A 144,179-nucleotide genomic window follows, 5' to 3' on the forward strand; every position below is an offset into this window, starting at 1 on the left:
CATGTTCCGAGACATACAGAGGTGTCAGGTTGTGTCAGTTGTCCAGGTCAGGGGTGTGTGTGTGTGTGGTTTACTGGGAACAGTGCTGATTGTACTGTCTGACAGCTGCAGGAAGGAAGGACCTGCGATATCGCTCCTTCACACACTTTGGGTGAGGTAGTCTGTCGTTGAAGGAGCTCTCCAGTGCGGTCAGAGTGTCCCACATGGAGTGAGAGTCGTTATTCATTAGAAATGACAATCATTCTCCTTTCTCCCCCGACTCCACCAGGCCGACGGGGCATCCCAGGACAGAGCTGGCCTTCTTGATCAGATTATCCGGTCTCTTCCTGTCTGCAGCCGAGATGCTGCTACCACAGCAGACCACCCCAAAAACGTATACTTAACATGACAGATGTACGCATAAATGACCTTCTATACCTGCTGTATCTCATTTGATACACACATTTTCACCAGGAAACTACAAAATATTTAGTAATTCAACACTGCATTGGTTTTATCTGTTCACTACATGTATCCGATTTTACACATCAGATTTCTCAGGGGGGAAAAAACATCACACTGAGGATGTAGAGCTCATGTATCAAATATGATTCACTTGACATTATAGGGTTAACTAATTGATCACTTGAATTTAGGCATGATGACAGTTGTTGTGTTAAAGCTACAAAAAAAAAAGTCCCCTCCTATCACTTACTAAATCACTTGAAGAACTGCTTGGATGAGTATGTGCAGCAGCTGAATGCAATGTGTGTATTACATCAGAGAGAGAGAGAGAGAGAGAGAAAGAGAAAGAGAGAGAAAGAGAGGAAAGGCTTGATCACAGCCAGATTGTTGAGTCTGTCCTCACCTTCCTGGATTCCCACTGTATGTATCCCATTATGCAGTGTGCGCTATTATTTTCAGTTGTTTGGAGTTTTTGTTTTTTTTAAGATTTTGCACAGATGTTTGTTGTTCAGAGTTGATTTTCTGAAGGTTTTAGGGCACACAGTAGATGTAAACCGTGGGAAGGTAACAAATAAAAAGCTATAGGAGGCCCATTAGTCAACTTTCTAGCTGACTGACAAATGTTGCTCCTGTTTTCCACTGCTCATGGTTGGTGCTTCCCTGGATGGTTTGGAGCCTCTTCTAGCTTGGACAGCAGAGTGGCCTGTTGCTGTGGTTCATTTAAACCACGTCGTAAACACCATAATCATATACGAGGGTATTTTGACTGGAATCTAAAATTTGGATTGGACGAGGAGAAGAAGTGAAGGAAGAAGATATCCTCATTGGATCATTTGAATTTGCAACTTTTATGATTGAATGTTTAATATGCGTCTGGATTCAGATCTAATGGGCGTCTGTGGCTCAGGAGGTAGAGCGACCACTCCAATTGGAAGACTGGCGGTTCGATTCCCGGCTCCTCCAGTCCACATGTCGATGTGTCCTTGGGCAAGACACTTAACCCCAAAAATTGCTCCCGTTGCTGTGCCAACGGTGTTCATTGTCGCTTTGGATAAAAGCGTCTGCTAAATGTAAATAACATAACATAACAGATCTACATCACATACATATAGTGGTACGTTACAATTAATCTGACTGGCTGAGAGTAGGCATGATTTTTGGAGGAGGAATATCACGAAATTTTGCAGAATTTCAAGTGAGTCAAACTAACAACTACTGAGTTATGGTAATTTATCTATTTTATCATAACGCTGTACCATTTATTCATCATTCCTTCCTTCCTTGGCATTTAGGTAATCCAAATACTGCACCCAATTCGATGATAAAATGATAAAGCGGTTAGAAAAAAAAGCTTTCTTTTAAGTGTATGTTTTTATGCTTCCTATTCCTACTGTCAAATGTTTGTTATTATGTAATGCGGTATATAAATAAAGCTGCCTGGTCTTGCCTTGCCTTTCCTTATTATGACCAGATGGAGTTCAGGGGAAGTGAGAATTTGGAAATGTCTTTCAGGGAACTTTTAATACTGTCATTCAGAGACTGAATGTTAACAGAGTAGAGCAGTGAGACGGCAAATGACACGGCTCCTGTGGTCAGTGGAGAAGCTTCAACTGATTTTAATGGCACTCTGCAGCCACACCCATGCCATAACATGCCGTGTCATGCCGTGCTGTGTCTGGTGTATTTCAGGCAGCATGTTTATCATTTATGTGAGGAAATATGTAAATGCACATTTTGCACGTGTGCACGAAGGTCAGCGGCAGGTTTGGATGGACCATGGCTACGGGTCATGAAAAATGCACATTTGTCATGGCCAGCTGGTCAGTCTGAGCGTGCCACGACAAATGTGAGTTAAAAATAAAAAGAAAAAAAAAAGATCAGTTTCCACTTTAAAGATCTTAAAGATTAAAGGTTGTCAGTGCGTGTCACCCAGTTCTGGTTGCAGGTGGGTGACAACGATATATTGTCATTATCTTACACATTTAATCCAATTATTTTTCTATTTAATATTTAAAATTTAAGCCTGAAGCAGCTTAGTACATATTTTACATACTTTATTTATTGCAAATTCTTTCTTTTAAAAAAATATATTATTAAGGTTTATTTAATTTGATGTATATTTTGGCTTTTATGCACAACAACAACACCAGTGCAAATATCCTTATATGTACTGTACATACATCTTTGTACCTACTCTGCAATAAACCTGAAATTTGGATGGCTGAAGCCTCATACTAGTGTCAAGAAAACCTTTAAATACATTTTTGCACAGAGGAAGGACTGTGGATTTGGGACATTGAAAGTGCCTTATGAAAGTATCTTCTAATGTGCATTATGAACCGGAGAAAATGATTACAGTAAGAAAAACATGTATCAGTGTTTAATTTGGCACCTGAATATTGATACGGGAACATGGGTGGCCTCTCCCATTGGCACAGTAATCCACTTCGGGTGCAGGAAGTAAATTGCATGCCAAGGACTGTATCATTACCACATTCCTCTACATGAATACTGTAAATATCTGATATGTCTATTGTGTGCGAGTAGGCTTTTATGTGTTCACCATATTTTGGGCCCAGCTGCATCATTATACACTTGTTATGTAACTGGATGAAGCACTGAGATCTGACAGTCATTAAGTTCTTACCTCATTGTGATCCCAGGGAAATTTTTGATGAAAAATCTCCCTTCATCAGAGTACAAAATGCAGCTGTACTCACACCCACTCTTTATACACAGTGTATTAAATGCAGGGAAGATTTTAGATCTTCAACAAGTCTACACACAGCACTTTTAATCACCATTGTTGACAGTGAATTTGACATTTAAATAAGCATACCAGTGCTTTCTTATGTTTGCTGTTGAATTTTCTTTCTACAGAGGCAGGCGATGACAAGATAGGACATGAATGGCATTAACTCTGTTTGGTTAAAGTGTATGGATCATATCTTGGGAGTGCCTTCTGTCTCGTTTGCCACTCTTATTTTACAGCAAATTGTAAAATAACAGAGTGGCAAACAGTATGAGGATACAGTATAGATTTGAAAGGAATTATCTTCCTTTTGACATGAGCAGCATAATCTCTCTCTCTGTGTGTGTGTGTGTGTGTGTGTGTGTGTGTGTGTGTGTGTGTGTGTGTGTGTGTGTGTGTGTGTGTGTGTGTGTGTGTGTGTGTGTGTGTGTGTGTGTCACATCTTTACTCAAACCATAACCATTAAGGCATCTGGTTGGGCAGCAGGTGCTTTAACCCTTTACATACTGTCCATATTCTGACTCATAATTAGTCTCTTCACCAATCCACATTCAGAAATCCCCCATCAGTCATTAATAAACATGTGAGTAATCTTATGGAAAAAAGACATTCACAATCACTATTTTATGATCCAGGTGAACATTTAATAGAATATGATGAATACAACATGTTTGAATGCTGATTTTTTAATTTAAAAAAAATAAAATATATATATACAGTTCAAATTTGTACATTTGCATATATAAAAATATGTATCAGCAGCACAAACATTTAAAAACAATTATGCATTTTATTTCCATTTTTGTAAATTGTGGGTCACATTAGGAAAAGTTTGGCTAAAATAAATGTCTTTATGGTGTTTTATAACTCTCAGATGTAAAATAAATAAATAAAAAGGTCAAATTTGAGCCTGAACGGTATGTAAGGGTTAAGATGTTTCAGGTGTTGAGGTGAACCAACAATAAACCCCATCTAAGGGTTTATCTTGCACTGATAGAAGTTAATTCAATCCAGCTACAAATGGATAAAAAACAAAAAAACAAACAAGCAACTCCTTCTGACTTTTCTTCTGATGACAATACTCACCAATTGCCATGGACACTGTGTCTTTATCATTTCATCACTTCATTATTTTGACTATCTGACATTTGCAGACAGGTGCAAATTGACTATAAGTCCAGAACAGAAACAGCATGCTGTGTTTTATATTGTTCACACATGATTGGGGCCATTATTACAGGCTCCTTAGGTAGGATGAAAGCAGCATTGATGTAACCAGGCAATGCAGTTTTACTCTGACCTTTCCAGTCAGCCACATCAAAGTCAAAAATGAAGTCAATGTCTGCCCATCTAGACTTGAAGAGGGATTTAAAAAAAAGTGAAGTCCATTTCTATTTATACACCCCAAAATGTGAGCCATAAAACTAAAATAAATATGTTTTCTAGTAACATGAATAAGGAGCCAAATGTTCCCCCAGCTGGAAAATACACAACAACTTTATGTGCTCACATTTTCTTGGTCCATCTGCAAATACTCTAAAGTTACTTTGAATAGAAATGTATGTCAGTCGGAGGAAATCATATTATTATTGTAGAAATTTAAACCAATGTGACAACATTAAGGAGTATCTCTTGTGGATTTTTATTACAAGATTGAACGCGGGTGATACCACTTATGCCACGCAAGAAGTAAGTGCTGAATAAGAGTGGGTGGGGATGAAGGTGGCAGCTGTCCATGGTGAGGAATTCAGCCTACAAAGAATATCAAAATCTCTTAACACACAACAAATGTGAGTTGCATAACAGCCTCGTTGGCAATGAATGCAATTTCCTCTATTGTTGCACTGCAGATGAACATCCAAACTTCAATAAATCAAATCTGACTCTGTTATTAGTTTCTTCATATTTATTTAACAGTGTTACAACTGAAATAAAGTGACTTTTTGATTCAAGATTGTTTGTGATTTATATAATCAGTGAAGCCTTGATGAGAAAATCCTAAGGAAAGGACACTAAAACTTTATTTAATTGTGTCGAGCATGCAAAAGGGTTAACTGTGGATTCTTTTAAGCATGTTTACTTCCATTATTAATTATCTGTTTTTGACAACAGCCAGAAGCGTAGGAGCTCCACTGCTGTAACTCATTTTCCTGCAGTGGTCCGTCCTGGTTGTCTTCATCTCCTGAAATGAATAAAGAAATGCATTAAGATAAGTTGTATGCATCATTTATGAACACAGCTGTTTGAACATTTCTGATTTTGCAGTTTGCTGGTGGAAATATCAAAAGACAGGATCAAATCTGGGGCCAATGAGAATTAGAGGAAAGATTTACAATTGTCCAGATTTGCCTTATTCCATATGAAAACCGAAGCAGGTTTTTCTCACTGTTATCATTCCTCCTATTCATATTGGCCATTAGGAGATCCCTTACTAATGAACTTACAATGTAAGTGATGGACAACCAAATCCAAAGTCCCTGTTTTGTGCAAAAATGTATGTCTCTATCTGAAGCTAATATGAGGCTTCAGCCATCAGAAGTAGTCAAAAAAAGCTCTTTATCTTGATGGATAGTATTTTCCTTTTCAGCTGCAATGGAGGAATTGCAACAAAGAGAAGGAATTTGGCACCATAAAACTTTGAAGTATATCTACTTGATTTGACTTATTTGGGCAGCTGAAGCCTCATATTAGATTTAAATATTTCAAATATGCTGTTATTTCTGACAGACTTAAAAAGCTGTGTTTAAGGGGTGAAAGCAACACATAGACCGCACCAGTGTGTCTAAACACAGTAATGGATATCTTCAGAATAATTTGAAAGATGCTATAATCATATAAAATCTCTACAAATAAAGTAGATATATTAAAAGGGTAAAAGCTGAAAAGACAAATGCGTATGCAGGAAAACTTTCTCACTACAGAGAAAAGAAATAACAAGAAAGGTGATGAGTAACAATACCTCTGTGAGTCTCGGTTTCTGGATGCAGTGGATGTACGGCTTTGGGTTGGATTCTATGTGGTCTCCTACTGCTTTGTAGCAAACTGCACAGTCCATCAGTGGCTGTAAAGTCATTGTAAACATTAGGAAAGTTGCTGTTGATGTTTGGGATTCACGATAAGGTTGAGGTACAATCAGATCAAGCAGGATTTACTCACTCTGTCATTCCTGAAGCGGCACCTCTGAGGGTTTGTGTCCGTTGTTCCTTTGGGGCACGTGGTAGGTTTCAGGTAAAAGTGGTGGAAGATGTAGCTCACACCAAATCCAGACTGCAACAGAGCAGAGAAGTCGGTGAACCTCCTGTTTGTTTTCTCATACTGAACCAAAATGTTTAGTTGCAACTGATTAAAGTTGCACCACACAAGATTTTTAACATAAATATACTTGTGTAAAGACGGGAGGAATAATACATGTATCAGTAAACTGAATCTTAAATAATCCATCAAAACAAACAAGGTTTTATTTTTTGGTATGCATTCTGAACTGTTGATTGTGCTACTTTAAAGATAATAATCATCTGTTATTTATCAAAATGTCATTACTGAGCCAATAGCTCTGGGTCTGAAAATTGAAGCCAATACTGAAGGGCATGCATTCTTTCAAATGGCCATCAGGGGGCGACGCCACCAAAAGAAGTCCAATTGTTTTAAAATAAGATATTCTTTTATTAGTCCCACGGTGGGGAAATTTACAATAGAAGTCTAGTAAAAAAACATAACCTTACTTCACACTTGATTTATAACCTCAGGAAATAGTTTCCTAATGTGTTTACAGTCTTAATTGCTAGTTTCAAGTCTTCTTCAATGGATCATGATGCTCATTTTGTAAATTAAAGACGGTAAATCAGAATATTTTATGCACTGATCTTGTCACATGGCCTAGGAAATCTGGACTCGGGACTAGCAGTACTTTCTGCTTTGGATGTTTAGCTCACAGATTAATGACTTGCATCATATCAGTGAAGCACTGTGTGAGCTGAGGAGCAAAAACATGTTGCTGATTTACAGCTGTTTCATATTTTCAGTGAAGGCTTTACTCCACACCAGATGATCCACTGAGTAACAACAAATGAGGCCATACAAGATGAAAGTCATACAATCTGCAAATTTGATCTGGTAAATTCTATATTATATGTGGAAGGATGATGCGGAAGAAATCCGAGAAACTCCAGGAATGACACAGTTAGTCTTTTTTCCACAGATTAAGCTTGTCAAAACAAGTATGAACCTGATTTCCCTGGAGACCAAGTGTGACTGTCGAGTCGACAACATGATATCCTGTGTCCTGACTTCCAAAAGAACATTTATATAAAATCTAATAAAGTATGTCATCTCTATCAAGCTGCTATAAATCTTTTGCATGTCATCTTTATCAAGCTGCTATAAATCTTTTGCATGAACACCATTATGAAACCAATAAACCTGATATTGATTTGATTAAATATATATAAAAAGAGGTATCCGCCTAAATTATTCAGATCAAGAGCCATAATAAATGATAAAATAAGTGTATATACTTGCTTTACCTCAATGTCTGATTTGGCAATAGTCCTTAAGAAGCGATAATGGTGCTGCACTGCACTATAGGACTTGAATTGCTCCAAAACCAGATCCACTCCTTGCTGATAGATGCCAGAAAGCTGAGCATAAGTGTCCTGGGCCTCGACAGAGTTCAGCACGGCCCCAGCACAAAACAGCAACAGCAACGCAGCAGCCATCTTCCTCAGTGTGTGAAGAGAGCAGCTCAACTGAAAGGATAAACAGCCTCCTCTCCCTGTGAGATCGATATTGAGATCCAAAACAAGTCCTATTATGGCTCGGAAACGAAACAAACTAACATTTAAAGTGCCTCTGTGCCAGCTGTTTACTTTTTTCTCTCCCAGTTCCCGTAATACCCCAGGGGAGGCAGATTAGAGCTTGTTTTACCACTACACATTCTCAAAGGGGGGAGTTTCCACATGACAAACTGCTTGCCAGAAGAGGAACTACTATACCTTGAATGTTATTACAATGGAGACCTGGATTAGTCATCCAAGTTATGGAAAAAAGCCCAACATGCAGTGAAAAGCAGTTGGCCCCAGGGCGAGTGCAAAGGTCAGCTGTGATCAGCGGGTGAATGACCTCTTGACTCAGCTTAGTATTTGCATTTACAGGAAAGTGGGTCATTTATGGGAAATGGGATTTTTCCTTGAATTCCTTTAATGTGGTTGATAAGGTGAGTAATGAAGCATGTTAACTCCCAAATGAAACTGACTGGAACAGAAACTGACTACTAAATCATCACTATGTTTGAGTCACAGTATGTTCTTACAACTACCAAACTTTCTATAATTTAGCACATTTATCAATCTAAGTAAATAGTTTATCAAAACTTTTGACCCATTTTACTTCTTGAATGGCTTCATATAAACAAGTTTTAGTCAAGTATCCAAAAGCAGAAATAAGAGAAAAGTCAGATAGTATTGTCATGTCCAAGCTCTCATCACGTACAGTTCACTCACACAGACGAGTACTTCTACACTCCGTATGTGGACACCTGGACATTACAACTCTATGTGATTGATGAATCTCATTCAATCAAAACCATGCTGCTTTAACAGCCTCCCCTCTTCTGGGAAGGTTTCCCACAAGATTTTGGAAACTGGCTGCAAGGATTCGCTCTCATTCAGCCAAAAGAACATTTGTGAGACACTGTTGCTGGGCGAAGAGGCCTGGTTCACTCCAATGCACCCCAAATGTGTTGAATGGGGTTGAGGTCAGGGGTGTGCGCTGGCCGTAGTAACTCACAGGCGGCTTATTTTCAAACAGGAGGAGTTTCATTTTGCTCCAGCAGAATCACTATGCAACTCAGTTACAGCATTTCTGCAAGCGCACAACAATAACTGCACTTCTTCTATGTGTGTGTCTTACTCTCTGCTGGCAACAACACAATGTCACAGTGCCACCTAGTGGACTCGTATTTAATACTCTCCATTTTACACTGAAAACATAAACCAAGAGAACCATTTCTATGGACGGGGCTTTGTGCATGGGTTATACTAAAAGAGAAAAGCACCTTCCCCACTGTAGAGTACAAGAGAAATACAATTAACTCAACTTTGAAATGTTTTGGTCCCTCCTCTGCTATGTGACTTTGTGTGTACTCACTCAGTAAGTTCTCTAAGATAATAGTCTTGGCCAATAAAGTAGTTGGGTCACCTAAAACCTCTTTGAACCAACTGTTCACTGAAAGGACGAGGAAGAAAATGAGGAGCATTGATGCTGACAGCTCTCATCCTCTCTCTGGTCAATTGCAGAGTTCCTTTGGCAACCAGGAATATTTATAAGAAGTCTTTTATCCCAAGTGTAATTCATATTTTAAACACTAACACACACAGGAACTGATATGCACTTGTATTTTATACCTTACATATTTTCTGTATTTATGTATTTTATGTATTTTAGGAATGATTTTGTGTTTTCTGTATGTCAGTTATTGGTGAGCCAAAGACAATTTTCCAGCATTGTGGACAATTGTATTCTATTCTATCCTCCAGAATATTCTCTATAAGAGACTGTACTGTATGTTTATGCAATGAAATGGTATAGTCTGGTCTCTGTGAAAGCCATAACTCAGTGGATTACCCCACTTGATGACATGAAGGGCTGCAGCTCCGTCATTTAAAACCAAATTAAAAAGTCTGCTAAAAGCTTCTCAGTTTTATAACAACTGACTCTACATTGTATGTATTGTATTGTATAGTATTGTATGTAACTTTGTATTTTCTATGTGTCCCATGAGTTTTTTGGTTTTTGTTTGCTTTGTACTGTTTGTTATTGTGCTGTTATATGTTTTACTGGTCTACTAAAGGCACTGCAGACTCTAGTACAGTACATCAAATGGTAACAATTATGTTTAATACTGTACATGGTCCCAATAAACAAATTACTACAAATTACTCCTACTAAACTGTTGCCACAGTTGTTGTAAGCACACTATTGTCTAAGTGTTTGCTGCTGCATTGAAACACATTGGACACATTTGGAAAGAAAACTGCACTAAAAGACAGGATTAGTTTATAATGTGGGACCCACCTTTGTTGAAGTTGTACTTTGTGATGTTTTCCTGTTCAGCTGCAAAAACAATGAATTTGGCATTAAAAAAAACTTTGGACAGTTGAAGATTGATATAAGCTTTAGATACATTTCTAAATACTTTTGCAGAAGGAGGACTGTGGATTTACTTACACTGAAAGTGCATTATGAAGCAATCCTCTAATGGCCAGTGTTAACAGTGTTATGGCAAAAAAAAACACAAACAACACCAAAAGAAATCCTGATGGTTACATAATCACACTTCTCCCTGCAGGGCTGTTCACTGATTGGCTAAGTGGAAAGGTCAGAGTAAAATTGCATGGCCTGCTTATAACAAACGCTGCTTTCATCCTACCTGAGGAGCCCGCAATTATGTCAGCTTAACGACAAATTCATAACTTAATTCTCTTTACTTACCTTTCTGTATGAAAACATTACAACATCAATATCAGGCTTATCTGTTTCCTAACAGTGTTGTTAAGATTCATAGCAGCTTGATGAAGATGACATACTCTAGCAGGTTTTACATAAATGTTCTCCAGAAGGTCTTGAGCACCATGTTCTAGGCCAACAGAGTCTCACATGAATCTGTCATGTTCTCAGTGATCCAAAAGAGGCCTTGATAAGGCGTGTCGTTCAATATTTGGCTCATTGTACTGATTTTTTTCCCACCGTCCTTCCACCTGTTTATGAAATTTCCCAGTGCAACTTGTCAGACTGCATGGTTTTCATAAAGGCTGGTCTTGTTTGCCATTTCTTGTTACAATATGTTGTTATATATTGTTACTCTTCAGCTCACACGTAAAATATAAGATTACACTTTTTAGTAAAAAAATATTTCTTTGCAAATGATGTTATGTTTTACATTTTTGTACATGAGTTGGATGAACCACAATTTGCACCAACAAGATGAAGAAGGATTTTAAAATTACTACGAATTTATGACTGTACAATACAGCCCAAACATACAGCATGTATGACCTGTAACTGTTTATAGTCCTGAGAGACTCAGAGGTATTATCACTTGCTGTCTCCTGTCCTGAGAAAATGTTTCACCAACGGTTTGACTTTTCAGGAATGAGTGAATAAATCCCTTTTATGCTGATCGTGCAAAAAGGAGCAGCATTCATTTCCAATCGATACTGTGTCCGAAACATGAATAGCCTCGTTGTGTTGTTAATCTTTTTCGGTTTACTGCAAAAAAGTGGCAAAAGAGACAGAAAACACAGCCAAGACTTCACATGATCCATAAACTACACCAGTCACAGTTAATGTCACGCAGGTCCTATCTTGTTGTTGCCTACCTCTGTGGTGAGAAAATTAAAACAGATGAAAGCACAAGTGAAAATGACAAATTGACTGTCAAAAGGTAAATGACAGTGATTAAAAGTGCTGTGTGCAGACTTGTTAAAGACCTTAAATCTTCATACATCATGTGTATGAAGACTAGGAGTAAGGAGAGCTGCATTTTGTTCTCTGATGATTCCAAAATCAGTATATTTTCATCACCTGGGGTCAGAGGGAGGTTAGAGCTTCAAGTTTTTCTGATCTCAGTGCATCGTCCAGTTCAGTTTGGTGACAGGTTGATTGTATTACCTGCAAAGCATTTCTGCTTGTCGCACCTCTGCCTGAGAACCAGCTGCTGGAGCCATTCTTCACTTATCTTTCACCCCCTTTAACCCCTTCTAACAACTTGCTTAAAACCTGGTTATGCCACAACCTTTAATGACTCTTGGCCAAAGTGGTCTTGCAGCCACACAGGATGTGATGGAGATGTACTTGGGCCGTTTCCCACAGGTCACAGTTGAACTGAACCATTGTACTAGACTAGTTGGACTGGCAAAGTTGTCATACATTGCTCTGATTAGAAAGGTCACTCCATCCCATTGGCATTGAGAGAATGACCTCCCACTTTGGCTAACAGACCAAGAACTTATCTTCCTCCATCTTTGTCACTTTTGTGGCTCTCCCCAGCCCAAACTACATCGTCCTCATAGGATTCTTCCAGTAAGTTATTGGTGCTTTAATCAAGAAATGCCATTTTCTTCCATCCTCTCCCTGTCCGGATCTTGGTACCAGCGTTCCTAACCAGTTGGTGACTTGATTGTCTGCCTTGGTCCTCTAGCCTGTACCAAAGTGAGATGTTCTTCAGTGGCAGCTTCAGCATGTTCCTTTCGAAGAGAGCATTATCAGAGAAGCATCTTCGAAATCCAAGCCACTATAGTTGTTGGCTTAGGCATCCAGTTTTGTGACTATTGTTGCTGTTATCCTCTTAGATCCCTCTTTCAGATGTCTTTGACTGCAGCTGCCATTTGCTTATTTGTGAAATCAGCTGTATATTATTTGCACAGGTTTCTGATTGGTTGTTCTGTGAGCACAGGGATTCTCTCTCCTGCTACTTGAAAAGGGACTGTGTCCACTTGGCTAACTTAGCGGATAGAGAGGCTGCGGGATTTGGCAGGCTTTATTTTAATTTTGGAAACAGGACAGCAGTTCTTCAAGTCTCTTGAGGAGCCATGCTCTGCAGGCAGCTGTCTGCAATAGGCTTGTGACCTCATCCATGAAGAAACACAGGGATGGCAACCATAGGCCTGCACTATTTCACTAGCTGTGAATAGGATAGGTGAGATGGAACATCACATTGCTATTGCTGCCAGTCAGTTGTCCTGCAGCAACTGGCACATCTTCTAATCTGCATAATAGCTCTCAACACACCGGTACATGGAAAAAGTCCCGGCCAAAACTTATCAGCTGATATGGGACAGACCCAAGTCCAGCCATACAACATGAGGGTCCATCTTGTCTGTCTTGGCAAACTGGATCTGGCATGTTCTTTACTACCTTAAAAAGCAGGCAGCTTGTTTCAATGTGTTTGTTTTGTTGCAGGAATGTGATCTCTTCACAAGCACAGCAAACAAAATCTTTGCTTCTACATTCAGCAGTGCAATGCTTTGAAACTGACAGACAATATTTGCTCTTTTGGGAGTAGGATGGCCACAGCTGTAAGCCACTCTGTTGTTTCCACATCATTCTCACCAGTTTCCACACTTCTTTCAAGACTTAAAGGCATTTTTTGTGGAGCTTGAATGGAATACCATTAGGCCTGGGTGCAGAGCTTGACCTTGCTCTTTTTTTGTGCTTTTCAGGATCTGAGAGAAAGGCCAAAGTAAAATTGCATGAGCTGCTCACTTTTCAATAGGCTTTGTAAACTGAGAGAAGGAGTTTTATCCTTCCTAAGGAGCCTGTAATTATAATGCCAGCTATACAGTGTCAACAATTATGTAATACTATAACGTGATAGCTCTTAAGGGCAACTGATGGGAGTGTATTTTCATCAGCTTCACCCGAAGTCAATCTAAAATGTCAACATGTTTAAGATGTGTCATTCAAAATTTGGCTCGATATGCAATTTGCATGTTGAGATTAAATATTTGGCTCAATGTGTTTTCACATGTTTAAGAAAATTTGCATGTTGAGATTAAATATTTGGCTCAATGTGCTGATTTTTTTCCCCCACTGCCTTGCCACAAGTTCATGAAATGCTTATTGAGGGTTATACTGGTGCTTTAATCACAAATGGGCATCACTATGTTTTTAGGGAGGGTGAGTGTTATACTCTGTCTACCATGTTTATCTATTTGAGTTCTGATGACCACTCCTTTATCCAAAGTCCTAAATTCTTCCATTTCCTGTGAGGAGATTTGGCCAATGTCTAGTGACACATGTGGATGTTACCAGCGGACATGGAAGAATTTACAGATCACAGTGGTCATGTTTACAGATAAAGCAAACATTACATCATTCCAATGTTATATATTACTGCTTAACAAATCACTTTGGTGTCCCCTTTTGAACCTATTCCTTTCAAAAATCTGTTTCCCCTGTTCTCAGCCTGGTTGTGCAATGTAGGTCAGCTGGTTTCATAAACATGTGGGAGTCAGACATCAGTGTGTGTGCTTCTGATAATAGTTGTGAAGCAAAGGAATCTGGACCAATTGATATTAGTTCCCATATAGAGGCTATTTTCTAAGTTATTTTAGGCATTACCTCAGAACTGGGCGATTTGTAAATGTTTATCATTTGGATGTGTTTGTCTGTATCCTGAGAGAGTGCCTCTGAGTCTCTGTTAATTTCTTCAATAAGGATAGTCTCTTGCCACAGTCTCAGGCAACAAGTGCCCACTTTGTTTCTGCCATGAGTCCTTCTGTAAGGTGCGGTCCTCGGCCTGTGGAAGATCTGCCTCACCCCCGACCTGTCCCTATTGCAATGTTTGAAACATTTAAATGAGCCACATGGAGTCTCTCAGCTCCCATTCACACATGATCCGTGCAGAAAATATTCCTGAATATTTGACTAACTGACTGCTATTGTGTATCAAGGTGAAGCTCTTCACATGCTGACTTTAAGAGTAAAAGGTTTCACATTCTAGTCTGCAAAGCAAAAGAGGAGAAACTATTTTATTTTTCCTGCAATGGTCACACAACACAAATCAATACAGTAAACACAGGCCTACTATATGCAGTAGTAGTAGCAGTAGTATAATAATGAAATACAAAATCACAGAACGTTCTGGTCACACACCCAAATGCTCTCTGGGGAGGAGTCATCTTGTATGTCGCAACCATCATCTGCTGTTATCTCATCGCACACGGTATCTGTTGCAGCAAGCAAAGACGTTTGATTTTGTTGTCATATGAGGGTATACTTAACACCTCCATTTTACACTTTTCCCCTTGTCCGACGTTTATCTGAGCAGGCTCCTCCATGTTCATAAATTGTAGTCACTCTGTTGCCCTCATGCTCTATAAATGTGTTCTACAATATACATACTCATTACTTACACCTGATAACTGGACAGCACGTGCCATAGGTTGATCTAAGATGTGAGAAACTAACAGTAACAGTAGTAACAGCAGTAGTAACAGTAATAGTAAGAATAGTAGTAGCAGTAGTAACAGTAGCAATAAAAGTTGTATTATCAGTAGTAGTAACTATAGTAACAGTAGTAGAAATAGTAGTACTAACAGAAGTAACAGTAGATTTAGAATTTAAAAAGCCTTTATTGTCATTGTACAAGAATATACAACGAGATTGGGAGCGCTACATCTGAAACAAATGCTTAGTAGTCAATAACAACAAACAATAAAAATAACCAGTAGGACAGACAACATAAACAATCACAGCAGGGGGAATAAATAGTTTAAGAAAAAGGTGCAAAAATTAGAGAATGGTGTAAAAAATAAATGAATATTAAATAGTATTGCACATTAAGTAGGCTGAATATTGCACTTAAGACTGTAGGTTTAACAGCCTGATGTCCAACGGGTAAAAACTGTTTTTGAGTCTGTTTTGACTGTATTATATAATTTATCTTTTGTACAGAAATACATCTGATTGGAAAATTGCCACTAGATAGACCAAAAAGGAAAGGAAGCAAAGTAGAGTTAAGGTAAAAAAAAAAAAAAAGTGGGCATTCTTGTACGAGCCAATCCTTATAGAGGGCGTTCCCATGTTCTTCACCTTATAATACATCCATGAACCAGACTCATTTGCTCATTTGAGTAATCACGCTCCCTGAGGAACCATCACCAAAATCACCCTCGACTCCCCATTTTTCAGGTATGTTGTCACACAGGTAAAGTGGTCGTAATAATATTTTGTGTGTCATGTAAATGTATTTTACACAACTGTTTGCATGTTGTTCCTTTTTGTAACTTTTATATGTTTTTTGTTTTATATATTTTTATTTACCAGTAACTGTAGTGAAAATTAGAATTATTGTGTATATTTGGCGATTATTTCAATTAAACACCCTCACTGTGTTAATATATCACTCGTGATTATTTCTCCCCAGTGTCCCCATACTGTCAGTTGGTCCATTACAGACACACAGAGGAGAGGAAGATGGCTGCTTTGCCACTGTTGCTGATCTGCCTTGGAGCCTTGTTTGTTTCTGCTAATGCTGATCAATACTCTCAGCTTCCTGTTGTCAAAAAGAAAGGAGTGGATCTGGCCGTGGAGATGCTCAACTTTGAGGACCACTTGAAGTTCTCCAATAGATTCAGCGGTGAAAGCTCGAGCAAAGATGTACTGTAACATGTTTGTCTGCTTTGCTCATCACTTATTTGGTTGTGGCTCATAATTGGGTGATTTTCTGTTAATTACATCCTCAGGAAAAGCTCTAAATTGTGATTGTATCAGTCAAGTCCGTTTTATTTTGTTTATATTAGCACCAAATCACAACAGAAGTTATATCAGGGAACTTTTCACACAGAGGGGATCTAGACTGTACTCTTCAATTCACAGAGACGAAATATTTTCCCATGAACAACCATTTGGTGGGTTAGGGTTAGGGTTAGGGTTAGGGTTAGGGTTAGGGTTTCGTGACAAGAAAGCACAAAACTCCCAGCAAAGATGCGACGGGGATAAGAGAGAGGAGTTCAGTTCCTCATGGTAAGTCCCCCCCGGGCAGTTTAGGTCTATAGCAGCATAACTAGGGCCTGGTCCAAGACAAGCCTGCACTGGCCCTAACTATAAGCTTAATCAAAAAGGAACGTTTTTAGCCTATTCTTAAATGTAGAGAGTGTATCTGCCTCCCGGACCCAAAGACCCATACTGGAAGATGTTCCCACAGGAGAGGAGCCTGATAGCTGAGGCTTTGTAGATGAAAGAGAAGGATCTTCAGGCTGGTTAAGTTACTCAGGGCTAATCCTTCACCTCCTCTTTCTCCTCTTTCTCCCTCAGCCTGGATTCCATGTGACGTACACCACCCGAGAGTTCAATCTTGAACACACCAACTGCAAAAAGGGAGTAGCAGATACGGAGAATTGCCAGGTCGTGCACGATAAAGTAAGTATTGTATGGTTTTTCTTTTAGGTCATTATTGAACTCTGAAATGAGGAACGGGAGGCCAACTCTGCTCTAACATGTCCGCTCTGTTTTGTTTGTGTGCATTCATGCAGCCGGTTATGAATTGTTTTGTCTGCTACAAAACATTTTATAATACCATTGCCGAAGACCCCGCACCGTACGTTCACTGCGTCGAGGAAGAAGCCCTTACATGGGTATGTAAAATAGAAATAAACACAAAGCCACAGTGCAAGAAAGTTAGCTCTAAGCTTCTTTTTGGACTTTTTTTCTCATCATGTTCACGTTTTTCTGAACGGCAGGAGATGGGGGTGATGAGGACTGAGGAATGTGAGAAGGTGAAGACCAAAGAATTTGCCCCATCTCCAACTCCAACTTTAATTACAAATCCCACAGCTGGAGCACCGTAGTAACACATCCTGTGCATAACTTTCAGGATTTCATTGTTGCTTTTTGAAAGACTTTTTTTTCCTTCATATTTTGATTAGACTTTTGATTAAATTTGTTTAAACTAAAACCACCGAACGTAGCCCATCTTATAAATGTTGACTTAATTAAAGATAAAATTAATGATAAAGTTTAATTTTGTGAACTATTATAAGTTGTATTTCTTCCAGATGGTATCCACCTTTGGCATAAGTGGCCTAAGTAGACTTATTTGACCAAAATCAGTACATCTTTTCATTTTTTTTTGGCCAGAAAAAATGATCAAAATATACAAAATACTTCTTTATCCTGTCCGTGGGACTGTGAGGGAAAGTCCTGTTTGCTTCTGCTAAGCATGAATAGAGGTATCTTGCACATATTTCAATCTTTAAGTTGTTGGGAAACAAACATGAATAAAACTCATTATAAAGGAGTTGAGCCTGGAGAGGAGGGGATGAACCTTCCTCCTGTGTTAATGTATTCTGAGGATGGTTTATAATACTGATTGTGAGAATAATAACTGGATATGTGTGCAGGAGTCTCGTGTTTGCACAAAGGATAAGAGGATTACATTGTGTCTTAAGAAAGAAAGGTTGAATAACACCATCCTGTCTTTTGCTACAGTTTATGTGTGTTTAAGAATTGAGGAGAAACAGCTCCTCCTCAGTCTTATCTGTGCATTGCTGAAGAATGGCTCTTACTTAAATAAAGATGCTGAGAATCTGAAATATTGTGTCAAAGTGATATTTGACTCTCATCTACACCATGACTGGAACTCAGCCACAACCACATTAATTCCTACTTCCTACTTTGTCTAAATCTAGTTTAAATTCAGTTCAGAGTTAATGTGCATTTGTTGTGATTTTCAGCTGTAGATTAATATACATTTGGTGCCCTGGTGGGTTTTTACAGCAGCTTATATAATATGTGGGCTTGACTCAAAATAAACTACAGGGTTCATGCTAATGAATGACCGTGTCACTCAGTGCACCAGTGTGGCTCATTAATGTGTATTTGGACAACAATGGAGGTCTGTGGCTCCGAGGAATAATATCAGGCTTTGGTTACACAGACAACACATATCAGAGGAATCAGTTCATTGCTGGATTTTCATGTTATTAGTTGAAAATTAGAGAAATATAACATGTTGTTGGCCTAAAAGAAATTCTATTGAAAGTCAAAAGTTAATTTAACACACAGTGAGTTAGCTCCCCTGAGTCCAAGGCAATGTAGAAATCATTTTACTCCTCCAACAAAAAGTGTCTGAAGTTTCTCCACATTGCTTAAATTATTTAAAATGAAATTTAAAAATGGGGGGGATATGATTTATTTTTTGCAATCTGTTTTACAGAGAGGTCAGGACCTTCAAATGGCAACAAGACTAACAACCCGGCACACTGAGAAACTGCCTTTGTGCACAAAAAACTTGATTACGAAACTTGATTAATTGCACATTTGTTTAGGAATTTGCATCACTAAAGCACAACATCAACGTAATCCTGTGTTTTAGTGCAGCTTTTTATCCAAATCAGTTTATACTGTTTTATCTGCAGTTGTTTCATGGCTTAGGTTTGGCGTCTTAGATCTAATAAAGGTAAATCTCAATGCTGCAAAAAACACTGACATTTTAGACAATAGTGTGTTTCACAACAACTATGGCAACAGTTTGGGGAAGCTGCTCTCCTGTTTTAGCATGAAGATATCCCCATATACAAAGTCCAGTCCTTAAAATAGTTTCCTTGGTTTGTGCTTTCAGTGTAAAATGGAGAGTGTCCACTAGGTGGCACTGTGACATTGTGTTGTTGCCAGCAGAGACACATGCAGAGGAAGTGAGGTTCTTGCAGAAATGTTGTAACCGAGTTGCACAGTGATTCTGTCGCAGCAAAAATAAACTCCTCTTGTTCATAAATAAGCCTCTTGTGAGTTACTACGGTTTAAAAGACCTGGCCTGTCCTGCACAGACCCCTGACTTCAACCCCATCCAACACATTTGGGATGCATTGGAGCGAGTCAGGCCTCTGCGCCCAACAACAGTCACCTCACTAATGGTCTTTTGGCTGAAATCCCTGCAGCCAGTTTCTAAAATCTTGTGGGAAACCATCCCAGAAGAGGGAAGGCTGTTATAGCAGCATGGTTTAAATTGAAGAGATATTCATCAATCTGTACTTGATGAGAACTTGGACATGACAAGACTTGTTTTTAAAAATAATCTTTAAATGTAAAGATGTCTTTTGTCTCATAAAATCATAAAAGAACATTTTCTGTCTTTAATCTTTTTTCTTATTTCTGCTTTTGGATACTTAACCAACTAACCCTGCACATAACTGATGTTCACACAAATGTGAGGGGTCACAGAGGTTCATCATTTCATGGTTTCAGGGGTAAAAAGCTTTGAGAACTTTTTGCTTAGATTGATAAATGTGCTAAATTATAGACAGTTTGGTGGTTGACTCAAACATAGTGATAATGTAGTTTCAGTTTTAGTTTCATTTGGAAGTTAACATGGTTCATTACTCACTTTATCAACCAAATTAAAGGAATTCAAGGAAAAATCCCATTTCGTACAAGTGACCCACTTTTCTATTTATGCATCAACTCAACTGAGCCAAGAGGTCATTCACCCGCTGATCACAGCTGACCTTTGCACTCGTCTTGGGGCCAACCGCTTTTCACTGCATGTTGGGCTTTTTTCCCATATCATGGATTACTAATCCAGGTCTCCATTGTAATAACACTTGAAACATAGTAATCCCACTTCTGGTAAGCAGTTTGTCTTGTGGAAATTCCCCCCTTTGAGAATGTGTTTTGGTAAAAACAAGCTCTAATCTGTATCCCCCTGAGTAAAGACAGGAACTGGAAGAGAAAAGAGTAAACAGAGGCCCATTGATGTTATTTTGTTTCATTTTTTTGTGAAAGCATCTCTCTGGCTATACGTGCAGCGAGCAAACCAATCACACGACTCCACTGATGATGTATTTGAATATGCAAATTGTTTATGATATCCTTGTCAGTGTTTTCATGGGTGACTTATCTTGCAAAAATGTTGAATATTAAATACATTACAAGAACTTTGGCACCAGACAAAAACAGCTCCTCATCTGCCATGTCCCTAAAAATAATAAGAAACATCTTCTGTCGTGTCCACGTACACCCGGCCTTTCCCCAACTTCTTAATTTGTTGAGTTTCATGGCAGTAACCCTAACCCTAACCCTAACCCTAACCCTAACCCTAACCCTAACCCCATAAGTGCTGCATTACTACCATCTGCAGAACTGTCTCATGCCCCATCTATTCCAGCGCTGCCATGGCATGTGTGACTGTGAAAAGGCAGAAGATGGAAATGTTCCTGAATGTAGTTGCATGTGTGGCAACTGAAAGACTATTCCAGTAATTTATAAGGACCTATGTGTGAAAGAGGCTTTAGATAGTGTAATGTGTGCCCCCCCTCAGTTTCCCTGCTGACCATCAGGACGGGTCTCTTAAGTCCTGCCACAACACAACCAAAGGCCTATTGTCCTATTAGAAATTCTCTGGTGTGGTCCAGCTGTTCCTTTTATACAGACATCAATTCAGCAATGTGATCACGTCCGCTACCAGCTTCATAACTGAACAATAACCCCCATTTTTGTACTCTCCATAGAGAGCTGTGAGGTGGCTTTGTAAGAAGTGTTAGATGGGGCTGAGGTTAAATCTCTCTGCAGGCCAGACCAGGCCAGCTCTTCTAAAGCAAACCAGGAAAACCATTTTTTTAATAGACTGGGTCTTGAGCATGGGGGCATCTTTACGCTAAAGCAGGAGAGCACCTTCCCCAAACTGTTGCTACAGTCGCTATAAACACACTATTGTCTAAAATACAAGTTTGATGCAACACTGAGATTTCCCCTTTATTGGATCTAAGAGGCCAAACCATGAAACAACTGCAGACAAAAACAGTATCTGGAATGATTTTGATAAAAAGCTGCACTAAAAGACGATGTTGTAATGTTGTAATCTTGTTGCTATTTGAAGGTCCTGACCTCTCTGCAAAACAGATAGCAAAAAATATATCATATCCCCCCTTTTTATATTTCCTTTTAAGTAATTTAAGCAATGTGGAGAAACTTCAGACACTTTTTGTTGGAGGAGTAAAATGATTTCTACATTGCCTTGGACTCAGGGGAGCTAACTCACTGTGTGTTAAATGAACATTTGACTTTCAATAGAATTTCTTTTAGGCCAACAACATGTTATATTTCTCTAATTTCCAACTAATAACATAAAAATCCAGCAATGAACTGATTCCTCTGATATGTGTTGTCTGTGTAACCAAAGCCTGATATTATTCCTCGGAGCCACAGACCTCCATTGTTGTCCAAACACACATTAATGAGCCACACTGGTGCACTGAGTGACACGGTCATTCATTAGCATGAACCCTGTAGTTTATTTTGAGTCAAGCCCACATATTATATAAGCTGCTGTAAAAACCCACCAGAGCACCAAATGTATATTAATCTACAGCTGAAAATCACAACAAATGCACATTAACTGCAAGCAAGAGCCATTCTTCAGCAATGCACAGATTAAGACGAGGAGGTGCTGTTTCTCCTCAGTTCAGCCTAGACACACATAAACTATAGTTTTCTGCGTATTTACCATTGTTTAAAAACTAAACTATATAATATTTATATAAAATTGGAAGTAGGGATGAATGGGTGTCACAGACAGGATAGGAAAGTATTTAGAGATGAACGAATATAGTTTATACATTTTATGGAATTTGACTATAGGCAACCTCCTTTTGAGTACTGACTTTAGTCCAATTGGGTTATATTAGACCAATCATACCAGGAGTGGACCGTCTTTAGAAGAAATACAACCTTTAATAGTTCACAAAATGAAGCTTTATTATCAATTTTGTGGAAGGCAATATTTTATGTACAGATGTAAAGATGTGACACAAATGTGATTTTAAAAAAAGACCATTACCAACACATACAGAGAGAGAGTGGTTAAGAGGTGGGCTACTCATTAATGACAGTATAGTTGTTTTAGTGAAAAAGAATTTAATAAAAAAAGTCAAAGAAACTTTGAAAGTTATTTACAGGCTGCGTTACTTCACACTTCATCTGTTCCTTTCGATGCCAGAAGAGTTGGGGCTCCATTGCTGTAACCCATTTTGTTGCAGTGGTCTACTCTGGTGTCCTTCATCTCCTGCAATTAAAATATAAGTGAATATAATAAGGGAAAAAAGTTTTTAAAAAACCAAGCTTTAATGCACAGTGGCTTTCTGATTTGTTTCTAACCAAAGTGAGACTGACCTCTGTAAGGGCCGGTTTGTGGACACAGTGAATGTACGGTACAGGTTCTGGTTCAATGTTTCCTCCAAATGTTTTGTAACAGATTCCACAGTCAATCAGCGGCTGCATGAAAGCACAAAAACAACACACCGCAGACATGTTAGAGCACATCCAAACCTCACATTCCACATTTCTGAGTTCAATAATCTTCGGAGAAAAAAAAACAGTATTTTAAAGCACTTACTCTGTCGTGCCTGAACTGACACGCCGAAGAGTCAACCGTTCCCTTGGCGCATTTGGTGGCTTTAAGATAGAAGTGGTGGTAGATGTAGCTCACATCGAATCCAGGCTGAGGAGAAAGAGAAGAAAGAAGAGGAGGAGGAGGAGGTGGGGGAGGAAGATCAGCTCTGAACAACTCAACCATCTTGACAATTCCTCTCAGATAAAATCACCACATTCTTTGACGTTTAGAGTTTTCCCTGAGGATGCAACTCACAGTAAAATCACATGAAAACACTCAATAATGAGCTGCAATCAAACGAATGATGAACTTTGATTCTTACAAGCATGACGACACATGCAAGTACAACAAATACCTCAATGTTTGACTGTGCAAGACTTCGGAAGAAGAGAAAATGGCTGTGGATCCCAGTGTGAGCGTTGAGCTTCTCCAGGGCCAGATCAACTCCTTTTTTGTAGTTTTCGGGTAGTTTGTCGTACGCATCTTGTGCATTAGCTGAAAAAAACAAGGCTCCAAAGCTGAGCAGCAACAGTGGCAAAGCAGCCATCTTCCTCCCTGTGTCTGTAACAGTGTGTGGTGACGGGACTGTAATGCACCACCCACTCTGTACGGTCTCCTTTTTCTTTTTCTTTTTTTTTTGGAAAAGAGAAAGAACATCCAGCCCTCTTTTCCCCTGATAGATAACAGGAAACTGCTGACTAAGATCAGCACTTCTTTAGGACACACCTGAATCTGGGAGAATTTTAGTGATATTTTTAAGTTTTCCTTGAATATATTAATATATATTAGTAACATCATTGGAAAAATTGTTTTCTGGCTGCTTATTAATTATTTAATGGCCTTCATGACATCGTAAAGTCTGGATCTCAGTCACAGCTCTTATTATTAAAGTTTTAGATGGTTCTCACATAAACTTAGACCAGTTAAGACGCTAAAATGGTTTGTATTAGATTTACAAACAACAACCTTTTGTCTTTATTGTTTAATTCATGTATGAACAATTCAAGTCTTCATACAGAGTCTCACAGGGTTCAAGTCCTGTTTTATTTAATCGCTAAATGTTTCCAAGAGGTCAGAACATTATTTCCTAATTATTATGTTGACAACTGATACTCAACTTTATATATCAGTCAACCTGAAGACTACCGAGCCAGCATGTCCATGTGGGTACTACGTGGGTACTACTGAGTGGGGATGGGCTTGAACTGGGCAAATTCTGCAGGTCCCACAGGGTTACAGTAACATGGGCCCCATATGTGAGGCTCATGTGGGCTGACTGTTTGAGCCCCATAAGGGATGAAAGTGGGCTAAGTGGACATGGGCATAAACAGGGAAAATTGTAACCCTAACCCCATGTTGTTTCAGAAACATACAGTAGGCCCCACATGTGTATCTCACCCAGTTGGGCCCCACCTGAAACACAGTCAGAACCCACTTGAAACCCATTTGGGCAAACACAAGTGGGGCCACCATAGATGTTTTTAGATCGCCTTTTCTGCACTGCACTTTTTGTTATAGGGGAACACAATTGCCTTTCTTATGTAAAACCCCAATTCCAAAAAAAGTTGGGACACTGTGTTAAATGTAAATAAAAACAGATTGCAATGATTTGCAAATCTCATAAAACCATATTATATTCCCAATAGAACATAGAAAACATATCAAATGTTGAAAGTGACAAATTGTACCATTTTAAGAAAAAATTAAGGCAATTTTGAATTTGATGGCAGCAACACGTCTCAAAAAAGTTTGGACGGGCCATGTTTACCACTGTGTAGCGTCCCCTCTTCTTTTAACAACAGTCTGTAAACATCTGGGTGGGAACTGAGCAGACCAGCTGGAGTTTTTGGAGTGGGATGTTGTCCCATTCTGATCTGATATAGGATTCAAGCTGCTCAACAGTCCCCGGGCTCCTTTGTCGTATTTTTCGTTTCATGATGCACCAAATGTTTTCAATTGGTGAAAGGTCTGGACTGCAGGCAGGTCAGCACCTGGTCTCTTCTTCCACAAAGCCACGCTGATGTAATACATGCAGTATTCAGTTTAGCATTGTCTTGCTGAAATACACAAGGCCTTCCCTGAAAAACATGTCACCTGGATGGGAGCATATGTTGCTCTAAAATCTGTGTATACCTTTCAGCATTGATGGTGCCTTTCCAGATGTGCAAGCTGCCCATGCCATAGGCACTAATGCACCACCAGACCATCAGAGATATAGGCTTTTTGACTGAGCACTGATAACAAGTCGGATGGCTGATTTCTGGAAGTGTTCCTGAGCCCATGCAGTGATTTCCATTACAGAATCATGCCTGTTTTTAATCCAGTGCTGCCTGAGAGCCCGAATATCACGGGCATACAATATAGATTTTCGGCCATGTCCCCTTGCACACAGAGATTTCTCCAGATTTCTCAGAATCTTTTGATGATATTATGTACTGTAGATGATGAGTTATTCAAAGTCTTTGCAATTTTACAATGAGGAATGTTTCTCGGAAATTGTTCCACAATTTGTAGACGTAGTTTTTCATAGATTGGTGAACCTCTGCCCATCTTTACTTCTGAAAGACTCTGCCTCTCTGAGATGCTGCTTTTATACCCAGTCATGTTACGGACCTGTTGCCAATTAACCTAATTAGTTGCAACATGTTCTTCCAGCTGTTTCTTTTTAGTAACACTTACACCTCCAGCCTTTTGTTGCCCCTGTCCCAACTTTTTCGAGACATGTCGCTGCCATCAAATTAAAAATGAGCTAATATTTTTCAGGAAACAGTATAATTTCTCACTTTCAACATTTGATATGTTTTCTATGTTCTACTGTGATTAAAATATGGTTTTATGAGATTTGTAAATCAGTCCCAACTTTTTTGGAATTGGGGTTGGTCATGTACTGTACTTGAGAAATGACAATAAAAGCTATCTTATCTAGAAACTGCGGACAAACCCATGTGGGACCCATATTGCAGCCCAAATCTAACAATCAATAAACACCTCAAATCAAGTCAAAGATCTGGGTGTAGTCATAGATGGATGTGAACCTCAGAAAACACGTTAACTCTGCTTTCTATCTTAACCTTCGTGTCGTCCTCCCGGGTCAAATTGACCTCGTCTGTTTTGACTGTTCCTTCTTTCCTCCCTTCCTTCCTTCCGTCTGTCCTTCCTCCTTCCCTCCTTCTCTCTTTCTTTCCTTCCTCTCCCTTTCCTCCCTTCCTTCTTTCCTCTCTCCATCCCTTCTTCCTTCCTTCTGTCCTTCCTCCCTCCCTCCCTCCTTCTTTCCTTCCTTCCTCCTTCTCTTTCTTTCGTCCCCCCTACCTTCCTCCCTTCCTTCTTTCCTCTGTCCTTCTTTCCTATTTTCTTTTATCCCTCCCTCCCTCCTTCCTTCTTTCCTCCTTCCCTCTTACCTTGCTTCATTCCTTCCTTTCCTACTTCCTTTCCTTTCCTCCCTTCCTTCCTCCTTTCCTTTCTTTCCTTCTTCCTCCCTTCCTTCCCTCCACCCTCCCTCTTTTCTTTCCTTCTTCCTCCCTTCCCTCCTTCCTTCCTCCTTCCCTTCCTCCCTTCCTTCCTTGACTTGAGGACAACAGGAGGGTTAAAATATAACAATTTTGAGTATTTTTTAAGGCTAATTTAATACTTTGTACCTTTATGTAACACCTTACACTCCTTCGGGACTTCCAGTGTGTCAGATAATAGTTTAACTGCTTGTGTAAAGTTCAAAGTTACGTTATCTTTATTGCTTTCATTTTGTTGTTATGCCTTCACTTTCATTCTCTTTATTGCCTTAAAACTTCCCCTTTAAAGCTTAAATGTCTACACATAGAAAACACAACTGAACAACAGCCAGGATAAATAGAAAATAGCTTTTTATTTGTCATCAATATTTGAACCATAAATGTACAAGGGAACAACAGCAAAAGCCTCTCGAGACTTGCTATTGCTTTTTGAAATGGAACAACACGTCATATCAGCATTTCATGATTTTGACAGATACTTCGACATACACAGAGCACCTTCATTCAATCCACAGGCACAATAAGCAAACATTAAACTGTACTCCACTTCTTACTTCTGATAAATATCCCCTTCATGTCCAATGGCCATGGTGCAGCAAAAAATGTGTGTGTACATTTAACATTTCCAAATAATCTTTTAAAAAAAAACAAAAAAAAACAGCAATAATGCCTCATATTGCAACAGATATAGTAAAGTAGAGAGATGTTTGATTTTATGAGCGTCTCAAAAGTGCAAAAATATTGTGTAACACGTGTGTCGTCCTTACAAAAAACACAGCACAACACTTGTAGCCGATCACTTCATGGTCCCACAGGCACTTTTTGAGATTTTGTGCAACTTCTGTGACACCGAACAGGCACAAGATCACAACGACAAGTCAAGTTCAGGCTGAGATGGCATAGTTCAGAGAGGGGGAGAGGGGAGAGGTTGAAGAGTGGTGTCAAAGAGATACAAATACACACTTGAGAGTAACAGAGGACTGATAAATCACTGCTTGTTTTGTTGTAGTTTTTTTTTTTGACACAGTCAAAGCTACTGATCCATGTCACGCTGCACACAACATGACATAAAACAAACACACACACACACACACACACACACACAAAAAACCCAAAAACCACACATTTATATTTTTAAAAGCCTTCCCTCTCAGCGGTGCATGAATATTGAGATTGTCTACACAGCTTTTGGTGACAATTGACAATGATTTGGTCGACTGAGTGTTTCGATGATTAGTTGCTGCCAATAAAAAAACAAAGAGGAACTTTTTTAATAATAAATCGTGGAATGTTTTGTAATGATTTTGTTGTTGTTGTTGTTGTTGTTGTTGTTGTTAATTTAGGCTAAAACAACCTTCAAGAAAATACAGTTAGGAGACGTGAGATGACTGAACTGCAGCTTATTGTTTTGACCACAAAACTATTTACATGAGACGTTTGGCACTTGGACAAACAAACCAATAAATTACAGCTATTCCCATAAACCAACCACACCAAGTGAGGCCTCAATATAAACTCTACATTAGTACATTAGTGCCCTAAAACATGTAAGTGGAGACATTTAGAGTATATTATAGTGTTAACACTCTACTACAAAAATGATGATAAACATGATACTATGGCATTAGTGTATTGATAAATTGCATTTTCATTAACTTGGGTTGTTTTTTTTTCTTGTTTTTTTTTTTTTGGTACATCATGACATATCTCTCCCTGCTGGTGAACTTAATTCACTACAGGTAAATACTTCGATTTAAAGGCTCAACTATCATCTAAAATGCTGCATTTTGAGGACAAAAAGGCAAAAAAAAAAAAAAATTTAAAAAACAATCACAAATAGTCCTTTAAGAAGCAAACTAAAGCAGTAGTGATATTTAAAGGCTATGAGAAGACACTAAGGAAATAAAATGATCACATAAAATACAGTCATTGTTCAGATTTGGTGTCTTTTTTTTTGTTTTTAAAAAGTGCTACGAGCTTCGGGAGGCGGGTAAAGTGATCAGCTGTCTATAATCAGACAGAATGAGGGGAAAAACACCTCTAGGTATACCTTTTTATTTCCTTCATAAGGCGCTTAGTGAGCTTAAAAAGAGCAAAAAACATGAAAAAAAAAGCGACAAACTTAATTAGCAATAAAGATATTGAGCACGTTAATATATAAGGAATGTATCCCATATATCCTCCACATATTCAATGTGAATCAGCGCAACCTTTCAGGGCTAAAAAAAAAAGAAAGAATCAGTTTACACATCTATCTACTGTAATCATGATTAATTACGAGCTCGAGATCACATCATTTGATTTGGAATCTCTTGTCCCCTGAAATATATGTTTTTAAAAAAAAGAGTATATTATGAATGAACACATGATAGTGACTGTTTGAGCTTCTCTGAAGTTCATTCTTTGTGCCACAAAGTGCTGCTAACCGGCAGAAAAGCCCCTAAACGCGCTCTTATTGGTGAGAGAATAAACACAGCCGGGGCTATAAATCTGCAACACACACACACACAAAAAAAAGCGACTTCTAGAGAAACCTTTGACCGAACCAGACCTGCGACGAACGTTCATGATGAAGAGGAGGGTCACAGCTGTGCACAGTGATGTGGCGTCAAAGAGCGTCTTGTTGTTGAGTGTTTTCAAGTTCGAGGGACTCAAACGTCGACGGATCCCAGGCGTCATCGGTTGGTAGAGTGACGGATTTTGGTGTCCACTAAAAAGAGGAGGTAAGTGGTGATAGGAGGGGGTCGGCTGCACGTCGGCTTATACGGGCATGTGCATCTCCGAGTACTCGTCGTGACAATCGCGCTCGTCGAACTTCGGCTCTGCGTCGTCCGCATCCAGCTGGAAGACAGAAGCATCAGACTTAGGAGTTACAACATAATTTCTCATTATAAATAAAATATCTCATTACAATTAAAGACATTTTCTTAAAATTAGAAAGTTGCTCTTTCACTATGAGGCATGAATATCGTGTTATATTCCTTAGAGTCATTTGTGATAAAGTGTAGGAACTAGTTAAGTGTCTGTAAGTTAAAAGCAGCATTGGGAAGGTTACAGATTACTAGTTACTGTATTTAAAATGTAATAAGTAATGTAACTATTTCAATGACTTCATCAAAGTAATGTAACTTATTACATTTGATGACTTTTCTAGTTTTCTAACCAATGTTTTCAGCTGTTAGGGTAAATGTTCCCTCCATCTTCCTTCCTTCCTTCCTTCTTTCCTTCCTTATTTTTTTCTTCCTTTCTTCCTTCCTTCCTTCCTTCCTTTCTTCCTTCTGTCCTTTCTTCTTTCCTTCCTTCCTTCTTTCCTTTCTTCCTTCCTTCTTCCCTTCATTTTTCTACCTTTCTTCCTTCCTCCCTTCCTTTTGTCCTTCCTTCTGTCCTTCCTTCTTTCCTTCCTTCCTACCTTTATTCCTTCCTTCTTTCCTTCCTTCCTCCCTACTTCCCTACCTTCTGTCCTTCCTTTCCTCCTTTTTTCCCTTCCTTCCTAAGATCTAAGTCCAGCTGTTAGGGTAAATGTTCCCATTAAGCACCAAAATCTAAGTCCAGCTGTGTTTCATGGATACTGACATGATTTATAAGGGAGATCATTTCTTATAAAGCAACATTTATCTCTCATTTGAAAATGTATTCATTAGTTCATGTAGATTTTAGAATATAAAATAAAGATATTTGATGAATAAAGTGGATTTAATTGGTACTGTGACTCCATTTAAGCTCATGTGTGTTCCAAATAAGCCCACGTCATGATTGATTTATAAAATATAAAATAAAATATTGATTTCAAAGAATTAAAAACAGCAATATATGTATTCAGTAACATGTTAAATATTAAAAAATGACTAAAAACCCCTCCTGAGCTAAATCTTAAAGGTCTGACTTCAGATGTAACCTCCTTTATAATCATCAACTTTAACAATGGTCACACAGGAAATATCTCTGCTTGCCAGTATATAAACATTTTGGATACATTTTGACTTTAATATGTTTCTTCTCTTGTCTTATTCAGTGTCAAACAGCAGTAATACTCTACTACTCCATGTATGTGGCGCCCCCTTGTGGCAGACTTACACATGCTATCTCTCTGGGGTTGAAGATGCGGCGCAGCAGGAATATCTTCACAGGGACGGTGAGGATGAGGACGAAGGGGAAGGCGAGCGACGCCTGAGTCGACATAACGGCCCAAAGAGTGGCCAAACACACCACCTGGATGCACGTGAACAGGTGCATGCGCAGCGTACGGACCTGGAAGAAAAACAAAGTACATTTCAACTTGTGATAACTTGACAGGATTGAAGTTGAAATGATTACATGATTAGTCAATGAAAGTAAAAATGATCCAGATTAAGTCATTTAGCAAGAAAACATTTAGTATATTTTCTTAAATGTGAGTTTTGTATCATTTAATTGAATATATTTGGCTCAATATTGGCATTTCCCCCTTTTTCTGACATCTTACAATTTATCAGTTAATCACTTTATTGTTATTTGCAGTCAAAATAGAATATTTTCATACATTTTATTCCTCCAGGACAAATTTATTGTCTGGCAATGTTAACTTTCTGATATACCATAAAAGGCTTTTATTCCTTTATTCATTCTCATAACTGAAACTGAAAAAAATGTGGATTTTTTTTCTACAGCTGAAATGATTTACAGATTAGTCAATAAAAAATAAAAATAATCTTGTTATTTGAAATTACTTGTTAAAGTCATTTAAGCAAAGAAAAAATGCAGAATATTTCTTAAATGTGAGGAGTTTTGTATCATATTTGGCTCAACGTTGGCATTTTTTCCTCCTTTTTTCTGACATTTTATAATTAATCAGTTGTTATTTGCAGTCCAAATAAAATATTTTTTCCTCCAGGACAGATTTCTTGGCTGGCAACCTTAACTTTCTGATATACCATAAAGCAGAAGTAGGCAAATAGCGGCTCATGGGCAAAATTCGGCCGTGAAGCAAAAATATTTGGCTGATCTGATAAAAAAAACTCTTCTTCTGACTTTCATAGTTTACGTCAAAAAACTTCAACATAATTATTCACAAATCTAAAAGTAGCACCACTTATTTTCATATATCTTTCAGTGGCAGAGGCATTAAAACTGTCCTTCTATCTTAAGTCCAATAAACCAGAAATTAAAAGTTTGATATGTGAAATTCAACAACTTTTGGCAGTGGAAGAGATGCTGTGTTGACGCCATTTTCCCTTTTTAGATACAATCTTTAACTGCATTGTAAATCTGTTTTATTCTTAAATAAATTAAAAGAAATAAACATATAAACCTGCTTTTCCAATGCATTGATTGTCTCCCCTCCCCCAATGAAAAATCCTTAAAAATCTGGCCCATCATTGAGCCCCGTCATAAATCTTTTATTCCTTTTATTAATTCTTACACCTGAAACCTGCTGCATCACAAACATCGCAGGGAGCGCCTCTCACCTTGCGGACGTAGGTGTGGTCCGGATGGTACTTTGGTGGCATTAGCAGCAGCATCATACGCTCTGTGAGCTGGATACCGTTCAGAGACATCACACCCATGTAGAGGAAGATACCGAAGAGCACGGCCAGGGGGATTTTACGAAGCAGGTCGGCAATCACGATGGACATACCTGAAAAAAAGAGGTGAGCAAAGGGGGTTAAAACTGCTGGAAGTATGTTTTTTTTTTTTTTTAAATATTGAGATAAGAGTTCATTTTCTGACACTCACCAACCATGATGGCCACCAGGAGCCCCGTCACCCTCTGCTCCTTCACCTCCTGGATGCGAGGCTTGTCTCCGGGGGCGACGGCCTTACTCATGACAGTGAGGGCGTTGACGTGGGTCACAGAGCGGACGGTCGCAGCCGCCATCCACGGCAGGCCGAACAGGGCCGAGCTGCCTCCCAGCACCACGATCAGCAGCAGGTCCAGATGGAAACCGGATCCCTTCACCAGCATCCGCTCCTTCTTACTCACGATCAGGCTGCAGGAAAACAGAGAAAACAGACGGGTATTTAACTAATGTAATTATACTTCTTTACATCTCCTGTTTTCAGCAGATAAAAACTGAAACATTTGCATATTTGGATGTAAATGTCATAAGAATATAAACTTTAAAAAGCACTTTATATGCATTTTTTAAGTTCTCTGGAAGCTGAATGTAATGTAAGGCTTCTACTTTATGTTTATTATTGAGGTCGTATTATATGGTCATGGTGTATTAATTGACTGGTGTTCCTAATATTTTGTCCACCCTATTAACATACATGAGAGGGGCAAAATATTATATAATAACACCATTCAATATAATGCACCTTATTACACCACCACTTAGTACAACCTCAATAATAAACATAAAGTAGAATTATCACCTTTTTTTTATAGCAATGTTAACAAAAAATGAAAACTTCTTTAACCCTCCTGTTGTCCTCGAGTCAAGGAAGGAAGGGAGGAGGAAGGAAGGAAGGAAGGAAGGAAGGAAGGAAAGAAGGATGGGAGGAAGGAAGGAAGGAAAGATGGTAGGGTGGAAGGAAGGAAGGAAGGAAGAAATGAGGAAGGAAAGGAAGGAAGGACGGAGGAAAGAAGGAAAGAAGGAAAGAAGGAAAGAAGGAAGGTAGGAGGGAGGGAAGAAGGAACGAGGGAGGGAGAAAGGAAAAGAGGAAGGGAGGAAGGAAGGAAGGATGGAAGGAAGGAAGGAAGGAAGGAAAGATGGAAGGGTGGAAGGAAGGAAGGAAGGAAGGAAGGAAGGAAGGAGGAAGGGAAGGAGGGAAGGAAGGAGGAAAGAAGGAAGGGAGGAGGAAGAAAAGGAAGGAAGGACGGAGGAAAGAAGGAAGGTAGGAGTGAGGGAAGAAGGAACGAGGGAGGGAGAAAAGAAAGAGGAAGGGAGGAAGGAAGGACAGAGGAAAGAAGGAAGGGAGGAAGGTAGGGGAGGAAAGAAAGAGAGAAGGAGGGAGGGAGGGAGGGAAGAAAGAAGGAAGGGAGGAAGGAAAGAAGGAAGGAAGTAAGGAAGGAAAGAAGGAAGGAAGGAAGGAGTGAGGAAGGGAGGAAAGAGAGAGAAAGGAAAGAAGGAACAGTCAAAACAGACGGGGTCAATTTGACCCAGGAGGACGACACAAAGGTTAAGGTGGAATTTATAGCAGAGCTGTTGTACTGGATTGAATTAGACTTTGTATTAATAATGTTGTGTTGTTCTAATGGGAATCAATCAATCTTTATTTATTTAGTGCCAAATCAAAAGGCAGGTTTCACATAGACTAAACGCTTTAATTTCTTATTATGTTTTTAAGAATTGTATTAATTGTGATGTTAAATGCAGTGTCACTCACGTGGTGATCTGCGTCTCCATGAAGATGAGGATGAACACCAGCATGGCGGGCAGACAGCAGGCAAACATCATCCAGATGGGGAATTCACCGTCGCTGCCCAGAGGACTGATGATCCAGCCGCGTTTATCGGGACTCGTCACGGAGAAACCTCGGGGGACGCTCAGTTTCTGGACAGAAGACAAAGACAGGACAGAGTTAGACGATGGAGGTCTGTGTTGTGTGTTACTGTAAACATGATGTCAAAGGAAAGACTTTAACCCTCCTGTTGGCCTCGAGTCAAGGAAGGGACGGAGGAAGAAGGAAGGAAGGGAGGGGGGAAGAAGGAAGTAAAGGACGAAGAAGGAAGGGAGGAAGGAAGGAGGGAGGGAGGGAGGAAGGAAGGAAAGGAGGAAGAAGGAAGTAAAGGACGAAGAAGGAAGAGAGGAAGGAAGGAGGGAGGGAGGAAAGAAGGAGGGAAGGAAGAAGGGAGGAAGGAAGAAGGAAGGAAGGGAGGGAGGGAGGAAGAAGGAAGTAAAGGACGAAGAAGGAAGGGAGGAAGGAAGGAGGGAGGGAGGAAAGAAGGAGGGAAGGAAGAAGGGAGGAAGGAAGAAGGAAGGAAGGGAGGGAGGGAGGAAGAAGGAAGGGAGGAAGGAAGGAGGGAGGGAAGGAGGGAGGAAGGAAAGGAGGAAAGGAAAGGAAAGGAAAGGAGGGAGGGAGGAAGGAAGGAAGGAGGGAGGGAAGGAAGGAGGAAGGAAGGGAGGTAGGGGGGAGGAAAGAAAGAAGGGAGGAAGGAAGGAAAGAAGGAGTGAGGGAGGGAGGGAGAAGGGAAAAGAGGAAGGGAGGAAGGAAGGAAAGAAGGACAGATGAAAGAAGGAAGGGAGGAAGGACAGATGGAAGGAAAGAAGGAACAGTCAAAACAGACGGGGTCAATTTGGCCCGGGAGGACGACACAAAGGTTAAGTATGATTCACTGAGTCTTACTTGTGTGAATGTGTCTGATATGCCGTAATCCACCAGGACCATGATGAGGATGGCGATGGGAACCCCGAAATCTCCAATAATCCTGCGAAGCTGAACACAAGAACATGGAGAAGTTTTAGTTACGGTAAAAAAAAAAAAAACTTTATTTGATTAACTGTACGACACATTTCTTTTATGATTAAACTAAAATTGGAGTATTTTGAGATTGAAAGTTCATTCCTAACCTACAAAACATTAATTTACCATTTGGTAGCTGTACACAGGGAAGGAGGAAGACAGTGCAACGTGATCAAAAACCTCCAGAAAAGCGACTAAATGGACTTTATGGTGAGATAGTTTTGTCATCTGCTGTTTCCAAGGCCACGGATGAAATTTTAACATAGCAAATATTGAGAAGAAGTTCATTAAAATGTTTTGAAATACGGAAATTTGAACATTCACAGCGTCATAGCAACCAGACAAACTCCATCTGCTGAGGAAGATGATGTGATACAATCAAAAGCTCCAGATCAGCTACTAAATGGACCCTTTTTTGTGTTAAAAACTGTTTTCAAAATCAAAAATGAACGATTAATCTCAACTTTTAAGTCCTTAAAAAGCTTCACAAAAATGTAAATTTGATCGTCTACAATTTTAAGCTCCATCTACAGAGGAAGATCATGTGATACAACCAAAAGGAACCAGAGAAGCAAAACTAAATGGACCTTGTAGTATAACATTTTTAATTGCATGATGGTGTGAACTGCTGGCTCAAACAAGTTGAAGATAGAAGGTTTAACCCTTTACATACTGTTCATATTGTGACTCTTAATTAGTCTTTATACCAATTCACATTAATACATTTCCCCATCGGTCATTAATACATGTTTGATTAATCTTTCATGAAGCTGTCAGAGAATAAAACTAACTTTATTTCCATTTTTGTATATTCTGGGTCACAATAGGAAAAGTCCAGCCAAATGAAAATTTGTATAGGATGTTTTTACAGATCTCACATGTAAAAAATGAGTCAAATATGACACTGAACAGTATGTAAGGGTTAAAGACAGTTGAATAAATGCTACACAGAGGTTGTAATGTTGCAGGATTAGAGTGATAAAACTAAAAAGTTTTGGTTCTCACCCTTCCAGGAAAGAAAGCACTGTTCTTGAACTTGCGCAGGTAGAAAGCGATGAAAAACGTTGAAGCCATGAGCACCAGAGAGAGCAGCGCTGTGTTGGGTTCGCCGGTGACATGCAGCGTCACAGGCGTGCTGCTGTTGCTAAGCACCACGGTGATATTTTCTGCTGAAGCGTCCGCGTCTGTGCTGTTGTCATCCGTGCTAAACGCACAGCGCTGCAACGGGTGGTCCTTGAAAATCTGCCCGGTGACAAAGAAGGGTCGTATTAAAAGCACATGTAGAGCATGCACACACACACACACACACACACACACACCTGCTGTGATTAGTTTCCGTAGAGGGATTACCATGAATCCCACTTTTAGGAATCACAAACACACTTTAAGGAAAATTAGATTAGCTCGTAGCCAAACGCCTTTCAAGTCTTTGCCATAAAACTCTACAAATACTGTAGCAGGACTTACAAAATCATAAGCCCGGATAATAGTTTAACTCTCAATCCATTAAACTTTCAGGGCCAATCAATCAGAACAGATTTCAGGTTTACTCGTTAGAAAAACATACTCATTTCGACCCCGAGGTTTGACTATTGTCCAAAGATTAGTCTGTTCGGTTTAGCGTCACAGACGTAAACCCTCCGCAGTGCCAACAAAAACTTTTTGCAATCGAGAGTTGTTATTTTAAAAGTTTCAGCCGCACCTTGACGAGCTTGACGAAGGTCTCGCAGATGAAGATGAGGGAGATGAGGAAGGAGAAGATCTCCTGGGTGAATCGGGACACGAAGCGGACCAGGAAGCTGCCCTCGAAGGCCACCGTGATGATGACGATGACGATGAGCCAAAACCCGATCCAGACGCGGCCCGTCAGGTACTCCATTTCGTTCGATTTGCAGAACTGCGAAGACACAGAACAGAGAAACGTCATTTAACCCTTTAAATACTGTTCATACTCTGACTCATAATTCATGTCTACATCAATTCACATTCATAAATTCACCCATCAGTCATTAATAATGGTTTGATTCATCCTTTCTGTTTGATTAAAAGACATACACACAAACACAATTTATATTTCAGGACAACATTTGATAGAATAAGGCTGATTTGTTAATTGGCATATCGAAAAATGTGTATCAGCTGCACAAAAATGGAAAAAACTATGCATTTTATTCCAATTTTTATAAACTGTGGAACACATTAGGAAACGTCTGACTCGCCACTTCAGTATAAAAGGGGACTATCAGAACTTACATTTAAAGCAGCTCAAATAAACACTACATGGATCTTTGCTTAGTGTTATTTGCAGGAGAGACTTAGAAGACTTTGGCAAGATCCGAGCACGTTTAATTTGGGTTTTTTGTGTTTTTCTGCAAAGTGATATTGAGCATTTTAAGAGTTTGGTTGGAGACTGGTGTGTTTTTCCCGCCTTTCCAAAACTGAAATATGAGCGCAAATCTTTTTAAGCTGTTATCATTAAGACAAAGCTTACAGTAGGCCAAAGGAACATCATTATCTAATCCACATTATTTTGTGTTTTAAGGTGTTTTTAAAGCTCTCAAATGTAAAAAAACAGTATCTAAGGGTTAAATGATTTTTTTATTATCCAGAGACTCTCAAAATGAACCGAACATCTACTTACACTATAAAAGGCTTCTTCAAAAACCAGCAAGGGTCCAGAGAAGCCGACGACCAGTAACGGCTGCGCTCCGAGCAGGCAGAAGATCACACCCTGCACCGACGTCGACACGATCAGCTCCGAGACACCGATCAGACCCTCAGTCTTCTCACCTAGCAACAGACACAGTAAGTTAACACCATATTGAACACAGCAGAGTTTAAAGCACGGGTGGCAAACATGCGGCACGTGGGCCAGAACCGGCCCGCAGACGGGTCCAATCCGGCCCACTTTCCTTTCCTTCCGTCTTCTTTTCCTTCCTTCCTTCCTCTCTTTGTTCCATCTCTCTTTCCTGTTTTATTTTCCTTTCTTCCATCCTTCCGTCCTTCCTTCTCTTTTTCCTTCCTTAAGACCTTCCTTCCTTCCTTCCTTCTCTTTTTCCTTCCTGTCTTCTTTTCCTTCCTTCCTTCCTTCCTTCCTTCCTTCCTTCCTTACGACCTTCCTTCCTGTCTTCTTTTCCTTTCTTCCATCCTTCCTTTCTTCCTTCCGTCCTTCCTTCCTGTCTTATTTTCCTTCCTTCCTTCCTTCCTTCCTATTTTCCTTTCTTCCGTTCGTCTGTCCTTCCTTCCTTCCATCTTTCCTTCCTTCCTTCCATCTGTCCTTCCTTCCTTTCTTCCATCTGTCCTTCCTTCCTTCCTTCCTGTCTTATTTTCCTTCCTTCCTTCCATCTTTCCTTCCTTCCTTCCCTCTTTTTAATGATCCCACATGAGATCAAATCAGGCTGTATGTGCCCTTTGAATGAAAATGAGTTTGACCCTCCTGGTTTAAAGGTTCATCCCATAGTTTCTAAACTTAACCATCATTACAAAAAACACGAGAGAGAGAGAGAGAGAGAGAGAGAGAGAGAGAGAGAGAGAGAGAGAGAGAGAGAGAGAGAGACAGAGAGAGAGAGAGATTTGAACATTATGAATTTGGTGAGACTCACCCAGCAGGCCTCCGAATGTGATGGCTGGAGAGAGAGCAGCGAAGTAGATAAAGATGACGGCAGCCATGCACTGACTGTTCATGGCATCCTTGAAGTCGCTGAGGTACTGCGGGTAACGGCGCTTCACGTCTCGGACCAACCCGCCGAAGGGGCGTCCGGTGCGCTTCAAAGGGTCATCTGACTTCTTCGAAGGTGTGAGTAGAGCCACTGTGGGAGACGAGGAAGAACATCAGGATCAAGAAGTCATCTGACAAGAGTTTAAACTTCCTTTTAAAAGCTTGAAGAGGAAGCAGGATTACCTTTCTCTTCAAGGCTTTTGGGTTCTTTAGCCATCAGTTTGACTTCCTCTTCCTCCCTCTTGCGCAGCATCTCCCTCTGGAAGCGAGCTACGGAGCGCAGGAGCTCATCGCCGCCCATCTCTGAAGGCGGCAACACAATGCTGCAGTCCAGGAAGCTGTTGATGGCGTTCAGCAGATCCTGCCTGTCGTCCGCCAGGTAGGCTGCTTCGTGGAATTGCTGCAAGGAGTTAACCATAAAAATAATAAATATAATCTTCTTCTACGCCTCTGTTGTAGATCTGGTCAATTCTCTATTTAAACTGGTTGATTAGTTGATCTTTTTAATCCTTTTCAGATGTCTACAGCTTTGCTCACCTTGTCAGACATGAGCGTGGAGATGGAGCGTCCTATCTGGTGGTAGTCCATGCTGGTTGTTGGAGGTCCGAGCAGAACGAACAGGAACCTGACGGGGACGGGAACCTCCAGGACCGACTCCAGCTCCACCGCCTCCTGCAGCCGCACAAACGCCATGGTGGGCTGCTCCAGGAAGTCCACGCTGCCTGGAAGAGGTCAATGTAGACACAAGTCAATATACAAACAATATGCAGTAAAAATAAAGGTGTTTTTTTTGGTTGGGGGATAACTCACCCACAAGGACAACAGTGGCCTCAGCGTTTTCTGGGATCTTCTCCAGCAGCTTCAGCTCATGTTTCGACTTGGATCGATGCATGCCGGGAACCATGATCGGCTCCTTCTGCTAGAAAAAAACCCGAAAAGCAACACAGCAGGTAAGAAAAATCAGCACATATATACACACGAAACAGAATCTATTAACTTCTACCTCGAAAAAAAAACCCGACTTACCTGCACCTCGTTCTTCTCCACTTCGATGCGCGTTTCCGTTTCCCCGGCGACGTGGACGGTGCCCATGAGGGGGTCGGTGACAGACGGCTCGGGCTGATGGGTGTGATTGGCATTGTGGTGGTGGGATATCAGACTACCGAGGCTGGCTGCTGAGATGTTTCTGGGGAAAGGGCTACTGTGCTCCTTCTCATCGCTTGGGTGACTAGGGGAAGCAGGGAGAGGCAGAGAGAGGTTGAGGAGGAGGAACAGAGGCATTGCCCAGGCATGAAGCCACCTAGGTAGCGGCAGGAAGCAGCGGCGAGAGGAGAGATAGTTTAAAGGAGCCGTTGTACCTCCTCAACAAATCTACAAGTAGTTTTAAAAGTGAAGTTTTACCCCTTGTGTCAGCATGCACAGTGTTAAGACTCCCATAAAAAAAGAAGCAATATCTTCTTAGGTCTCCCCATCACAGGGAATAACCTTAATATGGACATGTGCTTCATTCAATTGCTTCATTTCAAGGGATGTTAAAGACCCAAAGGGGTGAAATTATCTATATTTCGCAAAATAGAGTCAAAAACAAAACTGATATTTTGCAACAGAAATGTCTTTTATCATCTTGTAACCCCTGAGATTTACCCCAGGATCCCTAACTAGTCCTAATCCTCAGATTGGGAAATATTTATATATAAAGCTGAGTTGTTGATTTATAATAATGATGCCACAACTTAATTGGCAGGTACTGAGATTGCTGGCATTTTAACCCTTTACTGTACATACTGTTCATATTCTGACTCATAATTAGTCTCTACACCATAAACTCCCTGTCAGTCATTAATAAATGTTGTAAATCCTTCTGGTTGATAAATCTTATGGAAAAGAAGACATTCACAATCACTATTTTATGGTTATAGAACATATTTTACAATATGATGAATACAACAACATGTTTGAGCTCAGATTTGTACATTTGCATATATAAAAAGCTGTATCAGTTGCACAAAAAATTTAAAAAATAATGCATTTTATTTCTATTTTTGTATACTGTGGGTCACATTAGGAAAAATCAGGCTAAAAGAAAATGTGTATAAGCTGTTTTTAAAGCTCTAAAACGTAAAAATTGGTCAAATTTGACCCTGAATAGTATGTAAGGGTTAAACTCTCAAGACTCTCCCTCCAAACTCACTGTTACAATGACAAAGAAATAGTTATAGCCAAACCTAAAACCTGCTCGAGCCTAAACGAGCACATCCAACTGTCATAGTGGTGTTGTGGTATTGCCTCATAAAGCTGAGAGGGGTCTTTGCCCCATACTTCAGCAGCATGCCAGCTTGTTTGTTGTAGTGTGCAGTCACCTGTGTTTAAGCAGCAGGGCCCTCAGGACGTTGGATCGATCCTCAGCTTTGATCTGGTCAGAAATAATCATCTGCTCCACCACCTGGTGGGCGATGCCAGGCAGGGTCTTCTGGTCCAGGTCCAGCAGCACCGCACCTACACACACACACAGAGCTCAGTCATCTATAAACTACATAATTTACTTTTTTAAGCTTTTCAAACTGCCTTTTTTAAAATCTTTTTTCTTACCATGTGAGATGGCTTTCCGGAGCTCCAGCAAACTTCGGAAAGACAGCGAAGCCACGTGAGGTTTCCCCCAGCGGTCCGTCTCCTCCTCCACGTCCTCCTCAAACTTGATCCATCGAGCCGTCTCCTTCCACTGCATTTCCTGATTCTTGTCCATAGTCAGCTCGTTCAGCTCCACAAACACCTGGCGGAGGGGAGGGGGGCGGGGGGGGCACATCATAAAGACACACACGTAGAAGAACAGGTGAGATAAGTATGAAGATACCCTGAGATAATACCAACATGCAAGTTAAGCATGTGTCAAATATTCAAGCACTTTGATCATTGGTCAGCTGGTACACTCTTGATTAGTGGTGGAGCATTTTGCATGTCATCATGAATAATTAATAAATAAATAAAAAGACAAAAAAACAAAACAGGCTCCATGCTTCCCAGGATTCAAGGTGAGTTATTTTAAAACACTTCAAACACAAAAGACAAACCTTTTTAACATTAATATCCTAATATGTTAAAGTTTTGTTTTTGCTGCTGACATCTTCAAGATTAACTCAAAAAAAAAAGCCAGAGGAGAGATTATTAACTGCTGTGTGCATCTCTCAGCTCTTTAAGCATCCAACGCCATGCTCGTCAGTATTAATCCGCCTGTGAAATGACACGCAGGGGGAAACACTCCCCTTCCCCTCTCTCTCTCTCTCTCTCTCTTCAAAAACAGCCTCGTGTCACAATACACCTGCTGCATGCCTGTGAAATCACGCTCACACAGGTCAAACCTGACGCTGGCCCTCCTTGGCCTCACCTTCTTGTACCGAGCCATGTCCAGCATGAATCCGTCGGGCCGTGAGGCAGAGCGGTACAGAACCACCGGTAACGGCTGGAGGAGCGAGACGGTGCAGGAGAGGAGGATTCAAAAAACACTGATACAACCCGACGGAGGGACAAACCAAGAGACCCTCACTTTTACACACACACACACCTGACAGGGACCTGTTGTTTACCTGCTGCTGGGGGGCTCGTAGCAGTGTATGACAATGTGTGTGTGTGTGTGTTAATAAAACATAGCTCTCCCTCTCTCTCTCCCTCTCTCTCTCTTTCTCTCTCAGAAGCTCCCAGTGTCTGGTTACCTCTCTTTCTCTCTTTCTTTCTCTCCCTCTCTCTCTCTCTCTCCCTTTTTTCCTTTCTGTGTGTGAAAGGAAAGAAGTCGTTCATTCATTTTTAATTGTCTCCTTGCCCCTGTTGTCCCATCCACAAAATACAGAAGAGAGGGCTGGGCTAAAAATTTGATAAGAGGGAAAGACGGGAAAACATTTCCCAGGATGTGCTTCGAGGATTTTATAGATTTTAAACATTTAAAGCAACATTTGAAGCAGAAAATAGAGATTAAACATCGGTACTAGTGATTTCCTTTTACCACTGAAATTTCCTCAATTTGTAGCTTAATTTACAGACATTTAAAGCCATTTTCTAGCTACATAAATAACACGTTTATTAATCATATAAGTGAAGCTTTTGACATTCAGTGTATTGTAAATGTAGGGCTGTTGTTTGTATAAACACTCCTGAGATTAAAAACCTTTAACAGCATCATGAACATCTTAAAAATGTGACTTTTTGCAAGTTTTTAAGTGATGGTCAGGTTCCAATCCTTGCTTTTTAATATTACTTTACCTAAAGATTAGCTAAAGGACAAAAAACTGATGAAATTGACTCTGTTTTACATCACTGGAAATCCAATATTTGCAGGTTTTGGAGCATTGGTCATAAAAAAACATGATATTTGGAGACTTTTAGTTGAGCTCAGTGTATTCTGACATTTAATAAACAACTAAATGAACCAGTTAATGTAAATAATAGTCAAAATGTGATGATGTAATAGAAACAACTGTAAGATGCAGCTCTAGTTTATTGACTCTACCTTTAAGAAGAGGCTTAAAAATGTCATTTCTGAAGCAAACAGCGTCATCAGTCTGTACATTGGCTGCATTATCTGATCCGTTTCCCGCCTTAAAGCTAGCAGATGCAGCTGGGGGGGGGGTCTCACCTCATGTGGGGTGCGGTCCTGCTTACGGTTGCGAGTGCTGGGCTCTTTGTGGTCTTTGCCCATGTGCACCACTTGTCCTTTGGTGCTCTTTCTGACCAGGTGTCTGCGTACGCCGGGGACATCTTCAAAACGGTGACCTGGTGGAGAGACAGAGGAGAAGAGATTACGGTTTGTTTGTGTCCATGTGGTTTAATCAAATTTAAAGGGGTTAAAATGTGAAAATAAACGTATGAATAACTTGCACACATTCTTTTTTTGTGGACCCAGCATCAAATTTCTGCTTTTAATCCATTTTGAGAGAATATATTAAAGGATTATGGTAAAAATGTCTAAGTGGTGTAACCATAAAAACTTTGTACCAAATAATTCAACTTGCTTAAAAACACTAAATGCTCAATAAAACACCATATCAACTAGTTTGGCATGATCTTACATTATAACTTTTAAGTAATTATTAGTATAAGTCCACTTAAATACACTGTAGGTGGATAAAATATTTGGTGGGTACACCATTTGACATTTTCAGGAGCATTCAGTCTGACTTTTGGTAAAAAAAAACTTATATATTTGAACAAACCTGATGCTGCTTTTAAAACTATTTTTTAAAGATATATTTGAATTGCTCATCTTGCCAACCCTTATTAGTCACTGACCATTTAGAAAAGACACAATTTTATACAGAAATGTAAATGATAATCAAGTAGCAAACAACATGGGTGCATTTTTAGTCTTTTAGTCCTTGCACACGACTTGACCTTTTACCCAAGTCACAAGTTCAAATCTCAGCCCACCAAGTCAACAAAGGGTCAGTTTGCTTTTTGTTTCTGACGTCCCACAGCAGGAGTAGGGTTACCCAGGCTGGCAGCACACCAGGCATTGAAAAGGATGTGGAGAGAGAGAGAGAGAGACACACCGGATGGCACAGATACAACACGATCAGGTGGTAGCAGGTTAAAAATCAATGGAGCTGCTCTTCAACTGTTACAGCGATTTTAAAGTAGAGAAATAAGAGAAATCCCTTCATGAATGCCGCTCGTCTTACCTTTAAAAAAGCTTTTATGTCCTGTGTGACAAATAGTGACGTTTTTAAGGTTCTTCATCAACGTTTTGACTCATTATCTACCGTTATTTAGAGAGGATAAAGTTATAAAAAAGGCTCATTTATTAAGGAAAATAACCCAGAAGCCACACATGATGGATACACTATGCTGATAAGGTGGAAGATTTAAGTATTTTGGAAAATACCTGGTAGAAATAAAAGAAAAAAGGCTTTGAAAAGGAGGCGGAGATAGACACTGGATGGTAGAAATACAACATGATACTGATAGAGAGAGGAGGAATGAGCCTATCAGATGGTAGGAGGTTAAAAATCAATGGTGCTACTGGTGAACAACGCCCCCAAAAAATTAGAAAAATGTGAACTTTACTACTACTTCAAATGTTACAGCGATTTTAAAAGAAGAGAAATAAGAAAAATCCCTTCAAATGTCAGTCGTCTTACCTTTAAAAAAGCTTGTATCTCAAATGTAACAAACAAAAAACAAAACAAAATCTGCCCCCCTAGTTCATTCTAGCTTAACTGGGTTCCTCCCCTCCTTCTACTGAGCAGATCCACTGTAAAGCAGCTCCATGATGATGTGTGTGAGTGAAGTTTCGGAGTATAAAATAAGGCCTGATTGGCATCGCAAGTGGAGGATTTGCAGGTGGGGGCGTTGTGTGTTAGAGCTGGCACGGCCGTCTTGACTACGTGACACTCCTCCTCACGCTCACCGCTTAAACCGAGGTGTGCCGCAAGTTTTTTTTCTTTTTTTTCTTCTTGACAAATCAGAAAAAAAAACTTTGCCACTTCTTGACCGCTGCATGACCCCCCCACCAGCCCCCCCCCCTCTAGTGAAAGGCTGAAACTATCAGAGTACATCAGCGAGAGCAGAGGAGTTAATTGCTTGGGTCGAACAAAAGGGGAGGGACGGTGATCTAATAATTCCTGTTGTTGAGCAGCAGCCAGAGAAGGAGCCACTTTCCCAGGATGATTTACGGTGGCGGGAAGCAGATAAAAGATAATTGGTGATGAACCTGCTTTAAGGAGGAGGGGGGGGGGGGGGGGGGGGGGGGGGGCTCGACTCTTTGTCACTAAGCCCATAATATCAAACCCCCCCCCAAAAAAACAACCTGCACTTTCTTTATTCTGCCTTTTTCGTCTGCTTAACTTCTACTATGTTTGTTTCATTCCACTAATGATAACATTTTTACCCGAGGTCCGGGGGCCTCAGCTGACAGCGGGAACGCCTAATTCAATAATGTGAGCCTGTCTGCCACACTCTCTGATAAGCTGCCGCTCTCTGCCGAGGGGTTGGCTACCTCACGTAATTCACCCGAGCCCTGAAAACAACCCCCACGCTGAGCTTCGAGGGGCCCCCGGCTGCAATATAGGAAAAACTAGAGATGGCCCCCTCCGACTTTGATCTGAGCACCAGGAAGAAAAACAAAGACTTTATTGGAGTTTTTTTTTTACTTATCAAAGAGGAGATGGGGGGAAAACAAGCAGGAAGCCACACATGTTGGATACATTGTGGTGATAAAGTGAAAGATTTCAATATCTTTGGAAAAATACCCGATAGAAATAAAAAAGGAAAAGGCGGATATCTTCTGAATATATTGTCTACAGTAGCAAATGTGTAACCGGTTACCCTCGAAATCATCAAAGAGATTCATGAGAAGGAATTAAAGGTTACAAGATGGATAAAAGTATGACACATTCTTCCTCTCTCACTCCAACTACGTCTTTGAGTTTCTTTCCAGCCTTTTCTTGTAGTTTTATTCTCCCTGTTTCCTTTTTTTTTACAAGAAAGCTAAAGACGTACCTCTTCACTTTAACCATTAACTCGCTCTTCTAACAGTCATCTATTTACACTGATGCACTACTGAACCTTTTAAAATGTTTTATCTTTTATTCTATTTCTCAGCTACTTTTACTATGTATGATTTTTACTATATTACATTTTTTCATCTTATTTTAAATCAATGTTTCTTTTTCTTTCTTCTTTTTAACATCGTTATGCTCTTTTTAGGTCTTTTAAAGTTGAAGGACTTGGTCTATGTAATTTCTTTTTTCCTTTTGTTTGTTTTTAAAGCACTTTAAGCTGCATTTCCTGTATGAAACATGCATAAATAAACGTTTTTGTCTCCAATTTGCACTGTTTGTGTTCTAAATATAATGGTTCATAGTGTTAATTTGTTGTTTTTTGCATGAAAACGATCATTAAATAAAGAAATGTAAGAATATAACAAAAAGACGTTCCTTCTTCACGATGAGCACGTAAAGTTTAAGGAAAGTTTTGAACATTTTTAAAGCAGCTCATGTTCAAACAGTAAGCTATAAAACCTGATGATATATATTTGCAGGAAACCCGTGTTGAGACATTTATTTCGTCACACTTTCAACGTCATTAGTCTTCCTAAAGAAGCAAAAACACACAGCTACACTACAGCTTTAGGGGTTAATTTCTTATAGAGGCCACCTTTTCTCTGTTATTACCTCACAGAGACACAAAAACAGAACATTTAAAAGTATAAAAATCTACTTCTACCTGTAGCCTTCTTGCCCCATTTGTCATTAAAAGTGTGTTAAAGGCTTTTTCTGCAAAGTTTTGTTTTAAAAATGGAGAAGAGCAGATTTATAGTGTGTGATTCTGGGTCCATTTTATTCTATATTACTGCTCTTTTATAATATTTAACTCTATTTCTACTCTAATTTGTGTATTTTTAACAGTAAAAATGTGAAAAATTAAGCCTAAAGACCCTGATAATGCCTAAAAAGATACATTAAGGAAAGAAAAAGTTCATCCAAACTCACTCTTGATGCCGTCCAGGTCGGCGGAGGCGAGGGTCTCCGCCTCGATCTCATCGGTGGGGATGCGCTGGTACTTGGCCTGCTCGGCGCCCGTCATGTTGCCCGTGCGGCGGCGCTCTTGGAGGTCGTAGCTGCGGCCGGCGGAGGAAACCCGGGCCAGAGGTATGTGTTCAGGTGGCGCCGACGGGGGAGAGGCGGAGGACGTTGGGGATGAAGCCGGCCTACTGGATAAAAGATGGACAAGAGAGAGAGAAGAGGAAAAATAGAGTTTAAAATGTGATGTTTATTTTAATATTCTTTCTTTTCTCTTCTTTTTTATCGTGCTTTAATGAGTTGTTGACCTGCACAGGGACTGCACCCTGATTGATGTGTTCTGTCCTTGCCAAATAAATCTTCAATATATAAATTAAATAAAAGAATTTAAAAAAGAAGAGGAAGTTGTAGCACAGATATTGACATGCAACAGGTTATTTTTCTTTTTTTACAGGCTGAAAGTTGAAAGATTGGAGACTACACAGACAAAAAGATGACTATAAATCAACTTTTCTTCCTCTGAATCAACGTTTTTCTTCATTCCTTTACATTCACAATACAGAATAATTAAAATAACACAGAAATTGTATATATGCTCTTTAGTTTAGCACTGATTCAGAGGTGAATCTTTTACTCCTACTGTAACACACTGACATCTCTCAGCTAAAAAACACTTCATTTAAAATGTAAATGCACATAAAAAACAGTCAAAAGTCAACAAACATGAAGACAAATCCTCTAAATATCTTATAATATAAACACTATGAACTCACCGTCGTTTAAAAGAAAAATTACTCCACAATAATTTCAACGCTGCTTCAACAAAAACTACTTTCTCAACCTCTCAGCCTGTTTTTATTCGGATGTTTTTTGCAGCAGATTTTCAAAAACCAGCAAAGTGCGTACTTGCTGCTTTATCCCTGCCCGGATTAAAAAACTCATGAAGTGGGGAAAAGTAAATGTCACAGGTGGAGCCTTTTTTTTTTAGGGGGGGGGAGCTGCTGAGGTGTGTTTTTGTGTGTGTGTGTGTGTGTCGTCTATAGCGACAGGTGATATATGGGGAGAGGATTACTGTGGGTGCATCAGATCATGCCCAGCAGGCCCACTGGATGCCTGAGACATGGTAACGTACAGTGTGTGTCTCTCACCGGCCAATGAGGCGGGTGCATGAGAGGCTCTTGGTCCAATCACAGAGCGGGGGTTTTAAGCAACATGACGAGAAAAACAAGCATTATGCAATCATCACAGCAGGTAAAAAGCATGATTATACACATAGCAGCTGTCCTTTTTTGGTCTCAGATTATGAAAAAAATAAGTTTTTTTAAAGGTTTGACTCACTCTGTAGAAGATGCATCTTCAGATTCTGTTACCACACCAGACTGGGGTACGATGTCAAGATCACGGGCTAATCGCGGGCTGTCTTTCCCCCGTTTGGCCACTTGGTCTTCATCAGAAACGAAGAACTGTGGAGAGAAAACAGAGCGTCAGAGCTTATTGTGAGAACAGCCAGTAAACTTCAGATATCAGATCAGTATAACAGATTTATGCACATTAAAAAAAAGTCATTCAAACATGTTTATCTTGCTGTAATCATTCTTCCTGCTCATACTGACCATTAAAAGATCCCCTTTAAATGCGCTTTCTATGTAGAAGTCCTTGTTTTGAGCAAAGAAATACATTTAAACATTTGTCTGGAGATAAAATGAGGCTTCAGTCTTCTTGAGTGAGTCATAAAGTGGATATCTGCCATCGTTATAGTCATTTTATTTTAAAAAAGAAAAAGAAAGAACAAAAAACCCTCTTTGTGCTTCCTTGAACAGTGTTTTTCTGTCCAGTTGCAGTAGAAGTATAGCAACAAGAAAGAGACTTTGGCACCAAAAAGACTAAAATTTATGAAATATATCAACTTGATTTGACTCATTTGGACAGCTGAAGCTTTAAATTAGCTTCAGATAAACTTTTAAATACATTTTTTGCACATAAAAGAGGACTGTGGATTTACTCCCCCATCACTTACATTGTAAGTGCATTATGAAGGGATCTATTAGTGGCTTAAAGGCATGATTAAAGCAAGAAAGACGTTGTTTAATGACAGAAAAATAGAGAAAAATTAGGCTTTAACTGTCTTTAACAATAGAAAAAGCTGATAGAAACATGGATCTGGACATAAGAACAGTGGACAGTGTGTCTTTTTCTCCTTTTCTTTAGTAAAATATATTTAAATCACAACAAATACAAAGTAAAAATAAAATAAAAACATACAAAAACAGCTCAAAATAATCAATTAATCTCACATATATCCTATATATCTGCAGCTTTCAATACCTGCTGCTGTTGTTTTTGTCAGGTTTGATAATAAAGAGTCAAACATGAAACCCCTGCTGATGAATGATTAAGACGATAGATACTGAAATATTCATAGAGGGGGAAAAAAATATGGTAATGCTACTACAACAGCGAAGTGAGCGTGTTGGGTATCCAGTGGAGCGCGGACAATGGCCACTTGTCCAGCAGCACATTCCTGAGCGCTTATTCACCCGCATCTTAATGCAAATCACCTCAGATAGCAGCAGATAGTAGTCACACGCTTTTCCAACCGCATCAGACATGTGATGGGATTTTAACGGGATGTTATAATAAAAAAAAACACATTAAAAACACATGAAGATTCACAGTCTGAGCAAAGAGCTGCAGCTTTGTTTTTTACTGCAGTGCTGGCCAATGAGGTGTTAGGTAATGATATAATAAAAAAAATGACAATACAGCACATAAAGCAGGACAAAGTGCTGCTGCAAGGAGCTTATATAAATCAATAGAAATAAAAATGAACATGCATATCTGTCATAAAGAAACTTTTAAGTATAAATAAGTACATTTAATCCTGGGAGGACAACAGGCATCGGCTAAAAAATGAGGAATAGTTTAAGTGTGTTAATCATCTCTTCTATATATGCATGACTGAATTTAATCTAAAATGATTTATGTGATGTTTGATTATGAGGTTTAATGACATTTGATGTTAATACCTTTCATTTATTGGTGATTTTCCATGATATTAGATTCACACCTGTGCTACCTGGGCTTCCTTGGTACCAAAATGACCCTAAAACCATGCAAACTGGAGCCCAATTCATTCATTTTCCCTATAAATTGACAACAACGTTTTCGGAGGTTTAGCAATTCATTCAGTTTTAATAGAAAATATACTTTATTCCTGGCAACCGACTAGCTAGTGACACAATCCAGAATGATAAATAATTATGTTTTTAATTAAATTGAATGTAGTCTTGGATTAATATCATTACACAGCCATAATCTGACTCATTTTATATCTTCTAAATTTTGCCGTCTTTTCATACTAAGATGGTCCTGTTGTCCGCTACAGTAGACGTGCTGTAAAAAGTAAAACTTAAAATTAAAAAGTCTAAATTGTAAGATGTCTTTTTTAGTCCTAAATAAGTAGGAAATCATTAAAAAACTTAAATTGGACGACACTTTTCTCCTTGGGTCCCAGGAGGATATAATAATGTGACCCAGTGCATTTCTGACTTGTATTTCTCATTTATACCACCTGTATTCTTCAGTATTTCTACAATTCATCCCCCACAAGGACCTTTTTCTTTCATTTATGGAGAACATAGAGATCAAATACAAAATCACTCCTTATTATTTGTTTAGTTTCGGTACATAGTTAAGATATTATTACCCCTTCTGTTGTCCTCCTGGGCCACCATTGTTTACCAAAAGTAAGACTGAATGCTCCTGAAAATATTTCTACATTTCAATTTTAAAGCATTTGTGTCAATATTGAGTTTTGACAAATTATGTAAAATGTGTTACAAACCACAGTGTTGCATTACATTTATTTTCCTGTATATATATATAATCAGACTTTTATGGATAAAAACTGATTACACCAATTGCATCACTGGGTTGCATCACATCATTGACCCAAGTAAAAAGTTATTACGTACCATTGTTACATGCTACTGATTTCAAATCTAAAGGAATATAAATACCTGTTAATATCTAATTATATCCGATAAGAACAGACTTGGAAGTCTCGTCGAAGTTGCCATAAAGTCATAAATCAATTATAATGACGATAAATATTATTATGCTTTTATCAGGCACTTTATTTTAGTATAGCACGGGTGTCTTTTAAATGCTGCTGCTTTATTGTCTTTTTAATTGTTTTTATGTTATTTATTCTATTTATTTTGCACTCTGGTCCTGAGGAACGCAGTTTTGTGCCACTATATGTATTATATAGATATGATTGGAATGACAAATAAATGAACTTGAACTTAAAGTCAGCACAAAACATCATCAGTGCTCAGTTAACAGCACTTGCGGACTTATACAAAATCTGTAGGGTCACAAATATCATCAAGGATTAAAAACTATAAAAAAAATAAAATAAAAAATAAAAATAAATTATGAACTGATCAACTTGTGCAATAATGTGCCGGCATGTGCAATTAAGACGGTAACTTCTAGCTCTTATTCCTATATTTATTACTGCCATTTTATATATTTTCTTTTTTTTTATCCATAGTGTATTTTATATGTCTCATTGCCTGTTGCTTTATGTTTATTGTTTATTGCTGTTTTTTATGTGTTATCAGCCACTGGGGACACATAACGTCATCGTGCTGCTGTGCAGTGACAGTAAAGACATTGAATTGAATCATTTCTGAGAGGAAACAAGTCAAACTCTCAGACATTTATGGGTCAATGACGTATAAGGATTTTCAACAACTCAATTTTAGAATAATAAAAACAAGCATATCTAATGCAGTAGTTCAAACATTCAGAATGTTGTGTACCTGAAAATTCATATTATACATTTGAAAGTGATTTTAGTGGGTTTTTCAAGATTAATTGGCACTGGCCTGAAAAAAAAGTCATGTGGTGCGACCATGATTCATCTTGAAATATCTTATTTAAATAAAAGATCATCATTTAAAAAAAATTCAAATACTTTGTTTCCAAACACTTTATATTACTGAAAACTTGTAAAAAAAGATGTGAAGCGTGTTAAGTTAATTAATTTATTTCAAGATGAATCATGGTCGCACCACATGACTCTTTTTAAAGGCCAGTGCCAATTAATCTTGAAAAACCCACTAAAATCACTTTCAAATGTATAATATGAATCTTCAGGTACACAACATTCTGAATGTTTGAACTACTGCATTAGATATGCTTGTTTTTATTATTCTAAAATTGAGTTGTTGTAAATCCTTATATGTCATTGACCCCTGTGTTATCAGCCACTGGGGACACATAATGTCATCGTGCTGCTGTGCAATGACAGTAAAGACATTGAATTGAATCATTTCTGAGAGGAAACGGGTCAAACTCTCAGACATTTATAACAGGCAGGTACTTAGGGTTAGGGTTGGGGTAATGGGTTGGGGTAATGGGTTAGGTAAAGATAAGACCATCAACTCCAGAGTGAGTTTAAGCTTTTGCATCTGTCTTACGTTTAACCTTTGTATCGTCCTCCCGGGTCAAATTGACCCCGTCTGTTTTGACTGTTCCTTCCTTCCTCCCGTCTGTCCTTCCTCCCTCCCTCCTTCTCTCTTTCCTCACTTCCTTCTTTCCTTCCTCATCCCCTTTTTCTTCCTTCCTTCCTTCTGTCCTTCCTCCCTCCCTCCTTCTCTCTTTCCTCCCTTCCTTCTTTCCTTCCTCATCCCCTTTTTCTTCCTTCCTTCCTTCTGTCCTTCCTTCCTCCCTCCCTCCTTCTTTCCTTCCCTCCTTCCTTCCGTCCTTCCTTCGTTCCTTCCTTCCTCTCTTCCTTCTTTCCTCTGTCCTTCTTTCCTTCCTTCCTCCATTCCTCTTTTCCCTCCTCCCTTCCTTCTTTCCTCCGTCCGCCCTTCCTTCCTTTCCTTCTTCCCTTCCTTCCTCCCTCCTTTCCTTCCCTCTTCCTCCTTTCCTTCCTTCTTCCTCCCTCCTTTCCTCCCTTCCTACCTTCCTCCCTCATTTCCTTCCTTCTTCCTCCCTTCCTTCTTTGACTCGAGGACAACAGGAGGGTTAACAGCACGTAGCCCTCTAGCTGTTTTACTTTCACATGTACATTAACTGATTTTCGCACCATTTTTCTCGCTCTAGCAGAACAATAAAGATAATAACCCTTGAACTTTGAAGTCATTAGCTGCAAAAGGGGAAAATACTTGCAGAGGTTAAAGTGAGGTGAGGTTTTTTCCCCACCTGATAAAAAAAAAAAAAAAACTGTTAACCCTTTAAAAAAAAGTTATACAATATCTTTACAGGAACATTTAACTGCTGTTTTATAACCGTTTTTCTCAATGTATTTTATTAGTTTCACTCATAGCTTTCATGCATCGTGTAGAGATGCTGAGGCCACAATGTCCCTCTTATAGACACATGCACATATAGGCACTCACATTTATATATATATACTTATTTGGTTTATTCTTACGTTTATGAAGTCATATTATTTTCTGTAATATTGTGAAATTTTAACATTTTTTTAGATGGAGGCTTTAAATAAGCCAATCAAGGTTTCCTGCCTCTCCCTGCACTCTATATTATCCGTCTTTTCTTTTGTATATTTTAACCTGTGCAAAATAAATTAGACTAAAAAAGACCTGGATGGCATCAAGAGTGAGTTTGGACCAATTTTATCTTTCCTTAATTTGTCTTTAAAGGCATTATCAATGTGTCAAACTATTATATTTTTACATTTTAAGTTACACTACTATATAAAATTTCATAGAGCCTGTCAGTTTAGGCTTTAAAAAAAATCAGTGTTTCACATTTTTTATTGTTTTTCAGACATATGGTACCAGTAAGTCACCTACTAGTTTATAGTAAAAATGCTGTTGGTATCAATGGAAAACAACATGTTTATTCAGTTAATAGATAGATAAAGTCTATGTTATCTTATGTGTTCGTGTTAATGTTTAAAGTATATTTTCTTTCTGTATGTTGTCATTTTATATTGAAAACTATTTAAAAAGGTACTTGAGGTAATTCGGAGATCAGTATCATTAAGTCACAGCATCATTTCTTGGAATTATTTAGCAGATTAGCTGCTTGGTTTCATCATTTAAGGATAATTCTGTATATTTATTGGGCAACTATGAAATACTTTGCTTCCTCCCTTACATGTACTTGTCATAACATCCTGATAAGTGTGAAGTATCATTGCTGAAAATGTGTTTTTTTTGTATAAACACGGCAATAAAAGCCAAAAAAAACATCTCTTAATCACTATTTGAATATTTCTACTTTCCACTGAAACCAGTACAGATATCAGTGCTTTTCTCCCTCACCTACTCTATAAATTCACTTTTAAAGTCCAAACATTTACCTCCACATCTTTGACTTTCTCGGACTCAGACGGACCAGAGGTCTCCGTCCCCCCCTCCTCCTCCTCGTCCTCTTCGTCCTCTCCCTCCTCTATGGGGCCGCTGCTGGGAGCGTGGCTGCTTTTGGAATCCTTGTCCTTCCTCCTCTTCTTGCCGCTCCTCTTCCTCCGTCCCTCGGGGGGCAGTTTGGACAGAGGTCGGTGGATGTGGTGAGAGGAGTGACGGTGATCTGCAACCCCAAAAAACACAGCACACATGTTATGTTAAGAGGCTTGTTTTTTAACATTTGACAGATGTACGAGAAGTTACTCAGAGTTGAAAAGCATGCAACAACAATAAAGCCTCTGTGTGCTTACACTCGATGTCCTCCTCATGGTAGTTGTGGTGCTGCTCGTCGGGAACGGCTGCGGAGGGGCTGAGGATCTGCTGGAAGCGCTGGACGCCCAAAGCTTTGTTCAGGTCCCCATCGTCCTCTTCCTCCTTCGGGCGTGGAGTCCCTTGTAGTGACGAGGCAGCTGAAGCCTCGGGCTGCAAACACATAAATGGACAAATAAATACACAGAAAACATTCAAATAAAAGGACTGTGATCTTAGATATTGTTTGTTTATACATTTATTCTCTCTCTTTTATATTTTTTTGTATTTTATTAAGATATGGACTCCCTATAAGTTGTGTCTTAAATACAGTATTGAGTTGAATTGACTTGAAAAACAGTGAAAATCAGCAAGTTGGTCAGAAAAATGGAGATCTGAGATGTCCTGTATTGAATAAATAAGCATTAGGACATAAATGAAATGTATAAATGTAGACAAATACATTATAAAAGACATTAACACCGTTTATTTATATTTTTCTATCAGTTTTGTCAAAATGTTCTTTTTACTATTTTCATTTCATTTCAACACCATTTCTGTGTTGAGGAGGTCATGTGATCGACTCTCTGCTCATTAAGATAACAGAAACAGTCTCACAAGTGGCTATTTGCTAGTTGTGATAAGAGTCTTTATTAAATTAATTAAATATTAAATTATTATTAAAGTCATGAGAGAGAAAATAAAAGACTTTGGAAAAAGGAATATTACATTTTTAAAAATGCTGAAATCAAGTATTACGTCCAATTGTGACAACAAATGAACAAACACGGAAACATTAAAATAAAACAATGAAAATCAGCAAGTTGATCCAAAAACTGGAGATCCAAGAGGTCCAGTAATGAATAAATAAGCCTTAGGACATAAATTAAATGTATAAATGTAGACAAATACATTAGAAAACTGTAATCAAATGATGGTTTTTCAGGGTTTTTTTCCACGATAACACAGTTTATTAACCATTTTTATCTTATTTGAGCAGTTTTTTGGTCAAAATGTTCTTCTTACAAAGTCTATTTAAATTTAATTTTGGTGTTGAGGTCATGTGATTAACTCTCTGCTCATTAAGATAACAGAAACAGTCTCATATGTGGCTATCTGCTATCTGTGATAAGAGGCTTTATTAAATTATTATCAAAGTCATTACAGAGATAAAAGAAAAAGAACATTGCTGAAGTTAAATATTACGTCCGATAAATGATGCAATTATGAAAAGAAGCAAGTAGTATTCTGGAGAAATATTAGACTATTTAACAGTTTGTGTTGTTATATATTAAGCCTGTATTTATTCATAACTGAACACTTTCATCTCCACACATGAAAGACCAAAGAAGTGTTTGTCTTTAACTTAAACCAACACTAGAGGGAGTTCTGCTGCTGTGAAACCATCCAGTCAGGAGGACATCATCATATGACCGACTCTTTTTCTCATGCATGTGTTCTTCAAAAATAAGCCTTAAAAAATTGGAAACAATGACCACGTGCTTTTGGACCCAGCTACTCTTTTTCCATGCTGCGGTGTGTGACAGGGAGTCATGTGGGTGATAACGGATCTGTTTTCTCGCTGCAGGATGCCGGACCCTGCTGCGCCCCTGCTCTGCCGGTGGGATGTTGTGATAAGATTTAAACAGGACCTGCGCTGTAGCCACCTCGAGGCAGATTGAATGTTGCCATGACTACTGAGCAGATGAGATCCTGGGGCGGACCCCTTCCCAGCGGTAGAGCTCGGGGGGCCACGAGTCATCTGATGCTCCCGTAAATAGTTCTCAGGAGGACCGACATGTCAATTACATATTAAGTTTTCTCCAGTGCTGCAGGGAGTAACAGAGAGCATGTGATCATACACATACGTGCTCAGATTAGCGTCTCACTGGTTGTTTTTTTTTCAGTTTATGCACAAAAAAAAGTGCATTCACTGAAGTTACTGTACCTAAGTGCAATTTTTAATGTATTTTCCATTATATTTTATTCTATACTTCAACTCGACTACATTTCAGAGGGAAGTATTGTAGCTTTCACTGCACTCTGACCTCAATAGTTGCAAGTTTTGCATAAATAAACACAAGGATGGGTTCATAAAATGTAGCCGTAATACGTTAAAACAGGGTTGGTTGGTAATGACGCCAATTCAGTCAGCATTTCCAACCAAAAGAGACATTTCCCCTCATCTCACCAACTTCTCAGATAGACGTCATTTAAGTAAAAAAGGAGGTCTGTGGAGAGGAGAAGAGGTCAAATCTAATATTTCCAAAGACTACAAAAAGATAAATACAGATTTTTTCATTTTCCTACTCAATTAATGATCTCATGACTCTCTGACCCCTGCACCAAATCACCTGAAGTGTATATAAAGTAGCTACACAGGCCCGTCTCAATAATTATCAACCTATCGTACAATATCGTAATTATCAGCATCATCATGTCTATATATGGACTTATCGTATGATGCATGGGCATGACCTTTGACCTCAGTATTGCCACACATCACATTAGCAGCTAAGAGGCTATTCATGTCACATTGGCTAAGTGAGTAGTGTCCTCCATTCCTCACTGTGCTCGTCCTGAGTGGAGACTGCAGAAGAGTTAAAAGGTAAATAACTCTGTCCTCAACCATAATGGCAGACATAATGAAGCACCCACTCTCCAATCCCCCCCTTTACATTATTATGCTATTATATTATCATTATATCAGCGGTATAAAATGATCTTTAAATGACAATAATATCGTTTATCGTGATTATTTCTGAGACAATATATCGTCCAATAAAAGTAGTTATTATGACAGGTTTACAGCTACAACAGTAAAATGCTACTTATACAGTCAAATAATGACATTTTTCTGCACTATAAGTACTTTTTACATTGTGTTAGTGCTAATTTTACTTATGCATCTGATTATTTATTTCGCCACTGCACAATTATTTCCAAAAAGTGCAACAAACTGTAGCAGGAATGAGTTGCCTCTGCATGTTCGGCATGTTCTTTGGCTTTTATCTACTACACTAGTCTTTATATTTTTTGCTATGTTGCTTTTACGCTTTGTTCTTTGGTCACTTTGGTCAACTGCTGTAACTTTTAAATGTGCTTAACAAATAAATTTGACTTGATTCGACTTGTAATAGTATGATATTAAATCGAATCAATCCTTTCCGCACTCTTAAAAGATCACGTCACATGCAGAATCACACACACACACATTTTCCTTTAGCTTCAACTGAGAACTTACAGGGAAACATTAAGCTCATCAAATCCATCAGGACGAGAAAATGCAAACGGGAAACTCGAGAGTTCATCCTCAAATCACGATACTCGGAGCTTGACGAATGTTAATAAGTAAAGGCATGTCCAAAGAACGTGTGAAAGGGTTTTCTGCTTTCTGCTGATTCTCACGATCCACATAAGCGTGCAAAGTTTACTCTGACCTGCTCTTACATGCCACACGCAGGTGACAGTGGAAAGCTCTAAACTGAGCTGAAGCTGAAGCTGGAGAGTTAAAAAAAGAGGCAGGTACACATTAAATATTGACCCAAGGTTCAATTCCTCATATAGCCTTTTTTTTCTTCTTCTCCCCCCTAACAGATCAACAAAAGACTCAAAAAATAGACACTATGTTCACCTCAAAAAACAAATCCGCCAAAGACAATTCAGCATATAAAAAGCATCAATAACACTTCAACTTAAACAGCAGAGTCTTTCATCCTAAATGGAGAAATGTATCTCTTATTGATCGCACTTCACTTCACTAAAACTCAAAATTGAATAAGATGACAGACATATTTTACGTATTCTCATCGTGAGTTTATTTTCACAGAGCCCTCATTCATATCACGGTTTCACAGTGGATCCCCAGAGGTGGGAGAGATGTGTGAAGGATTCTCAAAGAGGTGAGAGAATTTTCCACAACCGAGACCATGTGCGAAAACAAACCGACGGGGGAGCCGAGAAAACACACACACACACACACACAAAAAAAAAAACTGACAAGACAAGCAAACTGAGACTGAGATTTTCTGGCTTCGGTGAGGACTTACCTCGCTCATGGCAACGTGAGCTCAGATCACAAGGCAGGAAACGTCAGAGCCTTCAACCATGACAACAACTGGAGCTCTGGACCTTCTACACTTCTATTAAGAACTGCAGGGCAGGAGATATCCGTCGTCTCTCACCCCCCTTTTTGTGCTTATCAAAACCTCGTGATACCCTAATCTGAGCACTATCGGACCAACCTGCCACCTTCACCGGTCTGGCCCATTGTGCCGGAGCAGAATAAACAAGACTCTCGTTCTCGCTTTGAGGACAAATGCGGGACTGAAAGGACAAGCCGTGTTTGAACAGCCGGGGACAAAAAACCCTAACATTGACATTCATTTCCATATTCTAACATTGAAACGTATGAAGCCTTAATGTTGACCGAGGTGCTTTAAGTCAATGAACCTTGAAGGACAATGTCAACGCATAACAACTTAAGATATTGCACTTTTATAAAAGATGCATGTTTGAGGGGTTAATATTTACAGAAATGTTGAATAAGTTGTGTAAGTTTGACCACTAGTGAGCAGATTTCTACATGACAAATCACTGAGTCAACATATTTGTGGTTGAATATTTGACCAATAAGTCATCAACCAAATAAAACACGTGTGTATGGAAGTTTTTTATAAAATATTCCATCACGTTCATGTCAGAGAAAGTCAATATGAAAGCTGAAATGCATGCCGGTAACTTCCAATCAGTGCATTCTTCCATTATTCTATGAATGTATGTTCACTAAATGGGAATTAGCAGGACAGGAAGCTCAATCATTGCACTTATCTAATGGATGCAAATGGTGTAATAACCAATTTACCATCATGCATTTTTAAATTTTAACCCTTAAGATCTACAGTAGTATTGGATATATGCATAAATATGTTGGCTGACGTGAGCAGAAGTCTTGTTCCCTTTTGCTTAAATCTATTAAGAATGATGCTTAATAAGAGTAAAAGGAAATGCCAGGAGGATGTTCACCATCTTAGCTCATTAGTACTTTGAAAAAAAGTGCAGCTGAGGTTTATTATTTAGGGGGAAAACAAGTCCAAATTATTTGGTTCCAGGTTCTTAAATGTGAATATTTTCTAGTTTCTATGATAATAAACTGAATATCTTTAAGTTTTGGCCGTGATGAACATTTAATACACCAAATAACTAACACTAACTGTTCACTAAATGGGAATTAGAAGGCCAGGAAGCTTAACCATTGCACTTATATAATGGATGCAAATGGTGAAAGAACTCATTTACCACCATGCATTTTAAAATTTAACCCTTTACCCTCCTTTTGTCTTCCTGGGTAACAATGTACATGGTTCAGTTGGACTTTTTATAAAGCATAAGATATAAATTATCATCCAATTCTTTGTTGGACCCTTTTAGTCAACTTCATTCCTACTTATTACCACATGTTTTACACATATGTTTTGGAAATTATGGACAAAAGGCCTCATTTAAATGACAGAATACCTCATTTTTGAGTTAGCGCCTGTTCTTCCCAGGTCAGAATTGACCCGAGGACAACAGGACGGGTTAAGATCTACAGTAGTATTGGATATAAATATATATATATATGTTGGCTAAAGTAAGTATAAGTCTGTTGTCTTTAGCTTACATCTATTGAAATTTGAGCTAAATAAAGAGTAAAAGCAAGACTACACATGCATGCTAAACAAAGTACAGCTGAGGTTTTTTATCTAGGGAAGAAAATGTCCAATTTATCTGGTTCCAGCTTCTTAAATGTGAATATTTTCTAGCTTCTATGATAATAAACTGAATATCTTTAAGTTAAAAAGACATTTCAGAGCAATGATGAACAATTTTCACCATTTTCTTACATTTTATAGATCAAACAAACTAACTCCGACTACCTTCCCCGGAGCCACGCTGCTGCTAACATGGCTAAAAAAAATAATTAACACATGACTGACACCAGACAATAAGAGCATTATCTCCCATAACGGACTTCAAATAAAACGACAGCTTGTAAAATAAAAGACGAGGCAATCCAGTGAGGCAATAAGCTGTCAGGAGGTTGCGTGCATGTGCAGCAGCCTGTGGTGCACGATGAAGTGGACACTCGACAATTTGTGGAGGCTGTAGAGGAGATTATCTGTGTCGTGAGGTAGGCTCAAATCCTGCACAGTCAGCACTTAGAGGGGGAAAGGGGGAGAAAGAGGCTGTGGATACTGTCGTGATCATGTCATGCCATGTGGCTGCTGAGTCACCGCATTCCTACATATCTCAATGTCAGTCGGCGAGGAGACACGAATATGCACAATATGCTGAAGGTTTCCTCATTTCAAAATCAATCGGAGACTAAAAAACGACTCTCCAGGTCTTAATTTCCACTTCCTGTCCGGAGATATCCTTTGATTATATTTGTATTGGAGATCTGACTTTTATCTTTATACATGCAAGTCTGCTCTGTAATAACCTACGAGCCATTGAGAAGAGTGTCAGTCCAAGTTTTCTATGGTTGGTTAATCACAGAGGGAGAAAAAAACCCTAAACCTCCATTCAGGAGCTGCACCTTGTCGTCAAAATTAGCTTGATCCTATATGGAACACTAATTATAAATGATGGACACAGGAAGTGGCGACACACAACTAAAGTTACGCCACTTTTCATAACTTCATCACTCAGTCAACTGTGGAAATATGTTATCTAATTGTCTAAAATGAGAAATAAAAAGGATTTAACAGAACTAACTGATCCAATATAGTGACAAAAGGTCACTCGGGTGTCTTTGCTGGTTCATTTTTCTGTTAGCATTGTCGCTAACAGGTTAGGCGGCTCGCTTCGTGCTTGTAGAGTTTATATTTTAAAAGGTTTATTATGATAGTTTTGTATTTCTCTGTAAGTCAGCGCAGTGTTAACAGTATTAATTACATGCCTGATAAGATCTAAGCTGCAGATATGAACTGGTTTTAATGTGTAATGGGATCTTTTATGTTTTAGCCAAAGAGGAATTTCCACCTTGGAGGAAAATAAAGCTTTATTCTATTATATTCTAACATTATTAACATACATTACTACAACACATCAGTGTTTCCCAAAGAATTATGAGAGACTATGGTGGTTGGATCTCATTTTGAGCCTCTCGGGGAGTCACATTTTTAAGTCAAATGCATCATTCTGGTGCAGTCTGAGAGCCAAATTAAGAGGTTACATCTATAAAACATTAAAAATAATTGTATTCTAAACAATTGTGTGCTTTAGTACAGACATGTTTGGCTCACTATGAAACTGTGGTGGCACAAATCAGACTATGGTGGGCCGCCACAGTCTATATAATTAACGTGGAAACAATGCATACATACATTACAACATTACTAGCATTATATCTCAGCTCTGGAACTCAAACTATTTTCTAAGCCCCCTAAAAAAAAACATATATTTAAATAACTAAATTAATATCGTAAAAAGCTCAACGATTGTGCAGACACAGTTTCCAGTAGCTACGGACAGATCAATGCTTTCGCTCCTCACTTTTATCCGAGCTGAAGATGCCCCCGACTGATAAACAAGTGTCTGTTGGGTAAGAGGGGTTTTACAGCAGCTGCCAGACGCACGTCACAGAAAGTATATGGAGGTTAGAAAAGTAATAAAACCTGATATGGATTAGATGGTGTGAACAGGTTGTTACTAATCCTGAAATGTGAGGTGTGATGGATGGCTCACTTCCTGACTGTCTCACTGTCTGACTGTCTCAGTGTGAGTCACTGATGCCGTTTCACTATGTCTCACCTCCGGAGTTCAAAACTATTCAGATACACAATCAGACTGTATCCAACCTAAGAGGAATATTCATGTTTAACCCCGAAACAGGCAGGATTTTATTTACTTTTATGTTATTAAGTTATCTCATTTGCACCTAAGTTAACTTATCCACAACTTTTTTTTTTTTAATATTTTGTATATTCTGGATTTTATGAGTTGTGTCTCCACCAGGAAACGTCGCCCCTATTAAAGTATTTAAAAAATATATATATATATATGTATGTATCTTCTGCTACACGTTGACTGTTTAAGGGTTATAAAACAATTAATAAGGACCAATATTAAATATCATTGTATGACAACAAAGTTAAAGAAAAACACTTTTGATAACGTTTTGTTATTGTTTCATTATTCACTCGTATTGTTTTGTATGTTTGGCTTGGAAGTGACTTTTAGAGTTTAATAAAAAAATAAATAAATAAGGGGAAAAAAGGGTAAGATTAGAAAAGTTCTTTACTTCATCCTTCACCCTTTCAAACATTGAATGGTTATTGTTTTGTTGTTTTGTTGTCATTTCTAATTTTTTTTATAATCCACAGCCTTTTAATTTTTTATTTCCTTATTTTAACATAATAAGTAAATACATAAATAAAAACTAGTTCACAAGAATGGATGAGAGCAGATCTCAACCTGGAGACGGACACTTCCTGAAGGCGTTGAAAGATAAATCCAAGGTGAAAGGAGATGATTAACAGGATTAATAGGAAGACAATCAAATCATCAATTAGGTTGGACAGCCAGTGACTCACACACATGTTGACTAAGTGAGTCAACGAGACACGAGGAATAGTTCAACTCTTATTTGCTTTGTTGACAAGAAATATGCGGACAGGAGATGGAAAGTTTAGGTTTAGGTTTAGCTTAGTATAAAGTCAAACATCTGCACACAAGCAAATATAAAGCTCACTAATCAGCCAGGCTACACGTTTCCCCTTGTTTCCAGTCTTTATGCTAAGCTAATGCTAATTGTCTCCTGCAGTGTGCACGTGTGGTATCAAACCTCTCATGTTTCTTTTAGATTTTCGGCACCTGATGCTTGGAACAATCTTCAATCTGAAATTTATCTTCTCATCAAAACCTCGAAACCTTTGACTGAATTTAAAGATCTGGTGAAAACTCAGGAGTCAAGACTGTCTGTATGCAAGTGTTTTATATAAGTATGTTTATATTTGGCTAATTATGGGGCTAACCTGGTTAAATAAAGGCTAAATAAATACATAAATTAAACTCTCAGCAAGAAAGTGAAGCATAGCAAAGCAATATTCCCATAAAAGTTGAACTATTGCTTTCCAATTTGACATTTCTTGGCCAGGATTAAGTAACTTTTTCCAGTTCTGTCGTGATCGTAAAGTTACCAGATAACCAGCGGAATCTTCAAGAAGTTACAGCCGCCCCCCAGGCCAAGAAATAGTCCAACACTTAATCCCCCCCGTAAAACCACACCTTGGTTTTCAGACAAACCGACATATATATCGTGCCAATTTGTAAGCGAGGCTAGCAGTTACCCCCCCTCAATCTTACTTAAGTCTTTTATGCTAAGCTACGTTATCTTGTTGCTGGTTGTACTTTCTTATTAACCGATCTCATCTAAATCTCAGCGGGAAAGCGAAAAAGTATTTCCCCAAAATATCGAACTATTCCTTTAATTAAACATACCCTAAAAAGATAAAGTTTCATTCGTGCAGTTGAAATTCACCTCAAGCAAACCACTGACTCTAAATGCACCAAATATTCAGTTCTGCAGCCGAATCTGACCTTTAACCTTTCTGTGTTCGCCACAATTAAAGAAGTATTGCATCATTAAGACGTTTAACACAATTACTGGCAACTTATGTCACTTCAAACCTGCTAAAACTAACAAAATAACCCCAATTTTTGCTACTTTAAGCTGTTCATTTGCTACATTTCTCACAGTTTTCTCCTGTCAAAATACTTCACAGCACCACCTGCGGACATTATAAAAAAAAGAGGTAGCTATCTGTAACTAGTGACGAATTAAGATGTCATTAGGGTGGAGTAATTATTACCCTTGGATTACTAATACCGAGTAAAAAGTCATTGAGCTGTTGGCGAGGAAGTCAAAGTGCATCTCTAAGGCAGCTGCGTCACACTGAACATTAACCAGGTGAAAAGTTCGTGTCGAGGTTAAATTTACCTGAAAAAAACGCAAAGTCAGGCAACATAGGAGCTGTATTTGCGTTCTGTAGTAAGGTAGATGTGTAATGAATGACCAAGAGGGGGGGGGGGATGATAAGAGCTAGACTAATTATCACAGACACAGAGAAAAGGAGAATGAGAGACGGTAAGCCTTTGTTAAACGTAGTAAGCGTGGTGGTGTGGTGAAGCTTACGTTTGAGCATTAATGACGCAACAAAAAAAAAAAGCCAAACTCACCTTGGACACAAACAGAAACTCCATCAAATTAGACACGTGTGTGTTTTTCCGCAGCCTTTAAAAAAAAAAACACGGAGAGAGAGAGAGATGGCGATATTTGCTTTCCCCCCCCCCCTCTTCTCTCTCGCCAATGTCAAGCAAGTAAAAAGCCAACAAATGCCAGCCCCTGGTTTTATAGATTTCCTATTTCTGTTCGCCCTCTGTCACATGATCAGGGGCAGATCTTCAGTTAAGGGGGTAGGAAGAAGACATTACTCACTTTCACAATGTAAGCTCTTAAAAAAAACTCAACACACACAGGATTAACTAGACTCTCCCTAACTACACACACACTGACACACACTGACACAAGCCCATATTGTTAAAGGAGAGATAATAATTAACTTGGTAAGAGTTGGAGCCAAAGGGAACGAGCAATAAATGCTAAAAGCGCTGTCATAACGCCAACTGTTTTATCTTTAGTGAGCTTCTTGATCTGGCAGATCCCAGACGACTCGTACTGCGGAGCACTGTAGCGGCGTGTTTGAAGGTAGTCGACTGTCTTACCTGCTATAATTAGCTTTAAAAAGACACACAGGGCCTTTATAGTCTTATGCACTAGTGTTACATCATTTAATCATATAATAAATGTAATTGTAATCTATTATAGTTACTGATGAAAATGTTTATGATTATAAAGGAGGTTACATCTGAAGTCAGACCTTTAAGATTTTACTCAGGAGGGTTTTTTCCTCATTTTTTAATATTTAACATGTTACTGAATACATATATTGCTGTTTTTAATTCTTTGAAATCAATATTTTTCTTTATATTTAGTAAATAAATCATGATGTGGGCTTATTTGGAGCACACATGAGCTTAAATGGAGTCACAGTACCAATTAAACTCACTTTATTCATCAAATATCTTTATTTTATATTCCAAAATCTACATGAACTAATGAATACATTTTCAAATGAGAGATAAATGTTGCTTTATAACAAATGATCTCCCTTATAAATCATGTCAGTATCCATGAAAAACAGCTGGACTTAGATTTTGGTGCTTAATGGGAACATTTACCCTAACAGATGATCTTAGATCTTAGGAAGGAAGGAAGGAAGGAAGGAAGAAAGGAAGGAAGGAAGGAAGGAAGGAAGGAAGGAAGGAAGGAAGGAAGATGGAAGGACAGAAGGAAGGAAGGAGGGAAGGAAAGAAGGAAAATAGGAAGGAAGGAAGGAAGGAAGGACAGAGAGGAAGGAAGGAAGGAGGGAAGGAAGGAAGGAAGGAAGGAAGAAAGGAAGGAAGGAAGGAAGGAAGGAAGGAAGATGGAAGGACAGAAGGAAGGAAGGAGGGAAGGAAAGAAGGAAAATAGGAAGGAAGGAAGGAAGGACAGAGAGGAAGGAAGGAAGGAGGGAAGGAAGGAAGGAAGGAAGGAAGGAAGGAAGGAAGGAAGGAAGGAAGGAAGGAAGGAAGGAAGGAAGGAAGGAAGGAAGGAAGGAGGGAAGGAAGGAGAGAGGAAGGAAGAAAGGAAAGAAGGAAGGACGGAAGGAAGGAAGGAAGGAGGGAAGGAAGGAAGGAGAGAGGAAGGAGGGAAGGAAAGAAGGAAGGACAGAAGGAAGGAAGGAAGGAAGGAAGGAAGGAAGGAAGGAAGGAAGGAAGAGGAAGGAAGGAAGGTGGGAAGGAAGGAAGGAAGGACGGATGGAAGGAAGGAAGGAAGGTGGGAAGGAATTAAAGTAGTTACATTACTTATTGCATTTAATTAGAATAACTAGTAATCTGTAACCTATTACATTTCACTGACCCTGGCCAAAACTAATAGTAAGCAATATTATTTGTGCAACATTTAAAACTAAAAGGCACTGATTTAGAGACATTTTGTTGCTTTAGCTTTTAAATTCAGTTGTTTACATCTCCTCTCTTTTGACCGGCATTCAAACAGGAAATGGGTAAATAATAATAATAAACATAAGGAAATTATTTGATGATCTTAATATGACAGGCTTCTTCTGTTGAGATCACCAGATAGCAATGTGTGATTCTGTGAAGGAGTTCAACTATCACACACACATCATGTAGGTGTGAAACTATTTTAAAAAACAGCACCAAGAAAAAAACAACCAAAAAACGCCTCTCTGTTTTCTGCCTCTGTTATTTAGTCAAGCTTCAGTTTATATCCACGTCTAAAGCAGACTCATAATATTATAGTGAAGGAATTTAATAAGTTATAAGATTAGTGTCACCAAGTCAGTATCAACGCTTCTGTGGCCAGAAAAGTGATTTTGGAGAATATTATGACGTCAAAGTGAAGTTAACCTTTGACCTTTTCAGATATAAAATGTCATCACTTCATCCTTTTTTATCTTATTAGACATTTCTGTGAAATTTTGTCATAATCAGTGTTTGGATTCTTCAGTTTTGGTTTTATAAAAAGTGTGTTTGTACGGTCACAGCAACCTTGACTTTTGTCCACTTGAAATCTAATCACTTCATCCTTGAGTCAAAGTGGATGTTTGTTCCAAATTTTTGAAGAAAATCCCTGAAGGCGTTTCTGAGATATTGTGTTCTCTAGAACTGGACGGGGCGGAAAAAACTTGGAAAATATAAAAATCTCCGGCTGCAGCTGCAGCTGCGGCTGTCGCTGGCGTGGAGGCAGAAAAACTCTTATAAACAAGACGTCTGGTGAGGTTTTTACTTCTTTGTGATTATGACATAACTATTTTCTATCCAAGAACAAATGGTTATAAAAGAAAAATACATGAGATATGATAAATGATCTCTGAGGTCGCTCTACACATATTTCACGGTTCGGTAGTTTCGGTGTCATATATCCACTTCCACCTCCTAAATACTCTGCCAGGGTTTACATTTCAAAACATGGACAATAGTTATGTTTGTTTATGTGCAGCGAGCAACGTCCTTCCAGGTAGATAAGACGAGAGTCACACGACTAGACTAGTGAGAAACATCGGAAAGGAAACAGCTGACAACACTGACAAACAGAGAAATGCAAAGCTAAGGAAAACCAGGCGTTTCCTACTACAGTGTTGCAGTTACGCAATAAGAAGATAACTACTGTATGAGCTACGAGATGAAAACAGTGTCTTCTATCAGTTGATCTCTATCAACTTCACAGTTTATGTTTTTTAATGTTTGTTCTCACAGTTAATTTCCACTCGCCTACATGATCAACCCACATCAAAGTCAACCCTCTTTAAATGTGTGATGTTGAAAGCCACACTGCTGGAAAATGAAGGAAATGTCACGTTAAGCAAAGGTGAGTAAAAAAAAAAAAAAGAAAAAAAAGATGCTGCCTTTATAAATTCTTGGAACGCAGCTCACATATTAATACCAAGAATTCACCCACCATCTCCAACCGAAACTCAAATCTAACATCGTGAGACTATTTATGGGTGGATTCTTCCTTTAAGCTTGTGATATTTTCTGCCTCAGCATCTTAATCATCCTAAGATGAACTTGTTGAGAACCTCTCGAGTTGAGGAATGCTGCAGCTTTCTTTGGCCGGCCACCAGCTCAACCCTCCAGGTTCTCTTGCCAGTCGTGTTTATCAAAAAAAAGAAAATCCCACCAGCAGCCGTGCAATTACGTTCTGCATTCGTGTGCCAGCTTTATTTTACTGTTTCCAATACTGGCAACACTAAAAAATACGAGGAGAAAAAAAAGCTCTTTTATAGTTGTGGCATCGTTCACATTCTCCAGTGCTGTAATGATAAGGAGATTTCAGCAGCAGCAGCAGCAGCAGAAGTGATTTGGAGCTAGAAATGCTGCATGTAACCAGTGAATTGGCTCTAGCATGAGACTAGATTTGTACACACATAACTCTGGAGGGAACGGCACTGTCCAAAATACACACTCCGATGCCAGAGAGGACCGAAGGAGCTGATGCAGCATAAAAATCCAGCAGCAAAGAGAGAGAGAGAGAGAGAGAGAAGAAATGTGTTTGCAGTGGTGGGTGTTTGGAGGAAAAGCTGCAGAATAGCTCGCAGCCTCATGAAACGACCGTAAACTACTAATTGAGAACATCATCTTCCTCCTGAGAGAGTGTTTAACCTCGTTTGTCACCAGGATCACCCAGCGTGCCTCGTGTGTGTGTCGTTTTTCTTCTATGATGTGGTCGGAGAATATATTGCCTGAGCTGACGGGTTAGAGGAGAAAGAGAGAGGAGAGACAGAGAAAGAGGGCGTTCCTGCATGCGGTCGTGTCGACTTACGCTGTGAATAACCGATGCCACGGCGTCTGTAATCTGGTTGGGAGCGCTGGGGTTGCTCATGGCTCTGAGCGGTGGAGTTCGCTGCTGCTGGAGAGGCTCTGGAAAGCTGATTTGGATTGGGGTTTTTTTTTTTTGGCTTTAGCCCTTCTCTTTCTCACTGGGACTCAGACAGCTTTTGGGCAGCATAACCTGGAGACAGATATAGATCCGCAAAAGGGGTTAGTCCACATAAAGCTGCAGATTTAAAAACATGAAGCAAAACAAAGCGCTGAAATACTGAAGCTGTGGGCCAGTAATCCCTGAATATGAATTTTAATTGTTTTGGCTCTTTACTCTGACACATTAGGCTCGAAATAGAAACGGCATGCCGATTTCTTCAGTCCAGGAATTTGAAATTCCTATTTCAACATCATCCTTCAATTTTTATGACATTGGAGCAGAGAGACATAAACCAGACAAGAAATTTTAAATATGAAGACTTTAGTGAAGTTAATTATAACTTGCCTAATTACCTTTGGCCCCTATCATTTTGTATAATTATATGTACTGGTAACTTTGAATTACATTCCTGCTAGCATCTCTGTAAAGCTGCATTAGGCACAGTCGTACTTTTAAGATAAATGCAGCACGATAATAAAAATCTGACCCAGTGATGGCGCTAAATTAACCCTCCTGTCATCCTCAGGTCAAGGAGAAAGGAGGGAGGAAGGGAGGGCGGAAAAGAGGAAGGAGTTAAGGAGAGAAGGAAGGGAGGAAGGAAAGGAGTAAGGAAGGTAGGAAGGAAGGAAGTGAGGAAAGAAGGAAGGAAGGAAGGAAGGAAGGAAGGAAGGAAGGAAGGAAGGAAGGAAGGAAGGAAGGAATGAGGAAGGAAAGGAGTAAGGAGGGAGGAAGGGAGGGAGGAAAAGAGGAAGGAAGTAAGGAGAGAAGGAAGGGAGGAAGGAAAGGAGGAAGGAAGGAAGTGAGGAAAGAAGGAAGGGAGGAAAGAAGGAATGAGGAAGGAAGTAAGGAGAGAAGGAAGGGAGGAAGGAAAGGAGGAAGGAAGGTAGGAAGGAAAGGAGTAAGGAGGGAGGGAGGAAGGAAAAGAGGAAGGAAGTAAGGAGAGAAGGAAGGGAGGAAGGAAAGGAGGAAGTGAGGAAAGAAGGAAGGGAGGAAAGAAGGAATGAGGAAGGAAGGACAGAAGAATAGGAGTAAGGAGGGAGGGAGGGAGGAAAAGAGGAAGGACGTAAGGAGAGAAGGAAGGGAGGAAGGAAAAGAGGAAGGAAGGAAGGAAATGAGGAAATAAGTATGGAAGGAGGAGGGAGCAAAGAAAGAGGGAAGGAGGGGAAGAATGAAGGAAAAATTAAAGAAAGAGGGAGGAAGGAAGGAAGGAAAGAAGGAACAGTCAAAGGAGATGGGGTCAATTTGACCCGGGAGGACGACAGGAGGGTTAAAAATGAAGGGTTCAAAAAACTTATAAAGGCATCATCATCTGAGCAATAAATGACAAATGTACAAATAGATGTTGAGATATTTCACTAAAATGTGAGGAACGTAAACCTCATGGTGGCGCTAGAGGAAAAGGTCAGAGAAGAGGATCACCAAATTCATTAGGACTCCTCCTCTGACAACATTTGATGATAATCCATCCATTAGCGGCTGAGATATTTCAGTCTGGACCAATCTACTGTCTGACATGCTGCTGTAAGCTTTTTTTTTTAAAAAAAGGGTCACAACTCATGCACAGTTCATCTTCAGAGGACGTTAAACACAATAATTGCAGCTCTTCTGACATAACAGTAAGTTTTGCATTTAAAATTGAATGTTCTCGAGCACAAAGTCAACACAAAAACACACAAAGTAACATGTTTTACTGTCCTAACTGTACTCACATCTACTCTAACTAAGAAAGAACCGGCTTCAGGATTTCCTGGAAGCCCTTAAAGTACCTTTGAATCCCCCAGACGCCACTTCACTAAACACTAACCGCCTCTCATTTCACGCTGGAGCAGGAAACTCTTAACAACAGTTTACATTGTACTCGAGGCGTGACGGTCGGCAACGGTTGCCGAAGACGTACAAAAGCATACCTAACACATTTCATAATCAACATCAACCTTTTTCCATTTCTCCGATTCCTGATCTTAAAAAGGCCCACTCGCAGCACTTCCACCATCCAAGGTTATTAACCATTAAGAGTCAGATAAGAGGCAAGATAACCTGGTGCTACTGTGCAGACGACCCTTTGATAAGCGAGCGGCACGTGCCTCCACTAACCTCCACCTTCGTCACACACTCTCTCTTAAATTCTCCCGTTATTTGATGTACAAACTACAAAGGAATCATATCAGAATCGGGGCAATTTAGGGCAGCTTGAGGTGCCAGAAGAGGACTAAACTAAGGTTTGCAAAATGAGCTTGCAAGAGGTAGAAGTGTGCAAGAGTGTGTCATTTACATAAAAATACAGATTAACCGAAATTTGCATTCATTTCGGAGTGTGTTTAAAGTCCAAATGACACAACTTAAATACTCTTAGACATGATGTATGACATCAACAACTAAAATCTTTAACTTTTACAGTAATTTAAATAAAGCAGGCGCCCCATAGTGTCGTAAAACCTTTCTCTAAGTGTCGCCCCCTCGCTGCTTTATTAACTAAACAGCGACTTTGATTCAAACTAAAAAGCAAGAATCCGTCTTTTTGATTCACGGTTGGAAATCATGTCCTGCCAAAGCCGAGCTGGCTCTCTGACAGCAGCTATCAAAGTAATGATAAGCCTCCTTGATGCCTGAGCACAATCATATCAATGACCTTGTTGGCAACTGACTTTCTATGGAGGTATGTAAAAAAAAAAAAAAGTACAATCAATGACAAGAGATTAGTATTTTTAGGAGCTGGAAGAACACGTTACCTGCCAAGGAGACAGACTCTCACACACGCTGTTTCTTTTGGCAACGCTCTACGTTCACTCTGCCACGATGCTAATCACTGCACACAACGTTAATTACAGACTGGCAGCTGTTCGATTCAGAATATCACCTTTAACCCTTACATACTTGTTCGAGGGTCGATTTTGACCCATTTTGACATTTGGGAGTGAAAAAAAAATAGCAAGAAATATGATGATTTATCCTGATGTGATGCAAAATATGCAAAAAATGGAAATATTTCAACTATTTAAACACGTTTTTGTGCAGCTGTGTTCAAAAAACACTATTCAAAAATACTGTTTTTTCACATTTTCCTGTATCAAGTAACATTGGACCAATATATATCATTGTAAAAGTGATTCTAAATGTTTTATCTCCATCGATAAAAAGTGTAAAAACTATAAAAAGTGTAAAAACTAAAGAATAAACTTTCTCTGCTCTCTGAAAACATCATTATCATCACAGGACCCAGAATAAGTGATTTTTGTGCATCTGATACTCATTTTTGTTGAATTTTTGACTCATATTTATGTAAAAATTCAAACACAAGCATTCAAAAATACAGTTTTTTCAATCAAATTCAATATAATTCATTTAAAATTGATATGCACTCATATGTTAAGTCACGTTGGGTCAACAAAAAGTGTAAAAACTAAAGAATAAACTCTTTCTAGCTCTCTGAAAGCATCATTATCCTCACGGGACCCAGAATAAGACATTTTTGTGCAGCTGATATGCATTTTTTTTTATTTTTTGACTCATATTTATTCAAAAATTTAAAAACCAGCATTCAAAAATACTGTTATTTTTGTCAGATTAAATATAATTAATTGAAATTGATATGTAATCCTGTTTTAAATCACGCTGGATCAACAAAAAGCATAAAAACTAAAGACCTGCTCTCTAAAAAGTATCATTAAGGATTAATTACTACAGTATGAACAGTATGTAAGGGTATTAACTAGTTTGAGAGGCTGAAATCTGTGCAGCGTAACGGTCAGTGAGGGATTGGGTTGTGTTTGAAGTCTTTACTTTCTCAGTAAACCAAGACCCCACCAGCAGCGGAGGAGGCAGGGCCGGCTACACAGGGATAAAGTTACAGAACCCTGTTGATCCTGGGCAAAAACCATGGGAACCAGCCTATCTACCTCAGGCCAAAGTCTGTAATAATACCACTAAAGATAACAACAACAATAATGATCAGAAGAAAACAACTTGGAACGGAGACAATAGTGCAACTGTCTTTGGTTTGAAGGAAGTAGATTTTTGGTCCCTTTAGTGATTTAAAGTGTTTTTGTCTCCAATGAAGCACAAGTAGTCGGTTTATAAAAAGGCTGAGTAAAAAGGAACTGATTGTCTCTTACGTAATAACAGAAATGAAGAAAAAAAAAGAAAAAAGGGGACGTGGACGGACGAATGCTGACAATGCAAGAGGAAGTGAGGACAAAATGCTCCGTGCTTCTCCTGGAAGAAGTACATCACATATATGTTGAAGCTTTCGTACCTCACAAAAAATGTTCCTTAAAAGAAATATGACGATGAGTGTTGAATCTTTTTTTTTTTTTTTCCTCCACTAAAAATACTTTTTTTTGTTCCCATACTGCTATTAGTCACACACACACACACACATATACACACACACACATATACACAAAAGCTTTGGGAAAACTATCCTTCAGGGAGGAAGTAAGTATGAAAACAGGAAGAAGGTAACCACTGCAGCTACGGACTGAAGCCTAGAAAACTGTGTGATTTAGGATTCTTAAAAGTATCTGCAATGTCACACCATTGGGAAGGAGGGGGAGGGGAGGGGAGGGGGGGGCAGGTGTAAACACTCTCCGAGCAGCTAATCTGGGTTAATTTAAAATGCTTAAAGTCTCCTCCGTCAACACTTAAAGGTTAACTAAGCTTGTCACTGTCGTCCTCAAGACACTCTCTCAACTTATACTGAAGAAAACTGTCATCTACGCTTAAATTAATACCAGCTAAAGTGCTATTTTTGTTTAAATTACAAACGTATCTATCATATTATGCACTTATTATAAACTGAATATACACAACTTAAAAGAAAAGTGGAGCAAAAGACGACATCATGTGACTATAATCGAAAGCTCTTCTGTTTAAAGGCCAATTAACTCACACATTCATCACATTTAATATTTCTGTTTATACTGTCTAATGCTGTTTATACTAATTGTATGAATTGCATATATTGTTTATACTTGTATTATCTGCTATGAATGATTTAAAAAAAAATAAGAAAACTAGTACAGCTGACAGGGTGTAACCAGCTATTTATTCTTACTTAAGGAAGATTGCAACATTTTAGAGGAAGTTACATTTCCTTTACTGTTATCTAAAAGTCAATTGGCTGAAATTCGTCTGAATATTACCAAAACTTTTGAGATATTTGCGTCATACCTGTGGAGGAAAGTGCTAACTCAGAAGATGGTGATAATGTTTGGCATCTTTTAGACGTTATTGGGTGTTGACTCATCTCCTCCACAGAGCAAATAAACTAAACAGAGTCTCTCTGTGGGATGTTGTTGATGGAAAATACCATGCCCAGTTTTAAAATGTTTAATTTGACTCATCTTAATAAAAAAAGTGAGGCACCTTTAAGGGAAAAAAGGAGGACACAAGTTTAAACTTCTTCTTTTTTTTTTTAAAGGACCAGTTCACCATTTTTCAAGTCTGTCCTAAAACTACCTGAATGATTATTAACTCGTGTTTTTCTTGCTGTAATCACTCCTCCTGTTCATACTGACTATTAAAATACCCCCCCCCCCCCCCCCCCCCCCCCACACCATAATGCACTTACAATATAAGTGATGGAGGCCAAAACCCACAGTCCTCCTTTTGTGCAAAAAAAATGAGTTCAAACGCTTATTTGAAGAAGATAATATGAAGCTTCGGCCGTCCAAATGAGTCAAATCAAATCAATATCTTACAAAGTTACAGTATTTTTAGAGCCAAATTCTCTATTTTTATAAAGATCCTTCCAATGTAACTGAACAGGAAAACACTGTCAGGACACAAAGAGGGAATTTAACCCAGTAACTGTAGAAGATATTCACTTTATTTGACTAACTCAGACTACTGAGGCTTCATATTAGCGTCAGATAAACTTTTAAATACATATTTGCACAGAAGGACGACTGTGGATTTTTGCCCAATCATCACTTGAGATCTTGTAATGGTCGGTATGAACAGGAGGAACGATTACAGCAAGAAAAACATGCGTCAATGCTCATTTAAGATCCTTACTTTAAAAGGTTTTTTTTTTGATAAAGTGCAAGGCCTCCTTTGAAGAGAGGAGCAATGACAGAATAAAGTCACGATCACACTAATAGGAGTGATGATCATCTCCAAAACGGTCAAAATGAAAAGGTCAGAGCTCTCTAAGTCAGAACCTGCCTGTCAAAAATGTAACTTGATGTCTCTTTTTGTGACCTTTGCAGTTAAAAATGGACAAAAGGTTAAAAAGTCTTGTGCTGTGTCTGCTGCTCCTTATAATGACATTAAGCGGTAAGACTGAGAACAGACAGACAGACGGACAGACGGACAGACGGCCGAACCGAGGTCAAGAACCAGCCTCAAAAACACGACGACAACAAGCCTACATGCGTCTCACCCCAGTGATCAAGTTCGACCAGCAGCTTGGCACGCGAGTATCGACCGCAGGCAGCACGCTGATCTAAATCTACAAATTCTATCACAAAAAAAGGCATAATTAAAGAACAGTTCAATAAAAAATGAACACACTGCCAATAAAAAAAACACTAAATGCCTGTTTCGGAAATAGAAGCCTGATCATAATGTCCAAAAACCTCAAACCAAGCGAACAGACCTTTACTTATAAAAGCAGGACAATGACAGGGAGGAAAAGAGCGGTTTAAGGTTTCATTAGAGAACTGCACCGAAGAAAAAAAAAAAGAAGTGATTCATTTGTCTGTTCAGCTGACAACGCAGTCCTGTCTGTTTTTCCTGAAGCACAGATTGTGTAGTTACGATACCACCGAGTTACATGCAGATAAAAGTGTGGCCTTAATGTTTTATCTAACATGCTGTAACGTTCTGAACGCTGCTTTTAAAATTCACAGAATGAACAATATTATCGCATGATGAGGAAACACTGAGCTTAAAAAGTGGGGTCAGGCGTTCAGTGATTTAAAGAAAGAAGAAGACAAACACTTGAGGATTTATCGCGGGTTTTTTTGGCGTTGCATTAAACAGCCAATTTTGAATCGACCACAGAGTTTTATAGAGCCATCATGTCCCAAACGATGTCCTTTAAAGGCTCTAAAAATCAAGATATACAACAGTGGAAAAGCATATTTGTGCTACTAAATCTCAAAGTAGCTTGTTTAAAGATTTTTTTTCTCTTTCTAACCTGCTTTCTTTTTATGGTTACAGATCATGATTTAAGTCTGACTCAGCTCTCTCTCTCTCTCTCCAAGTCAGCTGGATATGAAGAACGTGTGACACCAGCAGGAAGAATCCTGTTAACTTTGATTTGACTTAACCTGAGGTGGCTCTGGTCTACTAATTGAGGACTAGCCCACATAAATAATCAATTAATTAGAACGCACCGTCACAGAAACAAACAAATTAAAATAAATAAAAAAAGAGATCCGTCATCGTACCATACCTTTGTTTGCTTACTGCAGAGAAGCCACCGCAGTCATTGTAGTGCAATTCTGAACTCTGCTGTGGAGGAGAGACCCGGGTCTGGTCAGAGTGCAGTGCAAAAACAAACAGAGAGGGGAAAAAAGAGAGAGAGAGAGAAAAAGAAAGGGAGAGAGATAGGGGAGACAAAAGAAACAAGGGTTAGCGATGTAGAGGTTTTTTTTTTTTTGTGCGCTCCGTCCCAGCCTCTCACTGAGCTGCTGAGTGCTTTCTCTCTCTCAGACCAACACGCAGCGACTGATAACGGCAGCCTTCAGCCTCGGGATTATGTTTCCTCCTCCAGCCTGCTGACAAGTAGCCATGTGACTCCAGGGCCCATTCAATACTGAGTCAGAGTCAGAGGCTGTTGCTGCTCACACACACACACACACACACACACACACACACACACACACACACACACACACACACACACACACACACACACACACACACACACACACACACACACACACACACACACACACACACACACACACACACACACACCTATCTATGTCTGTCACTCACACACATACACATGACCTCAAGCTAAAAGTGGAAACTCAATCCTGATGATCAATATCTGCATCTTTCACAACTTTTAACCCAGCAGCTCCTATCATTTTTGGGTTGTTTTTTTTTTTTTGCTTGTGCCCCCTTTAAAAAAAAAAAAGAAGTATAAAACTCTTCAATACCTGTTAATCTGTAAATGATCTGTAACAGTCCCAGAAGAAGATGTCTAATGTCTAATTTTCCAGCCATTAGAGAAAAGTTTATAAAGTTTTGTGAAGCAGGAATTCGTTTTTTTTCTGGTGCTCTCGTCTCTTGGAAATCATCCCGCAACCTCAGATTTATCTTGCAGTCTACTGCTGAGTTTTGGTAACGTCTGTTTGAGCCCATTTATCAAAAAAAAAAAAAAAAAACCCAAACATGGCTTCCTGGAAAATACGAACAAACAAGAGTCGACAGCTACACTGTAGCAGCTCTGTGAGGCTGTACTTTCTCATTCAAAAGGAAATGGGAGGTTTTGTCTAAAACTTTGGAGTTTTACTGCATATTTAACATATAAAACTTCACGTGTAACATTTATTATTTAGCCTTAAACACAAAGTGGAGCTGAAACTGATGGAAATGTCATCAATTGTGCAGGCATGTGGTCATAAATCAAAGTGTCGGACAAATAAACATTTAGACATCGTGATGGTGCTGTGATGACGAAAGGTGAAGAGGTCAACAAAGTTATGTGTGTGTGTGTGTGTGTGTGTGTGTGTGTGTGTGTGCGTGTGTGTGTGTGTGTGTGTGTGTGTGTGTGTGTGTGTGTGTGTGTGTATTGATGTAGAAGCAGAGTAAAGGTTTCTGGCACAACTTTGCCAACTTCCAAGGTCTAAAAAAAAAGGTTGCAGCAGCCTCCATCAGAGTCATGATGGATGGATGATGACCCTGATGAAGGCTGCCAGGCGAAAGCATCGGTCCAACAATAACAGTTGTTCTGTATACGACAAGTGTTGCTGAAGCTTTGACCTCCGCTGCAATCCATCCAATAACCGATGATGAGTCACTTCAGTGAAAACGGAAATCTAAAAGTCACATTTAAGATTCATCATCTGGTAAATGTGGAAGAAATTTCATGCCAATCCAGCTTGTAGAGGTTGAGATTGTTTTTTATTAAAGACGCTGGTGGCGCTAAGATGAAAAGTCACATGATCACTATGTGGATTAACCTTGTGGGCACCATGAATATCTGTACAGACTTTCATGGTAACAGCTAATAATTGCTTAGAGCTGGATATCGGAGCAAAAATGGCGCCCATTCAGTCCAATAAGAATTGCCAGGCTGGCCCATACACTAAAAAGAAAGTTTCTAGCTACATTGTGATGACGTCACTGATTTTTACATTTTTGCTTTTCTGGGCTTGAGGAAGGTTCCACAAATATAAAACCTCCATGGATCAAAAACTACAATAGTGGTCAATGGGGAAAATGCGTTTCGGGCCGCAATACCGCAAGTGACCACCGGTAAAAATCGGCTGATAGGCTGAGTAGCGGCACCCTATCCAGCTTTTATAATACATCCATGGCACCGACTGACCGAAACTGGCATCCCAAGAGCAATGCCGCAAGCATGACTAAAAAAATGCATCATAAAAATAAAAAAAAAGCTTCTTTGGAAACTGGTTGGCAGTAACAACAGCCCAAAACATGGAAAAACATGTTTGGTACTGCTTTAAAAATCACATGAGGGTGATTCCACATGGAAAATGTAGTCATCAGAGTCTTTGTCAAGCTATGCTGACATAAACCTGAGCTGCTGCTGCTGCTGCTGCTGATAGTAATGATAATAATAGATGACCTGCTGGTGCATGAAAGGGTTTGGACATTAAACATTCATGGGCAACATTAAAGAGATGGTGACAAAAGTCTTGCTTCACTGCTGCACACAATTAATAGCGCTGACAGTAAGATGGATGGTGAGTCACTGTGTGTGTGTGTGTGTGTGTGTGTGTGTGTGTGTGTGTGTGTGTGTGTGTGTGTTGGTTTTCTTAAGTAAGTTGGGCAACTATGTTACTGCCAGGAATCTGCAATATGACAAACAGGATCAATATACTCTGTAATATTGTAAGCAACGGCATTTGCTCTAAAATAAACAGTAAAAAAATAAATAAATAACTTAACTGCATGTTTACAAATCTGCACAGGATGTTTATAATCTGCAATATGTGGATGAAATGAGCGGGAAAAGTCTTCCTAATCAATCACTTGTAATAAATTGTTAGTGCATCTTTAAGTATTTCATATTATCAACAGGTTTTTTTGTGAGGTCGGCTGCAGTTTTTAGGTTTGTATTTTTCCCTTTTTTCCAGACTCGTAGAGGAGAAGAAAAAAAAGCATGTCATGTCACGGAGGAATCAAACACCATTACACAATTAATCCAACCTAAAGTCATAAAAGCCGCCAGATTAATTGTGTTTTGCAGCGAACAAAGAACAGTCCTGTGATCTAAACAAGTTGATTACCCGTCGGCCAAATTACCGAGTGTTGCATTCCACATCAGCTTATATGAGCCTTAGGGCTAAAGAAATACCCCAACCCCAGGAGGAGCCTGAGTGGGTGTGTATGTGTGTGTGTGTGTGTGTGTGTGTATGTGTGTGTGTGTGTGTGTGTGTGTGTGTGTGTGTGTGTGTGTGTGTGTGTGTGTGTGTGTGTGTGTGTGTGTGTGTGTGTGTGTGTGTAGTTGTTTGTCCCCCAGTGATGTGGGCTCACTCTGGAGTCACATGCATGTCTTGCAGGGGTGGAGGGGTGGAAAGGGGTAAAAATTAAACTCAAAGCCACAAGAGGCTAAAAATTGAAGTCCACCTCAAAGTCTGGGGCTTTCCTCAATCCCAACAGTGCTCTGATAATAGCATTATCCACTGACACAACTGAGTCAACTATATAAAGAGGTGTGACTCCATGCGTGCAAAGAGGACTGACAGATTTTTTCTAAACTGTGACCAACACACGGTACGCTTGTTTCACGCCACTTAAAACCTGCAGGATAGAAAATAGAGGCTCATTCTTTGCTTTTTTACTGATTTTCTTTAAAGAAAGTTTTGGGTAAATGTGGTTTAAAAAATATAGAAATATGTTCTTCATCCAAACCATCTCATGCTTTCAGCTGAGGTTGATATAAAAAAAAAGGTCAAAATAACTTTTTACAAGCACTAAAACAAACAGAATAACACCCCGCCTTCAGCTTTTCTTGCTTTTATTTGAAGTGTAAACTCAACTCGGAAATTCTGCTTCCAGCTTCCTTCCTTCTCTGCTTCTCGGCTCTAAAAACAAGCCCACCGTACTCCTACACATAGAACAAATACGTTCGAGTGGTGCAAACGAGGACAAACTGTATGCGTATCGACAGGTGAACGAGTCTAAACTGTGAATTCGTCCATAAAAGCAGGAAAACGTGAAGTGACGGAGACTCACCGCTCTCGCCCAGCCAGATCTCCTGTGCTGCAGCCTCTCAATGCAACAAGCCTGACCCCTGTGTTGCTGCACAGCCCCTGACAGCTGCCCCTGTTTGTGGATCTCTATGGGGATTTGGCGGCAGCGTACGTTGATAGCTGTGCCTCTGTCGCCTCTGAGTGTTTCAAGCCTGAAATAGCCCCTGCAAGGTATTGAGTCTTTCAACATGCAAACCTCTCCTGCTCTTCACAGCCCAGTGGACACGCTAACTTCACTTCAGGGTTTTGGCACTTCAAGCCAGCATGACTGTGCTAAAGTTATGTGCACACAGTCACTGGAACACATCCAGCATCGAGCCCAACAGCCCGACTATAACAGCTGCACCCGCCTCGATGTATGCCTTCGTTTTTTACCTCTCGGATCTCCTCGTGCCATCACGGGCCTCGGACGGCAGCACCTGCTCCCTCCCGGGGGTGCACAGGGATTTAAGAGGCAACTGAGTACTGGCAGCTTACATAACGCCTGCATACTGTCCTGTCCTTCAGAAAGAGAGAGGGGGGGGGGAAATAAAGCTCCACTCAAGCATTAGAGGGTGACAGAAACAAATCAACAACTTTTTCTTTTTTCCACTCCCTGCACATTAACAAAAAAGGCCTCAAGAGCTGGAAGAACATGGGACACGCTATTACAAACAGCTATACCTGAATGTCTATAAATATCTTATGTATAGAGCTGCAATGATTAGCTGATTAATCAATGGACAGAAAATGAATCGCCAGCTATTTTGATGATCGATTTATCGTTTTGAGTCATTTTAAAAGAAATAAAAAGAGTCAAAGTTTGCATTCTAGCTTCTGAAATGTGAAATATTTATAGTGTTTTTCATCTTCTGTGACAGTAAACTGGATATCTTTTGGTTGTGCACTGTTGGCCGTGACAAAATGAACGATTGACCGACCGATAATGACAATAATGGTTGTTTGCAGCCCTTTATTTATATAACATAATGTGCATAACTTCACAGAATGTCAGATTTAACTACCAGAGATAAATCAACATGAAGTGCGTCTCATTTGGTTAATATTTACTCAAAATGAATGAAGCCTGCAGTCATTTCTACACCTGCAGAAGACTTATGTAATAATATAGAAAAACTAAATCCACATTATTATACTAGATGACTTATTAAAGATGTACTGATATCACTGAATTTGCGAAATATGCTAATAGAAGTACATTCATGTTATATTAAGGCTGCATTTATATGTATTTTTGACACTTTTCAATCTTAATCTAAGTTAAAATACCTTTGTTAAAACCAATTTTATATAAAGTAATTATTCAGAAAGATTTAATTCGTTGTTTTTACCTTAACCTGACAATAAGGCCTTTTATTTATTTATTTATTTATTTGACTTGTACTGGCACTACAGCCCAGCTCTGGTAGTGTTAGGGCGTGGCTTCCTCTTGCCAAAAAAGTGCATCCCAAGCTGCTCATGTTGCACCAGCTGCACAAAAGGTAAAGCCACATTCTCACAGAAAGCCTGCTCATTATAAGCTTTTGACCCAGAGCAACTTGTAATAACTGAACTTTTATTCTCATGAGACTGAAGACTGCGGCGGGAATAAAATATCCCCCGGGCTCCCAGAACCCAAACAAAAGGAAATCTCAAACAGCGGTCAAATTAAATGAGCCATTTGTCCATTTACTGGGAAATAGTGTATAATGTGATTACTTTGGCGTCACAGAAGACAATATTAAGATCGGTGCTACCGATGAGGCGAGAATATGATACTTTAATGGGAAAGCTTTTCACAAGTTTTGGACATGTTTTATGTAGTTCAGAATATAATTAGATGCTCCAAAGACACTACAGAGACACAGTTAACGGGTTTTAATGAGAGGTCCAGACTTTCCAAGCTGTCCTGCCAAGGTGCTTAATGCTAATTCAATTATTAATTAAAACTTATTATGCTGGAGCAGAGCAACAGCCAGACGAGCACACTGAATTAAAGACAATGGTGAGACTCCACAGTGTTTAGTTTAGGTTAAAGTAATGTAATAAATGTCTGTTAAGTTGCTATCCATCGCTAATGACTGAGCCTATGATTACATTACACTCGGTAGTGATTGGTCCAGCAGAGAGAGTAGGCGGAGCTAATGCAACAGGCTCGCTCACAAACTGCCAACGAACTGGAGTCACACAATAGATTTATTATAAGAGCTGATAGGGTGCCGCCACTCAGCCTATCAGACAATTTCCCCCCCCAGTGGTCACTCACGGTATTGCAGCCCGAAATGCATATTCCCCATAGACCACCATTATAAAACTGTTTCGTTCACCTCTAACTACAAAAAAGGTCAATTATGACTCTTTCTATTATGAATTTGTAATCCATGGATGGTTTTGTATTTGTAAAACCTTCCAGCGATTTAAAAATCTGTGACATCATAACAATGTGAAGTCTACGGCCCGAGTCGGACCACGTGAGCAGGGCCAGCGGGGGAAACACTACTGAGCATATTCAACAGGCCACAAAACGTGGAAGTAAACCTGGAAGCTAGAAACTGTTTTTTGGTGAATGCACCAGCCGATAGGACTGAATGGATGCTATTTTTGGTCCGGTATCCAGCTCTTATTATACATCCATGGTCAGTACACCACTTTGGTTAAGACATTTCTAAACAACTATAGGATGGATTATTATGAAAGTTTACACCATGGTGTCCAGAGGATTAATCCACATGGTTATCCTGTGATTTTTCATCTAGTGCCACCAGCAGGTCTTTTTAAAAAAAAAAATCTCAACATAGGACTGGGTGGACACCATCTTTGGTCCGATATCCAGCTCTCATAATACATCGGTCGAGCGTCACACAGGCGACACCGTTTGAGTTTCTGGGTAATTAAACCCACACTGCAATTAACACTAAACAATTCTGGAAAAAAAATCTAATCACAGTTATTTTGATTGATACTGCAATTGCAATTGATAATTTTTACGTAATATTTTCATTTTCACTGAAAAACCTGATAAAATGATGATGTTGTGACTCTTGTGGAGATCTGGACCAAACAAAGATGTTCTCTTAAGTCTGTAGAGGATGACGTGTAGACCCGGACAGCTCAATATTTAATTTAAAAATGTTGTTTTACACACACATTTTGCCTCCTGTGATTTGATTATTGCAGTAGGATAAAATTCAGCTCTACCTGCAATTTACCGCTTTATCACTGAAGAGAATGAAAAGCAGATTTTCAAGGTTTTTTTTAGGGCTTGATGTGCTTACTGAGAAAATATTGGGTCAGTTTATCTGTAGAGGGAGAGGTAAAACAAACATGTAGTGCCAGGAGACTGAGATAAAAAAGAAAAAAAAGAAAAAGCGTATTATTATCTACCTCTTTTCCTTCCTTGTCTTCTGCATGACCAAGCAATTCACGACAGGAATGCAGAGACAGAGCAAACTGTTTGTGCTTTGACAGTTTTTTCTCTAGAAAGACAAAAAAAACACCCTGTGGTGACAATCAGTGCACAATAAGTGAGATGACAGAGAACAAATAAGAGCAAAGACTGTGATTGCAGAGATAAGGTGGGGGACCCCGCAACAGGATTACACGACAAAAAGAAGCCGAACAGCTCAGGAATTTGAGGGTTTTTTTCTTCCTCTCTTCTTCTTCTTTTTTCTCCAAACAAGGTCATACACTCACCAAGACAAACATTTCAGAGTCAGCTATCTTATGAGTCCTTGAGACGTGAAGTGGTTTGTTTCCATGAGATTTAATAAAGTCCAGGATGAGATTATTTCTTTACATCACAGTGAAATATCTGCTGGTATAATCTGGAGAACACATGGAACTGATATTGATGAGTCAGCAGAAAAAAAGGCACATCCTTCCTATATCCTGCCAAAAGGCCGCGTCCTCAAATCTATTAGCTAAGTGACAGATGAACTGTTGGGAAACTCTGGTTCAAGCTAAACTTCTTGAATTGCAGTTTGTTTAGACACATTTCTTACTTCCTATACTGACAGAAAACGAGATTAGATTTGTCCTATTCCCATATGAGTCAGATTCACTGACCTTTTCCACAGCAGATATTTTGACTCACGAGAGCATGAAAAGCACAGGTGGAAATAATTACAATAATTACACTTATAATGGCTCGTTTCCAGTGATTACTGCAACCCGTCAATTAACGGCGTTAATAGCTACACCAGCAGTGATTGACAGGCCAGAACGTCTCTCTTGTGTAATTTTAACCCTCCTGTTGTCCTCGAGTCAAGGAAGGAAGGAAGGAAGGATGGAAGGAAGGAAGGAAGGAAGGAAGGAAGGAAGGAAGGAAGGGAGGAAGGAAGGGAGGGAGGGAGGAAAGGCGGGAGGAAGGAAAGGAGGGAAGAAGGAAAGAAAGAGAGAAGGAGGGAAGGAAAGGGGGGAGGAAGGACAGATGGAAGGAGGGAGGGAGAAAGGAAAAGAGGGAGGAAGGAAAGAAGGAAGGAGGGAGGGAGAAAGGAAAAGAGGAAGGGAGGAAGGAAGGAAAGAAGGACAGAGGAAAGGAGAGAAGGAGGGGATGGAGGAAGGAAAGAAGGAAGGGAGAAGGAAGGAGGAAGGACAGAAGGAAGGAAGAAAGGGGGATGGAGGGAGGAAAGAGAGAATGAGGGAAGGAAAGAAGGAGGAAGGAAGGAAGGAAGGAGGGAGAAAGGAAAAGAGGAAGGGAGGAAAGAAGGAACAGTCAAAACAGACGGGGTCAATTTGACCCGGGAGGACGACACAAAGGTTAAAATGTTAAATAAATCTGTTAAATAAATCTACTAATGAGGAGTTTCTTGTGTTTCTGTTTCATATCATTGTGAATTATATACTTTTGTTTTGACTCTTTTTTTTTGGACTGCATGAGCTGTTTTTTCTGGTAATTTCTGAAGTTAGCCGCAGTGGCTGTTCATCATTAACTGGATGTTTTTATAGCCTGATGATTAAATAAATCATTACTTGGCTCAACAGCTGGCACAGACAGAGCAAAGTGTATGAACGGCTGTCAATCTCAATGTTTTTCATCTAAACCTGCAGAACAATAAACGCTCATAACTAAAAAAACCTCAATTCTTTGATTTAAAAACCTGAGATTCTTTGTTAAGATATCAAGATGGCTCACAGCTAGTGCACAAAACAGTTTACTGCTGCAATTAACAATTATTATCATTATCAATTTATCTGTTGATTATTTACTGGATTCATTAATTAGAAGTTTGGTCTATAAAATGTACGAAAAATGGTGAAAATGTCGATCAAAGTCAAAGGTCAAAGTCCTCTAATGTCTCAATTTGTCCCGACCAACCATCTTAAATCCAAAAATATTCAGGTAGTTATCAGGGGACTAAAGAAGCAAGAAAATAGTCACATTTTTGAAGCTGAGATCAGAGAATTTGGCCAATATTTACTATAAAAAGTTCCTTAAACAATGAATTGACTATCAAAATAGTTGGTGATTCATTTAAAAGCAACTAATCGATTAATCGACTACTCATCAAAGGCATTTTCTGACATTTTAAAGACTAAACTGACGAATTAAGAGAAAGAATAATCAACAAATTAAGCAATGATGTAAATAGCTTTTAGTTGAGGCCCCTAGTTTCACCATCCACACGGTTTTCAAATACTTTCCACATAAAGGAATAATAATATGAATCATTCTTATCTTCAAATAACCTGCTAATCTCTTATAATTATGTGAGCCAGGGTTGGCTTCAGTGATTTGGAGGCCCCAGGCAAACTCAATCTTACTCTATTTTCATCCTTTTTCTAACACATTTTGCAAATTATGGTCCCATTTCGAGTAAAAATACATGTTAAAGTATATAAGGGGATATAAAGGGCTTGTTGTAAACGCGATGATTCATATTTTCAGATGATTATATACTAATTAAAAAGCGCTTTATTCCATTTATGCTAAGTCAGCACCGCTAGATGCCACACACTGTACCTTTAACTGCTTTTTAAAAGTGTTTTAAATGCGAAAATCAAAAGAGTAACTCCGTGTCTGAAAAGCGAAGCCAATGCGGAAGAGCTTTAAACATGCAATCTCTCTCATGGCCAGCAGGGGGCGACTCTACTGGCTCCAAAAAGATGCCACGATTGTACAGAAGTATATGAGAAAAATGGCCCTATACTTCTTAGTTGATTTATTACTTCTGTAAAGACTTTCCTAATGAGTTTATGGTCTCAATCGCTAGTTAGTCAAGTGTTCTTCAATACAGCATGGTGTTCATTTAGTAAGTTATGGTCAATGAGCTCACGAAAACACTATGAGACTTACTTTCTAATTGAATTAAAACATACTTATATTCAGATAGATAAGATAAATTGATAGATCGATAGGCTACACCTTTAAAGTGGTGCTTTTTTGGGGCCTTTTGTAAGTTAAATCAGAGTACAATGAAGTTTTTAATATCTAAAACATCATGATAAATCTAAACCTGTATGGGGCCCCTTCACTTGCTTCGCCTAATCATGAAGTCTCCCCTTGATGTGACCCAATGTGACCACAGAAACAAAAGGCATGCTGTGCGGGTTCATGCATCAATGAGCAATGAATGACTGAATGAATGAATGAAAGAATGAATGGATAAATGAAGCTGAACACACATAACCCCCCACCCCTCTCCCCCCCTCTCTCTCTCCACCTTTTTCCAGGACTTCTCCACATTAGCCTTGAATGCTTTTAAAAGCCTGAAGATAAGGAGGACACACTTGAGTTGTGATTTAGACGCATAAAAAAAAGAGGGCTGTCATCTCTTCAGCGTGACGGTCACATTTTCACACATCCAGTCAAGGAGGAGGGACTGTTAGATTAAACTCCCCATTGCCACCAGACTGACAGGAAGGATTAATAAATTGCAACAATACTCCCGAGTCCGGATACTTTCTTTTTCCTCTCCGCTCTGCTCCCTCAAAACAAGCCGAGGAACAAAGCGAGGTCATCGGTGATAGTTTGATGCATGTGTGGCAGTAGGCTATAGTCACTGTCACAAGCCGAGTCTCTTCTCAACAAGAGGGGAGAGGAGAAATACAACAAAGTCAACAGCCTGAACCCTCCCGACACTCTACATAACACCTCTGCAAAGCAAGAAAACGCGTTTTCATAAAGGCGAAATCAATGTGAGGCTTACAATTACGCACAGATTATCGGTTATTTAGTGGCCGGTGCCTGGTACTTACCTTAAACTCTCTCTCTCGCTGAATGACTTGCTCAAACCGGCGACAAGTTGACAAGATTATACTATATTCCTGCTTCCGGGGAAGGATTCAAATTAAAATGGGATTGTGGTGAATTAAAGGAGCAGTGTGTAGGATTTAGTGGTATTTAAGCAGTGTGGTTACAGATTGCAACCCTCTCGAGGATGTATCAGAAGAGATGGTGCAAGGTTTCATTTATAACTCGGAAATTGGAAATCGGAGCCAGGATTTATGTCACATCCAAGTTTGATAGTGCGTTCCAGTTTTTACTTGGGATTTCAGAGGATTTTCCGAGATCCCAGTTGGACATTTCAACTAAAACGCCCACCAAAAGTCGGATTTCTGACTCGGAAAGTCGGACAGACCTCCCCAGCCCCAACTTCAAAATCCAAGATGCCATCCCTGTGCATCAACAGGGTGAAAGTTAAAGGTGATTATATACTTAAATCAAGCAGGTGGCTCAGAGTCTGAAGAGTGAAGCCATTGTGGAAGAGCTTTAAACCTGCATTCTCTCTCATTGCCAGCAGGGGGCGATTCCACTGGCTCCAAAAAGAAGTCATGATTGTATAGAAGTTGATGAGAAAGTGATCCCACTTCTTAATTGATTTACAACCTCAATAAACACTTTCCTAATGAGTTTATGGTTTCAATCACTAGTTAGTCAAGTGTTCTTCAATATAGCATGGTGTTCATTTAGTAAATTATGGTCCCATTTTGAGTAAAATACATGTTACAGTAGGGTGCACTTTAGGGCGTGGCTACCTTGTGATTGACAGGTCATCACCATGGTAATGACGTTGGCGTATTCACTCTATAGTAAGGACAGGAAAAGACAAACTGGACACTAGTTTTGCATGTTTTTCACTGCCATGGTAGTAGAGCTGGGTATCATTTAAAAAATTACGATACCAGTACCAATCCAAGTACTCTTAAAGTGATACTGATACCAACTGAGTACTTCATTCGATATTCATCATGTGAATAGAAGCATTAAATTAAATTAAATGCCAAAAGTCCTGAACATCTAAATGATTTTATTTATTACATAAATGCATTTTGAAAGTCTTCAAATTATCACTATTTAATGCTTGCATTGATTGGCTGAGAGCAAGTCCATACAAATAGTTATGTTTTTAGCTGTGGGTGCAAAAAGGATTATTTGATGGGAGTTGTTTCGACCTTAAAGGTATAGCGCACCAATACCCGGCCCTACAGAGTATAGGTTCTCCTTACACACTAGGAAGTGGAGGCGTAGGGGCATTAAACTGGCTGCCATCTGCACTATCACCACTTGACTCCATTATATCCTACAATCTAGTCCTTTAACTCCAAAATAACTGGGTTTTTTGTTGCATTTAAATGTCTTTTTTATAATGTGTTTATTTTTATGTTTTATGTAAAGCACTTTGTATTGCCTCGTTGTTGAAATGTGCTGCACAAATAAACCCTTTCTAACATTGTTTTCCTTATACAAGCCATTATTTTGAAAATCTTAACGTAGACCAGGCACAGCTGTGGTAATTTCCGGTAGCTTGTCATCAGTTACTACGCCTGCGCACATGGTGATGATTCATATTTCTGATGGAGGCCTGAGGGCAGGCTTCGCTCCGTTATGATGCCCATGGTGACCTCCACTATAAATAGGAAATCTGATTAAATATCAGTGAAACATCTTGATTTCACTGTTCAGACTGCAGAAAATCACTCAAACACATGATTCAGCACAAAAAAACTCAGATGTAAACTGAAGAGAGAGGCTGGATGTCAGAAATTTGACTCCAGGAAAAGCTCAGTCACTGCTCAAAAAGGGCTGACATCATCACCATCATCATCACTATCATCATCATCATCTTCATCTTCATCATCATCATCATCATGAAAGTTTAAAGAGTCAAAGATGTTGTTAAATCTGTTTAACAAGGACCAATTGATTATTTAGCCCAGATAAAGTTAATCAATGAGCTTGTTTGTGTATTTTCTTTCTTTTTGTTTGTTTGCTTTATTTTTGATATCTTATATTTTATTTTTATATTTATTTACTATGTAAAGATGTGCATGTATATGTATGTGTGTATACAAAGCCTATATGCACCATACTACCTTCTTTTTTCTTTCTTTTTCTTTTATGCATGCACCATACTACCTACCATATTACCTTATTTTATTTTTCTTTTATCATTATTATTGTATTTATCTGTAATATATACATGCATACATACACATATATGTTTATTTTCATGTATGATATATCTATCTATCTATCTATCTATCTATCTATCTATCTATCTATCTATCTATCTATCTATCTATCTATCTATCTATCTATCTATCTATCTATCTATCTATTTTTGTTGCTGTTGCTGTTGTTGTTAGACTGTAAAATTCATATAAATATTGTAAGAATGCTATAAGTATGAATGCCATTATATATAAGCAAATGTAAATCTATGTAAAAAATCCCTCAGTCATCATGAAAGTTCAAGATCACAGCAGAGTGCCTTTAAAAACACATCAATATTCTTTAACACTATCACATCGATCACTGTTTAGATCACAGATTTGAGCCATTCAAGTAAAAATCTTTGTAACTTTAAAAAAGGTTAGTGTCTTTCTTCAGCTGCTTATAACCTGATTTTTACAGCTCGTCAGGATGTCAGATGACTGGGCCATTAAAGTTTTTCTACTGCATGAGGCACATGGTCACATCAGTATGCACAGAGTCACAGTTCCCCCTATTGGTCGCTTACTGCAACTGAAGCCATGAGATACACAGTTAAAGTCCCTCTCCACTCCAAAAAATGTGTCTTTCTTTTTGTTCCTATAAGTTGAATAATTGAGCTGCACTGTGCAGAGCTTGACACTAGAAGGCTGTTTTCACATTTATCTACTGAAATCTGGAAGTTTCTCTGTGTTCAGGGAAAATCTGAGTTAAAGGTGGCTGATTTGTGACATCACAACTATTTTGGAGCCATTTGTGGGTCAGTGTTCAACTTACATAAGTGTGATGTGGAAATTTATTGTGCTTGGCTAAGTTGTTTGCCTGCCCGGGGCAATACAGAGGAAGATTAACCTCTTTGGCTCACTCTGACACTTTAACATTGCAGTGTGACCTACAATGTTAGATTGATGTGTAGACCGTCCTTGCCAATTAAATATTAAATATTAAATTAAAAAACTAGAAGCCTCCAGTGCAAAAACACTGAGAATAGACTTTGCAGTTCAGTAAGAGACATCTTGTGTGCATAAGTTACACTTTTGAAAATGAAAAGTAAATTGAATTTTCAGAATTTTACAATGAGGGAAAAAAGAGGAGATTTTATGAAGCACATTAAAACAAGATTTCGACACATGAAACCCTATAAAAAGAGGGTTAGAAGATCGTTAATGACATTACAGTGCTTCAGACTATATAATACAGACTATAGAATATATATTCTAAAGAGTACAGTGTGCAAGGTTGAATTGGTACAAGCATTGAAAAACATGAATTGTGCACTGTATAGATTAGATTAGATTAATTTTATCGCCCTTGCACATTGAGCAAGTAGCTACAAGTACGTCAAACCAGAAAGTGCAAATACTAGAATAAGCAGATGCAGATGAATCAATATTTGCAGAGTGTGATATAAGGTTATATAATCATGAAATATATACAGATAGTAAAAAGAAGGTGCTGACCAGGCAATATTCAAAGATAAGGTGATAGGGATATCTATATATATATACACACACTCACTGGCACGCTTCATTACACCTAAAGTAATTCTACGTTATGTTTATTTTTGAGGTCATAGTGGGTGATGGTGGTGTATTAAGGTGTATTATATTAGAATGACCCATTGTCATTATGCAGACCCATAACCACCCATTGATCAATGTTGCCGAAGAGCTTCTTTAGTGACAGAAAGATCTAGACGGTCCTTTATACCTGGTGCAGTGTTGACTATTGAATGTTGACTGATTTGAGCTTTGCTCTTATCTTGCTCTATCTGAGTCTTGTATGTTTCCTTCCTGTATGTTGTCTGTCTTGTGTAAGGGTGACATTCAGTTTCCCCTCAAGGGAATTAATAAAATACCTCTTATTTTATAATGCATCTCAGTATGAAACCACCACTTAGTACGGCATCAGCAATAAACATAACGTAGAATTATCACTTTTTTTGACAATGTTAACAAAAACTGAAAATGTATAAACTTAAAAAAAGTAGAATTTATGGAAGAGCTGTTATATTGGATTGATTTAGATTGAACAGCTGTACGTAATAAAGTGGCCGTTGACTGTATACAGCAGGGGTGTCAAACATACGACTGGATGACTTTGCAAAGTATGAAAATTGCAATTGCATTTTTTCTGCTGTATCAGAGGTTTTATTTCCACCTTGACCAAAATACAACTCTCTTAAAAAAACAATGAATACATATTGTGGTCATATTAAAACCATTCATATATTGAACCTTGTGCAAAATGTTGTCAATCAGCAGCTACTGTACAAAATAATCTGTAAAAAACAAATTTTCCTTAAGACATCTCTTGTCTGTTTTGTAAATAAATGGTTTATTATAGGCATATAGGTATATTAGGCAATGGTTTTACTGGTCTGGCCCACTAGAGATCAAATTGTGCTGTATGTGGCCCTTCAACTAAAATGAGTTGGATACCAGATACAGACCCTATGCACATTACTATTAACCAGACTTTTCCAAATGTTACTCACAGTATACAAAAATTGAAATAAAATGCATCATTTAAAAAAAAAGTTTGTGCAGTTTATACACATTTTTATATATGCAATTGCACAAATTTGACCTGTGTTTATTTAAAAAATAATAAATTCAAAAATCAGCATTAAAACATGCTGTATTCGTCATATTCTATCATCTTCTAAATGTTCTCCTGGACCATAAAATAATAATAATAATGATTATATAATGATTGTGAATGTATTTTTTCCCCATAAGATCAATCAAAAGTATTAATGACTGAATGTGAATTGATGTATGTATGTATGTAAGGGTTAAAGATAAGGTGCACGAGATATCTATATCTATATATATAGCTATATCTACTATTTCTACTATGTTGTTTTAGTGCAATTTGACCCTAAAATCCAATTAAACGTGACCAGATTTAAGATAAACAGATATAGATTAAGGTGACAGTGGGAGGAATGGGGTTGGAGGTCAGACCTGTCAATCACAGTGATAAGGGCGGGGTTTCTTACATACTGCTCCCTGATTGGCTGCTGGCTTGTTGTGATCCTGTCAGTCCAAACGTCCTGCTAGCACCGCAGGCTGCACGGCGAACCGAACCAGGAAGTCCACGAAGTTCCTAATTAACACCACTTTGATATCTTAAACAAAACCATGACTTCTGCTGCCTCTCCGGTAAGCTGCCACATGTTTTTATTACTCACTCCCCCTCAATGCTAGGTAGCTCGTTAGCTGCTTTTTGTAGCTTTAGCGCAATGCTAACAGTCGAGCTAACGATGTTTGTTGACACTCACAGCTTTAGCTTCAGGTTAGCTTCACGGTTAGCATCTTATCTGCTCCTCACTTTAATATCACAGCTGTCTGCTCTGTTTATATTAACTACAGCTGGCTTTGCAGAGGCTGACATACTACCCACAACTTTATTTATTAAGCAGCAATAACTAAGACATTTGGGAGAGTTTATTGAATGCAGACATTCAGTGGAGGACAAAGAGAAAATGCTTTAAAATGCAACTAAATTTGCTTTTATTTAAAGTTAAAGACAAATAAATACATGTTTACACCAGTCTAAATATGGTCACGGTTGGGAAGGTTACTTTGGAAATATAATAGGTTACAGATTACTAGTTAGTCTATTTAAAATGTAACTATTTCAATAACTTAATCAAATTAATTTAACTTATTACATTTAATTACTTTTCTCATTTACTAACAAGTGTTTTCAACTGTTAGACCCATTAAATCCACTAAAATCTAAGTTCAGGTGTTTTTCGTGGATACTGACATGATTTACAAGGGAGATCATTTCTTATAAAGCAAGATTTATCTCTCATTTGAAAATGTATTCATTAGTTCATGTAGATTTTGGAATATAAAATAAAGATATTTTTTGAAGAAAGTGGGCTTAATTGGTACTGTGACACCATTTAAGCCCTTGTGTGCTCCATTTAAAGTTCACCTCATGATTTATTGACAAAATATATTTTTTAAAACAGCAATATATGTATTCAGTAACATGTTAAATCATAAAGGTCTGACTTCATATGTAACCCCCTTTGTAATCACTCACCATCCAATGAAACAATACTAAGACTACAGCAGAGATTTTAAGTGAAGGTCATGAACAACAGCTCTCCTTTGGGCACCCAAAATGAAAGCTGACTCATTCATTTATGTTCAGATAACACTGAGAAAGTTCTTTGGATGTCACTGGTCACATTAGGACAACGTGGACTAAAAAAAACTGTAGACATTGTTTGTGCAATCGCTGATAAGGGGGAAAAAATTGGCAGAAGTAAATCCTTTTGTGTATGTGTGAGATAGCTGCTCATCGGTCTGTGTGTTTGACACTGTGTGTGTGTGTTTGCAGACTATCGGGGAGTTATACCTCACACTCAGTGAGATGGGATTCACCGAAGAGCAGATCCAGTCCGCTATGCAGGCGGGGCATTTTTCTGTGGCGGATGCAGCTGAGTGGTGAGTTATCCCACCACTTAGTCTCACCCCTGAAATAAGTGGAAACTGACATTAAATGATATAATAATAATAATAAAAGGGCCCAACTGATACTGGATTTTAGGGGCCAATATAGATATAAGATTCCAACATAGATATACTGGCCAATAATAATGGTCTAATCACACATTTTTTTTGCAATGATCCCTTAAATGTAGTTAACCAACACTTGTGACAAAGATATGTAATGGAGGCCGTGACATTTTACAGTTCAACAATAAACTAAAAAATGTAATTCCCAGTGTTGATTACTGTTTTGGTGCACTGACGTCATTTTATACAATAATTATAATTAGCTATGAATAATTAAAAAAACACTCGGAACACAAAAAACATTTTTGTATTAAACCTGAATTAAGAAAAAGGATCAAATAAACATAAAATGCTATCCTTTATAACTTTAAACAATTAAAAAAAAAGGCACATATCAGCCAACATATTTGCCTATACTGATATGTCTGTAATAGGTCAATCACGACCAATAATATTGGCTAATATATTGTAGGGCTCTAAATAATGATAATTTTATTTGTATAGCACCTTTCATACAAGAAATGCAGCTCAAAGTGCTTCACATTAAAAGGGCTGAAAAGGAGCATAAAGTAATTCATACTTATATAAAATAGTAAAAATAGCACAGTAAAAGTAGCAAAAACATAGATTAAAATACAATATATGAAAATCAAGTATCTAATAATCTTTTGTGTCCCTCTCTTGTGCTCTGATAGGCTCTTACAGGGTCAGAATCCACGGCACAGGCTGGTCAAGCAGTCATCGCAGCCGGCTGAAACAGCATTTTCTGCTTTCAACCCTCCGAAAGAGTCTACGAGCTCGTCTGAGTCGCAGTCGTCTGACAGTAGAGGTAAAGTTTGGACTGTATGTTATCAAATGTGCTGGTTATGTGTACAAATTGGACTTGAACTTGTGGCTGAGTAACAGGACAGTTTGATATAGGCGTCACTGTAGTATTGTGTAATCATATCTATGCTATTTTTAACATACTCTAAAGGAATGGATGGTTAAGGATGCAAAATGATCTATCTTTCTATGTTCCTGACTTTAACAGGGAGTTCTTCATTAATGCTGAGACCATCACAGTCATCCAGCATGTCCCCAGAGCCGCAGCCGGTCGAGTCCCGCATCAAACAGGACAAAAGTGACTTTGAGGATCAACAGAGGCAACGTGTCGCTCAGGAGGCCAGAGCAGAGAAAAGACAAAAGAAACAGGTCAGAACATCACGTACAGACCGCTGTAGCAGTGTCAGTGCCAGCTCAGCCACACTGGCTATTTCTTTTTTTAATCACACAGAGAAGGAAATGTTTAAAGCTGACACAAAGAGAACATCTTGTTTTGTATTTGTTGGTTTTTTGCAGGAGCGTGAGTTGGTGTTGAAGCGGATAGCTGAGGATCGGAGGAGCCTGCAGGAGAAGATCCAGACCAGCGCCGCAGCAGAGACGTCTCCACCGAGCACTCAAGCGCAAAAGCTTGGAGGAAAAGTTGAAACTAACGTGGATAACAACTGTATCCTCATGGTAAGACTATGAAGAAGCTAAAAAAATACTGTATATTGTAAACTGAAGGACCGTCCACACTGAGAACGATAACTACAAATACATAGTTTTAAATGTTGTTCTAATTTATTTGAATGCAGCTTTAAATGCGCTGTAAATTGGAGCAAGATGAGAGAGGTGATTTATTTAGATAGGTCCTTATTAATACAAAGTTGCTGTAGCTTTGTTCTCTATTATAATGTAGAAACACAACAAAGTTAGCAGATCTGTGCTCATACTGTGTGTCACTGCAGCAGCTGTGCACTTTTACACACCGCGCTTCAACATGCTGCTGCAGGTCAGTTTGGTCTGTAAATACTGAAACATCACAGCAACTAGTGTCTGAAATACTTCTGACCAACACACTGAATCAATAGCTACCCACCTCTGAACTCGACACATACAACAGCAGTAACAGCTCATCAATAATTAGCTGCAGACACAGCTGGAGCGTGCAGCGCGTACTGGACACCGTTGTTTACAGGATGTTATCGTTCTCAGTGTGGACGCTCACATCGTTGTTGTTATAGTTATAGTTATCATTCTCAGTATGGACGACCCTTTCCAGTTGTTTTAAATGTCTTGTCTTGCTGCAGATCCGGCTGCCGTCTGGCGAGTCCATGCGTGAGCGTTTCCCAGCCGACGCCCCCCTCCGCAGCGTCGTGGAGCACATCACCGGACGTCACCCCTCCCTGCCCACCTTTTCACTCCTCCAGGGGTTCCCACGGAAACGTTTCGGGGAGGCGGAGCTCGCTTGCTCCCTGCGTTCCCTCGGCCTCACGCCCAACGCAGCGCTGTGCATTCAGACCACTCCTCCAGAGACGCCTCAGGATCCTCCCAGTCCCGCTGCAGAGCTGCCGTTGGCGCTGCCAGTGGAGCAGATCGAGCCGGCTCCGTGCGTTGTGCTTCCCCAGCCGCAAATCCCTATTGAGGAGGCGGCGGAGGGGCTAGACCCTGTTTTACCCCCTCCGCTACCCAACCAGCTGTGGGAAGAGGCGGCGAATTACGCAGGGATCCCAGGAGTCGGTCCTTCTCTATCTGGGCCTTCTCACTTCTGGGGTAAATATTAAATAAAATGAGAAACACTCATTATTTATGAGTGTTATAATTAAAAATGTTTCTTCACTAAGATTGATTATTGTTTTTGTAGCCTGTAATGATTATTTATTGGTTCAACAAAGCACAAAGCCGAGTGTTATTTAAATAGCTTTTATAGTCATGGATGACATTCCTGGGGCCGTTCAACAGGGCGAGGCCAGAGATTGGTTCCTGGAAATCTTGAGGAGGCTGTTGGCATCGAGGTGGACGAGGAACAAGAGGGAGAGGGGGAGCCGCTTGATTTGCTGAACGGTACTGCTCTCTCTCTGTCTCTTTTTCTCTTTCTCTGTGTGTCTAGGATTGGCACGGACGCTTCATCCCTCCTTTTTCCCCTTTCATTTTTACATTCTTTCCCCCCTCAATCTCTCTTCCCCGCTTTAACCTCCTCCTGGCTCCCGTCGTATGTCTTTTTTTCCCCTTTTGTGGAACTTTTTGTTCTCCCGTGTCAGAAACAGATGATCCTGGCTTCTCACTCACTCTCCTCTCATCTGTAACAGGAACATTCATTCAATCTCATACTGTATATTTCACCAGTTGCCCCAGTCTACAAACCATTAGACAGGACTACCCAGGTAATGTGTGTCAGTTGTGAGAAAGATTAGGGTTAGGAAATATGAAGGTGAATGCCCCTTTGTGTCAAACATACAGTTACACAGGGTCAAAACTGCTGAGCCCCTCTAGTGGGAACTGTTGTCCCTGTGCATGCTTACAGCCAGACAGCCGCCCTGCCAGCCAATCATACGCAGCCTCTCGGAGCATGTGGTTTTGATGTAGTATTCTGAATGTGTGTCAGGTCAGAGTGCGCTGTGAGCTTTGTCCCAGTTTAAGCCAGTTAGTGGGAGAGAATCACAGACCCAACACACAAGATGCTGATTAGAGGTGTGCTATTATGTAAAAGATAAGATTGCAAAAGCTGTAAAGAAATCAGTCAATTTGATAATTTTAATATAGTTCAGTTACAGGTTGCTGGGTCAGCTTGGTGAGATTAAGCCATGTCCTGATGGATTGCCAATTGTTGCGTTTTTTTTTCTTTTACAGGAATGCCGAGGCTGCCTTTTTTCCCGGAGAACAGGATTCGTGCAGGATTTGAGCCCAGGCACCACTGGCCAGAACAAGGCAATCGACTTAGGTGGGTGTCTAGACAGAATGCCATTTCACGGGGGAAGGCTAAATGTCATGCAAGAACTTTAATGCATTTTATGTGATATCATTATACATCCATTACAGTGCTATTACCCTCTGGACACAACAGATTATTTAAACTGGTTGTGATGAATTGATCTTAAGGTGGTATTAACACTGCTTACATCAACACAGTTTCCTGTAGTAGCTGCACATGATAAATCTCTTAAGGTAGACTCTTGTTAGGTATAATAATGCAATATACCAGAGGTGGGTAAATAGCAGCCTGTGACCCAAATTTGGCCTTTTGATGACAATTCTGACTTTCATAGTTTACATCAAAACTTAATTAACATCATTTTTCACAGATCTACAAGCAACAGAATAAACACAAGGCTCCTTTAAATCCCAATTATTATTATATCATGTCATGCTATCTTAAATCCAATAAACCTTCCAGAAAATTAAAGTTTAATACATGAATTAACAACAACTTTTGGCAGTGGAAGAGAAATGATGTGTTGATCCCATTTTCCCTTATTGATACAATTTTTAACTGTGTTGTAAATTACTTTTATTCTTAAATGAATTAGAAGAAATAAACACGTAAACCTCCATTTTCCCTGCACTGATTAATAAAAACTGGCCCATCGTTGAACTTAACTGCTGACACCTGCTATATACCATTAGTAAGAATAGTTGCTGGCAGTTTAAAAGTTGTTTAGCTTGCTAATATTTGACATGCATATTAAAGATACTTGTGTCTCTGTGTGTTAGGGAGGCCCAAGAAGAGGTCCTAGAGGAGCCTGAGGATGCAGGAGCTCGGGTGGCGCCCGGAGCTGCAGGTCTGGCTGCAGTGGAGCGTCTTCAAAGAGCCGCACAGCAAGAAGACCCCCGTGCCTCCCAGGGGCAGCCGTCACCCCCTAAAAAACCCTTCAGAGCACCCAGCGTGCCGTCCCTATGTGCCTTGGCCACCCGCGCCACTGTTCACCTCATGACTGGTGAGAGATTGAGGTTTTTAGGGGACTCTCTATCATACTGAAATGATAGAAAATGTGTGCCTATGCTTTTATTTACTCATGTTTTTTGGGTTTTTTTCTTTACAGCTCCCAGCATGCAGTACAGCAGCAGTCTGGCAGGTCTGACCCCGGAGCTTGCCGAACTTCTGCTCAACCACATGTCCCGCGAGAGACTCCTACGTCCACGAACGTTGGAGCTCTTCTTTGGCTGCCCTTTGCAAAAATTTGTCCTGAACTGCTACCCGTACTCCACCAATGAGCTCCTGCGTCAGCTGCGGGCCTTCACAGCGCTGAAGCATCTGAGTCTGGTCAACTCGCCCCTCATCACTGGTATAAAACTTTATCCTAGTGGATGTAGTTTCAGTTTTTCCAGTGTAAATGTTTGTCAAATCTGTGCTTTTATCGTCTTAATCTCCCAACTTTGTTTCCTCCAGACTCTGGCTTGTCAATCCTGTCCAGCCTGGTCAAACTCCAGTACCTCAACCTGGCCTCCTGTAGCAAACTGACCGACTCCTGTCTGCAGCATATCACAGGTTGGGCTCTCTACACACTGAACAAGGCTCAGACTGTTACTAGAAGGGGATAATAGATATAATAGATTACGTAACACCACTTTATGTGCAGTAACAAGCATGTGAAAGAGTGCCAGATTTCAAAGCATAAGCTGCTCTGTGTTAAGCACTTAGTAGTTACAAGAGTTTTTTTTTTGGGGGGGTGGGTGCAGCTTTAATTAGCAATTTTTTTTTACCAGGTATAACATATTTTTCTTTCTGCTTTGTGTCTTCAAGGTTTGAAGAGCCTGTGTTTCCTGTCTCTGGACCAGACCAAAGTGACCGACGCCGGGATGGTGCTGTATCTCCAGTGGGCTCCGTCCTGCCTCTTACAGCTCAGCCTGAACCAGACGGCGGTAACCGAAGCCACGCTTGCTGTGCTGCCCACACGTGTGCCACAGCTGCGGCTCCTCAGCATCAAACAGACGAAGGTATTTCAGCTTTCGACAGGCTCATCTGACCTTTTAGAGTTATGCCTTCATGTCTGCCTTAGTATTATAAAATATAGCTGATCATTTTACTTCTTTTCTTACATTTTCATGTCTCTGTTAATCTTGTTTTAACAGGTTAAGGATGTGTCAGCTTTGGCAGAGCTCTCCAACCTGCAGACTCTCAACCTGGATGGGACAGGTGTGACAGAGGGCTCTCTAGAGCACATTGCCACCCACCCTACCCTGTCTTCCCTCAGTTTGGCAGGTATCCCTGTCATGGACGGCAACCACGCCCTGCAGATCATCTCAGGTTCGTAAAAGAAAAACAAAGGAGCGTTCATAAATAAATCCAAGCTTTGTTGAGTACATTTTTTAACCAAGACTTGTCCTCTCTTCTAGGTCTAAGGTTGAGTCAGCTGACCCTCCCTGGACGCCACTCCGTGACAGACAGCGGACTGTCATTCCTCTCTAGACTGTCTCTGCTGTCGGAGCTGGACCTGACAGACTACACGCAGGTCACAGATCAGGGAGTCAGCCAGCTCTCCACCATGACCAGGTCTAGTATACTGTACATCTACAACACCCTAACCCTACCCTATTTAAAATGTAATAAATCAGCTGTTAGGGTAAGTGTTCCCATTAAGCACCAAAATCTAAGTTCAGGTGTTTTTCATGGATACTGCTTCCTTACATAACACAGCAGCTCATTTATATCAGAGGTATTGACTGGAGTATTCTGTGCGTGTGAACTTTGTGCAGGTTGAAGAAACTGTCACTTAGCAACACTCAGGTGACAGACGCAGGGCTCCCCTCTCTGCGGTGCCTCCAGGAGCTGCAGGAGCTCTGTTTGGACCGAACAGCCGTCACCAGCCGAGGAGTGGCGGACCTCATCATCTGCCTGCCGCACCTCCAGGTGATTTTATATCTGTGACATCTGTGAAAATGTCTGTCTGTCAGTCACCCAACACAAAATTTAGATTTAAAATTTTTATTTATAGAGCGCTTTTAACAATACTCAAAAAACGCTTTACATAATCAAAGACAATTAAAAACAATAAAACCATACAGAATAAATGAAAACACAATAAAAGCAATGCAGAGAAAAAGAAAGGGTAGTAGTAGTACAAGTGGAAGTACCTGTGTTATCACATCTCTGGGTTAATTTACTGTATTATTACATTTAATGATTTTTATGTAACACTTCAGATAACATCAGGATTTCACACCCGGTGCCGAGATAACCTTTAGTTTAAAAAAGCATTCACAGTTGCTGCATTTATGCTTCAGTTCTTACAAGCACAAATTAAACACTGCTACAGCACAGAGCTCATTAATTCAGGGTGATAATCCTATTTTTTAAATAATTAATACAAAAGTGACTAAGCGGTGGTTAAATGTGAGTTCAGGAAGGTAAAAGGACTCCATTTATTTTAAAGTGCTTTATATACAAATCTGTGTCTCATTTACACATAATCACACACATGATGGCAGTAAGGAGCCATGCAGGCTCGGTACTGGTTTAACCATCAGGAGGAAGTTCAGTGTCTTCATTAATGACATGGGGACGTAAGGGGGGGAAAGAGGGGTGAATTCTTTATGTAAAAGAAGTATTTTTCCAGCCTTTATGGAAGTTAGAGTCAGATATATGCTTGCTGTGTCTTTTTTAAACAGTTATTTTGGGAACTTTATTGGAAAGTTAGTGGTTAAGAGGCTGCCAGGAAATAAGGAGATGTCACATATAACAAAGGGCTCTCCCAGATTAAATGTGTCTTGTATTGTCATTAATAAAAATTCCCTCTGCTAATGGCTTTCTCTCAACCAGAGGCCAGTTTCAATGATGTCTTCTTAATGACAGTAACTGAACCATCCTGCTACAATCTGACCTTTTTAATTGATTTTCTTTTACTCAACACTTCACCTCGCTCTTTATTCATCTCGCCGCTCTTCTTCTTGTTTTAGTAATACAAGGTTTTAGTTATAAGTTAAGGTGTCTGGGATCTCCTCATTTTGTTTGCTTGATGCTTTTTAATAATAATAATAATAATGACAATAATAATGCTTTTTATTTATAGACACCTTTCAAAGCACTCATGGACACCTTACAGTAGCTCAAACATAATAAAATCAGCAAACATTGAAGTTTTTTGGCTGTTTTTTTCCCTGTTTTCTAGGTGTTGGGTTTAGCAAGCACTCAAGTGGGAGACACAGTAGTGAGGAGAGGTTTGATCCGTTGCAATCAGCTGGTTAAGCTTAACCTCAGCCGCACCCGGATCACAGATCACGGTGAGCTCGCTATTGTTGATCTGGCACGACCGCAGCGGTGATGTAATGTTTCTCTCTCTCGCTCGACTGAACAGCTTCAGCTAACTTTCATCCCCTTTTTTTTTTTCTCTCCTTTTATTCCCCTTCAGGTCTGAAGTTCCTGAAACACATGCATCTGGCTCAGGTGAACCTTGACGGCACCGGCGTGAGTCTGACAGGCATCGCGAACCTCCTCACGTTCACCAACATCAGCAGCATCCGGGCCAGCAACACTCGCACCATTTCCCCCGACGACGTATCAGATGAGGAGTGGGAGGCTCAGTGAGCGTCGAACCTTCCTTCTCCTCCCGATCGGTCGGTCCACATATAACCCTAACCCTCCGAGCACGGCTCTGATCTGACTGACAAGCTGCTGCCCCTCCCCCCCACCCCCCGCATCCCTCGTTCCCTCTTAAAAAAACAAAAACAAAAAAACAGCCTGAGCAGCGAAACACTCCAACTTGCACTGTTTCAACAGCAGCTCGTGCCACTAATCTTGTCAATCATGCACGCCCGCCACCCGAGTTGAAACTCATAAAACGAGGAGCCTTCTTTAAAGAAAAAAAAACAAACAACGTAGGCCATCTTTAACGTTTACAGATGTAGAATCAATCAGTATTTAATAAGCAGAAGAAGAAGAAGAAGAATTATAGCATAAAGCTGCAGCCCTTTTCGTTTTTCTTCTCTGGGAAAACTCCACCTAACAAAAAAAACCGTTGTAGCTTTAAAGCTTCATTGTGCAGCCTTAAAGGTTGGAGATGTGTGTGTGTTTCCTCTGGTTGAAACCACTTTGTTAAAACCAGCCTAGCAGACAGGGAACGTACGTTTTATGTTGGAAATGTAACATAAATAACACACAGCATGTATTTTCAGACTGCAACAACTAACGGCCTGATATATATATATATATTATATTTAGACGTTTAGACCCTAAATTCTCAATTCAACCGAATGCGAAGGTTGAAAGGCTTGAAGGCTTTTTTTTTTTTTGTTGGTGTTTTTTTTTTTTTTGGAGGCAGATAATGTCTTCCAGTCACTTTAAAAGTTAAAAAACTAATATTGAATGTTAAGCTGTACATGTCATGTTGGATTTAGCAAGAAGAATGAATTGCCAACTTGGATTGAGTTCAATCTCCTGATGTTTACTAGTATTAGATCTTTTTTTTTTATGTGTGTGTGTGTGTGTGTGTGTGTGAGCTCCAATTTATGGTGCGCTAATTGTCCAGTGTTTGTAACATGCTGCAAACACTACTTAACCCAAAAAAAAAAAAAAAAGACAAGACAAATCTTTACTTTTTTTTTTTTGTGGTAATAATTAGAAGTAGACACACGTGAGAAATGTCGAGAGCTTCTGTTGGTTTATTATCTGCTTTAAATCCATAAAAATGAATGAATAAGAAAACCCATGTTGTTAAAAATGTTTGCTCACATTCTGCTTTTCATGTTTCATTTTCTGGTTATCACTACATACCAAATTAGTATGTTTTAAAACACCAACGCTGGATGATATACAGTCTCTTTCGGCATTGATTGGACCCTTTTTTTCTTGGTTTAAATTATAAAAGATGGTTGTTTTAACACCACACAAGAATCTCATGAGAAACTGTCATTTTAACATTATTACATAACAAAAGTGATGATTTAAGTTATATTAGAAAAACATTTTGTACGTTATTTTTTCCTAATGGTGGCAGCAGGGTTATCACTACATATCAAATAAGTCTCTTTAGTCATTGATTGGACCCTTTTTTTCTTATTTTAAATTATAAAAGTGTGATGTTAAAACAACAAACCGAACCTCATGAGAAACTGTCATTTTAACAACTCTGATTTTGATGTTTTAAGTTACATTAGAAACTAATTTGGTGTGTAGTAATAAGTTAGGGGGCAATTGTTTTGTTTTGAAATGGTGGCAGCAGTGCTTTTAGGTAATGTTAACACCACTCTAATATGACATGAACACAGCTTTTACTGAGAGCTTTAGAAAGAAAGGTTAATAACTCACTAAAATACTCACCAATAGATCATTTTTCCTTTTTCTGCTGCATCCTGGAGATGTTTTGGCCTTGGTTGGGGAGTGTTTTATAAAGGAGATAAATGGTATTTATCTTCTATCTCTGGTTATGCCAAGAAAATGGACAGTTCAGTTTAATTTTTTTAAGTTATCTTGAAGAAAACTCGAGGGTTGGATCTTATTGCAGCCGTTGGAGGTGTCACAAGCAAGAATCCAAAGCAACTACTTCTAAAAACTTCACTTTGTCCTCTTGTTTACAGAGATGTACAATAGTTTATTTTCCCTAAATATTAATAATAATAAAAAAAAGCTTTTGATTTTTGGATACAAGCACTGTATTCGTGTAAAAATAAAAAAATAAAAAAAATGAATAAAAGTCTTCTTCAATTTAAATATGCTGTTTTTATGTTCTGTTTATTTCAGACAAACCTTTATTGCATTACAATGTTAAATAAGGCAAGAAATGCTCTTTTACACCACTGGAGGATGAGGAGGAGGAAGAAGAGGAGGAAAGGGGGAAACAAAAAAAGAAAAATACACCAAAAAAAAAAGAAAAAGAAATCAACTTTTAAATATCATAAAATATGACCTAAAAAGCTGCTGCATACTTTATTGGGATAAAACATAACATTTTGGAAAAATAAAACTTTTCTATGAAGACAGCACAATGGAATGCAATCCAAAATGCACTGAGATGCTTCAGGTGAAATCAGCCAATCAGAGTGCAGCCTGAGGTGAAAGGGGGAGGAAAGGAAGAGGAGGAGGAAGGGTGGAGGTGAAGGTGGGGTCAAGTTAAGCACAATGCAGCACTGTTATACTGGAGATGGAAATACAGTACAACATGTACAACGGACATGTCCAATAAGATGCATAAGAGATTGTTTCAGTTCTAGTAAAGGACGTTTCCCCCGCTCGCCTCGTCATTAGGGAGCTCGCAGGTTTGAATCCATGATGCAAGGTAAAGGAGTGGCTCGAGAGTGTGACGTTTGCTCTTTTTTGTTGTTGTTTTTGTTGTTGTTGTTTAGATGTCATGCGGTTGATTCGCAATCCTTGATTTCAAGTGCTCCTTGTAGGCCAGGATGTCCCTGTTCCACTTTGTGATGGTTTGATTCTCGCAGATCCAGATCTCCTGAGCCACCTGAGAGAAGAAGAGAAGGGGTTTTAATTGTGGGAGCTTAAAACTGTTAAAATTATTTCACTTCAACTTCCCAAATCCATAATTACAGGTCAGAGGACAACTTTTTCTACATTTTCCATTAGACTCAGAGCTGCTCTCTGTTGGAACCGTTTCATAGATCATATTTGAAATTCCACCAGTCTAAAATCATTAAAGAAATTTACCAAACTCTTCTTTCTGGATCAATTAAGTAATACAACTTCATAACTACTCTCACTATCATCTTTCATGCATCGTTAAATTGTCATAATACCTATTAAACCTTAGTTTTTATATGTATTTGTCTGTATTTCTTTACTTTAAGTTTTTATGTTGTATGTCTCACCATAGGAGGGCCACCTGACAAGCCTTTATAAGCTTTATTAAATTTTGGAAGTATTATGTATTTTTTTCCTCTTATGTGCAAAAAACAACATTAAATGAGCTTTGAGTAGAATGCAGACTGTCTGGTGGAAATGCTGATACACAAGTTACTAAAAGGTTTTAAAAAGTTAAACTCATCCATTGCAAATGCCATATGGGAGCCTCGGTCACATCACGTACCTGCTGGATGAGCCTGAAGTCGTGGCTAACAAGCATCATGCCGCCATCAAACTCGTTGATGGCTTCTGCCAACGCGTCGATAGTCTCGATATCCAAGTGATTGGTGGGCTCGTCAAGGAACAGCATGTGAGGGTTCTGCCAGGCCAGCCAGGCAAAACACACCCGACATTTCTGGCCATCTGACAAGTTCCTGATCGGACTGACCTACAAAATAAAATAAAATATAAAAAATTCAGGTGAAAACTTGCAGACAGAGACAAAAAGAAAGCTTTGACTTTTACTGTGAATTACCCCCCCCCAAATTCTGTATCTTCAGGAGAAAGTAGGCCATTCATACCTGCTGTTTTCCCGTCAGGCCGTAGCGACCAATGATCTTCCTCATCTCCTCCTTTTCTTTGATAGCAGGGTAACACTTCATCATGTACTCCAGCGGAGACAGGTCCAGCTCCAGCTGCTCTGTCAGATGCTATAAAAAACAAGCAGATAAGGAGACATTTAAGTTTTATTGGACAAGCTACTTCATATGTAAAAGTATCAGCCTGTAGAAGTGATGTTCAGTGTTTTTACCTGGTGATATCTGCCTATCTTGACGTGAGAATGCTTGCGGATCATGCCATCACAGGGTAGGAGCTGCAAAGAGAAAATGAGAATAAATCTAAATACTTTAAGAAGAAAACTGCAGGTTATTTCAGGCTGATGTATAAATAAAACTCACCTCTCCCATCAGCAGCTTCAGCAGCGTGGACTTTCCTGCTCCATTGGGCCCCACCAGAGCCACTCGTGTATCCAAGTCGATACCAAACTCCAGGTTTTTATATATGTGCGGCTGTGGGGAAACATGAACAGATGACTTTTAGACATGAACCTACATTTAAATAAACAAAAAGCTGCTCCCATGCTGTGATATGAACTGTACTCACTGTGTCGTCGCTGTACTTGAAGCTCACATTCTGAACCATGATAACAGGAGGAGGAATCTTCCCACAGGGAGGAAAATAAAATGACAGAGTCTGTTGGAGGAGACAAAGGCGAGTGTTAATATCATGACTATAAGTGTACATTAATTCTCAAAAGTGGGGATCAGTGGCTCAAAAACAAATGCATTACCTTGTCATTCACAACTTTTTCAGTCAAGCCTGATGCCACCATCTTCTGCAGTGTCTTCTCCTTACTCTGCGCCTGTCGCGCCAGCTTTGCAGAACCGTGACCAAACCTGGCAATGTAATTCTGGAGGATAGATGTACAAATAAATGAGTAAATGTTCTGATTTGACCAATGAGAAAGGGAGTAATCATTGCTTTATCATAAGTGTGACTACTTGTGTGTGTGTGTGTGTGTGGGGGACAGTCTGTGCAGTGAAGATAAGCCGCCACATGGTATCCCTTGATTTACCTTCATGTGTGTTATCTGGTCCTGCTCCCAATTGAAGCGCTTCATCTGGTTCTCTTCCAGCTCCTCCCTGGTCTTAATATACTGGTCATAGTTACCCTTAAATATAAAAATAGATTTGCACGGTCATCCAACAGAAGTTGCACACTCAGGACACATTATTAGTAACAGCCCACCCCCGCTGTCCGTATATGGCGTTACGAGACCACAGATTACAGAGTCTACTCCAGACACTTTTAGAAATATATGGATCACTTCCTGTTACGCAGTCTTCTCCTTCTTACCGTGTAGTATTTCAGCTTTCTCAGATTCAGGTTGATGATGTTGGTGCACACACCGTTCAGGAAGTCTTGAGAGTGGGAGATGAGCACGAGGATTCGCTTGAATCTGAAAAAAGATTCAACAAGCGTGATGATCAGAACCCATTGACTGTTTGTTTTTTTGGGGTTATTTATAAAAGGATGAAGTTGGGTGTGGACTTACGTCTTGAGCTCCTCTTCCAACCACACACAGGCATCCAGATCCAAGTGGTTAGTGGGCTCATCCAGCAGCAACATGAAAGGCTTGATGAACAGAGCTCTAAAAAAAGAGAAAAGATAGATTTGTACTTCTTTCTCAACAGTTACATAAGAGTGACACTTCTTCCCATCTGTAAAGAATAGCTTTTGCCGGTTGCTTGGCTGGTTGAGCTAGCCAAGATATAACCTGCCAAATCTGAATTAAAATTTTGCTTTACAATGAAGTTAAAGCAACATTTAAATGTGCTTTAGTACTCTGGATGTTTAAGGATATTTTCTATGTAGGACAGGTGCAGCTGTACTTTTTCCACGTAATATACACATACTGGCTTTACTCTTTAACACAGAAAATAGATGAGAAGGCTAAATTGTCTGAATTCAAACCTAAAAACGCAGCGACAAAAGAACATATGCGTTGTATCATCATCTCTTATAATACACCTTACACATGGAACAATCTGCAAAAGGCCTTAAATTAGATTTTTAACCGTCAATACAGCTGTTCAAAAGCCTTATTTCAGGCCTTGTTTCATTTGATTGTAAATCTTTAACTTCACTGTATCTTGTTTTTATTCTACTGCTTCTGTTTATTTTGTATTATTTTAATTTTTCCTTTCACTTAATATCGTTTTGTGTGTTGCTGTTAATGTTTCTCGACACCATTGTAAATGAGGATTCCTCCTCAATAGTCTTTTGAGATAAAACAAAAAGGTTAAAAATAATAATAATAATCTCTATATGGTGATTAGCGCTTTGTTCTCACCTGGCCAGAGCAACGCGCATCCTCCAGCCTCCACTGAAGTCCTTCATTTTCTTCCGCTGCATCTCGCCGCTGAAACCCAAACCGTGGAGGATCCGAGAGGCTCGCACCTCTGCCTTGTCTGCGTCCAGCTCCTCCAGACGCTCGTACAGCTCCATCAGCTTCTCACACTCCGCTATGTGGGGAATGAGAGAAGAGACATTTACTGTTAATGTCAAATCGAGGCAGTGTGAGACAGCGTTACATGCTCAACATGAAGTTAACATGTGATGAATCAGTTTCTCTCTCTTTAGTTTCTGTACGGTAACATCACATGTTACTCACAGTCCTCGGCGGCAAGTCTCTCTGCTTCCTTCTCCAGCATGATCCTCTGCTCGTCCACCTCCATGACACAGTGCAGAGCCGTCTTTTCGCTGGGTGGCATCTCCCGGGTCAAGTGGTAAATATCTATATGCTCTGGAATGGGAATTTCACGGGCCCCAATGGCTGACAACAGCATGGATTTTCCTGGTGGATAAAAAAGCACAAAGAAAATTAGATGTGCTGGAATTGAGAAAATGTGTGATGTTTTGAATTAAGTGTGAGCACAGTGAAAGAACAGTCTAGAAACATGCTCTTCTCCATTTCAAAAGGAGGGTAGAAGTTTTAGGATATCAGGCCAGACTTTTGCCTTTGCCCTAACTGCTACACAAAAAAACAAAAAGTGTTACTATGCCGGGAGAAACTTGGTTACCTGTGCCGTTAAGGCCAATGAGGCCATAGCGTCTGCCTGAGTTGAGCTCGAGGCTGGTGTCTGCTAGCAGCTCCTGGCCGTGGAAAGTGAGCGACAGGCTGGCGACGTGGACATCAGTGCTGTTGGGGTGCGAGGCCAGAACGCCGGTCACTGCCCGAGCTTCTGCCTTGGCCAGCTCAAATTCATCCAGTTCCTTTGTCAAACTGGCGATACCTGTTAAAATGAAACACACAGATTAAGCTTGACATATACTTAAAGGACAGAATGGGAACTTCAAATTGAGTATACTGTCTTATAATTACACTTCACCAAACGTATTATACTTTTATTTCAAAGATCAGTCCCCTCACCATTGCTTTGTGCTCCATTAAGCTCGGTCTCTCCTTGTTCACCTTCCTCGGATCCATCCTCGGGTTTCTTGGTGCGCTGGCGAGCCTTCGCGGCCTCCTTCTTCTTTGCCGCCTTCTTCTTGGCTAAGTCGGATGGCATGGCTGGGCAAGGCTACGAAAAAAAAGGACATATAGATCAATAATCTAACTTTTAAATATTGCTATGTTATGTAATGTAATGGAAACAGTACCATCCTCTAATCCCCAGTTGCTCACTGACATCATTTATGTATCACTTTCATAATCTTAACAAGCCCCCCCCCACACATACTCTATGACTAATTTCACCTAATGTCATCAGGAAGTAGTTTTAAATTGCCTGTGTGTAAAACAATTAGAAGGAAGTTTGGTTTTATTCAAGAAGCTACAGTTAAAGAAATGGTCAGATTACCTCAAGTACAGACTAATAAAAACACACTTGAACTTGACACTTCTGACTGGCTGTGTGATAAAGGCATAAATCAAAATATAACAATATTCTTGTCCAAATACCTCAAAAATCAATATTGCGAAATTTGTATAGGGATGACTATTACTGCTGTCACTAAATATTTACACAATGAAATTTCTGATGGATTACTCATCAGTAATGTGGAAATAATGACTAAGTGGGTAAAGGCAAACAATAGATGAGCTAGACCAGTCTGTTAAATTCAGATTACATAATTTTACCCTTTAAAACCAGTAAAAGATAACACTTTATGCCATTAAACAATATCAAATTTGATACCTAAGATAATATCTAGTCTCATATCATTATGTTGATAGATTGCTAAGCCCTACTTCTGACATAATGTGTTGAATGTTGTTGTCCACCCTCGACTATAAACTTAATCACATTTGTATTTTTACAAATATTTTTATGTATCTATGTAAATGAATTGTTATCAGTCACTTGTTCTCAAGCTAAACTGCCTAAAAATTGACCCTTGAGGGTCCTTTATACCTGTAGCCATCAGACTTTATAATGATAACATCATAAGCTAGTGATGGGGCACTGCAATCATTCTGAATAGTCTTTCCTCCTCTTAATATAATTATCTTGGATATATTTTTTAAAACTTTTAGGCTTTTTGTATATATTATTTGTTCTTATTTGTGTATGTGTTTCTGTATGAGCTATTGGATACATGAATTTCCCCTATGGGGATGAATTAATTATCCATCCATCCATCTAATAAGGTTTTTTTTCTTTTTAAGTTGAATGGTACAAATCACATGTCACACAGTGAAAATCAGGGTAATCTAAGAACAATTGCCAGTAAAACAGGGACTAAAATGAGCCGGTATCTAACCACACGGTGTTAACATTAAGTTCAATTTACAGCTGATTTAATTTAAAGTGTTTAAGGGTTTTGGGAGAATGACGTAATACTAAATAGCTGTGGGTGATCATGTTAAAACAAAAAAAAAACCCGCATTCAGCTCCCACCTGCTTTGCACGTTGAGCTCTTACATTAGCTCTAAAGCCTCATAGCCAAAGCTAACCCTAATAGCTGATGCATGCTAACATTAAAGGCCAGATTTCGACACTTAAAGGCAAATTAATCGACGGTTAATACCACACAGCGATATTATCTCATTAAGATGAGATGTCACATATAATAACATTATATCGCGTTGGATAACTTAGCCTCTTTGGACTGTGTTAGCTGCTGACAGGCCTGAGCTGCTAATGCTAAATGCTAAATTGACGCAAGGCCTGCTACCGGCTGTGAATTAAGACTAATTCGGCGACGATTAAATATGTTTCCACGGCTACGTTTACGTCAACACATACCCCCATCTGTGTTTCTGTGTTATCTGTGTTTTTAGACGCTGTTAATGTCTTTCTTACCTTGGTTATAAATTACCGGTCTCAGGGAGCACACCGACGACTCGTGTCCACTTTTTTCGCCGGGTGGATGTAGCAGCTCTCAAACCCGCCAGACGGGCCATATAAGGAAGAGAGGGGCGGTTAGAGCACAGTAACCCGCCCCGGACCATATAAGGAAGAGAGGGGCGGTTAGCGCACATTAACCCCGCCCCCTTCCTGACTGCAGTAAACTCCATTTATATTTATATTACTCCTAATTTAGCAATGAGTTTAATTAATAACAACCCAGGATAATAACCATAGTCATGAGTTATTGAGTGGAAGACACTAAATAGATACCAGAACGCAAACTCAGAGGTTTAATCTCACAGTTATGACTATGACTATCTCATAATTATCACAAACAAATCCCTAAAATTATGATTTACTATATATACTCATAAGACTAACATAGTTTTTGCCGGTTGCCTAGCAACAGAGCTAGCTAAAGATGTAATCCATATAAGAACTTAAACTCACTAGTAATGTTTGCTGGGAATAATCAAGGTATAATATAATCTGGGTATAATATATCAGAGGTATAATCTAACAGGTATGACTATGACTATCTCATAATTACGAGAAAAGATCCTCAAATTATGAGTTACTACCCCAGCAAACAGGTACCCTTCAGTGAACGTTTCCTACATGTTCACTGAAGGTTATAATTTGCAACTGGAGCATTATTTAAAGCTTATTTGATGGTTATTATTTAAATGTTTCTATCTTAGTTTAGCATAAAGACTAACATGGTTAGTTTTTAATATTTTTGCTGGTTGCCTAGCAACGGAACCAGCCAAAGATGTAATCCATAAGAATTTAAATGGACTAGTATTGTTTGCTGGGAATAAATCTAGGTATAATATAATCTGGGTATAATAAATCAGAGGTATAATCTCACAGTTATGACTAGGCCTATGACTATCTCATAATTACGAGAAAAGATCCTCAAATTATGATTTACTACTCCTGTAGCCTGTTAACTAAGCATAAGGATTTAAATTTGCTAGTTTTGTTTGCTGGGTACCTCATAATTACAATATCCCCAAATTACAATTTATCTCATAATTATGTGAAAAGATCCCCCAAATTACTGTCTCTCAATTATGAGAAAAGATCCAAATACTATGACTTATTTATTTGCCATCTTAAATTGTAAGATGGGATAAAATTGGGGTAAATTGAGATAGTTAAGTCAAGTAAGACGGTATCTCAGAATAAAGACTTGGTATATTACAGTAATGACTTAGTAACTCAAAAAATAATGATACTATCTCAAATAATCACATAGTATTTAAAAAAATAATGATATGCTAATAGAATAGAATCAAATCCAATGTCTAAAGTTTCTCATCATTTTGAGATACTAAGCCATAATTTTGAGTTACTAAGTCATTATTCTGAGATACTAAGTTTATATTTTCAGATACTAAGCCATTATTTTGAGATACTAAGTTTATATTTTCAGATACTAAGTCATTATTTTGAGTTACTAAGTCATCATTTTGAGTTACTAAGTCATTATTTTGAGATACTAAGTCATTATTTTGAGATACTAAGTCATCATTTTGAGTTACTAAGTCATCATTTTGAGTTAATAAGTCATCATTTTGAGTTAATAAGTCATCATTTTGAGTTAATAAGTCATCATTTTGAGTTAATAAGTCATCATTTTGAGATACAAAATCATTATTTAGAGTTACTAAGTCATTATTTTGAGTTACTAAGTCATTATTTTGAGTTATTAAGTCATTATTCTGAGATACTAAGTTGATATTTTCAGATACTAAGTCATCATTTTGAGATACTAAATCATTATTTTGAGATACTAAGTCATTATTTTGAGATAATAAGTTATTATTTTGAAATACTAAGTCATTATTTTGAGATACTGAGCCAATATTTTGAGACAGTTTCTCATTATTTTGAGTTACTAAGCCATTATTTTAATACAGTCTCTCATTATAATAACTTACATATGATATTTCATCCCATTGTCGGAAATAATCTTCCATAATTATGATATGATTGCTGCATATGGACATTATTTTTAAGCAACACCCCCTTCCCCTCTGGTGTCCTGCTGCTTCAGCCTGGAGGTGATGCTCAGTCAGTCAAGCGGCGGCGGTGATGATGATGATGATGATGAGGAGGAACCGACGCTACTTCAGCCCCTGCCTCTCTGTGTGTGTGTGGCACTCAGTGTTTTGAGGAAGTCAAGAAACTGAGGAAATGGACGACGCACATACAACCAAGCTTGACGACTTATTTTTGGCAGAAAATGTGGATTTATGTCTTCACATGAGAGGAGATGGACCGACGAGCAATGGGACACGATGCTAACCTGCTAGCTTAGTGTTTGGTGTTTGTTCCTTCCGACTCAGAAACGATACTGTAATGTTAAATAAGACGATAAAAAAACAGCTGTACAATCTTGGTTAGATTAACATTAACCTTTCTTCAATCAATCGGTGACACTCCGCGTTTCTGCACATTAACTTATTATTGTATAAATCATTTGTGCATTTAGTTTAGAAGTAGCTATTAGCTTTTAAAAGCTAGCCCAAATTTTGTGTTAAGCCAATTAATGTGAAGGTAGCTGTAGCAGTGAGGTTAGATTATAACACCGTTTGTATAACAGTGGCTAAAGTGTGAATCCGCTTCATGTGTGGCTGTAAAAATCAATGGTATGTGCAGAATACATGGTGCACATGAATGGAGAAAGTAGTCAGCAATGTTAGCTGCATGTTTAATGTACAATTTTTTGCTTACCATGCAAAAATAATAATATCTTAAATTTTGAAATGAGTTTTAATCTATTACTCTGATTATAAAGTGACTTTCAGGATTTGCTTTTGCTCTTAAGGTTGATTAGAAACTTTTAAAAGCGACTACCTCTCCGGATATGACTGAAAAAAGAAGAAAAAAAGAGACAGTAGCTATGTGACATGTAAAAAGGGAATTTTCTGCCACTGTTAATTGATCAGTAGCATCTCACAAAAAATATTTAAAAGGTTGTTGGCACAGCTTCAAATGCTCTTAAAGCCACATGAGCTGTTAACTCTCCCACAGTATCTTAATCAAGTGTAGCTTCTTAATAGTTAGATATGCGTCTCTCCTCTTTTTTGGCCGTGTTCAGGCCTGCTTTGCCCCTTATCCTCGGGCTGTCCCTGGGCTGCAGCTTGAGTCTTTTAATGGTGTCCTGGACACAAGGGGACACGGATGACTCCTGCAGGGATGAGCTGGGCAATGGGGGGCTTTTCCCTGGCAGAGGGGAAGCTCAGAGAGACTCGAGGGATGGGGGTGCAGAGGAAGACTTCCAGCCACGTATAGTTCCCTATCACAAGGATCCAAACAAGCCACACAAGAAAGTCCTCAGGTGAGTGTGTGAATGTGGAAGTGTTTTTTTTTTCGCTGAAAGAAGTCAAAGATAAGATCAAGATAGACGCCAGGAAGATCTGTGAGAGAAGTTTGTGTCAGTAGCACAGAGAGGGCTTTTTGAGCAAACACATATGCAACCATTTAATGTTGTTTTTTTTCAACAAATGTTAGGGCAAAGAAACACCACATAACATTTTGTTTATATATCTTACAGGATGTTCTTTTTAAAACTCGAGACAGTTTGATTCCAGAGGATTTACCAATTTAATAGGCTTACATTTAAATCTCTCCTACAGTGGTCTAAATACAGTGAGTGGGGTATATAGTTAATGTGGCCTATAGATTATAGGTTACATAAGTCAAATCGAGTGGCACATACATGTACAGGTCACATGTAGGTCATTTGTGGAAGACTTGACCTGTGAATCCACAAAAGCATAAAATTTGAGTCTGTCTTAAAACTAATTCAGCTTCTGAGGGTGATTATCAGCTGGAAAAAAGCTTCATATGATCTGTAAAAGTGTGGAAAAACTTGCTGAAATCCAAGATTTTTTCAGTGCTGTCAAGATTTCCTATTAATAGCCTCCAAACCTAACTTGTGCTCTAATTTTTTCCATTTATCCGTCTCTCTCCACCTCTGCAGAACACGGTATATTCACACTGAACTGGGCATCAGGGAGCGACTGCTGGTGGGCGTACTAACCTCTCGGGCAACCCTCAACACGCTCGCCGTGGCGGTGAACCGAACGGTCGCCCACCACTTCCACCGCACCTTCTTCTTCACTGGCCTGCGCAGCCCCAAGGTGCCCCATGGCATGACTGTGGTTGCCCACGGCGACGACCGCCCCGTGTGGCTGATGTACGAGACGGTTCGTCACCTCCACCAGCACTACGGCTCGGACTACGACTGGTTCCTCTTGGCGCAGGACGACACTTACATGCAGGCCGATCGTCTTTCGGAGCTCGTCAGCCACCTCAGCGCAGGTCAGGACTTGTATATGGGAAGGGCGGAGGAGTTCATAGGTGGGGAGGAGAAGGCACGCTACTGCCACGGGGGTTACGGCTACCTGCTGTCTCGCAGTCTGCTGGCCCGTCTGCAGCCCCACCTCGACACTTGCCGTAATGACATCCTCAGCGTGAGACCTGATGAGTGGCTGGGCCGCTGTATCATTGACTATCTAGGTCTCAGCTGTGTGGAAGTACACCAGGTAACAAAAAAACCCCCAAAAAACATGCATACCAACAAAAGTGTAAATAACAATCAGCACAACAGTTATTTTAGTAATTAATTAATGTCTCTTTGGCTCACAGGAGATGACGTATCGTTACTTTGAGCTTGGAAAGAACGCAGATCCAGAGCGTGAAGATAGCGCACAGTTTAAAAACGCCTTCACCGTCCATCCCGTATCAGAACCAAATCTCATGTACCGCCTACATAAACGTTTCAGCCAGATTGAGCTGGAGTGGACTTATCTACAAATCCAGCAGCTGCAGGTTAGTAACATTTTATCCTGCTTTCTTTCAAGTGTGATTAACAAGTGTGTTTTTTATGTTTTCTTTTTCCTCTGATGGGACTACACTGATACAAACTAATGTTTGTTTTCATCTCCAACCACACCCATTCTTGAGCCAGGTCAGAAATTCCTGCCTGATACAATATTTATACATGTCAGGAAGCCAAGACGAGGGACGGGGTGTTCTGCTGAGTGTTACATTCCAGCGCAAGCTTTCTTTTGAATTTCATCTGTACTAAGAAGCTCTATTATCTAAATAAAGTAGCTGCTTATGATTAGGCATGAAGGATTAGGTATGTGCTGTTGTATATTATGTACACTAACTTCTTAGTTATTTTCCTCTACTGAGCCTGTGCTATGTTTTCCATTATAAATCAGCTGGCACAGTTATACATATGAATGTGTTTGGGCTCATCCCAAAACTTAGCAGATGTTTGCACTTATTTAAAACCGCTTTGTGGACACTACTTTGTAATAAAGCTTCAAGTGATAAGATAAGATATACTGAGGGGAATTTTGACTTGGCAAATGTTTACACTGTGTATCATCCTGAATTGATCTTTAATTAACTTTTACAATATGTTTGGCAGATTCGTTAATGTGAGATTGAGGTTGTATAATATGTAATTGTGTGCACTCATTAGATGCAGATCAGCAACCTCAGTGACTTGACACCAGAAGGGAAGGCGGGAGTCACTTGGCCTGTAGGAATCAATCCTCCCTTCAAACCGAGGACCCGTTTTGAGGTTATAAACTGGGAGTACTTCACTGAAGAGCATATTTATACGTGCGTCGACAGCTCGCCCAAGTGTGAGATGAGAGGGGCTGACCGCGCCGATGTAAATGCAGTTCTGGAGATCGCGGTAGAGCGTCTGAACGAGCGCTACCAGCCGCAGCTACGCTTCCGCAAGCGACGTCTACTGAACGGATACCGCCGCTTCGACCCCACGCGCGGTATGGAGTATGTGCTGGATCTTGCACTGGAGGCCTACACTCAGAAAGGCCACAGCCAAGTCATTGCCAAACGGGTTAACTTGTTGCGACCTCTAAGTGCAGTTGAAATTATCCCCATGCCTTATGTGACAGAGGCGACACGGGTGCAGGTCATCCTACCTGTCACGGCCCAGGATCAAGACTATGTCGGTAACTTCTTGGACATGTATGTGATGAACACTTTGGACACGCATGACAACGTTTTACTCACGTTCTTGTTCATCTACGATCCCTTCGATGCGCAGCGAGTCAGCCAGACCGATGTGTTCGCTGGCATCAAGGCGATGATCGGGGAGGTGGAGAAGCGCTACGGAGACGTGAAGATCCCGTGGATCAGCGTGAAGACCGAGGTTCCCTCACAGGTCAAGCTGATGGACATCATCTCTAAGAAGCACCCGGTGGACACGCTGTTCTTCCTGGCCAGCGTGTGGACGGAGGTCAACGCAGATTTCCTGAACCGCTGCAGAATGAATGCCATCAGCAACTGGCAGGTCTTCTTCCCCGTCCACTTCCAAGAGTTCAACCCGGCTGTCGTCTACCGCGAGCAGCAACCATCCGCCGCCTCCTCCTTCTCCGAGTCCCTGCGAGACGGCCACTTCGACCGCCACGTCTTTGACGAGGCTTGCTTCTACAACGCAGACTACATGACAGCACGGACCAAGATGGCGGCCGACATCCTGGACAACGAGGAGCTGCTGGAGAGCATGGACGTGTACGACATATTCGTGCGTTACTCCGGCCTGCACGTGTTCCGAGCCGTAGAGCCCGCGCTGATCCAGAAATACGTGCGGCGGTCGTGCAACCCGAGGTTCAGCGAGGACATCTACCACCGCTGTGTCCTCAGCAACCTGGAGGGTCTGGGGTCACGCTCCCATCTAGCCATGGCTCTGTTTGAGCAAGAGCAGGCCAACAGCACCTAGAGGATGTGGATTGTTAAATAACACTTTTTTAAAATCCACGTACTGAACGGAACTTGCTCAGCGAAAGAAAAGCATCACAGACGCTTCAGTAGAGCAATTGTGCGCTGATGCATAAGCTCATAGTTGTTTCCTCCAGCTGAGAGACTGTCTGCTCTGTATGTATGAACACTTTTGACTTGTGAGTGTGTAACTTTTAATCTGTCATGTCTAGACGACAATGAATAATGAGTCACTGAGGACGCCTTCACACACCTCCTTGAATGTGGACCACAGATGCTGACAGATACCCGAGAAGCTGTTACTTGTATTCCTGCTGTCGACGTATTTGATTCAGGAGCAGAGCAACAATATTTATATACTCCAGTTTTAAAGAAATGCAGGACGTTCTGTCTTGAAGTATTAAAGTCTTTGTTGACTTTTTGTTATTGTTAAGTCATTGAGAAAAAAAAAACTTGAGCCATAAGTCTGCCTTAGTGAAGATGTTAAGGATAATACTGGAAACAAGCTGAAGCCATTGGCTGCCTTTTCTTTTTTTCTTTTTTTTTAAAAGAAGTATTAAAGAGTTAGATATTTCTGCTCACAGTTTCATTCATTTTCATTCATATTGTATTTATTACAGTGTGTAAAGACCCTGTTTCAAGTCTCACCAAGCAAAAGGCGACTGTTTTAAAGGATCCTGTATGCTGCATGCTTGAACAGCTACTCCTGGAGATATCTGCAGAGTAAAAGCAGAAAAATGCGCTCATATTCAGAGTAATACATCATATAGTCTCACCAGTTTGCCTAAAAGCTTTTTTACTGCAGTGCCAGTGAAGTAGTGAACAGTTTGTTCCAAAAGCAGCCCGCCCCGCCTCATCTCCTCATATTGAGCCAGTAATTCTCCACCCCAGCCCGGGCCTCCCTGGGCTTTTTGGCAAGTGTTCTGTACACATATGTCTTTGGGGAGAGAAGTGAACTCAGTGCCCAGAGGGAGGGTCACGTCCACCTATAGCCAAGGTCCGTCATGGTGTGAGTGGTTAACCTTCACAGTGAGATGGTTGAACAGGCTTGAATGGGTTACTTCACACAGCAGACTCCTCCTCCTCCGTAAAGGCGTGAGAGGACTGCACTGACCTCCCCCTTCACCACCACCCGCCCACAAAAACTTCTCCCATGTGAGGGTTGTCGGCTCAGTAGAATAGCGGAAGAGCGGAGTGAAAGAAGCCCTTTCTGAGTTTCTGTGCTTTATGGCGGCGGCTGCGTTACGCTGTGGAAAAGCCTCCACCTGCTTCCCTTGTGGTGAGGACGGCGAACAATAAAACGCCTGTCTGCCACCTCTGACAAACGCCTTGCTCATACAGGAAATTTGAGCTTGAGTGCAAACTCAACATTTTGCCTCCACAGAGCATAAAAGTGTTCTTTTTTTTATTTTTATGGAGGCTAATGTGGCAAGGGGTTTGCACAATTATTTGCGTAATTAGATATCGCAATTTTTAGATCCCAGAGTTAAAAAGTAGTTGTGGAGAGATTCAGTTGGTTTCATTAATAAAGTGGAGCGACTGCTATGGTTTACAGGCGGTGAACGACATTTACAAAAAGCACGTACATCTGAGAGATAAATACTAGGTGCTGGACTGAAGAACACGTGAAAAACATAAAAATAGACCAGATAATGCTCCCATGAACATTTTTTAGTTCACCACTGAGCGACATCTTGAACATGGACTCTGTTTTTTTCCATTTTTCACAGGAAGTGCACACCCATAGTAAACCCACAGAGGGGGTTTAATTACTTTGGCTGATTAGACGTCTTCTCAACCCTGTGTGGGAGACATCTTCAGTTAGTTCCAAGTCTGACCTGTTTTTCAAGGGACAAATTGCACCTTTATTATTCTTCTTAGTTAGGGTGGGGTCCATTGATGTCATGTTATTTTCCCAGCATGCTGTAGCTCTGCTCGCTCTCAACCTGAGCAGACGTTTAATTGGCTGGAATGAGTGGAAACACCTGTGTGGGTGAGCAGGGTCTTTAAAAATGTCAACATGTGATGTTTGGAAAAGATTACCTTGGTAGTCAAATGGTTACTGTGCAGGCCACCAACCAGAGAGAGACCTTTGTCCTGCAACATTACTTAACGAAATGAAGGTCAGACTTTTATCATTTTTGCTATTAAACAAAAAAAATTCTATTAATAACTACAACCGAGCAGCTTTTAAACACGCTTGGAGTTGTAAAATTGATGCTTCGTGCCCACTCAAGTGTGTTAGCTGGTGGCAAAAAATACAAAACACTATTCAAGGTTGAATTTTGCATTTATCCCCTAGATACTCAGCATAAGAAATGTCTTAGCAAACATTTTTAGAATACAAAAAAATGCATCTGCATGTTTATGAAGACCTTAAAAGTAAAATGCAGGTATTGTATAAGTGTTTTACGGTTAAGGTTAATCTCCAGTGAGGCTGAAAGGATGAAACAATTTAAACAAGAGCTGCTGAGAATGGATAAAGAAGCAGGGAAAGTCCCTTCTGTTACCTCTCTTTATCCATCAGTAATTCATTATAAGCTTAATACACACAAGTGAAAGACAAAGAGAAGCTGTTCTAACCCTTTGACACACTAATTTGTGCAACAACAACATGGGATAAATAGAGTCACTCAACTCTGGGGGCCGAAGGCGCAACTCGGCATACGGAAAGGAAAACTTTGCACCTTGGAAAATTGCTCATTGAATATAAATGAGTTTCTTCAGCTGAACATACATGTTTTATTCATTTAAGTCATTTTGCTCCCTTGGTTTTTTCTCTCTCAGTGTAGTAAACTGTGCAAAAAAAAGAAAGTAAAGTAGAGACAGGAGACACTTTAACTTTCCTCTAGATGACTGTGGTTTTTTGTAATTGATCCCAAGATAATATTTCTACACAATGCTGAGTCATCACTTCTCCATCCACAATCTAGCACTGCTAAATTAAATATAAAACCTCATTTTAGTGCAGAAAGTCACCATTGCATGCTTTAACTGAGGCAATGTTAGATTTTTACATCTCTGACACTGAAGTATATATATTTACATAATGTACAAAATAAAATCCTTTAGTTCAGGTAGGATTTTTGATGCAAATTAGTAGCATTTCCCTGTAAATGAGCTTTAAGATGCAGCTTTAAGAAGCTCAGTTTAATACTACCGAGTCTCTTTAATACTACTAATATGTAAATTGTTGCAGCAAAGCACAAAAAAAACAAAACTTAATCACATCTTGCACTTATGGAGGAGACATGTGGTCATAAAGGTGAAAGAAAGACACATCAGATATCATGGCATTTACAAACTTTGGCAAGCGCTTCTTTATTTACATCCAGGCTGTCTCACAATGTCACAGCTGTTTTCCCTTTTTTTTTTTGTCTCTTTTTTTTAAAATGTTTTTTTGATTTATTGTCGAACATAATCACCAAACGAGTCTGCTCTTTACAGATGTACAGTGTCATGTATACTATTATCTTCCTGTCGGTGACCCTCTGACAACAGTGTAAACGGAAAGAAAAAAAGAGCAGATCCCGCTCTTCAGAAACACATGCAGGGAGCGGGATGAACAGTATGCCAGGGTTTGGTTTTCTTTCTTTTTTTTTTTTTTTTTTAAAGTTTAAAAACAGGAGACACAGCAGTTAAACATTTCAGTCAGATAGTTTCTGATACTGTGCTAATCACCCAGGAGTTGCAGTGTCTAGTTTCCTCCACAAGGGGGTGCTAGTGAACCGATTACTGTATGACAACACTGTGAATGCCCTGGCCATACAAAGAAAAGAAAAAAAATCACTCCGGGTCAGACACAGGACTAAAACATACTACCAATGACTACTGTTTTCTCCTCTAATGAGTGCAGTTAATATAAATTATTGTCCTGTTCTAGTAACAAAACAAAAAACAAAAAAAAACACAGTTCAGAAAAATCACACCTACAGTTAAGTTGCTGGTAGGGCAGATCATCATTTTTGGCAAAAAAGTTCCAGAAGGCATTTCAACAAATGTGACGAGTTCTGCGTTTGTCACACGCACACACACACACAGGAGGTTTGCTATGCCAGCTTTATATATTTACACATAACCGTCTGATCAGATGTAGTAATTAATGTCCATGGAGCATGCATAGGTCATCGTGAAATAGTCCGATCACTTTTGTGTTATGCTGGGATAATAGTAATAATAAAAAAAGAGAGAGAGGGGCCTCGTTTTGTGACGAAAAAAAAAGAGAGAGAGAGAGTGTCGTCCCCCCCCCCCCAAAGAGTTACAGCACAGTGCAAAGAAACCCGACGAGGTTCCAGCTAGAAACTGACTGCTGAGAAAGAAAAACATCCTCCATCCTGACATTACAACATATACATACAAGTCAAGTGTCATTTTTCTTTCTTTTTAGAAAAAAAAAAAGTGTAAAAAGAGATTGGTGCAGATTATATTATGTGTTACAGCTACTGAGATTTCATGTAGATTGAAAGAGGAAAGAGAGAGAGGGAAGTGAGGGAAGGAGGGAAAAGAGGGAGGGGGTCTTTCTTTCTTTGTTGCAGCTTCTAGCTCCCACGATAGATACGGGATGGACCTAAAATAAACCACCCCAACCCGAGATAGTACACAGAGGAACACTAACATTCCTGCCCTACTAATTCAAAACTCATGGAGCTCCCCTTACTGCACCATTTAACTCACCCCCCCCCCCATCCCTCCCTCACCCTCCACCCCTACTTCCCCTCCCCAAACCCCCCCAAAAAACAAACACACACACAGATAGTCTTGTTGTATACTGTACAGTTGACCCTCTTAAAAAGGGAACAAAACATATTTACATTCACATCTCTAGAAAAGAAAAAAAAAAGAAAACAATTTCTTTTTTCTTCTTCATGTAACATAAAAAGTGTAGAAATGGGACACAAATCTCCAGACCTGGACTTTAAATATTCATTGCAAATAACCGTTTTAAGGGGTCGTGGCTACAAAGGGGGGGGAGAAAAAATGGGTGTAAAAATTATCTTTTAAAAAATACCCAATTTTTTCTGATTTTGGTGTCGTTTTTTTTTAAACCCAGGTCAGGATTTTTGCCCATTTCTATTTCAGTGATCATGTTTTCTTCTTCTTCTTCATTGCAAACCTTTGGTAACACCTTCATGAACATAAACCGGCACAAAAAAACTACAAAAAGGAAGAAGAAGAGGCAGTGAGCGACTCGAGACAAAACGAACCAGTCAGAGTCAAGTCAAGTCCCCAACGTGTATATATAGGCATATTCATCACTTTGCTAATGATTAAGGGAAGAAAAAAAAAAAAGCTATTATTATTACGATGATCAATACTTCCGTCTCATCCTCCTCCTTCATTATTTAAAAACACTATTCATGCTGTTCATGTCTTTGTGGTAATACTTCACTTAATTCAACCTAATACTGATGAAACAAATCAGACAGACTGGTGTATATAGATAGCACGATTCCCTGCAACCCAAAATGTGTAACACTAATCTCGACTTTGCTGGTGTAATTAATCAATTTGAACAATCTCCTAAAAAAACAACAACCAAACACTCTCCTTAATGAGAACAAATAAAAATAAAAAAACACACACACACACACATTCCCAAACAAGTAATCACAAAAAAAACATATAATTTGAAGACTTGAACTCATCCAGAGCACTAAATGTGTTGTTTTTTTTGTGTGTTTTAAAAAAAAAACATCACGTACACTTTCAGTCGGACACACAGTAGCTAATAATCTCCCTCTTATGAGATGAGTGTTCGTAAAAATGTGAGAGCAGCCGGTCGGTTAGGAGAGTTTTTTGTCTTGCTTTGCTAAGTGACGTATTTACAGAGTAGAAAGTAGAGATGGGGGGGGGGGGGGGGGGGGGGAGTTTGGTTTATCAGGCAGTGAGTCTGAGGAGGGGTCTCGTGGGTTGAATACATGCGGTCGGCGACGATGGGACGTCCTTCGTTGTCCGGCACACAAAACAACACGGGGACAAACACGCAGGTTCTTGTTTTATTTGCACGTCGCTTACCGTCATGTGAAAACCTCCTTCCTCTTTATTTTTTTATTCTTTTTTTATTATTATTAGGTTTTTTTTCTCTTAAGTCTCCAACCTCCATTGTGACATTGGGGAGGAGGAGGAGGGGAAGAAACATCAGAAATTGCATTGTCATCTCATCTCTTTCTCTGTCTTTCTCTCAAGGCTGCTTTTCTTTAGTTACATTTTTTTTTTTTTAAAGAGGTATGAGGATTTCACTCAACTGTAACGACACACACATACATTCAAACACACACACACACACACACACACACACACACACACAGGGCTCTGAAATCATTTGCAGAGAGACTGAAGAGAGGCCTTTTCTTAGGTGTTGCGGACAGCTAAGGCCTGTTCCAGCTCCTGTCTCCTCTGCTGAATCTGTCGGGATAAAGGAGAAAGAGAAAAAAAAAAGAGAGGAGAAAATGCATCAAAAATCGGAGTGTTTTAGAGGCAGAGCATCTGGATGAGGAGACGTTTCCTCACCTTGCAGTAGAAATAGCGGCTCACTGCCTCCTGGGACCAGGGCTCGTGGTAAAACTCTGCCCTCCTCTCCTCCTCAGGGTTCCCCACCACGTCTGTCATTAACTGCAGCCAATGAGAAGGAGCAGTCATTGATTATACGACTTACTAATAACCATAATTAATATTTTTAAATTGGATAAATACGCTAATACACATGGATGCAACAGAGATTAAGTTTTATTCTGGAGATGCCTGACATGTTTTTTAATTAAACAAACATTGTTATTCATATAATTATATCTTGTAGCCTCTAGGGGCTGCTAGAGGCTTTCATTTAGGGTTTTTAGTTTCTGCATTTTCCATCTCAACATCTATAACATGTCAAAAAAAGGCAGTAACGTGTTGTTTCAATTGGACTTTTAAGTATGTGAGGGCAGACATGAGAGTGTGTGTGTGCAGATGTATAAATAATATTGAACCTTAAGGTCTCGGCTCTGGGATTTGAGCCAGTCCTGGATGTAGCCCTTGGGATCTCTGGAGAAACTAAGCATGAAGTCCCTCTGGATCTTCAGCTGGTTGATGGATTCAATGGTCTCGTGGATCTGGGAGGAAACAGGGAAAAAGAAACATACTGTGAGCATCAAGAAGGAGGAGAAGGAGAATAAAAGCATATACCATCCAAAAAAACAACCCCCTATAGCTGCCTTTGAATTTGACGTGCATCACTGTATAGATTTCCAAATTAGTCAACATCGAGAAGAGCTGATTCTGCAGCAAGTCTCAGAACAAAAATAACCCCAGAAACCCCCCTGCTCATTAGCGAACAGCATATGCACACATCCCCAGGAAAAAGCTGTCTGTGCAGATGTAAACAGTTGGAGGAGGGATGGAAGAAAAGAAAAAAAGGTGGAATAGGTGACCTGACGGAGAAGGAGACAGTCTCTCGAAGCTGTGACTACAAACGTGTTTTTATGTGCTACCTCATAACGAGATTGTGCAACTTTAAAGGCGATTGTGCAATGTGCAGTTTTCAGTGAGGTGTCAATTATCAGGATATCCTCTGTGTGACTGAGGAGCTAAAATTGCACAATATTTTGACAAAAAAGGTGCTGAATCATGCAGATATTTAAGCCATCATTCAAATATAAAACTTAAACTGACTCATTGCTTTTTTGGCAATTTAATAACTTTACTTATATATCACCCCTTTCATATATTAAATGCAGCTCAAAGTGCTTTACATTTGAAGCAATAAAACAAGTGCAAACAAGTACAGCAAGTTAAATTCAACAGCACAGGTTAAAATAAACATGAAAACAATCATGTACATAATCATATGTAAAAAATTTTTTTACTGACTATATTATTCATGCTTGTTGTAAGTGTACTGTCTGGTTGCCTTGTGTTGCATGTGTAGCCTTGACTTAGAAAATTAAATGAAAAATTGGTCCCAAAAAAACCCAACAACAAACAAACATGAAAAACAAGTAAGAATTCTTATTTATTTTTGTTTTTTTGCCATTTTATTTAAAACATATATTCATAAATTTGGATTTACGAGATAGAAAAGCCTGAAAAATATGGTGTAAAAGTGTTGATGCATGTCCATGTTGACGTTGTGTCAATCAGTATAAAAATAATGTAATTCTGTGTTTAAATAGTTCAGTTTAGACTTCCTCTATGTGAAAAGTAACTTGAGATTTGGCGCAATATGAATAAAATTGAATTGCTTATTATTTGTCTCGCCCTCTCTTCCTGCTCTGCAACCCTGCTTGCAAAGCTAAAACGTGTCCTTTACACACAAATCTTGGTCAAACATTAATAGCTCCCACGTTTGAAATAGCTGGGTGTAAACAAACTACCGCGGTATAAAAAGGCTCTCTTAGAAATAAATGTAATAAAAGTCGCTGTTCCCGCGCAGCAGCAGCGGCTGACTTATCACCTCGGTGTGAAAAAAAAAAAAACAGCATCAAAGTTAAAGCAGAGTTAAATAGCGCTCTCACCTTGTTGTCGAGTGTGGCGATTTCCTGTTGGTTGGCGGTGGAGAGGAGGAAGCTGCTCATCTGGCCCTTCAAGGGGTCTTCAACCTCCACGTCGATGTCGTAGCAGGCCGTCTTCTTCTGGTCGTTGGGGTCCACGCTGAAAACGATGAGATTAATGCATCATAACTTAGAAAAAACAAGTTATTCAAAAAGTGCAAAGTAAGACAAGCTTAAGGAAATCATTATAAGGAACCTGGAAGGAGATCTTTTAATCTCCTGCTTGGCTGCAAGATTACTGAATCCAATCCAATGATTCCTCATTAAATCTGCTCTCTCTCTTTCTTTCTTTCTTTCTTTCTTTTTAGTATACAGTGAATAATAACAGTCTTGAATGCTGATTAGTTTGAGACACAAACTCACAAAATAGTATATTTTAGTTTCACTTCTCTGCTAACCTGATGTGCCAGATGGTTTGTTACACTGAAGCATCTGAGGAGGAAAATGTCCTTGGAAACTGACTGGAAAAGGGCGGATAGGTGATTGGATGAACCATCTGTCTATCAGCGACTCATTTTTTTTGCCGTCGTCACACCTTAACCACGCCTGTAGCTGCCAGGAGTTCCTCATAGGGACGCTGATTGGTCTGAATCACTCTTGGGTCATAACTTGAAGCCCGATAAGATGGATTCTGATGTGATCTCTTGATATTATGAATCCAGCTGCTTCGCTCGATAAAGTGACTCACTAGGTCGACTGAGCTCTATTTGTTTTAATTTCTATTTCTAGTATTAATGAAGAAGTCTAAAGAAAGAATAAATGATACTCTTGAGATGAGATTGAGGAAATAAAGTTAAAAAATATAAACTTTTATCACTTTTTGACTGTTTTCTCCAAGTGCAGGGACGTACGGTAAAATATGCTCTTCTAAAAACACATCAAACTTGTGCAAAATGTGCTCAGGAATCTACCTTATAACGTGGTTGATGACGATGGGGTCGGGGGGCAAGAGGAGGTTGGTGAGACGCTGAGGGATCTCAGAAAACTTCAGCCGAGGGCAGTCGAAAATCTGCAGAGGGTGGGGTGAGAAAACAGGCTTTAAAATTCAGGTTAAAAATGATGTCTAAAGCTTTTTAACATCCAGACAGAGTTTTTTTTAAGTGCTTAAAATATATAATTCAAAAAATGTAGAGTGGGAGAACAAATTAGCTTCCTTTATTTAAGGTTTAAAAGCCACCGGTTGATTCAGTGACACTCTGTATATGAGCTCTTGTCAAGTGGAATTTGCAGCGGTCATTACAGCATAGAGGACGATATCTCTACAGCTCATAAAAAGCTCCCGCACCTGTTGGAAGTACTTGTCACAGTTGATGTACTCCTTGTCATGGGAGTCCTGCAGCTTGTTGGTCTTGACGTACTGCCAGAGGGCCTGAATGATGCAGGAGCGAGTCTGAGTGTGAATGCCAAGCAGGCGCGCCAGGCGAGGGTCCAGCTTAAACTGGGGAGGCTGTGGAGGAGATATAATCGCATTACAACAATTTTCTTTTTATACAACCGCCCACCTCAGAGCCTTTACATCAGCCCCATCACATCTGACATCCTTATCGCATTTCCCCGGCTTTGGAAACGGATATCAGGTTTTCGAAATGGAGCCTTAAATGCACTGTAATGGTGCTGTAAGACGAGTGGTTATCAGTGACGTGAGGCCTGCAAGATGTCACTACAAGGGCTGATTTCATGGCACGAGGGGTGGGAGGGGAGAGGGGGTTGTTGTAACCGAAGAGGGAAGTCTATTTCTGGCTGTTGTGATTACGAGACACCACATGGCGTGGCGTCCTCACCTGGTAGTCCAGCATCAGCAGCAGAGTACAGCGCACGCTCACGTCTCCCGGCCTCTTCACCTGGAAGCCGTCCGTCTCCTGGGTGGTGGCGGTGCGGTGCCACTGAAACACCAACAAGCAGATAGAGTTACCTCCGCCAAACTCAGCTGCTTTACTGACATACATAACATGCATTTCACACCAGTTTATTCCTGCTTTTAAAAGGAACTCCAGACTGTCTGCAGCTGCTTTAGTGAGAGGTTAAATATCTGCAAACTAGCCTCACACACGGTCATGCTCGGAAACCAAGATAGGGAAAGGCTGACCATGTGGCCCGGGCAGCTGAATGTTATCACATTTAAGGATCACACAATCAGAGCAGAGACTTGGAACGAAACAACAGAAAAACTAAATATCAGCCAGCCCAAATAAAAGGCCTGGCGTACGATTCTGTGTTTACATATGTGTATATATCGAAAGCTCCCCGGCTGCTTGAAAATGTTATTTACATCTCCTTTTTTATCTTAACTGCTCAGAAAATGAAAAGCACTTTAAATGCCATCTTCAGCGCGGTGGATTGTGGTAACTTGGCACGCATGTACAGAGTCATTTTTTCCTTCAACTAATGGATGACTCAGAACAGATTAAGTACTGATTGTACCTCAAGGTAGAGGAAAAAATTATTTTGATGGAAAATCATTCAAAGCGAAGCACCTGGGTGCCCCGCTAAAATACCCTCTTAAAAGGAGGAACCTTGAGATGTCATGATTTTCACTCTGAAACTCCTAAAGTGCTTTTTTTTTTTCTTTTTTAAAGTCAATATATTTTGTGGAGGATAAAAAGCAAAGGGCAGCTAATGGTTCATTTTAATAAGTAAGCACTTGTTTTCTCGAGCACCTTCACACCCACACGTTAAAATAACCATGTCATGTTGAAAAAAACCTCCTTTTGTTGTTATAATGAATCATTTTATTTAAAAAAAAAAGGGTTGAGGGCAGTCCTCTCTGAGTCCGTTTCATTTTGTATTTATCGGGGGTGACTTAACCAAGCGCCATAAAATAAAACATTTTCCGTCGGCGTCCTTCCTGTGCTCGACGAGGCCTTCACTGACTCTGACTTACGAAACTGAACAATCTGATTTGTGCGGCGTACAAAAGCTCTTTATTACTAATAGATGCGATCCCAAATGAAAGCAACGACCTACAAAGTGACCGACAGGAAAGCTGTTAAAAAATGTGAACGCTGGTCCAAATCGTCTGCTAAAAGATAAAAAAAATGAACAGAGATGTAGCGGCGCTGCAGTTCTGACACATTGTTTTGCTCTGACTCACCGGATTTGTATGATGAAACAATCACTATAGAAGCCTTTTTCATAAAAGACCTTTTGATATGTCACAGTAGTAAAAGCACGGTGTGTAAATAATAAAATGAATAATGGCTGCATACCATTTAGATGTTTCGGTTTCAGGGTCACATTACAGACCTTAATGCTCAATTCTGAGTTTTTTTAGTCAGATCTAATGTGTTTGTGTTGATGATATACACACATTGAACACTGCTGAGGTCCTAAATTGCCACACATGAGCAGATTTAACAACAATACTTTCATTTGTGCGTCAGCGAAGTCAAAAACATGCAGGAAAAAAAGGCTGAATTTGGCTTGAATAGAGACTTCTTCCATAAATGTCCAACAAATTTAGTCACTGTTCTTGCTCTCTTTCCATGTTTATTCTTACCAGGGCTGTGAGGTGGCAAAGCTGAATGATGATGACAAGCAAAATGACCGTAGTGACAGCAGTCGCTCGGCCACAAATTGGGTATGAATCAGATCTAGCGCCCATGCAGATCTGATGTGGAAAAATCTGATCTGAGTCACCCGGAGGCCGAAAAGAATCAGATTTGAGCCACATCAGCATGTAATGAGAACATGAGCACTGTCATGGCTTACTGGGACAACTTGAAACAGCAACAGAGCCATGTTTAAATAGAATTAGCTCCACTTGTGATTGTCCTACTTATGACAAAGTCAAAATGTCTCCTGTGGAAAATAAAGGTCTATTGTTGTGACATTTTCACAGCAAACATTTTGACTTGTAAGAAGCAGGGAAATCACAGGTGAAGATAATTATGTTAACAATGCATCAGTGGCATTAAAACACCTACACACCTACTAGTCCGCCCACACAAGAGTTGCCACTTAGACATGCTTGATTAGACCTTTTCGACGCCTCATTCGTTTCGTGCAGAGCTCAGTGTGACCGAGCGTCGGGGTTTAAAATCATGAGCCAGTCTGAGAGAGGAGTTATTGGATTGACCTCTCATTCAGAAAACTGTTTATATGCTTCTGTGACTACAATAGCCGTTCTCCACACAGAAGCAAGCCACAACATTTTTAGAGGCGCCTCCAAACTTTGCAAGGTTGAGTATTTGATAGTCAAAGAACGTATGTAGGGTTGGGTTTTCTTTAAAGTTGTGAACAGTAATATTTTACCTTCACGGTCAGAGTCACTTGAATTGCAAATCTACATTGATGGAGCAAAAATGTGTTACTGAATCGATACCAGTATCTAGCAATGGTTGCATGTTTGTTAGTTGCAGCCAGAGCATACCACGATTGCACCATCGATGACATCTGAAGGTGTTTTTTATTCATAACCAAACACGTATCATCATGAAAAGTGCTAAAATATCGGAAATTATTCTGTAAGATCAGGTTAGAAGTGTTTTGAAGGTGGGTTGGGTCATTTTTAACCCTTACATGCTGTTTGTTTTAACATTGGAGAGCTGTAAAAACACTGTATACACATTTCTTCTAGGTGGACTTTTCCTAATGTGACCCTGAATATACAAAAATGGAAATGAAATTAAATATGCAAATGTACAAGTTTCATCATATTCTATAAAATGTTCTCCTGGACCATTAAAAAGTGATTGTAAAAGTCATTTTTTTCTATAAGATTAATCAAACATTGATGGTGAATGGTGAATTTATGAAGATGAATTGGTGCAGACACTAGTTAGAAATGTAAAGGGTTAAGTGCACCTCATTCAGCTTGGAACTGACCTCAACCAGGTGGTTGTCAGGACCGTACAGGTCTTTGTCCAGCTCGATCACCAGGCTCTTAAAAAACGATGAGAACTTCTTCTTCTGCTTCCCCGGCTGCGAAACAGAAAGACAAAGGTGTTCGGTTAATGTCCAAAATCAGACACAGAGACACATTGACACACATGAACGACACGTAAGTAAGAGCATAAATGGAAACACTTGTCGCCATGTCTTTGGTTATAGCAACATTACTCATCAAAAACCCACAAGAGGCTGACTAAGATTTTAAAAAAAGTGAGACAGTAGACATTCTCAGGGTCCACTTCCTCCAAGCTCGACCAGAAATATTTGTGGTTTGTGAAACCTAAATACTTCCTACCACTGTGAAATGAAGGCCTTGCCCCGGGCTGCTGAGAACAGTCCAAGTTTTTTTTTAAGCAAAACGCCACAAAAACAAATAAAAAAGATTATTCTGCTGTTTTTCATGCTGCATCTACAGTCTCCCTCCCTCCCTGAACACTCCTTCAAAACATCGACGATTAATTTACAGTTCAAAAGTAGCTGATAGTTTTGTGTCCGAAGACGTTTCAGCGCTTCATTACAGAGTCTGACTGCAGGCCAGAACCGGAGCAGCTCAAAGAGATCAAAGAGCAGCACACTTTCATACTAAATGGGAAGATTATGATCTCAGTTATTTTTTTAGAGGACAAGCTGCAATTTAACTCGCACCAAATCCATTCGCCAGAGATGACATAATAATACACTCTGCGGACGATCAATATAACAGAAATGGGTGTTAAAAGTTCAGTTTCCATTTGACTGTTTAACACAGTTTTTAAAGCACTGAAAAGAAAACATGTTCGTTGTGTATTTTAGATAAGAGTCAGTGACAAATAAGGGTTGGCAAGATGAGCAATTCACAAATATGTTAAAAAAATGTTTTAAAAGCAGCATCAGGTTTGTTGTTCTTTTTGTATTTTTGTTGGTTTTATGTCATTTGAAATGACATTTACACCATTTATTTTAACCAAAAGTAAGACTGAATGCTCCTGAAAATGTCAAATGGTGTAACCACAAAAGAATGATACATATTAAATATTTCATCCACCTAAAGTGTATTTAAGTGGACTAGTTGATATGGTGTTTTATTGACAATTTACTGTTTTTAAGCAAGTTGAATTATTTGGTACAAAGTTTTTATGGTTACACCACTTAGACATTTTTGCCATAATCCTCAAATATTTTCTCTCAAAATGGATTAAAAGCAGAAATTTGATGCTGGGTCCACAAAAAAAGAATGTGTGCAAGTTATTTATATGTTTATTTTCACATTTTAACCCATTTAAATTTGACTAAACCACATGGACACAAACAAACATCATTGACCCATAAATAAAACTCACATCGTCCAGCAACTTCCCCTCTACTCGCAGCTCCCATGATGCAATGCTACCATCTGAGTCATCGGCGTCAGGTCTGGCAGGGTTGAAGGTGTTTGATATGTAAAGTCTCAGTTTACGCTTTTGCTGCTGACACAAGGGCACAAGAAACACCACAGTTTAAAGGGACATTTCACCAATAAAAAGAAAAGAAAAGTGGAGTGGAGCGTCAAGCTGCATGTGCCCCGTCGAATCTGAGCTGATGAATCCAAAATAACAGCAGATTAAAGAAGGAAATAGACTTTTTCTTATGTTTGAAGATGAGATGAAACAGAAACTAAGCTGCCAGGTGACAAATAAACTCCTTAGTTGTTGTTGTTGTCACTTCTGCTGAGGAAAAAATACAGCAAACACCATTTTTCTCCTTCTAGAAAAACGGATAAAACTGCATTTTGGACTCACACTCGGAGATCAAGAGGGCACACACAAGCTTTTCCTGAGCCATGGCTTCATCTTCTTACCTTCATCGGTCTCTTCAGTGCCTCCTGGATGTCCACACGTTTACGCATGATGGTCTGGTCCAGTTTGCGCTCGAACGCCAGCAGATCCATGTAGGCCTGAGACTCAGGGACCAGCTCACGGATCTGCTCAAAAGGGAAACACAACGATCTAACGTCAGATTTCCTTCACAGATACCAACCTGATCTGAATATTACTAAAGGGATTAAAACAGATTAGATGTCTGTAGGAGGGGAGAGGGTGGGGGGGGGTTCACTGTCCTGTTTCAAGGATATTTAGCAACTTTAACGTCTCGATTACTTGAATTAAGCAGCTTTACAGTTAGAAAATATCATCTTATTCCAACTCAGGACTCCAGGCTACACCATTCAATCAAATATTCAATATTCTGCATATCTTCTGCATCATTTTGGACATCTTCTCCCAAATTTGAGCCATATTTTTGTATCTTTGGAAATTTGCAGTTACTTACAAATAAAATTCTGGTGTTTTTTTTGGGCAAAATGTCGACTGATCCACTGATGGATAGTGAGGTTTTAAGGGATTAAACATGGAAGAACTCCTGCTGCTTCAATCTAACCAGAGAAACTTTAAAAAAACAATGCACCATTTAATCAAATATTCAATATTCTGCACATCTTCTGCATCATTTTGGACATTTTCTCCCAAATTTGAGCCATATTTTGCATCTTAAACTTACAACATCTGCTAGAACTTAAAGTTTAAAGGCAAAAATGAACATCTGGTGTTTTTTTAAAGCAAAACATCTGACTAGTTTATAAGGGTCAGACATGGAAGAACGGCTTCTTTCAATCTAACCAGAGAAACTTTAAAAAAACAATGCACCATTTAATCAAATATTCAATACTCTGCACATCTTCTGCATGATTTTGGACATTTTCTCCCAAATCTGAGCCATATTTTGTCTTTAACTTGCTACTTCTGCTAGAATGTAAAGTTCAAGGGTAAAAATAAACTTTTGGTGGATTTTTAGAGCAAAACATCTGACTGTTTTTTAGGGGCTAGACATGGAAGAACTCCTGCTGCTTTCAATCTAACCGGAAAAACCAAAAAACAAACAAACATCTTTTCTTTTGAAACATTAAAAAAACAATCTTGTGGCTATTCTGGAGCGTTCAACAGTATCACACAATCTGCCTCGGGAGATGGAGCCGTCACTGACTTGTAAAATGCTTAAATTTCCATTTTTACGGAGAGCTTTAAGGACTCCTGTCAAGGTCCCGACTGTGACATCTTGACTTTGAGTTCACGTTCTCTTAAAAGCCAATCATCACATAAAAAATTACATCTGATTGCCTCTTAAAAAATATAGATTAACTGTGAATAATTTCTGTTCTACTCATTTTACTCTAACGGAGATGACAGAAAAGCTGCCGCCCCATTCTGTCATTATTACTTTAGGTCCACACCATACTGGGGACACTGGAAGAGGAAGAGGAGGGGAGGGGAGGTACATTTTTTTTAAAAAGAATAAAAAAGAGATGCAGACTGTGCAGCCAACCAGCCTGCACGGAGACATTACCATACCGATGAAAGTCCTCCAAGCATCAAGGGCTTCTGCTTACTAAACTACACACACACACACACACACACACACACACACACACACACACACACACACACACACACACACACACACACACACACACACACACACACCCATACACACACATATCCTTACAGTCAGCTCCTTCTCTCCCTCTCTCTTTCATGTTTCTTTCTAAATGGCTGCCTTCATTGTTCCCCCTCTCATTCCTTCTCTATCTTTATCTCATTGCTTTTTCTTTTTTTTTTTTTTTCACTGGGCCGAGGTGCCGAGCAGATGGAGGAGTGTGGCAGACATTCCCTGTCCCTGACTCATTATTGTGGAGAGTGGCGCCCCGGCCGTGCCTTACTGCTATCTCCCTGTCTGTGTTGTGTCAGGAGGGGAGGATAAGACCATGAACCCAGACTGCTCACAGTCTCCAAAGATCTCTCCACCAGCACCGGTCTCGAGTGTGTGTAGAGAAAGCTCCCTCTGTTACTGTGTGCGCTTGGCCACGACATGGCGGCGAGAGAGAGGGGTGGGTGGGGTGTGGTGGTGGGGGGTGATGGCGTGGCGCGGGGCCGAAAAACTGAGACCACGGGATGAAAAATCGCAACCTCAGTAGGCAAAGACTCACCTGTGGGTAACGTGGTGATTCTGCCGCCTCTTTCGGCTCTACTTGTGGTTGCGTCTCAGCACATATCCTGCTGACTATTCCAATTTAAATCAATGAACCGCCGTCCAAATAACAGAATGAAACCCCTAAAAAAACCCTCCTGATCGCTCCCCCCTTTCCTTCATCCCTTCATCCCTCTCTCTCTCTCTTTCCCATTCCCCTTCTCATTTGAGAAATAACACAACATCATAATCTGGCCCTCTGCGCCTTCCAAGAAACCCCTGAGATCAAAAACCAGGACTAAGATTTTTTTCTGGTCATCACATAAAAAGGTAACAACTAACACACACACACACACACACACACACATACTTACACACACACACTTAAAATACAGAGAAACAAAAGGTAAAAATATGCAGCCTCACCCTTTGCGGAAGAATCTTGTCTGCCATTTTCCTTCTCTTAGCACTAGAGAGAGGGAGAGAAAGACAGAGAGAAAGAGGAAAAAGAGAGCATGTTACTATGGTGACTGATAGCGTAGCACCCAGACCATCTGCTAAAATGCTGGGCCATATCCAGCACCCCAGCGTCCCAGCTGTGTGTGTGTGTGTGTGTGAGTGAGAGTGTGTGTGTGTGTGTGTGTGTGCAGGCGTTTGTGTGTTCTCTGAAATGCAGCGGTCCACCTGGAGAGCGAGAGCCTCTAACAGCCAAAAAAGTGTCACATCACACATTTCTTGCATGACACGCACACGCACACACACACACGCACACACGCACACACGCACACACGCACACACACACACACACACACAAACACACACTCTGCACAATCACTGGGGCTGTTGCAGCAGGGGTTCGGTTGGTGACAGGATGTGCGTTCAAGAGCTTTTAGGAATGTAGAGTCTTCATGATTTTCACCAAGGAGACTGTTTGCATGTGTGTGTGTGTGTGTGTGTGTGTGTGTGTGTGTGTGCGTGTGTGCGTGTGTGTGTGTGTGTGTATATATGTGTGTAGATTTTTTCATTCACAAATTCCAGGCATTTCCTGCTGTGTGATACTTACCAGGGAGGTAATGAGGACCAAAAAAAAACAAAAAAAAACTCAGTCTGTGCCAAGTTGGTGCCTTTGTCAGAACTTTCTCGCTGGTTCACGCTGATTTTTAATATGCAACACTCAAGCGTCTAAATGTCATGTAAAAAATATTAAAAAAACACACATCTGTGGACACCTGTGATATGTGGAGAAGCCGTGAAAATTCATGCAAGTGTTCTGCTGTCGGTGCCCGCCGCCTAAAAGCACCTAAATGTCACCACACTGCAAAATGGACAATTTAAAGGAAGACGTAACCTTGTTCTTCTGATTTAAGATAAATAATCTGGTCTTTTGTGTCTTATAACCTGCAAAAAACTGAAAAGGTATAAAGAAGCAGCAGGATTCAAGGATTTTAAGATTATTCTCTTGTCCTGTTTTTAAGATGTTATTGCCTACATGAATCTGAATTAAAAGACAATATAACTTCCAGCAGCTTTATTTTAAATGATCTTATTCTTTTAACTTCCTTTTCCTCGCCGTAATCATTCCTCCTGTTCATGCCGGCTTGTTAAAAGATCCTTGAAATGTGCTTTCATTGCAAGTGATGCCAAAAAATCCACACAGAAAATGCAAAAAAATGCATTTAAAAGTGAATCTGAAGCTTAATATGAGGCTTCAGCAGTCTGAGTTAGTCATATCAAGTAGATATCTGACACATTTACAGTCTTTTTAAGCATCAAATTCCCTCTTTTGTGTTTCCCTGTTGAGCTGTGGTGGAAGTATAGTAACAAAAGAGGGACTTTGGTACTAAAAACACTGTAATGTTGAAATATTTCTACTTGATTTGACTCATTTGGACGATCAAAGCTTCATATTAGCTTCAGATCAACTTTTAAATACATTTTTTTGCACAGAAAGAAGGAAGACATCACTTCCATTGTCAGTGCATTATGAAGAGATCTTCTAATGGTCAGTATGAACAGGAGGAATGATTACAGCAAGAAAAAAAAAGGTTTCACTGTTTATTTGGGCTGCTGACTGTTGTTTTAAGGCATATTTGACAAATTGTGAATCTTTCCTTTTAAGGCTGTTTTACTAATTAAAAACAATAGAAAATAGAAACTGTGGGCAACTGCTAGTTTGACTGTGTCCACCAATAAAATCTGCATACCAGCAACTCTAAAGCTCACTAACTAACATTTTATATCATGTTTCAATCTTTCATATAACTCTTATAAAGCAAATAAAAGGTCAAACTATTCCTTTAATGATTAGTTACAGCCTCATACTGCACTGTAACTTTTTATTCTCCTGTTTTTATCTGTTGTATTTTATTTTAGCTTCCTTTTATTACCAATTTAATGCTTTTAATCCTATTTAAATGTCTTTTTATGTTGCTTTTATATCCTGTCTTGATGCATTTTTATATTTTATGTAAAGCACTTTGAAATGCCTCGTTGATGAAATGTGCTACACTAATGAATTTGCCTTGTGTTTGATACTTAAGCAAAGCAATATGAATAAAAAATACATGTAATATTATATACAAATATCAATATATACCGTGATTAAGTTTATATTGTCTGTAACCTGTGTGGGAAGTAGGTTGACCATGAGAATATAACACAATAGTCAGGCTGTTTTCTGCTAATGAAATGAATTAAATACCTTAAAAATCAAGGTGCTTTCTAATTCAACACAACAATGCCATCAATTACTTAAAACAGCAAATTATAGTTCAAGGGCCACATGGAGGGCCGAGTTTGAACTCAAGGGCCAGATTAGTAAAAGCACTGCATAATAACCTACAAATATAATATATATATATATTGTATAAACCACCTATTTACTTAAGAAAAATGAGCAATTTCGACAATATTGTTTCTTTTTTTCCGATTATTTTGCACAAAAGCTCCTGATTGACAACATTTTGCACAATGATCAATATATTAATGGTTTAAATATGACAACCATATATCCTGGTCTCTGAAGCAGCAGGAAAATGTGTTATTACTTTCCTGCAATTTTAATACTTTGCAAAGTTATCCAGTGGGCCAGATTGGACCGCTTTGCAGCCTGGTTCTGGCCCGTGGACCGTATGTTTGACACCCCTGTATTACAGGAGTAGATACCGCAGTATAGATGGAATAAAAGGAGTTTTTCCTACATCATATCCTCTATTGGTGTGTATATCTTGTGTTTTTTTTCTTGTTTGTCTTATTGGAGTTTTTTTTTTTTTTTGCAGTGTAGAGAAATATCCTGTCACAGAGCACTGCGCCGGTCTGTGAAGCAGTGTGTTACATCAGCATGCTAAATACTGAGACAAGCCTGCTGCAGAAAGATCCGGGGCTGCATTGCAAAGGAAAAAAACACAAAAAAAACATCTGCCATTTTACAATCTCTTGATATTGGGAGTCTACTTTATTATTTCATCTGCTCTATAGCTGCAATAATAATAATAACAATGATAATAAAAAACTGTTCCCATCATGCCATGCTCCAGTCCAAAGCATGCACCACTCCCTACATTAGGTGTCATCTAACCCGTATAGGAGGCTCTATAAATATAAAGTCTAGTTTTTGGCCATGACATCTCATTCAGGGAGTGCTGGGGCTCAGGTGGAGAAAAAAAAAAAAAAGGCCAGAGTCATCATCATCAAACGTAAGGGAGAAAAAAAACGGACATGCAGCAGAATAAACTCCTACTTTGATCCGAGCGTGGGATCTGATTGGGGCTCTCTCAAGTCCATCTGCCTCGCCGGCATCTCATTGGCTCCGGGGAATCCGACTGGCTTCCTAAGAATCGGTGAGGGGATTCGAAGGTTGTCCGATTAGAGTTGTGGCGAGACACACACTCAGTGGCAAGAAAGAACGATGTCAGAGGTGTAGGAGGAGTGTATAAGGGGGGAGGGGGGGGGGGGGGGGGTGCGGTGGTGGTGGGGGAGGTAACACCTGGTGGGTTTTTTGGTATGTCTGGATGTGTGTTATAAGAGTTCAAGGGTCTGTTAGTAGGTGCAAACTCTAAAACTAAGACAAGGGCAGGCACTGGGATGGGGGGCGTGTTTTACTGTGTCCATGCACGCACAAAAAAAGTGCAGCGGTAGGAAGAGAAGGAGGAAGAAGAGGAGGAGGAGGAGGAGGAGGCGTCCTGCTCGTCTTTGAGGGACACGCTCATTCAACAAAAAAAAGTTTCTCGGTGAACCAAAACAATCATGCTTCACACACACAGACAGACAACACACACTGATAATGGACACACTGTGAACTGTGTGTGTGGATCACAGAGCAGCACGAGGAAGACAAGCAAGTGTGTGTGAGATAGAGAGATAGATTCACTCTTTAAAAAAAATTCAGCTCTGAAATCTGGAAACATGCAAACTACTTGCACATATTGGCCTAAATCTCAAACATTTCTGAGCTTTTCCTCTGCTAAAATAAAACTAGCCGAGCACCAAAAAACCTGCTTCATTCCTGCACAAACCTTTTAATGTTCCTAAGCAACCGGAACTGTCCGAGGTAACTGTGTGTGTGTGGTTTTTTAGGTGAGACTTCAAGGACAAAGACTAGAATTACTTGCAATAAAAAAGTCCATAAAAGAAGTTAAAAAAAAGGTCCTCAAGAGACATTTCAAGTAAAAAAAACAACAACTTCAGTCTCAGTGTAGACCAAAATATTTGAGGAGATGGATTAAGAACAAATGAGGACACAATTTCAGCTGGAAATGGTGTTTTAGCTGATGTTCAGATGTTAAATATCTCTCTGTGGGTGTGATTAGCACACTTTAATATCACTACTGTGTGTGCTTACAGGTGCAACAGAACTTCATACTTCTGTGCAGAAAAGGTCAGTAAAACTATTTGATTTAGCTCGTCAGCACCAAAATATGAAAGAATATCCAAGAAAAACTGGTGCTGCAGGTTTTAACATGAAGAATTTGGTGAATTATGACTTTAAATCAACCGACTGAGGCGGTGAAGTCAGTGACAGCTCGGTAAGTTTGCACCATTTTTACACTGTTTGATTATACGGCTTCAACCATCAATCACAACGTTACACTGTGCTGTGTGTTTGTTGCTTCAAAACCAGATTTCTCAAACATAAACACATAAAATAACCCCCAAAAAAACCCAAAATATAAAAGTTTTTCTGCAACTCTAGAAGCGTCATTCTTCATGATACCGCAGCACAAGTTGGTCGAACACAACAATCCTTAAAAGTTGTAGTTCAAAAATAAAAAACAATCCAAATTTTAAGGCTGCATGGAAATATTGTGAAAAGCTACTTCAGCAACTGGTTATTATTTTTCATTATTACTCCATCTACTGATTATTTTTTCTATTTCTTTTTTTATAATATGAGAAAAAAAGTCCTTTCCAGTTTCCTTGTGCCCAAATTCCAACCGACAGTCCAAAACCAAAAGTACTGAGTGGTAAATCCTTGAAGACTAACAAAGCCAGCAAATATTCACATTTAAAAAAACCTGTAAGTATTTTCTGTTCCCATTCATGAAAAAGCTTTAACTATAAATGACATTCCTTGCATGGCAACATAACTGTGCAGATAGAAAAGCATCAATAAGCATCTGAAATGTACATTTTAATGATGTTAATGTGTTATTTTTTAAATATATTTTGTCTTTTGTGACTTTTACTAAACACATTTTTAGCATTTTTGTGGCACATTTGAACTCAATCAATGCACTTTAGGCTCTAGTTGGGCAACATGTAAAAGCTTTAAAATATATATATATGTAGTTCCTTACATAGCAACATAACTGTGCAGATAGAAAAGCATCACTAAGCATCTGAAATGTAAAATTCATGTTATTTTGAGCATTTTTGTGGCACATTTGAACTCAATCAATGCACTTTTCTTACAAGCAGAAAGAAGAAATGAAACTTTTGATTCATAAATGATAAAAAAAAGAAAGAATTCAGCCTCAATCGGTTTAAACAACCTCCTATTAGTGCTGCTGCAGCGTATCTTGGTCAGGTCTGACCAGCAGCAGCAGCAGCAGACTTTAAATATCTTTTCTGCGTGTAACTGACATAACTATTAACTTATCTTCACTTTGTTACTTTTACTACTATTTTTAGCATTTGACATTATCTCATAATTAACGCTCGTGGCCGCAGTGGTCGTCACGCTCTAATACACCGCCTCCAGAGCTTCAAAGACACGGCTGCAACTCTCTCTACGTTAAATACTACACAGAGATACTCGTGCCACTTTATGCAAAAAACAAAAAAAACAAAAAGAGGGATAAAGCCCTATTTTTAGCTGTAAGGTCTCAATGACACTGCAAACACAGGTGGCCCGCCCACAGCTGGCAGCCGGTGGGGTCCGAGCGGGATGGAGTTGGAGGATGGAGGAGAGGACGAGGGAAGAGGAAGAGGAGGAGGAGGAGGAGGGGAAATCAACTTGTTTGCCAGAGGACGCTCACTCTCACAAAGAAAGAAAGAGACACACACACAGACACCTGGATGGATGGGTCACCCTGGACCACATCGATCAGACTCTCCACGAGCTCAGCCAGCTTACTCTCGGGGGGGGGGTCGGCCCCCCCCGACGCAGGACAACATTTCCCCCTGACCTGTTCGACAAGCCTCGCTTAATTGTAAGTGGATCAATCGCGCTGCAGATACCGAGAGAATGAAACGGAGAGAGACAGAGGTCCACTGAGTGCGCGTATCGATCTTCTTTCTAATGACCACACCTGCCACACACTCGTCTCCTCATTGACATCCATCTACTGTCTGTGTGTATGTGTGGAAGTGTGTGTGTGTGTGTGTGTATATGTGTGTGTGTGTGTGCCTGGGATACTGATGTTAGGATCTTTTGTACAAGCCGAACAGCTGACAATAGAAAACGTAACAGAACGCCGAAGAACATACGAGAGGCTGAACGTCTGCAGACAGCTTGAGTGGACGCCACATGAATATGAAAAGGTGCACGCCAGACTACCACACAAAAAAAACACATAAAGGAGGAACAGAGAGAGAAAACATTCAGTCGTGTCAGTGATTCGGATGCACAGAGCAGCAGTGAGCAAGACCAAAAAAAACAAAAGGTTGCAAGTGGGAATGGAGGCAAGCTTCTTTTTTAACTAACACACTAGAAACAAAAAGTAGAAATGAAAGCCGAACAGAAACACACACACACACACACACACACACACACACACACTCACACACACACACACACACACACACACACAGGTAACGGTTTCACTTCATCGAGGTGCGACTCTGAAGATCAGTTTCTAGAGAGATCACAGTCTGTCTACTCTCACTGTCTGGATTTATAGAGCTACGATTTTATAAAGAATGACTCTCTTTTCTTATTAATACATGATTATTTAGTCTATTTAATGTCAATAAATAAGGAAAAATGCTCCTCACAGCTTCTAGAAGCTAAAGGCGGCGTCTTTAAATAGTCTAAAACCAAATTATATCAAATTTATAATTATAAAAACAAAGAATCTAGAAATCTGAGGAGCTTAAACTAGATGTATTTATTATTTAACGTCATCATTTTGCTTGTTTTTTTTAATGTAATAAAGCCGATAACGTAATAACTTATTGCCAATAAAAATAATAAGTTATTACGTTATAGGCTAGGTAAAAAAATTATATACAATCAAGTTAAATAAAAACAGAGAGAGAGTGTAATTAAGCAAATATTTGAAA

At 39.5% G+C, this 144,179-nt stretch overlaps 5 protein-coding genes across 13 annotated transcripts in view; 2 read left to right on the top strand and 3 right to left on the bottom strand.

Moving 5' to 3' along the window:
• Nucleotides 1-26,921: 26,921 nt before the first annotated feature.
• On the bottom strand, nucleotides 26,922-77,227 carry slc4a2b (solute carrier family 4 member 2b). 6 transcript variants are annotated; one of them, XM_062441887.1, is made up of 24 exons: nucleotides 76,884-77,227; nucleotides 69,326-69,514; nucleotides 54,894-55,065; nucleotides 54,540-54,766; nucleotides 48,536-48,660; nucleotides 47,168-47,388; nucleotides 43,315-43,451; nucleotides 42,073-42,147; nucleotides 41,280-41,460; nucleotides 41,051-41,186; nucleotides 39,717-39,918; nucleotides 39,501-39,606; nucleotides 39,228-39,412; nucleotides 38,874-39,090; nucleotides 38,575-38,781; nucleotides 37,614-37,762; nucleotides 36,675-36,869; nucleotides 35,978-36,214; nucleotides 34,856-34,945; nucleotides 33,896-34,062; nucleotides 32,300-32,553; nucleotides 32,032-32,201; nucleotides 30,662-30,835; nucleotides 26,922-29,428 (listed from the first exon to the last, which is right to left on the bottom strand). In XM_062441887.1, exons 2-24 carry the CDS (start codon nucleotides 69,383-69,385, stop codon nucleotides 29,348-29,350), a joined length of 3,768 nt encoding a protein of 1,255 aa, XP_062297871.1. In that variant the 5' UTR covers nucleotides 69,386-69,514; nucleotides 76,884-77,227; the 3' UTR covers nucleotides 26,922-29,347. The 6 variants fall into 6 exon arrangements, with proteins under 6 accessions (XP_062297871.1, XP_062297869.1, XP_062297868.1 ...); XM_062441885.1 differs by lacking the exon at nucleotides 42,073-42,147 and having other exon boundaries at nucleotides 39,501-39,609; nucleotides 47,168-47,385; XM_062441884.1 differs by lacking the exon at nucleotides 42,073-42,147.
• A 16,129-nt stretch (nucleotides 77,228-93,356) lies between these two features.
• On the top strand, nucleotides 93,357-105,277 carry si:ch73-173p19.1 (uncharacterized). Its single transcript, XM_062441806.1, has 17 exons — nucleotides 93,357-93,462; nucleotides 94,658-94,764; nucleotides 95,532-95,665; nucleotides 95,870-96,030; nucleotides 96,178-96,336; nucleotides 96,951-97,413; nucleotides 97,603-97,704; nucleotides 98,491-98,581; nucleotides 99,352-99,575; nucleotides 99,681-99,923; nucleotides 100,028-100,126; nucleotides 100,382-100,575; nucleotides 100,711-100,885; nucleotides 100,975-101,131; nucleotides 101,335-101,488; nucleotides 102,747-102,858; nucleotides 102,987-105,277. The coding sequence occupies exons 1-17, from the start codon at nucleotides 93,442-93,444 to the stop codon at nucleotides 103,160-103,162; spliced, it is 2,772 nt and encodes a 923-aa protein (XP_062297790.1). The 5' UTR covers nucleotides 93,357-93,441; the 3' UTR covers nucleotides 103,163-105,277.
• Nucleotides 105,278-105,285: 8 nt separating this feature from the next.
• abcf2b (ATP-binding cassette, sub-family F (GCN20), member 2b) lies at nucleotides 105,286-112,310 on the bottom strand. Its single transcript, XM_062441811.1, has 15 exons — nucleotides 112,237-112,310; nucleotides 110,361-110,511; nucleotides 110,011-110,223; nucleotides 109,602-109,784; nucleotides 109,281-109,452; nucleotides 108,483-108,578; nucleotides 108,284-108,386; nucleotides 108,003-108,098; nucleotides 107,718-107,837; nucleotides 107,531-107,620; nucleotides 107,326-107,436; nucleotides 107,178-107,240; nucleotides 106,948-107,076; nucleotides 106,611-106,814; nucleotides 105,286-106,028 (listed from the first exon to the last, which is right to left on the bottom strand). The coding sequence occupies exons 2-15, from the start codon at nucleotides 110,497-110,499 to the stop codon at nucleotides 105,912-105,914; spliced, it is 1,836 nt and encodes a 611-aa protein (XP_062297795.1). The 5' UTR covers nucleotides 110,500-110,511; nucleotides 112,237-112,310; the 3' UTR covers nucleotides 105,286-105,911.
• A 2,912-nt stretch (nucleotides 112,311-115,222) lies between these two features.
• On the top strand, nucleotides 115,223-119,619 carry chpf2 (chondroitin polymerizing factor 2). The gene is made up of 4 exons (XM_062441603.1): nucleotides 115,223-115,633; nucleotides 116,279-116,843; nucleotides 116,947-117,129; nucleotides 117,794-119,619. The coding sequence occupies exons 1-4, from the start codon at nucleotides 115,362-115,364 to the stop codon at nucleotides 119,060-119,062; spliced, it is 2,289 nt and encodes a 762-aa protein (XP_062297587.1). The 5' UTR covers nucleotides 115,223-115,361; the 3' UTR covers nucleotides 119,063-119,619.
• A 2,733-nt stretch (nucleotides 119,620-122,352) lies between these two features.
• smarcd3b (SWI/SNF related, matrix associated, actin dependent regulator of chromatin, subfamily d, member 3b) overlaps nucleotides 122,353-144,179 on the bottom strand; it is a 34,860-nt gene continuing 13,033 nt past the window's right edge. The window contains exons 3-13 of one of the 4 annotated variants that reach the window (XM_062441458.1): nucleotides 136,884-136,926; nucleotides 134,296-134,418; nucleotides 133,799-133,921; nucleotides 132,393-132,509; nucleotides 129,371-129,472; nucleotides 128,875-129,036; nucleotides 128,501-128,598; nucleotides 127,554-127,689; nucleotides 126,030-126,152; nucleotides 125,572-125,673; nucleotides 122,353-125,466 (exon numbers count right to left, since the gene is read on the bottom strand). In XM_062441458.1, coding sequence (XP_062297442.1) covers nucleotides 125,413-125,466; nucleotides 125,572-125,673; nucleotides 126,030-126,152; nucleotides 127,554-127,689; nucleotides 128,501-128,598; nucleotides 128,875-129,036; nucleotides 129,371-129,472; nucleotides 132,393-132,509; nucleotides 133,799-133,921; nucleotides 134,296-134,418; nucleotides 136,884-136,926 — 1,183 coding nt within the window. In that variant the 3' untranslated portion in view covers nucleotides 122,353-125,412. Of the gene's footprint in view, nucleotides 125,467-125,571; nucleotides 125,674-126,029; nucleotides 126,153-127,553; nucleotides 127,690-128,500; nucleotides 128,599-128,874; nucleotides 129,037-129,370; nucleotides 129,473-132,392; nucleotides 132,510-133,798; nucleotides 133,925-134,295; nucleotides 134,419-136,883; nucleotides 136,927-144,179 lie in introns of all 4 variants that reach the window. The other 3 variants (XM_062441457.1, XM_062441460.1, XM_062441459.1) reach the window with 3 other exon arrangements.

This window comes from Scomber scombrus, chromosome 20, assembly GCF_963691925.1.
Source record: "Scomber scombrus chromosome 20, fScoSco1.1, whole genome shotgun sequence".
NCBI classification, from domain to species: Eukaryota; Metazoa; Chordata; class Actinopteri; order Scombriformes; family Scombridae; genus Scomber; species Scomber scombrus.

Bases quoted from the DNA above. Each gene is read 5' to 3' on its own strand.
- si:ch73-173p19.1 (XM_062441806.1), top strand. From the start codon at position 93,442: ATGACTTCTGCTGCCTCTCCG. The intron at 100,576-100,710 runs GTATTTCAGCTT...TTGTTTTAACAG, and splicing joins TCAGCATCAAACAGACGAAG to GTTAAGGATGTGTCAGCTTT. The intron at 101,489-102,746 runs GTGATTTTATAT...CCTGTTTTCTAG, and splicing joins TCTGCCTGCCGCACCTCCAG to GTGTTGGGTTTAGCAAGCAC.
- slc4a2b (XM_062441887.1), bottom strand. From the start codon at position 69,385: ATGAGCAACCCCAGCGCTCCCAACCAGATTACAGACGCCGTGGCATCG. The intron at 38,782-38,873 runs GTAATCCTGCTT...CGTCTCCCACAG, and splicing joins CAAAAGCCTTGAAGAGAAAG to TGGCTCTACTCACACCTTCG. The intron at 29,429-30,661 runs GTAAGTCTGCCA...TCTGTCTTCCAG, and splicing joins ACCCCAGAGAGATAGCATGT to CTGGATGCGGACGACGCAGA.
- abcf2b (XM_062441811.1), bottom strand. From the start codon at position 110,499: ATGCCATCCGACTTAGCCAAGAAGAAGGCGGCAAAGAAGAAGGAGGCC. The intron at 108,387-108,482 runs GTAAGTCCACAC...ATCTTTTTTCAG, and splicing joins TTGGAAGAGGAGCTCAAGAC to ATTCAAGCGAATCCTCGTGC. The intron at 107,838-108,002 runs GTAAATCAAGGG...TCTATCCTCCAG, and splicing joins ACCAGATAACACACATGAAG to AATTACATTGCCAGGTTTGG.
- chpf2 (XM_062441603.1), top strand. From the start codon at position 115,362: ATGCGTCTCTCCTCTTTTTTGGCCGTGTTCAGGCCTGCTTTGCCCCTT. The intron at 115,634-116,278 runs GTGAGTGTGTGA...CCACCTCTGCAG, and splicing joins CCACACAAGAAAGTCCTCAG to AACACGGTATATTCACACTG. The intron at 117,130-117,793 runs GTTAGTAACATT...TGCACTCATTAG, and splicing joins TACAAATCCAGCAGCTGCAG to ATGCAGATCAGCAACCTCAG.